At 51.5% G+C, this 131,861-nt stretch overlaps 2 protein-coding genes across 2 annotated transcripts in view; both read right to left on the reverse strand.

The window, feature by feature from the left end:
* The window catches only part of GNA12 (G protein subunit alpha 12), a 110,001-nt gene extending 79,829 nt beyond the window's left edge, over positions 1-30,172 (reverse strand). The window contains exon 1 of the mRNA XM_032394007.1: positions 29,858-30,172. Coding sequence (XP_032249898.1) covers positions 29,858-30,172 — 315 coding nt within the window. The remainder of the gene's footprint in view (positions 1-29,857) is intronic.
* A 32,720-nt stretch (positions 30,173-62,892) lies between these two features.
* CARD11 (caspase recruitment domain family member 11) lies at positions 62,893-119,381 on the reverse strand. Its single transcript, XM_032394214.1, has 25 exons — positions 119,292-119,381; positions 104,876-105,009; positions 95,387-95,599; positions 93,662-93,799; positions 92,224-92,549; positions 89,008-89,187; positions 87,966-88,118; positions 87,449-87,574; positions 86,779-86,976; positions 85,396-85,569; positions 84,655-84,706; positions 83,030-83,112; positions 81,862-81,962; positions 80,968-81,020; positions 79,444-79,576; positions 78,857-79,058; positions 78,523-78,649; positions 76,948-77,188; positions 76,302-76,398; positions 75,886-75,981; positions 74,145-74,280; positions 72,809-72,988; positions 68,102-68,226; positions 66,420-66,535; positions 62,893-64,664 (listed from the first exon to the last, which is right to left on the reverse strand). Exons 2-25 carry the CDS (start codon positions 104,880-104,882, stop codon positions 64,460-64,462), a joined length of 3,462 nt encoding a protein of 1,153 aa, XP_032250105.1. The 5' UTR covers positions 104,883-105,009; positions 119,292-119,381; the 3' UTR covers positions 62,893-64,459.
* Positions 119,382-131,861: the final 12,480 nt, after the last annotated feature.

Raw genomic sequence — 131,861 nt, forward strand, 5'->3', positions numbered from 1 at the left:
GAGGCCACAGCTGCGTCTGCCCGTCTGCAGACTCGTGGACAAGCTGGGAGCAGCTCCGGAAGCGGCGCCTGGCTCCAGCCGGCTCTGGCTGGGCGCCGCACGGGGGCAGGCGCAGCCCCGGGCCGGGGTGGCACTCGGCGTGTGTGTGCCCGGCCCAGCGGCGGACGTCCAGCTTGCGTCCGCTGTGCTGCTTCACGCAAGTCAACTTCTGTCTCTACGAATCCCGTAACCTCACCTAAGGACAGCTCAAGACACTAGAATAAAGCCCCTCTCAACGCTGGCTCACAAACCTAGTCAGGGTCACAAACCAAGACTCTCAGGGGAGTTCTTTTGCAAACATAAAGTCTTTATTCCAGAGTCACCTTCTCAGTGAGGCCTTACCCAACTCTCCTATTTAAAACCACAACCCCCACCACAAAATTCCTTATTTCCTTTTCTTGCTTTTTTCATGGCACAGAATTTCACAGCATTTCGAAGTTAGAAGGACCTCTAAAAGGTGCTCCAACAAGTCACCCTCCAGCTAGGAATTCCTTATAAATATCAGCTTTCTATCCATAAATGGCTATCAGCCTATGAGAGAAAAAGGGTTCCTGAGTTATCCCACAAACCCCGTAAGCACCTTCCTGTGCTGTGCACATCCACCCCCCCCCCCCCCCGCCAGCGCCCTCGCCACGGTGCCCTGCAACGACTTGTGCACACCCACTAGGCCACGTATTCTCAGCCGGCGCCTGTGAGGCACCTGCCGTTTGATTTCTACCGCCGGGCACACAGTAGGCACGCGACACCACACGCGGGTGACGAGGAATTCACTTCTATCCTGCGGCGGCAGCCCCTTCCGTCCAGTGCTGGTCATCTTCAACGCCACCAGGTGCCAGCACCGTGGCAGGTACCCGGGACACAGCAGAGACGAGACAGACGGGCCACTGCCCTCCTGCAGCTCACACTGAGGGCAAGGGGAGAGACCAATCACAAGGCCACAGAGACAGAAGCAATCCCTGCATCCCAGCCCCTCCTTCCGATGGGGGGGGATGCATGCTCTCCAGGCAGTGATGGGTCTGCAGAGAGAATGGGGAAGGAGGCCACTGTCAGGAGGGCTGTCGGGGAAGGCCGCTGAGGTGATGAGCTGACCCCCAGGACAGGAAGGAGCCAGCCATGCAGTAAGTGGCAGGCTGAGCTTTCCTAGTGGAAGGGAAGCAAGGCCCTGAGCTTAGCAGTTTTGAAAAACTGAAACCAAACACCGGAGGGGCTGGAGCGTGGCCGGCGAGGAGGGGGTGGGAGAACGCAGTGGAGCCTGGTAGGTGCGGGAATCCGCGGGCAGCCGAGGTGCAGGGTGCTGGCACTTTTCCTGGGCTATGGTTTGCAAATATTACAAACCGTAACTTAGAACGAGGAGAAATGTAATGCTAGTGTCATTTCACCAAACAATCTTAAAAATATGCCAAGATGGGTTCAGAAATAGCCCATTTGGGAGCTTGGCTCTTCGGGCTATCAGTTTATCCATCCACATGCACAGAGGCACTTTCAGATTTTCCCACAATCGGTCAAGAAGACAACAGAACAGAGGGTTCTTCCCTATACACCCTCATTACATAGCAGTGGATCGGGGCAGAGCAGAGACTTTAGGGAGCTGTTTTCTTGTATTTGCTGGCAAACTGAACGCTCTAGCACCACCTTTACTCTGCGGCATCTGAGGCTCGTATTCCCTGGAGCTGAGCTTTGGTGAGCGGCCTGTAGTTGTCGGAATCTCAGGGGAAAACACAAACCTCGAGGCACCACAAATGGTCTATATTGCACTATCATGATACCAAAGAATATAAAGAATGTTCTTCCCTAGGCCACCCTGGTCTGAGCACCACCCAGAGCCAAGGGACCGCTGTCCCGCCTGCGAGCAGAAACAGGGAGCGGCAGGGACTCCTGGTCCTAGTTCAGAACTATAAGCTCTCAACCCACTCATGTGGGGTGGGGCGGGTCTGCAGACTGAGGCTCACAGGCCAAATCCATCCTGTCTTCTGACTTTTCTGGCCTCTGAGCTAAGAATGGTTCTTAGACATGAGTATCTGCATTTGATTCGATGGTAGGAACACTAACTTTGAACCCCAATTAAATGCAATGTTATTCCCCCCCAAAAGAATTCTATTTGTATATATTATGTATTACATAACACTGTACTCTACATGACAATTCTTATTATTACATATTGGATTTTATCAGCAAAAAAATTACTGAAATTTATTTTCTTTCTTATTACATGAATATCTTCATAATAGACTTGATATGGACTCCTGACTCACAAAGCCTAAAATATTTACTCTCTTTACAGAGAACATTTGCTGACTCCTAGGACTTTTCCTTCTTGCCTGCAAGGTGGGTGTATCTGATGTTACAAACCCCCATGAATGGATTTTCAGGGTTCTCTCTCTACAGACCAGTACTTCGCAGGCCTGGCTGCTGGGAGAGTCACCTAGGGAGTTTTAAACATCCTGGTACCCAGGCTGAACCCCAGACCCAAAGAATCGGAGTCTGGCAGTGGAGTCTGAGCTGGGCACTTCCGGAAGGGCCTCCTACCACTGTGACCTCTGCAGACCTGAACTAGGAGGGGAAACAGGCTTGCGGGGGGAAGAAAAAGAGCGATTTCATGTTTCTGGCATTTCTAATCTAGGTCATGACTATCTTTGAATCGATTCTTCTTGTATTAATCGTGTTCTCTATTTTCTGTATTCATGATGCCCTTACATCTCTGGGGCTTGTAATCCTGGAGGGACGGCCCCTCCCAGGGCTGGCTAACTCCCTTTCATAGGCAAACCAACCAGTGCAGAGCCCAGGAGGCAAGACCCAGGCAGTGATGGGTCTGCAGAGAGAATGGGGCCCCAAACACCCAGGGCCAGGTCCTGGACAAGCAGGGACCATCCCTGTCAACTATCTCCCCATCAGCTGCTCACCCTGCTCTGCTCACTCTTTCCCATGAAAGTACCACTGAGGCTCCGGGCCATGCTTTTCCTTCTCCCTCTGCTTCCTGACTGACCCTGGTGCTCCCCGGGGGCCCTGAGTGGTGGGCAGTGCCCCTTTGCTGAAGATCTGTCAGTACGAACTTCTTCCTTCACGACCGTTATCTCCGTGTCCACGTGTCTTACCATTTCCGATTAAAACAAATCTGGGTGATTTTCTATGGCTCCTCCAGCTCATGTACTTGACAAGTCCTAATACTTTGTCCACTCAAACACATACACAGGGAATTTTTCACTTATCTGAAATAAGGAATAGTTTTCCACTTCATTTAATAGTTTCGCTAAGACTTTCCATGAGAGGCAGCATTTGACAACTCCATAAAGCTGCCGGTGCACAGGACTGACCTGTCAAGTCCACGTCTAAGCACATGCTCTGGAGAAACTGTGGCCACAGTGCACTGCAGACGTGGACGAGGACATGCAGGACTTAGCATGATGGTTAAAGTAACAAACTAGATCTGTATGTACCAACATGGACGGAATGCAAACATACTGCTGAGCAAGCCAATTTTTAAAATATATTCAAGATGCCATATATATAAATTCTTTAAGATTTATTTTAGAGTGCGTGCACATGCATGTGCGCATACATATGCACGTGCATGTGAGGGAGAGGGGCAGAGGCAAAGGGACAGAATCCCAAGCAGACTCTGAGCTGAGTGTGGAGCCCAATGTGGGGCTCGATCCCACGACCCTGAGATTGTGACCTGAGCCGAAATCAAGAATTGCTTAATCAACTAAGCCACCCAGGTGCCCCTTTATAAATTCATTTTTTTTTTTAAGATTTTATTTATTTATTTGACAGAGAGAGACACAGCGAGAGAGGGAACACAAGCAGGGGGAGTGGGGGAGGGAGAAGCAGGCTTCCCACCAAGCAGGGAGCCCGATGCGGGGCTCGATCCCAGGACCCTGAGACTGTGACCTGAGCAGAAGGCAGACATTTAATGACTGAGCCACCCAGGCGCCCCCCCTTTATAAATTCTTAAAAACACATGACATATATATACTGATTACGGCTATACACACAGGTACTAAAGTATCGAACCCTGAAAACAACCAAACTCGTGCGAGTGACGGCGTCTGGGGAGAGAGGGAGCAGCGGCAGCAGTAATGCTCAGAATGAAGCCGGCACTCACTGAACCCCAACAAGGTCCAGGGGCCAGTCTGGCAGGCATTAACTCACTTGATTCTTAGGGAAACCAGGAGAAAGCTACTATTATCATCCCCATTTCATAGATGGAAAGACTGAGGCAAGCAAGATGACAAAACCCCACATCTGCTGCCAACCTAACTGAATGACCGGTGTTGACATGCAGGGACTCCTGAGGTCCTCCAAGTGATCTCCCCGCCTGTACTCTGGATCACACTCCTGTTTGGTACACAGAGTGATCCTTTTACAAACAGAAGTCAGATCATTTCGGTTCTCTACTGAAAACTTTCCAGGAGCTTCCCATCACACTTGGTTTTAAGTGTGAAATCCTTAGTGCGGCCTCCAAGACGGTGTTCCCCATCCCTGCCACTGCTGACCCCACTCCACCCACGCTGACCTGTCTCTCCAATCCCAGGGCACACCCCAGCCTCTGGGCTTCTGCAGTCACTGTCCCCCCTGCCTGGAGCACTCTCCCCACAGACGTCAGCAGGGCTGGCTTCCTCTGTCTTTGTCAGCTGTGTGGCATCCAGACCTGCGCCCACAAATCAGTTATGCTTGCCTGGTTAACTGACCACCGTGGCTTCAACCTTATAACTTACAAAGATGCCACTGCGGCCACATTCTAATGAACACAGACAAAACTCCATGGGAATCCCGCACATTCTACAAAATGTTATTTAAGTGAATGATGCGAACCAATGATTTTCTGATTAACGTTCTGCTTATTGTAGGCTTAAAATTTTTTGTGAAGATTCTTAGATTATCGACGTTCTACAAAGACAGGCTGAGAAAGCAAAGCAGCCGGATCACTTTGGCTTTATTTCGGGAGACTCCTTCTTTCAACGGTGGGAAACCTGCTGCTTCCTGTGCTCAGGTGCCCAAAGGCTTTCCCCTTCCCCCGCCCCCCTGCAGAAAGATCACGTGAATGAACTAATCCACTAGCATTCCTTTCAGTAGTAAATACAACTGTGAGAAAACGGATGTCAGCCCCTAATTGACTGCAGAGAGAAACTAGACCCACGTGTTTTCAGTTACATGGAATAATGAATAGAGAATCGCCTTTATCGGCTACTCATGCAACTCCCTCTGTGCGCAGGACTCTGTATAAGGAAACAAGGCTGACACTCCCCGCGGACTCACTGGCTGGCCCAAAGCAAGGCGACTCACCACTGAACACTCCCCGGTGGGTAATGGTGGCGCCTCCGGCCATCCTACCCTGGGCGTCCTGTCCCACTTCCACTACGCCTTAGCAAGAGAGCTCGACGCAAGACCAGGCAGGTGGTTCTTCTTCCCTTTCCTTCCCTGCCAGCACAGGGCTAGTTCCAGGAAATACACGGATAGTCCTGACCTTCGTGTTACTAAAACATGAAAAATATTTTAGGAGATTATCAAAATTAAAATTTGATTTTCGTGTTCTCTCAGACTTCTTTCCTCTAGAAGCACTTATTTGTATGTCCAACAAATATACGATGCCCACTATATGCCCGCACCGTGTGGGCCTCGGGGATACGTGGTGCGTGAGGTCAGGTCCCTGCACATCCCCCAGGACGGGCATTCCAGGACGCGCCCACTAGAATCAGGTAAAAAGATAACACAGGCACACAAACGGAAAAAATTCAGATTGACATGACCATTTCTTAATAAATCTAGCTTTAAAAATGTTAGAATGTTACCTACTTGGCTTTCCTATGTTCTGTTTTTATAACTTTTTAGCTAAATTTGCAAATTCTGAAGCTGCTGCTGGACACTACTTTTTCTTTGAGATGTTCTATTCTGCATGCTTTTTGTCTGTATCACCTCCCATGTGTCTCAGAACTCAAAGACAACCCTCCCGTCTGAGCCAGCATCTGTACGTGTCCCATGACCAGGAGCGGTAATTCTGAATAATGGGGACCTTAGATCTGCACACTCGTACCTCCCAAACCTAAGACCTATCTTAAGGGAGTCCCTTTCTCAAGCCTTACTAAAGATAAAGACAGTGACTTGCAAAGGAGCTGGACAAAATTAACATCCTTGACCCCCCACCCCCAAGATGGTTTGCTAAAACCACTTCTAAAAGCACTGGATTTATCATCAGAGTTCCTCATGCCCGTTCCCTGACCTCACGCTTACCAGAATTCAATATGGTTTAAGAGATTAGCAACAATAAGCCTTTCAGGAACACTACAGTGACCAACCACCACTACACTATGCCTTGAAAACAAGTAATTTTAATTCTCCGTGACTCTTCATACATATTTGTAACGATAAAAAGTCCGGTCTGAGGCATCTGTGGCAGGCTTTGCGGGAAGGGCTCTTCTACACTTGCTGGTTTGAACAGTCCAGAGCCAGCCCCCAGCACAGATCACGCCCACCATTAAACCCAAGGGCCCTGTTTTTCTGCAACTGCAGGGACAAGACTATTTATAGAACGGGCTACTGATCTAACTGAAGTATCGATAGCAGGAAGGGCAAACTGTGTCCCGGATCTACAATTTCTGTGAGCTCAAAAGGGAGAACTTTCTGATGGGACAGAATGAGCACCGTGGGAGGGTAACAGCAATGGAGAATGTGAGGAGAGGAGAGCAGGAAAGAATTAGACATTCTTGGTCTTTCAATCACACCGATAACAAACCTCTGCAGATGTAGAAAAAGCAAGCCATTTTGGAAGGGGTCCAGTCCTTCCTCAAAAGAACTGGAACAACTCATCCAATAAGGATGAAGAATCTGCTACAAGGTGGAGTACAGAGAAAATCAAAAGGACATCCTGAACCTCAAAGGATCTTGAATTCTAGTTGGACACACAAAATTAACTAAAAAGATAAAAAACTTAAAAAGCATGTTGTAGACACAATGAAGTGCAAAATATAGGTTAGTATCTGTAAAGAGCAATGCAAATGCATGATCTTGATGGAATAAAGGGCTTGCAGTAAAACTGCATAGAAAAAGAAAAACAGTTGTTTAAAGTTTTTTGTTTTTGATAAAACTACTACATGTGCTTACATAAGTAAGCAAAAATAAGAATAAATCCCCTTTATTTTATTATTTTTTAAAAGATTTTATTTATTTATTTGACAGAGAGAGAGAGAGACAGTGAAAGCGAGAACACAAGCAGGGGGAGTGGAAAGGGAGAAGTAGGCTTCCTGCCGAGCAGGGAGCCCGATGGGGGACTTGATCCCAGGACCTGCAATCATGACATGAGACAGAGGCAGACGCTTAACTGACCGAGCCAACAAGGCGCCCCAATAAATCCCCTTTAATGAGAGGTAACTACTCACTACATTTTGGTGAATCATGCCCCCTCCCCCCAGCATTTATTTATTTATTTATTTTTTACACTCAAACTTGGGACCTTGGGGGCGCCTGGGTGGCTCAGTTGGTTAAGCGGCTGCCTTCGGCTCAGGTCATGATCCCGGGGTCCTGGGATCGAGCCCCACATCAGGCTCTCTGCTCAGCGGGAGGCCTGCTTCTTCCTCTCCCTCTGTCTGCCGCTCTGCCTGCTTGTGCTCTCTATCTCTGTTAAATAAATAAATATCTTTAAATAAAACAAAAAACAAAAAACAAAAAACTTTGGACCTTGAAGAATAATAGCTCACTCCTTTTTCGGTTAAACATATCACAAGCATGTTTTCATGTCTCAAATATATTATTTTCAATATCAGTACCTTCAAACCATTCCCAGAACCTGGTCATTTCTCACCATTTCTACCCCTCACACCCCGGCCTCCCCCTCCCGAGTGACAGTGACCCTGAATGTCCAACTCTGATCGATCGAGTCACTCCTCTGGGGAAAACTGTCACATGGAGCTCGTGTCCCTCAGACATAAAGCCAGAGTCCCTCCGAGGGCCTGCAAGGCCCCACTGGATCTGCGCCCCTTCTCAGCTCCCTTCCCCTTTCTGGGGCAGGGTGGGGGGTTCCCCCAGGTTCCAAGCTGACACCCAGTTTCCAGGCTCCAGCCTCTAGGCATATTCTCTGTGGGAAGCGATCTCCCCACATCCCCCTGCTAGCTCCCGGCCTCCTCCCACTGCCCAAATGTCACCTCTGACAGCAGGCTCTCTCCAGGCCACTCTCCTCCTCCCTCCCTCTGCTCTTCTTCCTCTCCCCATGGCACCTCACACCTTCTAATGTTCTAGAGAAGTTAACACTGATTACGATGGCCGCCTATTTCCCACACTAGAGTATAAGCTCTAGAGGACGGGGATTTTCTTTCCACTGATGCGTCCTGAGCACCTAACACACAGGGACGTTCAATAAATAGGAGTGAAATGACTTCACAATGGCTGTGTGGTACCCAGTGCATGCTACCACTGAACCAAGTACCCCCTACTGCTGGCAGGCAGGTGTTCTGGGGTGTTAGTGTTATGAATCACCACTGCGGCGCAGACCCTCACTGTTCAAAGTGTGCTGAGGACCAGCAGCAGCCTGGACCCCACCTGGGAGCTTACCAGAAAGGCCGCGTCACAGGCCCTCTCTCTCCCGGGCCTACTGAATGGGACTCTGCATTTTCACAAGACAGCCGGTGGCTGCATGCACAGGGAAGGGCCCAGACAAGGGGAGGTAAGCAGGCACCCAGAGTGCACCCTAGAGGGAGGCTCCTGTCTCAGGTCACACAGAGTGACGCCCTGGCCTCGGGTGGTACACAAGCCCGTGACCATCTTTAATCATGGGCCAGCCCTCCAAAGAGAGGTTACTGTACGCCCTAAATCAATCCGGGTTACCAGCAAGGAACAAACAGCATACTCAGACTGGGGATTAATTACAAAGGTGTGAGGGGCACTGGAAAAAAACGTGGGGGGAGCAAATGCCCTGATCTCATGCTGTTCTCTCCCCACCCCTCATCTGCGGCCAGATCACCACAGACCAAAATCTTGGCTTGAGAGGTCATGCACCACCAGGTGGTCTATGTGAACCTGAAATACAAACCTAAGGCTGTGGGAGAATGGCTCTTGGACAAGCAGAAGCCAGAGAGCACCAAACCTGTGCAGGTCAGCCCCGCAGGGCAGAGAGCTGAGCCGAAAGGGTGGAGGGGCCCAGAGAAGCTGCCAGATGTGAACTCCTACCTGCAGCTCAGGAGGAAGCCTTTCCCTCTTCCCAGAATCAGTGGGTCCTCCTTTTATAGGGAAATACACAGAAGCCAAGCAGTTCTGGCTTAGAAGTTGCGAGGTCTAAACGGAGATGAAGGACTACCATAATTTCTGAAGCAGAAACACAGCCTTCTGAAAGCCAGCTGAGAAGGCTCACGCTGACAGTCATGTGAAGGGTATGAGAGAACAGGTATACAAAGCAGACGAACTGAAAATGGCCGTTGGGGGAAATGCAGGCACACGGCAATCAAGACAGCAGAGAAGAACACGCCTCGGAAGTATTTTTGTCCCAATTTTAGGTCCTCAACATTCTCTTTAAAATAATAATAATAATTAAAAAAAAAACTCTTTAAAGTCTCTTCCTATTTCCAATTCTTTGGCATCAGAATGGCAAAAATAGTAGCTTTCGAATATATATATATATATGATGATTATAAAAATACGATGACTCCTCACATAGGTTTAAGTAGGAAGTGAAAGTCAAGAAGTTAAAAAGAAGAGTCTTAAAAGCAGAGCAAAACAAACACATGAAAAGATCCTCAGTGCCACGGAGACACGCAAATCAAAACCCCGAGCGGTGTCATACACAAGGCGGACACCAGCAGCGCTGGCGAGGAGAAGCCGGAGCCCTGGCGCACGGACGGAACGTAAAAGAGCGCAGCTGCTGTTCCTCCAAGTGCTGACGTACGTGTTCCAGCGATCCCACTCCTAGGTAGATACCCGAAACAAAAACACGCTCACACAAAACATGCCCACACGTGGACGTCCACAGCAGCGTCATCCACAGGAGCCCAGAGTGGGAAATGACCCACACGTCCGCGCGGAGGACGGGAGCAGCAGAATGCGGTCTACTCGCCCAGTGGAATGCGACCCAGCCAGAAGGCGGTGCGGCGCACGCTGCCCTGTGGATGGGCCCGTACTGTTACGTGGGAGGGAGCGAGAAGACAGTCACAGGCTGGGAGAAAATCATGGCAATGCACAGCTGATAACGGACCGGTGTTCAAAATATACAAAGACCTGTTAAAATTCCAGAATCAGAAAACAACCCAAATAATGGGCAAAAGATCTGAACCTCACCAGAGAGATGGCAAACGAGCCCATGACAAATACTCCACATCTTATGTCATCAGGGAACTGCAAATTAAAACAACAAGATGCCACCCTGCACCTGTTAGAATGGCTAAAATCCAGGACACTGACAACACCAGAGGCTGGTGAGGGTAAGGAGCAAGAGGAACTTTCAGACATGCCTGCTGGAAACGCATAATGGTACAGCCGCTCTAGAAGACTGTTTGGGTATTTTTTTTTTTTTTTTTTTTTACAAAATTGAACTGACCAGCAATCACATTCCTTGGCACTTATGCAAATGAATTGAAAATTTTTTATCTACACAAAAACCTGCACCCAAGTGTTTATAGCAGCTTCCTTCATAATTGCCAAAACTTGGGAGCAGCTAAGATATCCTTCAACAGGTAAGTAGATAAACTGTGGTCCACCCAGACAGTGGAATATTACTCAGCACTAAAAAGAAATGAGCTATCAAGCCATGAAAAGACATGGAGGAATGTTAAATGTATATTGCTAAATGGTAGAAGCCAACCTGAAAAGGCTTCATACTATATGATGTTCTGGAAAGGGCAAAACTATGGTGAAAGATCAGTGGTCACATGGGGCGCCTGGGTGGCTCAGTTGGTTAAGCGTCTGCCTTCGGCTCAGGTCATGATCCCAGGGTCCTGGGATAGATCCCCACATTGGGCTCCCTGCTCAGCGGGCAGTCTGCTTCTCCCTCTCCCTCTAACCCTTCCCCCTGCTCATGCTCTCCCTCTCATGCTCTCGCTCTCAAATAAAATCTTAAAAAAAAAAAAAAAATCAGTGGTCACCAGGGGTTGGGGGGAAGGGAGGGAGGATGAATAGGTAGGATGCAGGGGATTTTTAGGGTAACAAAACTATTCTGTGTGATTCTGTGATGGTGGATACATTTGTCAAAATCCACAAACCTGTAGCCACCAAGAGTGAGCCTGAATGTAACTATGGACTTTAGTTACTAATAAGGTATTGATACTGGTTCATCAATATTAACAATGTACCATACTGACGCAGAATGTTAACAACAGGGAGACTCTGAGGAGGGGAGGGATGAGATGTGTGGGAAGTCTGTACCTTCCACTCAGTTTTTCTGTAAACCTAAAACTGTTCTTAACAAGGCTTATTGGGGCGCCTGGGTGGCTCAGTCGGTTAAGAATCTGCCTTTGGCTCAGGCCATGATCCCAGGGTCCTGGGATCAAGTCCCACATTGGGCTCCCTGCTCTGTGGGGAGTCTGCTTCTCTCTCTCTACCCCTCCCCCCAGCTCGTGATCTCCCTCTCTCTAATAAATACTTAAAAAAAAAAGGCTTATTAACTTAAAAAAAAGTGTTAAGTGAAAAAAACTAGACATAAAAGGCTACACATTTATATAAAATACTCAGAACAGGTAAATGCAAAGAGAGAGAGAGAACACAGATTAGTGGGTGCTGGGGGAGGGGGTAACAGGGAGCAATGGCTTACTCAGTCCAGGTTTCCCTTTGGGGTGATGAAAATATCCTGGAACTGGGCAGAGGGGATGGTTGTACAACACAGTGAATGTACTAAATGCTACTGAACTGTTCACTTTATTTTTACTTCTTCAAGATTTTATTTGACAGAGAGAGACAGCGAGAGAGGGAACACAAGCAGGGGGAGTGGGAGGGAGAAGCAGACTTCCCGCTGAGCAGGGAGCCCGATTCGGGGCTGGATCCCAGGACCCTGGGATCATGACCTGAGCCGAAGGCAGACGCTTAACAACTGAGCCACCCAGGCGCCCCTGAACTGTTCACTTTAAAATGTTAATTTTATGTTATGTGATTTTGACCTCGATCATGAAAAAAGCAGAGCAAAAATAAAAAGGTCATGTCAAAGCAACTTTGTTGGTCGTTTTCGATGTCTGACCGAAATTCAAACACTGCTGTCCTGATTTAAAGCACCCAGACTGAGAGCAGAGCCAGCAGATGGACTCCATCAGAGGCCACCCAGGGCCGACTGCAGAACCAGGCAGAGGACAGTGGAGCAAGAGGTCAGGAGTCAGGTTCTGCAAGTCACGTTCGAGATGCCCATCGCAACTCGGGTGGAGACGTCGAGGCGGTGGTATGAGGGTCCAGAAACCAAGGGGACAGTGAGGGCTAAAACTGTAAACTCGGAAATTACCAGCAGATGGAACAATATCAGAGGACTAAGGACATCCGTTTTTATCATATCCTGTAAATACTACTTCTCAGTTTGTTCAACTTTTTTTTTTTTTTTTTTAAAGATTTTATTTATTCATTTGAGACACAGAGATACAGAGAGAGAGAGAGCATGAGCAGGGAGAGAGGCAGAGGGAGAGGGAGAAGCAGGCTCCCTGCTGAGCCAGGAGCCCGACGCGGGGCTCGATCCCAGGACCCCGGGATCACGACCTGAGCCGAAGGCAGACGCCCAACCATCTGAGCCACCCAGGCGCCCCTCAGTTTGTTCAACTTTATTCTCTTTTCTGCCAAGCAGAATTTAAGAAATTGTTATGGAGTCAAAAAGATCCATCCCCCGTCCTTTTTATCCTGTCTTTGGTGTCATAATCTGAAAGGCCTTCCTACCCATCTATATTTTATTCTAGTATTTTGATTTTAATGTTTTTGCCTTTAATCATACAGAATTAGGGTATTAGAAAAGGACCTTTCTTGTTTTCCTAAATGATTAGCCATTTCCACAGCACCATTTCTTCAACCATCCCTCGTTCCCCACTGTTCTGAAAGCCTTCCTTCACGATATTCTAAAGGCCCTGGTACACGTGGGTCGGTCTAGGATTTGAGTCTACCTCACCAGTCCACCGCCTATTCCTGAGCCAGCACGACCCTGCTTTAATCACGGCGGCTTTACCCCACTTCAACATTTCTCATGGTAACTGCTCCAAACACACGGCGTTTTTTTCCCCAGAATTTATTCATCATGCAAATCTCAGAATCATTCTGTCAAGTTCTAAGAAAAATAAATTGGGGTTTGACTGGTATTGTGTTCAATTCATAATCTGGCATTATTACAATATCAAGAATTTCTACTCAGAAAAAATAATTTTTCCCAGTCTTTATTTTCTTCAGTACAGTTTTATGGCTTTCATCATACAGGTTTTACTCACTTCTTGCTTATTCCTAGTATTTTATCCTAGCTTGCTGTTATGAATGGGATATGTTTTTTTTTTAAATTTTATTTTAATTCAATTAACATATAGTGTATTATTAGTTTCTGAGGTAGAGTTCAGTGATTCATCAGTTGCTTATCACACCCAGTGCTCATTCCATCATGTGTCCTCCTTAAGGAGGACATCACCCAGTGACCCCAGCCCCCCACCCCTCTCCCCCTCCAGCAACCCTCAGTTTGTTTCCTAGAGTTGAGTCTCTTATGGTTTGTCTCCCTCTCTGATTTCGTCTTATTTTATTTTTCCCTCCCTTCCCCAGGATATTTTTCTATTATAGGAAAGTACATGGGCACACATGTTCAAACACAAACATTTATTTTGTGTCCAGCCACTTCTGGAACTGTTTAATTCCAACAACATTCTGGGTGATATTTACCACTTATAATGCTAATTTTGTCCCCTCCTTTCTAGTCAATATGCGTAATTTTTTTTATTTAACGGACTAGAAACTCCACAACATCTCTGAATTAGATTAGCACCTGGCACCCTTGACTTGTTCCAGTCTGCAATAAGAATGTTTCTGTGCAGGGAAGATCTTTCCTTCAGACAACACCCCTACAGACTCTCTAATCGTGACCTATCTGTGATTCTATCTATTGAGCACTCAATGGTCTCCTCTTGGATCATGTTGTTTATATAAAATAGATTAGATGATGGATTAATGTCAAAACTACTTGAGGGAAAAAGTCATAATCAAGGAAACAATTACCTGAGTATTAATTATAAAAACAGTACAAAAGAAAATATTCACAGGTATCACCAATTACCCATAAAAACAGTGGACAGTTTTTTGTTTTTAGAAGGCTCAAGACTTGTCTTTTAGTCTACTTCAAAAACACCTACATTTAAAACTTACATCCAATACTTTATTTTTAAGAATGTTATTGATTTTAAAAATTAATGGAAGACTAGAAAAAGGCATTTACGTTGTCTGAGAGTTTTACTTTGTACCAGATAGAGAAAAGAGAGCTCAGTCACCGTGGTGGCTCTTTTCTTGAAGTTACTGAGCATTAAGAAACAAGACAAGTTTCCAATTAAAAAAAAAATGTTGAAAAAAAATGCTAAAGATGCTGTGGTCTCCTTGGTAAATATTTACACATTCTGAAAATATTCAAGATTACAAGAATTCTAAAGGAAGATTCAAACCACAAATTAAAACACCTACAATTAAAAATGGAAACGTCCTTGTAGCTGTAGAGAGTTGACATAGGGGAAAAAGGACTTTAATCACTGCTGGATTATTTGTTATATAAACTATATTTATTATAGTTACATTAATTACATTAATCACATAGGATATATTCCTAAGGACATGTACTATAAAATTGCTATTACAAGGCACGCTCTAAAATGATGTTTACTGTAGAAAACATGTTTTAAAAAATAAATTCATAATTGCTTCACAGAAATAAACAGGCGGCATTTTGTTACCCTCCTGGTACTTTTTCCTGGTTCGGTTACACAGACTCGTGCAGCAGATCATAGCGCACGAAGCGCTGTGGTGGGTGCGTGCACCCGAGTTTCGCGCAGTGTCCCACGTGAGATCCGGGGGTGCTTACGCTCACCTGTGACAGCTGTCACACTGTGCTGGAGTCTGCAGACCTACTACTACTGTCCTCGTACAGGGAACTACACACTACCGCGGCGAAGGTTACCACGGCTTCAGCAACACGCCCGTTTTTAGGTCAACACAGTCCGCTCTCACCAACTCCCACAGGCAAAGTCATGCGTTACAAAGGGCCACGCAGCAGTTTTCTCACCGGAAGTGTGGCCCCCACCCCGCCCTCCACCTGTGATTAGGAAGCTGCCAGTTAACGAACGAGAGAGCTGTGTGACAGGAGGTCTAAGGACCGTGAGGCCACACACATGCAGAAGTAGTCAGTACTGTCGTATGGCACCGCGGAGGCAGGTGGAGAAGGGCCAGAGTTGTTACCAAGCTCTGTGGGCGCCTGCCCCCGAGTCCTCCCGCTCCCGTTAGGCGTGCGCACTAGGTTCAATGCCAGGAAAGCAACACGAACGCAGCTATTCCTGCTCTCGAGGACCTCAGCTTAGCAGGTGCCCCAAGAAGTAAGTCTCCCTCTGCTCAGACAGATCCTTCTTCAGTGCACAGACCCACACCCGAACGGCCCGCTCTCTGCTGCGGAGTCTGAAGGGCTCACAGGGGACACAGAGTCGGGTAGGAGCAGAGTCCACTGGCAGTCCTCGCCTGGAACGGTTCACAGTCAGAGCGACGAGAATGGCGTGGCCTTTGTCCACCTCTGCGGGCACAGGGGGCACAGGGACGAGAGCAGGAAGGCCTCCTTGGACGTGGGGTTTAGAGGCGTGTCTCCCTGCAGACGCCTGCAGCGCTCTGGCTGGCGCTCCAATGCCCCTTCCCCAACTGGGGGAGATCAGTGGTGGCGGGACTGGACCTGTCCCTGCGTCCTGACGTTTCCACGCAGGCCCTTCCTGCATCTGACTTAGGAGACTAGAATGGCGTGTGTGACTTCTCAGGGTCTCGCCAACCCTGTAGTTGTTCCTTTTTTCTCATATTATTGTTTATCAGACCCCTGGGCTCTGGTCTTCTATAATAAATGCTTTCACAGCACACCTTCTTTTCCAGACTCGGGTTTTCACCTGCCTTTTGCCTGCCACTCCCGCCCCCCTTTGGATACAGGATGGAGAGGGGCCAGGCCGAGTCTCTCCACCAACCTGTTCTTCGCAGAAGGACTCTGGGGCAGTTTCCCAGATAGCATTTCTACCTCATCTGTCTTCCCAGACCAGAGCTGAGTGTGGCAGACAGATGCTGCTTTTAATCTCTGTCCGAGAGAAGGGAGGGGAAGGAAGCTGGAACCCTGTCTGGGGCACAGGGCGCTTTCTTCTGAAATCCTATGAAATGTCCTGTCCCTCAAGCTCACTTCCCATCTCCTGAGCTTTGGCTCAGCACAGATTCTGCCTTTGCCAAGGTCCCTTTGCTTCTTGGTGTTTTCCCTAACTTTTCCCAGGGCTCCATTCCAGACCGCGGGTCTGCCTCTCTCCCAACTGGAGGGGACTAGTGAGGATGTTTGGGGTTGCACTGACCCACCTTCGTCCCTCAACATTACTGTTGGGGGTTGGGGCTGAGGCCAAGAGATGAACTACATGGCCCGAGAATCATCTTTTTGCCTTTGGCTGCAGTGTTTTTGAAACATTAGGTTGGACCATAGGAAACTGCCATTTTTGTAGGTCAAAAATCAGAATTTCATACAGTTCAACCTACATGTGTAATAAGGTCTCTTTCCCTTTCATGATTACTCCTGGTCAATTTTTTCATACTGACACGTAAGATTTTAAATAGATACACACATATGTGTATATGTACACACGCATCCCATCAGGTAACGGGAGAAGGTCCTGTGAACCTGCTCCAACCTCACAGCCTGCCGCAGATGGGTCATTTACCAAGAGAATCAAGGCAAGCTCCTGCTCACCGACTCTGCAACCGCTGCCCACTCGCACCAGAATCACCTTGGCCAAGGCGGCCCGGCCAGATCTGATCAGGTTCTCTCTTCCACCTTGCATCCAGCACTTCGAGAGTGCTTTCTTTCGACAGCCAGCTTCTTTCTTGCCTTCCTGCTTCAGGGCATCTGCTCTCGTGCTCTTTAATTCCTCTGCCTGAGTTCTTTTCTTCCAGCTCACTACAGAGCTGGTGCCTTCCTGCCTTCCAGATTCATGTGCTTCCAGCCTCAAGTCACAGAATCCCCAACTCAAAGTACATGGATTATGTACTCAAGACACAGTGCGGGGCTAATGGCAGCTCCACCCATAGGGGAAGAACTTGGTTTTGTTCTTAGTTATTTCCGAAGTATGCAGGGACTCTGTTGAATAAATAAAAGAAGTCGAAAGCTGTCACGTAGAAGGAGGGTTTGTCGCTTGTGCTGCTCCACAGAACGTCATGTCAAATGGGTCCACGCGTTTCAGGGCCACCTGTAACAGCTCAGTGTCAAGATGCAGGGCCAGAAGGGAGGGGCAGCCCGGGTGATCTCCCCGGCATAGGAGCTGCTTAAGGAAGGGCTGAAGTGCCCCGTGAGGGACACAGTGGGGAGGGTAGAAACTTAGGGACTCCGAGGTTCTCTCAAGCCCCTAATGTTTCCACAACCCGGTGAGCAGTTAGCACTCTCTGGCATGGCTGGACGCACAGGGGGGACCGCCCCTATGGCTAAGCCCCCAAAACAGGAATGCTAGCTCCCTGTGAGCAGGGTGGCTCCAGAGGAGGGAGCCTCGAGGGCCAGAGACCAGCACGTCCTCCCTTCCCCAAAACTCACTGGTCCAGCCGCTCCCTCCTCCTCCCATCAGCACAGGAGGCTGGGGAGGGAAGGCAAGAAAGTACTGGAGCTGAAACGCCCCCAAACCAAAGTAAAACCCCCAACCTGACTTTATAGGGTTACTGAGGACCAAAGGAGGGAAGAGAGAAGGGGCCTCAAACACAAAAACCAAAGCTCCCGATTCAAAGAGAAGGTATTCTTCCTTCTAGGGCCCATCCTCACGGCTTCTGCAGCATCTCCCACATAAACACACACTTCATCAGGATCTGTCGGCTCCGCTTCCAAGATGATTACTTTTAACAAGACATCTGCTTGAAGTAGGACATTCTGGTGGTGCTGGCATGTTTGTTTAAAAACACAATCATACTTCTTTATAATTCTATCAATATGTACTGATAAGAAGGTAAAACGCCAATCTTCCATCTCTCAGTCCTGACCAGCTAACCTCTCAGGGAGGGTCTCCTTTCCCACGTGGCTCCACACCCGGACTTTTCAACCTACAGGTCTCTAATCAGGTCGTCAGAGTCTTAGGGGAAAACCCTTCCCTTCCCCATCCTGAAACAAGAATTATGGAGAAAACATGTAAGTGGCTGCAAATACAGAGTTTGGGGTCATCCCAGCTGTGCCAACAACCGCAGATACAGAACTGGTATCGATGGAAAACACAGATTAAACATCGCGTGTTATAAAAATTCCAAAAAGAGGGGCGCCTGGGTGGCTCAGTCGGTTAAACGTCTGCCTTCAGCTCAGGTCATGATCTCAGGGTCCCAGGATCGAGCCCCACATCGGGCTCCCTGCTCAGCGGGGAGTCTGCTTCTCCCTCTCCCTCTGCCCCTCGCCCGTTCATGCGCTCACTCTCTCGCTCTTGTTCTTGCTCTTTCACTCTCTCAAATAAAAAAAAATCTTAAAAATAAAAACTCCAAAAACAAACTTCTGAAGCAGCTACTCCCTTTCACCTGTAACAGAAACCAGCCACAAGGTGAGAGTTTAAATAATCACTCCCTCTCCTTCCTCGGTAAATGTCAAGTCTTCTGCCTGGAATGCTGTGTAACTTGTCCACAAAGATGAGCACCATCTCATCCTGAGAAGGCCGGTACTCGGCACCACGTGGGCCCCACACCTGCTGTGGACCAGTGCCCCTGGGCCGTGCCCAGCACTGAACTGCCTGTTACAGGTTTCTCAGCAGCCCGGTTGATCTGTCCCAGACACGAGTCCCGATGAATCTCATCACACATCCTGCAGACAATTGTGATGACCTCCTTCAGCTAGGCTGGGACTCCCACCCTTCCAGTGACTTAACCAGTGATGTCGCCTCTCCTGCCCTGTCCTCCCGTGTTTCCTGCCCCCACAAGCCAACTAGGTAGGTAAGCACTGTAAAAGGACTCACCGCCGTGTACACAGCACAGCAAAGGGCCTGGCTCTGAAAGTCAGGAGCAGGTCTTGCTGCGGCCCTGACATCTGTCCTGGCCTTCCCTAGGTACAGCAAAGGGAACCTCCCTTTGACTGCCCCCGACACGCACTCAAGGGCTGGATGGAACACATACCATGCACAATCTCCAGAACCTTCCACCAAGGCAATGACAATATTAACACTGCACAGGACACGGATTCTGAATCATTGTTCTGGTGGCTTCGTTTCTGCTGAACTCAGTTTCAGGAGCTGACTCCCTAAGGCCTGGGTTCACTGGCTAACACCAGTCAATATTCATTAAGATCAGTCTTCCTGCTGAGTCTTGATGTAACGGAGCCATTAGGCAAAGCTGGTGCCATGGTTTTAGGCTAGACAGTAAAACAGATAGATGCCCAAGTTCAGAGAGAGGTGCTGTCTACTTAGCCTCTGCTGAAGAGAGCAGGGGTGGGGAACACTTTCTTGGCATCCCGGACAACTGCAGGGCTGCTCTCCAGCTCCTTTCTACCCACTTCCAAATACTCCCAAGAGTTAACTGTTCCTTTTCTGTCCTACGGACACGGCACTTCCAGACCACAAGTTCCAGATGGACCCAGCACGCCGAACCAACGCAGAAGTATTGGCTTCCCGACACATACCGCAGAACGCTAACTGGGTTTCCTTTCCATACCCCAATGTGCCTGGCCCACCTGAATGTGTACCCCAATGGACACAGACAAACCCCTTCATGCACAAAAGAATCATTCAAAAAAGCTAACCACGTGGTCAGCAACTATTCTTCACATTCTGCTCACTCGAAGGGCCATCAGGTAAAACTAAGCAGCTGCTCCGTCCAGCCCACTGGGCAGAAGAGGCGAAGGGGACCACTGCTTTTATTGAAATACAAACCACAAGAGTTAGCACAGGAAATAAAGCCACGTGTCTTGAAGGGAGGGCACCGCCCTCCGGGTGACGCAAGTCAAACGCCAGGTCCATCACACATTACCTTTGTTGGTTTGAAGATCGCCCTGTAATTACATCTCCAGATAAGCCTTAAGTATGAATCTTCAGTTCCATTTACAAGCGATAAGATCCATGTCCTCGACTACATAATAACAGAAAATAATTATGAGCTGTCAACAGAACACCATCTAACATCAAGCACAGCTATATTTCAGATCTCACATGACAGATAACTGAGGGTCAAAACTACTCCCCTAAAATCGGTTTGGTTAAAATAACCAACATGTCAGCCTGCAAGCTGGAGAGGAACACCAACCGTCCACGTGCCATGAATCCCCAACAAGGGCCAGAGGGGCCTCTGGATTTTGTTAACCGATGGAAAAAGAGATTTTTGTTTCTTGGTATTATTAAAGGACCAACCATGTGTGTCCAGGTGTAAAAGTAAATTTGCTTACTTAAATGCAATTAGCCAACAAGGCAGTAAAATCCCAACTGTTCTCCCAGACCGCGGAAGCGCATTTACGCTTCTGCTCTCACACAAACCCACTGTAGCATCCAGCACAAAGGGGTTCTGAACCCAAGAACAAAGACTTTGCAGGCCAGGGGTTTCAAAGTGCTTAAAAATACAGAACAGCAGGACGCCTGGGTGGCTCAGTCATTAAGTGTCTGCCTTCAGCTCAGGTCATGATCCCAGGGTCCTGGGATCGAGCCCCGCATCGGGCTCTCTGCTCAGCAGGAAGCCTCCTTCTCCCTCTCCCACTCCCCCTGCTTGTGTTCCCTCTCTCGCTGTCGCTCTCTCTGTGTCAAATAAATAAAATCTTAAAAAAAAAATACAGAACAGCAGTGGAGGCTTCTTCAAAGTCCTATTCGCCTTTGCAAAAAGTAATGACACAGCAAACAATCCTAAAAAAGTTTATTTACAGAAACTTACCATAATCTTAGATATTCCACCACAAAATTTCTTAACCTGCAGTCCATAGAGCGTAAGTAGGCCCACTTTGAGGCTTAGGATGGCAACGGACCCTTTTAAACTATGTGCATGTGTGTGAACTTTCTAGGGAGAAGGTCCATGGCTTTCAGATAAAGAGCATCCTGACCAAGGTCTCTAGCCGGCTATTGCATGATGGCCGGTCCTCTGCACTAGAAAGTTCCGTCTGGCTCCTACATACTATTAGAATTACTACGCCATACTATTAGAATTCTCTGACCTAACTGGTAGAAACACTGGGCACTGAGATAGTCTCATGTGTATGTTCCTCTCCACCTGCTGAAAAGCCATGGAGCCTTCAGGGGCTGGCTCAAATCACGCTTCCTTCATAGGCTTTTCCGGGTAGCTCAGCCAGAATTAATCTTCCCTATTCTCACCAAGCCACCTGTCTCCTTTTACAATGGCATTTAACACGATCTACATTCAGACTTTATATTAAAGAGTGCAACTGTCCTCCCAGCTAGCCAGAGCACCTGAAGGGTAGACACTGGGCAGGATACACCATTAACTAACCCCTTCCCCACCAGTGCCGAGCACATCACCTTGGGTATACGGTCAAAAAGCATTTGTTGAATTTTTTTGTTTCAGTGTCAACAGAAGACCACTAATTCTAACAATCCCACTCTTCACAAGGTTTCTAAATCATCCCCACAAACATACACTAGGAGGGCCAGTGGGAGGCCTTAGGGAGTCAGCTCCTGAAACTGAGTTGAGCAGAAACGAAGCCACCAGAACAATGATTCAGAATCCGTGTCCAGCTCTGGGTGGTTAAAGGATACACTCACACAACTGTGTGTATGGTACTGGGATTTCCTGTCCATGGAACAGATGCTAACGTTTCAAATGGCTTACGTCGTATCTACTTCCAACGGGATGTGGGATTCGGTCCTCACAATTGGCTCCTCAAAGTACGGATGAGGCGGGTGGAGACCCTGGGAGATAAAGCCAAGCTGGTCTAAAGCCTTCCACACAAATGCCGAGGCCCCTGCCATCACCAAAGGCATTATCACACAGGTTCTGAAACACCACATACACAAACTTTAGGGACAGCCCACACAGAGAGGGAGAGACTAGCATCTAAGATTATATAAATGAAAAGAACGAATAAGCAGTCTAAGTGGGAATATTTACAGGAGGTCAAAGCAACGAATAGATTCAAATAATCCCTGCAGAGGGTAGCATGAGGTGATGAAGTTAAAGAAATGACAGGTTCAAATTCAGGCACAACTGTGGTCCTGAAGGAGGAGTCCTGGACCTGGAATCAAAAGACCGGGATGATGGAAACTTCTGGTTCTGCCAAGATGGAGTAGCCCCATTCCTCCTGGGTCCTCTCCCTTACTACTAAGGACGCTCTGGACAGAACACAACAAGCAAGCATAGGAAAGACAGTGGAGACAAGAAGGCAGGCTGCCTGGGACTTCAGGACCTGAGGAACCACGTGACGGGGAGTCCCAGGTATCCTCACTGCCTACCTGTCCGGGACAGGGCGCTGCACAGCCTCCAAGCTGCAACAGCCAAAAGGTGCAGATGGAAAGAGCTCTGAGAAAAGCTTCCTAGCAGAAGGGCTGGGAAAAGGGTGGTCTTAACAATAGAAAACTGTTTGGGCAACACCTATCCTATTCTAGCCAAATACCAACAGAAAAACTGCACACATCACCCACTGAGGTGATCTCCTAGTTCCCTTTCCTGCCCTGCAGAACCAATAAGCATCAAGTGGCCTAGGTAATGTTGGCAGGGCCAAGCAAGGCTCTCTTCTTCTAAATCCGCCTGGAAATGCAGGATGTGCTCCAATTCCCCGACCAGGGTGGCGTCAGTGGGGAGAGGAGCCTCCACCCTGACTCAGTCCCAGAGGGCAGGAAAAGGAGGTAAGAGGCTGGGCTGGTTGCCACTCTGCTGCTCCTAATACTCCCCGGGATCAGCCAGGCCAGGGGGAACTGAGGTCACATCCCACTCAACAAGGCAACAGAGGCTCAGGGACCTAGAGGTCAGTAATAAGAGCCACTGACCCTCCTATCACCAGAGTCTCAGAGGGAGGGGACAAAGAGTGGGGCTGAAAGGTATTTGAAGAAATAATGGCCAGAAACTTCTCAAGTTTGGCAAAAGACACAAATGTACAGATTTGAGAAGCTAAGCAAACCCTAAACATAATAAACTGAAAGAAACCTATATCCAGACAAATCATAGTTCAACTCTGGAAACTAAAGGACAAGTGAGCAATCTTAAAAGCAACTAGCTAGACAGGACACATTCACTTAGAGAAAGAGCAATTCAAATGACAGTGGATTTCTCATCTGAAACCAGGGAGGCAAGAATAACGCACATTTTTCAAGTACTACAAGAATGTGTCAACTGTGAATTCTATAACCGGCAAAGAGATCTCAATGATGAAGGGGATATAAAGACATTCTTGGATGTAGGAAAGCTGAATTTGTTGTAAGCAAGGCCACCCTTAAGAATGGCTAAAGAAGTTCTCTGAACAGAAAGGAAAGGGTAACAGAAGGCTCAGAACCTCAGGAAAAAAAAAAGACCATCAGAGCAGGTAAAAATAGGGATAAATATAACAAACCATCCCACTTCTCACAAGTTTCTTAAATCATATTTGATGACTGACATAAAACCATCTGATGTGGGACTCAAAGTATAATAATAAATACTTAAAACTGCACATTTAAGAAGTGGGGAGAGTAAAGGGGTCTACATGGAAGTTCCCCCACTTCACTCACAGCTGTAAAACACTGATGCCAGTGCACTGGGGTAAGCTATGCATGTATATTATAAACCCAAAGCAACCGAGAAAAGGAAACAAAGCTTTAATTGATACACTCAAAAATCAACCACCAATTGATCGACGGAATCCTCAAAACATGTTTAAATAACCCACAGTAAAGTAAAATAAAAGAAACAGAAAAATAACAAAATGGGAAACTTAGGCCCTAACATATTAATTACCTTACCTTAAATGTAAATGGCCTAAATACGCATATTAATAAAGACTGACAGAAAAAAAAATATGATGTAACAATATGCTGTCTCCAAGAAACTCATTTCACAGCAACAATGTGGGTAGGTTTAAGGGATTGGAAAATATACAACATGAAAACATTCATTTTTTAAAAAAAGGGTGGCTATATTAAAATATCTGATAAAGTAGACTTCAGAGCAAAGAAAATTACTGGAGACAAAGAAGGGCATTACATAATGACAAAAGGATCAATCCACCAGGAAGTCATAATAATCCTAGATGTTTATACACCACACAACAGAGTCTCAAAATGCATGAAGCAAAAATTGATACAAGAAATAGACAAATCCACAGTTATAGTTGGGAGACCTCAACACCTCACTCTCAGCAACTGACAGAAATACTAAACAGAAAATCAGTAAGAATACAGAACTCAACACCACCGACACCAGTAGCTGTCACGTGTAGAAAACTCTACCAAACAACGGATACACATTTTGTTCAAGTGTCCATGAACATTCACCAACAAAGGCCCACAGAATATATACCATGATGGACCATATTCTGGGCTATAAAACAAACCTTAAGTATTTAAAGGAATTAAAATCATATAAAATATGTTCTCTGACCTTAATAAAGTCATAGAAATCAATAACAGAAAGATAATAAGAAAATCTCTAAGCTCTTGGAACCTACAACACACTTCTAAATAATCCATGGGTCAAAGAAAATATCTGAAAAGAAATAAAAATATACATGACACTGAATAAAAGTTAAAACATATCAAAATATATGGACACAGCTAAAACCGTCCTGTGTGGGAAATTTATAGCACTCAAAATGCTTACATTAGAAAAGAGGAAAGGTCTCAAATAATCCAAAGCTCTACCTCAAGAAACTAGGGGAAGAAAGAGCAAAATAAACCCAAAGGAAGAAGGAAATAAGAACAGAAATATATGATACTGAAAAGAGGAAAGCCATAAAGATAACGAAATAGGGCGCCTGGGTGGCTCAGTTGGTTAAGCGACTGCCCTCGGCTCAGGTCATGATCCCGGAGTCCTGGGATCAAGCCCCACATCCGGCTCCCAGCTCAGCAGGGAGCCTGCTTCTCCCTCTGACCCTCTCCCCTCTCATGCTGTTTCTCTCTCTCTTTCTCTCAAATAAATAAATAAATAAATAAAATCTTAAAAAAAAGATAACGAAATAAAAAGCTGGTTCTTCAGGGGGAAAAAAAAATAAAAGTGATAAACCTCTAAGAAGACTGACAAAAATAAAAGACACAAATCACCAACACAGGAAAGAAACAGAAGATAAGCCTCTCACCATTCTCATTCAACATAATACCAGAAGTTCTAGTTACTGTGGTAAGGCAAGAAAAAGAAATAAAAAGTATGCCTCAAGAAGAAATAAAACTGTCCCTATTTGCAAGGAACATGATGATCTGTGTAGAAAATCCCAAGAAATCTACAGGAAAGCCCTTAGAACTACTAAGTGTATTCGGCAAGGTTACAGGACACAAAATCAAGACAGAAATATCAATTGCATTGCTGTGTATGAACAAGGAGCACGTGGAAACTGAAAAAACAACAAACCACAGTATCATTTACAAGTGCTCTAAGGAAAACAAGATACTTAGTACAAACTCAAAACACATACCAGATCTGTCTGCTGAGAAATGCAAAATGCTGATAAAGAAATCAAAGAATATGGAAATAAAGACATACCATGTTCATGGACTGGAAGACTCAATATATAGAGATGTCAATTCTCCCCAAAATGATCTATAGGTTTAATGCAATTGCTATCAAAGTCCCAGCAAGATTTTCTTTTTTTAATAGACACAGACAAGCTTATTCTAAGATACATATGGAAAGGCAGAGGCCCTAGAATAGCTAAGCCAATCTTGAAAATAGAAAATGAAGTGGGAGAAAGCACTCTATCTGATATTAAGGCCTACTGTATAGCTACAGTAATCAACGGAATGTGATAATGGCAGGAGAGACATACATATCAGTGGGGCTGGATGGAGAACCCAGAAATAGGTCCATACAAATATGCCAAGTGATTTTTGACAAAGGAGCAAAAGCAATTCAATGGAGGAAGCACAGTCTTTTCAACACGTGGTGTTGGAACAATTGAGCACTCAAGGCAAAAACAAAACAAAACAAAAAAACAAAAAACCCATACACTTCCACCTAAACCTTGTACATTTTCATGGGATAATTAACTCAAAATGGATCAGGGACTTAAATATAAAACTACCAAACTTCTAGAAAAAAAAAAAATCTTGGGATCTAGGGCTAGGCAAAGAGTTCCTAGCTTTGATACCAAAAGCATTACCTATAAAGGGAAAAAAATTGATAAACCGACTTCATCAAAAAAAGGTTTGCTCTGGGAAAGACCTTAAGAGGATGAAAAGGAAAGTTACAGACCAGGAGAAACTATTTGCAAAACATAATATGTGACAAACGACCAGTATCTAGTATAAAAACACCTCTCAAAACATTTACCAACAATAAAGCACAATAAACAACAAACAGTAAAAAACAAGCAACCTAACTAGAAAATAGGTAAAAAACATGAAGAGATATTGCACCAAAGAGGATATACGGATGGCAAATAAGCACAAGAAAAGATGTTCTACATCATTAGCTGTTAGGGAAATGAAAATTAAAACAGCAATGAGCTAGCCCTTGCACACCTATCAGAATGGCTGAAATAAAAAAGGGCCATCCAATGCTGGCGAGGATGCGGGGGAAACTGGATCACTCAGACATGGCTGGTGGGGATGCAAAATGATACAGGCACTCTAAAAACACTCTATTAACCACGCAACTGCCATACAACTGAGCAACTGTACTCCTAGGCACATATCCCAGATGCATGAAGATGTGTGTACATGCAAATACATGTACATGAATGTTCACAGATTTATTCATAATAGGCAGAAAACTGCAACAACCCAGAGGCCTTGAAGGGTTACATGGTGTGCTGTGGTAAATCCGTACCATGGATACCCCTCAGCAAACAGGAGAAATAAACTATTGATTTTTGATCCACACAACTTGGGTGATTCTCCAGGGAATTATGCAGAATGATAAAAGAGGTCATATTCTGCATGGCTTCATTTACATAATAATCTGGAATGAATGAAAGTTATAGAATTGGATAATTGATTAGTTACTGCCAGGGTCAGGGAAGGGCAGAAAGGAGGGGCTATAAAAGGCCACATACGGGATCCTTAATGGTGACGGGAATATTCTGTATCTTGATGTTCACATTGTCAGTATCCTGGTTGTGATACTTTATCCCAGTTTAGCAAGCTATTACCATGGAGGGTAAGTGAGTAAAGGGTACATGGGCTTTCTGTATTATTTCTTACAACTGGATGGGACTCCACAATTATCCCCAAATTAAAGTTTAAAAAAAAAAAGGACTAGGTTTGGTTCCCAGTGCTGCCACCTGGTTATTAGAAGCTGACCTTGAGTAGATTTTAAACTCTCTATCCTCAATTTTCTCATTGGCTAAATGGGACAATACCATCTGAAGCATGATAAAAACTAAATGTCATTTATGAAGGACAGGGTAATGTGCACAGCACATACTGAGTACTTCAAAAATAGCCCCTTAACACCAAATCTCGATGTAGACACAAATTATTATTCTATTATTCTAAACAGTATCATTCAAAGGTCCACTGCTAAAGCCATTACAAAGCCATTAATTTAAAAGGTCTCTTCCCAAACTGATCAGTCTAAAAATGGTGTGGCGAGGGGAAGAATTTCTGGTTTTAAAAAAATCAGAAGATAAATTTCTAACTAGTCATTGAAACAGTCACAACAGATAAAATGGTTTAAAATGGAACTACAGTTAGTAAAAAGTTGGGAAGGAAAATAAGATACTGGTTAACAAATCTTATTTCTGTTGACTAGGAAGTCAATAAAAGTTAAAGGTTTTTGTGCAATGGGAAAAGGTTAAGACGGAGTTTTCTAAAATGCACTCAACACGATGACTTAGATTTAAGATTCTGTTTCTAAACATTTTCTCCACCTCGGGAGTTAAAAGAAAGTGGAGGGAGTCAGCGAAATCCTTATACTTTTATACCTGCTTGGTTTGGAGGTTCAGAAAAGCAGCAAAAATACAATCTGGCTCTGTGATAGAGAAAGACAAGGACATGCACTTTACCCCAGAAGATGAGGGGAATTTTAAGCACACAGTGGATCCCCTTGAATCACACTGGGCTCCTAGCCTTAAAGTTGATGAAGTACTGGCCAGAGCTGACTCACAGAGAGGCTTTTGAAAGAGGTGAAAAGGAAAGGAGTGTTTTATCATTCAAATTATTCTCTTCCTTTCATTCCCGGCAAGACTCTAAAAGAGCTATTTCTATTAAAATAAATTATTTTAATAACAAATACAGAAAGTGGGAATCCCAGTGAAAGCGCCTGGAGGGAGGAAGGCCTGGGAGACCAGACCCAGGGTTCCAGCATCCAGGTCCCAATGAGGAGCCACTTTCCCCCAAGGCCTGGAGCTTCTTCCTCATGGGTGAAGTGAAAGAAACGTACCAGATGCGTTTCTACAGCCCTCTTGGTAAATTTAAAGTCCCTTGGGGCACCATAAAATCTAGTCTCCAGACAGCTGTCTGGTATGACAAACTCTCCTCTACCTCTGCTTTGAGACATACCTGTAATTTACTTTCCCCAAAATGGGCCTGGGAAAGAGTAGGTGAGAGGACAGGGAGAGGAGTAGGGATAAACTAAAAAACAAAACAAAACAAAACAAAACCCCCGAAATGACCCTAGGTGCAGGAGAGAATCTACTTTCTGCTGCTCATGGTCAATTTTCTCCAGATTTCCTTTCTTTGGGGCCCTGTGGCACTGACTCACAGTAGAGAGAGACTAGAACCCAGACTTTCTCAACTCTACAGGTTTTTTTGTTTTTTTCCCCCAAAACTGCCAAGAATAAGAGGAGCAAGGAATAGGAGAGCCAGAAGATTACACACCATTAAGAGATACATTGAAAGTTGCAAAGCAAGGAATTAATTTGTATCCTGATGCAGACAAAAAAAACAACTACAGGGCTGGGGAGGGAATGCGAACACAGGCTGGACAGCTGAGAATATGAAGTAAGGAGTGACCAACCCTTAGGTCTGATAAGGGTACCGTGGCTGTTCTTTAAAATGATGTCTTATCTTCTGGCGACATACGCTAAAAGACTCTCTAACGAAGTTACACGATGTCTGGGATTTGCTACAAGCCACGGGCAGGGGTCTAGGTGAACCCAGCGGCAGGGAACAGATCGGCGCCGAAGGTGGGGGAGGGGGCGTGGGTGCGTACGGCTCGTTCTACTCTCTGGACTCTGGTAGGTCTGACATTTTCCAAGTAAGCAGTTCCACCGAGAGACTTGCGGCCGGTTTCCCCTCCGGTCCACACCGCTCGTCCGCACTTACCGGGAGGGCAGGAAAAGGAGGGCTCCCTGACCCCAGGAGGCCGGCCGTGGGAAGCGCGCAGAAGCCATCCTGCAAGGGCGCGTCCCCGACCCGGCGTCCAGGACCCGGCCCTCCCAATCCCCCGAAGCCGGCCGGCTTCTCCGCTTCTGCGTCGCCCAGGCCCGAGAAGGGAGAGGCGGAGGCCACGGTCGGGCTGCCGCGGAGACGGGGTGAGCACCCCTCCCCCGGCCAGCGCCCTCCCATGCCACCACCTCCCCCCACCCCGCCGCCCCAAAGCCGGGGGCAGCCGGCCGCACCTGCGCGCACCTGGGCGCACCTGGGCACACCTGGGCGCAGGTGCGCGGGCGGGGACGCGGAGGCGTGCGCACCTTGAGGATGTTGTCGAAGATGGTGTCGCGGAACTCGAGCAGCGCCTTCTGGTCGAACTCGCGGCCGTGGATGATGCGCATCTGCTTGAGGAAGGTGGACTTGCCGCTCTCGCCCGCGCCCAGCAGCAGGATCTTGACGAGGCGCCGCACGGCGCGCCGCTCGCGGGCCAGCCCCGCGTCGATGTCCCGGCTGCGCCGCCGCGCCTCGCGCTCCGCGTCGCGGGCCCCGCCGCCGCCGCCCGCCCTGCGCTCGCGGGCCCCGCCGGCCTCGGCCGGCAGCAGGCAGCGGCTGAGGGTCCGCACCACGCCGGACATGGCCGCTCAGGCCATGGACCCCGCCGCGGGCGAGGCGAGCCCCGCGCGGCAGCCGGCCGCTCCCTCAGGCCGCGTCCGTCCGCCGCCGCCGCCGCCGCCGCCGCCGCCCCGAGGCCCGCTCTCGCCCGCCGCTCGGCCCCGGCGGAGGGGCGGGGCGCGCGCCGCTGCAGCCCGGCGATTGGGCCTGCTGTCGTCCATCCGGGAGAACGCGCCTTCCGATTGGTCCGTGCCGCGCCGGGAGGCGGGCGTCCCTCCGCCCTCGGGGCGGGGCCGGCGCCGAAAGAGGCGGGATCTTTGGGGTGGGGGCGCTTCTCATTGGGCGCCCGGGATGAGGTTCTTTCTTTCAGAATGAAAGGGAGGAGGGGTCGCTGGGGAGGCGGAGCGGCCGTCCGCCATGGCCAATTATAATTGCTCTGGGGTCACGTCAATCACAGCGAACGGTCTTGGGACTGGGGGATTGGCGAAACCGGGCGGGACCAGAAGTGCCAGGTGTACAGAAAGATTCGCCCTGGGTTCCCAGATTGGGTCAACGTGTGAGACCAGGAGGCTCGCGAGTGCACTTCGCGTTGCCCGAAAATGCCGATAGGAGATGCAGCTGCTCGTTTTAGGCTTACAGAGAAAGCTGTTCCTAAACCATTTTCCTTCCAGAAACACGGGGCAAGGGGACACACATTTTCAAACAAATGCACACTTTGAGAGTGGCATGGCCTCTGGGCATCTGTCTTCTCTAAAAGCTGGCTAAGCATCCAAATCACCAGAAGCACCCCCTCCTCCCCCCGAAAAAGTCTTATGTAGCACAGAGATTGGTGTCTGCATTTGCTGGGTCTTATTCGGAATCTCCCCTCAATCCCTTAACTGGTTGCAGAACCTTAGAAGCAGCTCCCACCCCTCCAACCCTGTTTTTAGCTTCAATCTCCTCTGCAAAATGGGGGCGATTATAGCAACTACTTCACATGGCTATGAAGACATAAACTGAGAACATGGATTTGTAAAAACACTTCGCACGCTGCCGAGACCCAAGTAAGTTCTTGCAAAGAGTTAGCTGACCTTATTACAGATTCGTACCTGTCCCAGATGAAGCGTGAGTCAGAACCTCTTGGAAGGAGCTCAGATATCTCTTAATCTCCAGGTGACTGGCCAGACTTGGGAACCATGGTCCGATAAAAAATAAACTGAAGCATATTAAAATTTTTAAGAGTTTGCAGTATTTGAGCGAAAATTGATTCAAATCCGGAGGCATCAAATCAGAAGTGGTTAAGAATGCTCCTCAAAGTGGGCCAGGGGAAAGACTTATATAGAGAACTTGCCAGGAGCAAAGAACGGAAATTGATTGGCTATAGCTTAAAGGCTAGTTGGCTGTTTGTGATTGGTTGTCTTTAGCGTTTTGCTTTTGTAACCTTGAAGCATTTACAGGTTTCAATTTTGGTTTGTTTTCCTAAACCATCACTGCATTAAAGTCGCTTTAGTCTAATGGCCTCCTTGTTGAATTATTTTACCAAGTCTTAAAGATGATCCTGTCCCCAAACCGCCCTTCTCACCAGGTGGATAAAATAAAAACCAGCTTGCAAACGACTGACCCAAGTCTTCAGGTTCCACACAGGATCAACTGGAGCCCTGCTCTCTCACTGTATCAGTGTCTCTGACTAGAGAGGGGTGAGTGATAGAAAAAGTGATTTGTGAGTGTTATGTCATCCCGTTCTACAAATAATGTTTGCGTACTCATGAAAACGCCAGGCACTGGGGACTTTAGGAGAGGAAGCCGAAGGTGGAAAAGATGCATTCTTTGCGTCAAGAAACTTCCACGTTAGTTAGGGAGCCAGGCTGCTCAAGGCACAGAGCAGAGTGGAGACTACAGGAACCCCTAGTTTCTGCCCCAGAATCAGGGTATTCAAGGATCTCAACTCCCCAGTGATCCTAAGTGCTAATGATGTGTGGCAATGTCATTTACAGAGGCATGAATTTGTATCACCTATGAGTCAACATATTATCTAGTACTCTGTCATCCTTCAAAAATGATGAAAAAGAAAGTCTTGTTTCTTTGTGAAAATGGCCTTCCGCAGAAAGACAAAACACGTGTGTTAGGACAGAAGCGGAAAGAACGTGCTGAAATCTCAGAAAGCAATGTTTCTTAAACAGAAAATAGGAATTTTGAACAAATAAAGAGGAAAATGTAGACTTCAGCAGTGGACCAGAGTTAGCTCTTCCTTCAGTTAAAAGAAATTATGAAAAGGTGATTCACAAAGCACTCTGAGCAAGCTACAAATAACTTTACATCTTTATAAATAACTTTGTGTCTGTGTTTATCTAATTATTATGTAGCATCCAATTTGGGGATTTGATAAGGTCTCTGGACATATCTTTTACATTTGTCAAAGGGCTCAGGTGCTTGAAGTAAACAAGCTTATCTTGTACTTAATAATAATCTCTTAATTATCCCTTACATTCGTATGACACGTTATAGTTTTTGAAGTGCTTCCACATACATGATCTCATTTGTCCTCTGAAACCTGCTGGGAGGGAGGCAAGGCAGAGATTATTGTAACAGAAGAATCTGGGTCCCAGGAAGTTCGTGCCGCATGTCAGGGGAAATACAGTTGGAAACCTGACCCAGTGTATTTCCCATGTGCAGCATGAAGTGGATGAAAGCATGAGAACTTCGGAGCTTGGCTCTACCGCCCACTAGCTATGTGACCTTGAACGACTCGCTTAACCTCTCTGAGACTTAGTTTCCTTATATGTAAAATCAGGAAAAAATAGGGCTGTGATAAATGTTGAATAAGCTAACATATATAAAGAAGGCCCTAACACGTAATGGACATTCAGTAATTTCTAACTTTATTATCATTATCATGGAGCTTTAGGGATCCAGTGCTAGAAATTTAGAACAATAATACTGGCATGATGATGAAGAATCCATAAGGACAATACACTGTATGATATTAACATCTAAAACCTGGGGAAAGATCAGGTTAAATAAATTAAGGTACAGCCATATAGGTGAAACAACATACAGTTCCTAAAAATAAGCAAGATCAAAATTTGTAAACAGATGGCCACCATGTGCTTAAAGATTGGTCGAGGGATGGGAGGGGTGGCCTGAATGTTCCTCCCAACTTGTGTTCAATTCCACCTCCTGAGCTAAGGGGCAGCCAGGAGGGAGGGTCCAATGGCAGGGCCTGGAATGCATATGTGGAAGAGTGAGCTTCTCCGGAATCTCTAGAAAAGAGAACAGCCACCGGACTCTCAATCTCCAGCTGGGTGGGAGTGAGGAGATTAGCAGCTCCAAGGTCTGGGATAAGGCCCAGGAATCTGGGGTTCCCAAAAGGAATAAACTCCCCTTTGCTCCTATGAATGTAGTGTCCGTGTGATGTCTTCTCTGGCCTGGGGAGAATGTGGGAGAGCTGCATGGGCAAAGGGGCTGAAAGATTTCCCGTCTCTGAGAATGGGAGCTTGCCAACAGCCACAACTGCTGAAACGTGGGAGCTTCCTCTCTGTGCTCACAGAGAAGCAACATCTTGCCTGTTACCTCATATTTCATCACTATAAAGAGACTCTCAGAGCTTTCCCTGAAAGCCAAAGGGTTCTGAGTGGGAAAAAGGAAGTCTGAATAAGCTTAAGGGGACCGAGGTGCTAGAGAGAAGAAACAAACATCTCAACTAATGGTAAATGGATGAAAGCTTTACATCATCACCATCACCACCACCACTACCATCATCATCACCACCATCATCACCATCATCACCACCACAATCACCACCACTACAACTATCATCATCACCATCATCACCACCACCATCATCACCATCACCATCATCATCATCACCATCATCACCATTAATATCATCACCACCACCATCATCATCACCACCACCATCATCACCATCACACCACCACCATCATCACCACCACCATTACCACCACCATCATCATCACGATCACCATCATCATCACCACCATCACCATTAATATTATCACCACCACCATCACCATCATCAGCACCATCGCCATCACCACCACCATCATCATCACCATTACCACCACTACCACTGTCATCATCACCACCACCATCATCACCATCATCATCATCAACACCATCATCACCACCATCATAATCACCATTACCACCACTACCACTACCATCACCACCACCACCATCATCACCATCACCACCACTACCACTATCATCATCACCATCATCACCACCATCATCATCACCATCACCACCATCACCATCATCACCATCACACCACTACCATCATCACCATCATCATCACCACCATCACCATCACCACCATCATCATCATCACCATCATCAGTACTGCCACCACCATCATCATCACCACCTCATCATTCCACTTTAGGAGAGCTGTTCATGGTATAAAATGGCATTGTAGGGGCAACTGGGTGGCATGGTTGGTTGAGCATCTGACTTTTGGTTTTAGCTCAGGTCGTGATCTCAGGGTCATGAGATCAAGCCCTGCATCAGGCTCTGTGCTCAATGCAGAATCTGTTTGAGACTCTCTCTCCCTCTGCCTCTCCCCCTCCCCTCTGCTCACACACTCTCTCTCTCAAATAAATAAATCTTTAAAAATAATAATAATAATAAAATGGCATTGTACAACAACAAATGATAATGATAACCATTGAGAAATGTTGAAAACAAGATGAGAGAAGTGGAAGATAAAGTAAAAGAAATATCTCAAAACCCAGAGGATAAGTATAAAGAGATGGAAATCATGAGAGGAAGGAAGGGAGAGTTACATGGGAATGCTAAGAGTTCTAGAAGGACGAGGGAAAGAGATGGAAGAGAGAAGCAATAAAGACACTTCTTTTTCTGACAGTATTGTAGACCAAATACTCAGACCAACCGTTCTGCAACAACAATTAAAAATGCCTTATAAACTATTCAAAACTTTTTTTAAGAGTCACTGATCTGATTAAGGAAGGCTCAGGGGCCAAAATCAAAGTGGAAACAAAAATTCAAAGTTAAGCATATTAGTGGTGAAGCCACCAGCTTCCCTGACAACATCTGCTGAACCTCTGAAGTTTAGGGTTCTATTTTCCTGGCTGCAAGAGATAAAAACCTAAAGATCGTTAAAGGTAGAGAGTCTGATAGAAGACACCTGCGTAAACCGAGGACCAGCAAGGACTACATATTCAGTGAAAGAGCTGGTAAAATCAACAGTATGGATGTCAATCATTTATCAACAGATTAAGTTCCAAGGGAAGTGAGTGTACATTTTTTTAACAACCAGTGAACACAGAAGAAAATAAGGCATCATGAATGAAAACCAGCCCAAACTATAGACAACAGCCCAAACTATAGACTAAAAAATGTGGGATATTGGACTTGTCAAATACAGATGATAGAATAAATATGCTTAATATCTCTAAAGAAATAAAAGAGGGAGGGACGCCTTGATGGCTCAGTCAGTTGAGCATCTGACTCTTGGTTTCGGCTCAGGTCGTGATCTCACAGTCTTTGGATCAAGCCCTGTGTCGGGTTCTGTGCTCAGTGGGGAGTCTGCTTGGGATTCTCTCTCACTTCTCTCTCTCTGTCCCTCCCCCTGCTCCCTCGTGCACACACGCTCTATCTCTCTAAAATAAATAAATAAATCTTAAAAAAAAAAAGAAATAAAAGAGGGTATTGAAAGTATGAATAAGGAATAAGAGAATATAAAAAAATGTTTGGGAAGATGTGAACAAGAACCAAATAATTCATCTAAAAATGAAAACTATATTGAAATAGAAATGTAATGTGTATGTTAAGTTGTAGACTAAGACGCAGATGAAGAGAGAAAACTGGAATGCAGACCTGAAAACATCACCTTGAATACAACACAAAAATATGGAGAGTAAGAGACAGGAAAGACCTACTGAATATATATCTAATCAGAGTTCCAGAGGGGCTAGGGAGAAGAAGAGGCAATATCTGAAGAAATCACAGCTTAGAATTTTAAGTTGACAAATGACACAAAACGCTCAGCTTGATAAATGAAATCTAGATGGAGATACACCATCATGACCCTGAAGGACATCAAAGACAAGAGAAGACCTTAAAAACAGCCAGAGAGAAAGCAATCATACTACTATTTATATGATAGTTACTAGGGGCCAGGCACTGTTCTAAGCATTTTGCATGTACTAGCTCACATAACCCACGAAGCAACCACAGAAACAGAGAACTGATCTCTCAATGGTGAAGGTAGAAGCTAGACTGGAATTAATATCTAAAAGCATTGAGGGGATATAACCATTAACTTAGAATGGTAAACCGGTAAACATATATTTCAAGAAAATGGAGGATATGAGGGCATTTCAAACAAATAAAAACAGACGATTACTTTATATAATGTGCATTATGGGCACATAACTGTGCCTTCTTCCCAAAATTCATATGTTGCACTCCTAATCCCCTGGACCTCAGAATGTAACTCTACTGGGGCATAGGGTCTTTAAAAAGGTAATTAAGTTACAAGGTCATTAGGTGGGGCTGCGACCCCATGACTGGTGTCCTCATAAGAAAAGGAAATTTGGACACAGATGCATACAGAGGGAAGACCATGTGAAGACATAGGAAGAAGATGGCCAGTTATAAGCCAAGGAGAGAAGCCATAGAAGAAACCAAACTCGCCAACACCTTGATTTTGGACTTCTAGCCTCCACAAATGTAAGAAATTTAATTTCTGTTGTGAAACCATCGAGTCTGTAGTATTTTTGCTATGGCAGCATGGGCATGGGCGATCTACTATAACGTGCATCAAGAAGGAGGAAAAATCTCAGAAGGAAGGTCTGCCATACAAAAAGGAAGAGTGGACAGTTTGTGAACACACAGGTAATTCTTATAACTGATTATATGAAATAACAATAATAATTTTAACTTGTGGAGTTAAGGAAAAAATAGGACTAAAACACCGGACACCAAAGGCATATATATATATGGGGAGGGGACGATCATAAAGTGTCCTAAGATCTTTTAATTGTTTGAGAGGAGAATAAACATTTTGATTAATGCTAAACTTTGTCAAGTTAAATATTCATGCTGAAAATTTTAGGGTAAACACAAAAAGAAGAGAAATAGAGTGTATAAATTCCACACAAGCAGAGGGGAAAAATGGAATGAGGAAGCAAAAATCAACCAAGACAAAAGAATGTGAAGAATGAAGGAGAAAGAAACACAGGAATAAAAGCAGGACGAATGGGACAGAATAAGGTGTAAATACATCCAAATATATGGCTCATAAAAGGAAATGTGAACAGACTAAAATAGTTCAAAGACAAAATCTGTCAGACTGGATGAAATAAAAACAAGATCCAGCTGCCTACTCCTAAAGGACGTACCTGATGACCCAGAAAAGATCAAAGTAAAAGAGTGAAGGAAGATTTGCCAGGCAAATACCCAACAAAAGAAGTCTGGCATATCTATATTAATAGGTGACAAAGTAGATTTTAAGTCTGAAAGCATTGCTAGTGATGAAGAGTCATTTTATACAATAAAAGGTTTATGTCACTGCTACATATAACAATTCTAAACTTGTATGCACCTAATAACAGCCTCAAACATTGAAAGGAAAGAGTGGACACAACCTTGAGGAGAAACAGAGGAATCCACCATCACCGCTGGGTGAGGGTGTGGGTTAAACATACCTCTGCTAGTAATTAATAGTTCAAGAAATAAAAGAATACAGTTGTGGGAGTCTGTTACCTCAGGAGTCCCCAAAAGAACCACTTCTGGTTTGAATCTGGATTGGACGTGGGGCATGTGTTGACAAATAGAGTGTGGCAGAGGTGATCTTCTGCCAGTTTCAGGTTTGAGCCTTAAGGAACCCTGATAGCTTCTGTTTTTGTGCATTCAGAACCCTGTGCTGCCTTGAAGAGTCCAGCTGCTGAGCTGGAGAGACTGTGGGAAAAGGTGAAGACCCCAGGACTACCTGCAAAGGGAGACTGCTCCAGCCACCCCAGCGTCCCAGCTGAGCCATGCCCTCAGGCAACCCGCAGCTGAACTGCGCCAAGGGAAGGACCAGCACAGCTGCTTGGCTGAGTCCAGGTTGCAGAGTCATGACCACACGACGTGCTAAGTCACTAAGATTTGGACTGACTTGTTATGCACCAATAGATAACTGAAGCGACAATGAACAAGTTTGACCTACTACAGATAGGTTGAACCGCGAGCCCAACAATTACAGAATACGTATTCTGTTCAAATACAAGGAACGTTTTCAAAATTGACTACAAAGGAGGTTAGAAGGCAAGTTTCAATACATTTTCAAGGATCGGTGTCATCCAGACCTCATTCTCTGCCCATGTTGCAGTTAAATTTGATATTACTATCTAAAAAAAAAATGTGTCAAGTTAAATTTGATATTGTTAACATTAATAATATCCAAAGTTTTAGAAATTAGAAATAGACCTTCTAAACAAACAGCCCAGCTTGTTAAACTTGTTTGTTACAGTATCAAGTAAAAAAGATCATGGGGTTGTTTGTTATTGCCTCCTAACCTGGCGTATCCTTACTGCTACAGCCGCCAGGTGGCGCTACAGTCTAATAGTCCACAGCATGGCTCTGCATTCTGATCCTGACTCCATCCTCTACTCGCTGTGTGGCCTTGAGCAAATTACTTAATCTCACTGTGCCCTGCTTCTCTTCATCCATAAAGTGAGAACAATAATGACGTGATAGTACCACAACAGAGTTGAAATTATTGAAGATTAGATGAGATCTGTAAAGTCCTAAGAAGAAAGACGTGCGAAAAGTAAGGTCTCTGTAAATGTTAATTATTACTATCATTACCTTCCTATTCTATACACTGACACTTGGCAATGTAAAGTCTCTCCCCCAAAATCACACACCAAGGAAGTGGCAAAGCCAGAATTTCACCCCTGTCTTTCCAACTCCCTTGGCACCCTATGCCCCCTTTACGGCATCATGCGTCTCCCCCTTTGTGGGACTAGGAATAGAGTCACCATTCCTTCCTCCCCCTGCCCCCCTCAAGCCCGTCCACTCTGGAGAATTTAGCGACTCTGGCTCATATTCTGGAGATTGCTCCTGCCTCAGGACCTCCCTCCTGTTACTCCCTCAGCTCCCAAAACTGTCCTGCCTTCAGTTCTCTCCCAGGCGTTCACCCCTTTGGGCTGAGCTCAAACCATACTTTCTCAGGAAGCCTTTCCTGACCCCAAACTTCCCCCCCCCCTGACATACCCCCCCAAACTAGGCCCAGTTCCCATTGTCTGCTCTCCTAGTACCCCATGCTTTCCACTTCCAGCATTTATCACACTTAAAATTATTTGTGTTGTTATATGTTGACTGTCTCCTCAGCTGTATCCATGAAGCAATCTATCTATGTAGGGCTGGAGCCCTGCACCTGCACATAGTAGGAACTTAATCACTGCTTGTTGGATAGATGGATGGAAGGAAAGAAGGAAGGAAGAAGGGATGGATGGATGGATGATGGATGGATGATGGGTGGATGGATGGATGATGGATGGATGGGTGGATGGATGGATGAGTGGATGGATGGATGGGTGGGTAGATGGATGGATGGATGAGTGGATGAGTAGATGGATGGTTGAATGGCAGGCATAGTCTCCAGGGGCCTTGAGGGCATCACAGAGGACCTTCTCTTTAGGATAGACCTTGTCATTTCTCTTAGAAGGGGAAAAGTGAATTCTTCAGGATTCTGCCTGCCATGGTTTGGAAGAGAGTTGTCTTGCTGGCTGATTATTTCACTCAGAGTCAGCATGTTTTTAAGGAACAGTTAGTTGTGGGACCCACGACTCATGTGCTATGGCACTTCCCTATTTGAACCTAGGTTCTACTTAACTTGACCCCAAGCACCAGAAGGAGAACATTTGTGGGAGCTAAGAGTTAGCAGTTTTGAGAGCTGCAGTCTGGACAGTGGGGTGAGTTTCTGTCTCAGGTGCTGATCTAGCTTCAAACATCAAAGGTTGGTATGTGTTATTTTCATCCTCCGTAGCAACACACGTGGAGACTTTCACATCACCTCTGAGGAGAAGGCTAGGATCTGGGGATACCTTTGGGAGATGCTCAAGAAACATCGAGCTCGTTCACAAGGACTGCACAAAGGCAAGGTGAAGGACACACGTTCTTTAGACTTAGTTTAGCCTCACAAAATTCTCCCAAACCCAAGATTTATTCATTTCTAGCTCCCACCTCAAGTCCATTGAAGACTGTGTGTGTGTGTGTGGGGGGGAATCTCCTTTTAAGATTTTATTTATTTTATTTGAGAGAGAGAGAGAGAAGGGGCAGAGGGATAGAGAGAATCCCCAAGCAGACTTCCTGCTGTGCGGCGCCCAATGCGGGGCTTGATCTCAGGACCCTGAGATCAAGACCTGAGCTGAAATCAAGAGTTGGGTGCTCAACCGACTGAGCCACCCAGGCGCCCCTGAGGTCTCCTTTATTTCAACTCATCCCAGGACTCAGGCTGACCCGGCAACCACCATCTTGCAGATTGCTGATCCCCCAGGAGAGGGAAAGAAAGAGCTCTGGAGGGTTTTGGACTGGCAATGAAATCACAACCTAGAAGTGACCGTCGCTTCTGCACACAGCTTCTTGGCCAGAACTTGGGATGGTTAGTCTGAGGCGTCCGTTTGGGGAGGACATCGTACTCAGTGATTTAATCAAACACTAATCCGGATGTTGGTGTGACCATGTGCTATAGATGTGTTGACATCTACAATCAGTGGGCTTTAAGTAAAGGGGATTACCCCGTTAATGTGGGCGAGCCTCATCCAATCAGTTGAAAGGCATGAAGAATAAAAACTGAGGTTTCCCAGAGAGAAGGAATCCTGCCTGGGTCTCCAGCCTGCTGACCTGCCCTACAGAGTTCACACCTGTCAGCTTTATAATCCTGGGAGCCAGTTTTTAAAAATAAGTCTCTTGATATACATAAGTATAAGCTTCTTGATTATATATATATATATAAAATCTGTGCCTCAGTTTACTATTCTGTAAAATAGAGATGAACTAAGCAAGCCTGAACAGGTTGTAGCGATGAAATGGATTAATAGCCGGGAGGAAGTGAGTCTGGCACGGGGGCGGTTACCTTATTCCTGTTACGGCCCGGCTCCCTCCTTGCCCTTGGCCTTCTCATCCCACAGCAGCTGTCTGGAAATGCTACCTAACTTACTGCAGGTTTTGATGCCCTCCAGCACTGGGAGCACCGCCCTCCCCATGTCCCATCCTGCCCTGCAAATATTAGGCAGGAGCAGTGACCCATGGTGGCCCTCTCTGGCTCACTGGGGCCCCCCTCTGGTAGTCTGCACAGACCAAGGCTCCCAGAGCACAGAGGCATAATGGGTGGTGGGCTCAGAGCCTGCTTCCTGGGGAAGGAGAAGGGCAGGGGAGCTGCCTGGGCTCAGAGACCCCCCAGAAGGTACTTATGTTGACCACTCTGCAGAGGAGCCCTGGGACCTGAAGAGTGGGTTCCATTTGCTACCTATGACCTTGGGGAGCAAGGAGCTGTCCTAGGACTGGCTACGTAATTTGCAGGGCCCAGTACAAAATGAAATTGTGGGGTCCCTTGTTCAAAAGGTGTTAGGAATTTCAAGGCAGAAGAACACCAAATCAGGTGTGGGGCTTTGAGTCTGCTGAGAGCATGGGCACAGGGGTGGGGGTAGTGGGGATGGGGCCGTAGGAGTGGGGGGGCATCCAGGGCCAAGACCCTCACGGGGAGCAAGTCTGGGGCACGGAATTCCTGGGTGGAGAGATTAACCCGTCCTCCTGCTATGTTGGGTTGGACACCAGCTTGCACCAGGCTCTGGGGACACGCGTAGCTGTTTATGGTCGCCTGGCCTATGTCGGGAATGCACAGGAAATGGTTTGGTTTTCCCCGCTAGTGATTCACTCCCTCAGCCTTGCTCTTTCCATTCTCCGCTTCCTGTCCCTTCGCTAGGGCTTGGACAGATTCTGCCATTTCCTGGGCACTTTGGTGCAATAAAAAGGCCTGTTTGGTTGAATCTAAAACTTCCATCTCAAATCCAATTTCACGGTCATCTTGTCCCTTCCTGCAGAGCGGCCAGGCCTTGCCCTGAGAGCCCCAGGAGGGAGGCAGGGAGGGGAACCAGCTGCTTCTCCTTCCTCTTCCTCCCTCTCCGCTTAGCCTGAGCCGAGGAGGGGAGGGAGAGCAGGAGGAGGGAAAAAAAAATCCAGTGTCTCTTTCTTAACTTGACAGTGACACGCCCCTGGCCTCCCGCACCCCCCAGGACTCCCGATTTCTCCCCCTGCCTCCTCGGCTGTCTCCTGCTTGTATGGCTGGCAATGGAAGGAGGGGGAGAGGGTGGGCTAGCATTTTGGCCACTTCTTCAGCCTTCAGCCCTGAGAAGACATCTTACCCCTTTCGCTGCTGGCTGGGGGCACCTGATATCCCTCTGCCTCCAGACCGGAGTCCCGGATCACAGTCCTGGGACAACGGGAAAAGGCCCTCTTCATAAGACAAGACACAGAGACACTTAGAGCTCTGTGGGGAAAGCCAGCAACAGACAGCTGCGTCTCTGGCTTTGGCACAGGGATAATATCATACGATCGCAGCTCGTGTTTACTGAACATGTGTTCCGTGTGCCCCAAGATGCGCGGAGCACTTCACTGACATTAAAGCATCACATTTTCTCAGCCAGGAGGGATGTGCTATTTTAAGTCCCATTTTTCGCTGACGAGAAAATTGAGGCTAAGAAAGGTTAAGAACCACGCCCACGGCCACAAACCCCCACAGTGGCCAAGTCAGGGCTGGACGCAAGGCCTTCCCAGCTCCATACCCAGCGCCTCATAGTGACTCCACTCTCTGACCTTGTGAAAGGGTCCATACAAGGTGCATGAATACTATGGTGATGGTGGTGGGGGCTGATCCTGCCTGTGGAGTATCAGGGAAGGCTGCATGGAAGAGGCGATCTTTGAGTTTCGATGTAAAGGGCAAGCAGCTGGAGGGAATGGCCTGTGCAGGGAATGGCTCTGAGGCCTGGACAGCACAGCAGGTAAGGCCTTGCGGGGAGCCCCAGGAGGATGGGGCCCAGGCCCTGTGTCAAGGTGAGCGCTGGGGGATGAGGCTGAGGCGAGTCCCACTGAAGACCCTGGGAAACATTTTGGACTCTGTTCCTGAGCTTTGAGAATTCTCACAGCACCGAACACATTATGAAATTATCTCATTACTTACACGCTCGTTCTCTGCCTCCCCCCGTTAGGGTGGACCCTCTGTGAAGCCAGGCACGTGACCATTTCGTTCCTCTCTAGATCCCCGATAGCTGGCCTGCAGTGGACACTCAATACATGCTTGGGGGAATGAATGCATGAAGTCCACCTGACTGGGAGGTGTAGCCCCTGTAGCTAGACCTTGCTGCCACTGTCTCGAAGTCCTCAGGTTTGCACAGAGCGGCTGCTAGCCTCGGTGGGTGGTCCCACCTTGGCCCAGAGATGGTCTGGCCTCCTGGAGAACATGGCTTGGAATTCCCACCTGCAACCACCAGGTGGCGGTCACGCCACACAAGAAAACCCAGACCGGGTTCTGTTGAATTGCGGGTTTTGGAGGGGTAGGTGGGGAGGGCAGGGGGAATCTCATCTGGGAGCCACAGATGAGTTCTCCAGGCTGCCATTTGTTCTCATTAGTGCCTGGATTCCCTTCTCCAGAACCAGACAGGGGTGACCAGCGTCGTGGGCCCAGGGCCCATGTCCCCCTCCCCAGCTATGGGCAGCTGTAGGTGAGAAAGCAGGATGGCACGGGGAGGGGGTTGCTGGGGTCGGGACCCGGGATGCCTGTGACTGTCACTCCCTTCCAGCCAGCTGCCCACTACGCCTGCCCACCAGCCTTGTTCTTGGCCGCTCCGGAGAGCAAGGCCATTCCTCAGCCCACTGCAGCCCCTCCCAGGCTGCCGGCCCCTGTCCAGATGCTCAGCAGGCCCAGGGCTCCAAGGTCAGCCCCCCGACACAGCTCCAAGGGGATTCACCTTGTTCTTAGCTCGAGGTGGGTGCTTCCAGCCCTGGGGGTCTGGCCATGCCTGTCTTCAGCCACACAGGGGAGTTCTGGAAGCTTCTGGGGCCACCCTGGGAAGGAAGCGGTCACATGACCCAGGAGGTGGGGATGCATCTCTCACTCTGGGGACTCAGGTGAAGCGAAACCAGGACTGTGTTTTTCTGTAACTCAGCCTGATGGCTACTTTGAGCCCCGATTCTGACCCATGGCAGAAAATGCCATCTTGGCCAGTTCTGGGTAAACTGGGCCATTTAAACTCAGAGTTTAGAGGGTCCCTTTGCTCTTCTTTTGGCCCTAGCGTGGCAGTTATGTTCTAGGGGGTTATACAGACTTATGGCATTGGGGGGGTACCTGGTCACTGGTAGCTCCTGATGCCAGTGTCCCCTGAAGGGACACGGTCATGTCTCATCCCCCTGCTCTACTTGTTCCGAGGTGTCCAAGCCTCAGAGAGTTTCCTCCTTGGTAGCCTGCTCGCTGTCCCTTACTGACTTCTGTGTCCTTTATCCTCCCTGCCCCCTGCCAGCCCCCCACCCCGTGTTAGCACCCCCCACTTACCAGATTTCTCGGGTTCCGTCTGTCCCCAGCTGTCCTAGCTCTGGGGACTTCTCATTCCTCTCCCACCCGAGGGGGCAGGCTGCAGGATCCCCTTCTCGGACCCCCAGTGGCATCCAAACCCCGTGCTTCCCCTCTGTGTTTCCTCTTTCCTTCCCCAGCTGGAAAGGGCTCGGGCTAGTTTAGGAGCAGGGAGAAGGCGTTCTCCAGATCTTAGTTTCTTCCCAAAGCTTTTGGAGCCACATTTTTTGGTCTGACATAATGGTCAAGATCTGGTTTTCTAAGCTCTCTCCCCTGAGGGGATGGCTGCCCGCCCGCCAGGGAGGGGCGTGGGGTTGAAAGGGAGTGCACGTATGGGCGGACCCTGCGTGTTTCAGGTGGGGCAATGCTCCCAGGACCACCTGGTCTCTAGAACAAACACACCTGTTCCACGCGGCAGGGGCGTGGCCTCGTTCCTAGGATCTGCACACTGGCCCGCGTGCGCTGGGGCAGGTGTGAGCCAGGCAGCGGGCAGGTGCTAACAGCCTCCTGGGCTTCTATTCCCACAGTTAGAGCAGAGCCGCCGACCTTGCAAATAGCATGCGCGCCGCAAACACAACCCGCGTAGGTAACCCGAAATTTTCTAGTAGCCTCATTAAAAAAGGAAGAAGGGGGGCACCCGGGTGGCTCAGTTGGTTAGGCGACTGCCTTCGGCTCGGGTTGTGGTCCCAGAGTCCCAGGATCGAGTCCCGTGTCAGGCTCCCTGTTCAGCAGGGAGTCTGCTTCTCCTCTGACCCTCCCCCCCTCATGCTCTCTCTCTGTCTCAAATAAATAGATAAAATCTTTAAAAAAAAACAAAAAAAGAAACGGAGAAGGAACAGCCAGAATGAATTTTAAGAACATATTTTACCTAATATGTGCAAAATAACAACATGTAATCAATAGACAAGTTATTGATGATGCAGGTTAAGTCTCCAAAGCCTGGTGTGTATTTTACACGTGTAACACATCTCAGCCCTGATGCTACTTTTAATGAGAAATACTTGACCTGCATTTAGATGTCACAAAACCTACAGCTGGAAAAGAGAGTTGCATACCCCAGTTGCATCCATCTGCAGTCAGAGAAGGGTCTTTGTGCAATGCCGGGGACAGTTCTGGGAGCCACGGCATGGCTTTGGCCAAGACCCACCTGCTCTGCATATGGTTTCTGAAGCAGCCAAATAGGTGGCCACGAAAGTTGCCCACACTTCCGGCCACGTTCCTTGCTCCGCCGAGAAGGTGCTTCTGCTCCCCTCCTCTTCAGCCGGTGGGGCGCCCACTCACCCTTGGGCACCTAGCCTCAGAGTCCCCTCCTTCCTGCTCGTGCTTGTGCGGGACACGCCTTGGAACTGCCCCCCGAGGGTGAGCAGCTGAGGTTTGAACTCACCCCCTGTCCCCTCCAGGGTGTGTGGAGCGGGCTTGGATCCGCGGGAAGACCCAGGATGCCCATCTTTCCCGAACTTGGCATTCAGCAGTGGCAACAGCGGCATATGGCTGGCTTGACGTGGGCCGGGGAGGAGTACTGACCCCACAGACCCAGTGAACATGACCCATCAGGGCTTGCTTTCCCTCCTAGTTACCAGTTCACCATTCCGCTCCTGCCCCTCCACGGTTGGGGGTGGCTCCTGGCCTGCCAACTCCTGGCACCGTGGTCTGCCCTGCAGGTGGGCAGAGCATGCTCCCCTGGCCGGGCATCCCCTGGGGAGGCACACTTGGGAACTGCCCAAAGGTGACCTCTGGGCTTGGCGGAGCATGAGGAGCACCAACCACAGGGGGCCGGGCTGGGGAATACCTGGGTCCAGCTTCTGGCTTGCTGGGTTTGCCAACGGGAGTGAGCCACAGACTGCCGCTTGGCAGAGTCCGAGCCATGCTGACAGGTGAGGCAAAGGGCAGAGGGTGTTATTATAGAGGAGAGACTGTGATTTACAGCCGCCTCGGTCCCGGACGGCCGGGCTGGTGGACAGCAGGGAGATGGAGGAGAGCTGGCGGGATGCTAACAGGATGAGGGATGTACATTTCATTGAGATGGTGTGCGGGAGTCCACGCGGCAGAGATTAAATAGCCCGTCCCCTGCATGCAGAAAGACAGCGATAAATCAGGCTTTACTGCAAGCGTGGTGGCAGGGAGTTAATTAGGAACGGGGAAAAAAATACATTTCAACTCACAAAGAAGCAAGGGAGCAGCAAAGACCAGCTCGGCCCCACCAGGGGTTGTTGCTCTTGGGGAGAAGCCGCGGTCCACCCCTCCTGCTGAAGGACACACTGAGGGGCCCCGGGAGTGTCACCCGGGAAGTGTCGGAGCCCAGGTGGGAGAGGGTGAGACCGCTGGCTGAGCCCACCCTGGCATCAGCTGGTCTTGGCTGGATCCCTGCCCGTGTGAGTCGTGGGGTCTGGAACTTCCAGGCTGAGGACCAGGTCGCTGGGATTCTCCTGGTGAAGGGGCAGGTGCGATGTGTCACAGCCCATGAGTGCTCAGAATTGCTCACAGAGGGAGTTTGCCCCGAATCCCCCCCGCCCACGCTACCCTTGTTGCTGCCCGCCGGCCAGCCCCCTCCCACTGTCTTCCGGCACCCCCTCCTCCACTGGGCTGTTTCTGGTTCTGCGCCATGGTTGTGCAGTACCCCCTACCTGGGACATGCACCGTTCGAGACCCAGCTCATTTCCAACTGGTCATTAGCTCGTCAATCATGTACTGAACCCCTCCCCTGAGCTGGGTCCCCTGCGGCGGGATCTAGGGTCCTTCGAGCCGAGGACTGCGGCGTGCAGAGCCGTGAGCAGGCGGTGCTAATCCAGTGTATGGAGGGTACTGGGGACAGCTCAGGGGCTGTGGGCACCCGAAGAAGGGCAGCTAGCCTCCCTTTGTGGTGGGAGCGGAGGGATTGGTGAGCAGGAAATTCTAGAGGGAAGTTTGATGTATGTGACTGTCAGTTTGGCTATGGTATACTGCAGTGACAAGTACCCCCAAACCTTGTCACTTAGAACGACAAGGCTTCCTGTGTTGGTCACACACTTGGCTGCGAGTCCATGCGTCTCTCAGGCAGTTGTCCTTCGGGTAGTGACCAGCCGTCCCCATTCCCTGCACCGCCAACGTGTGCTGGTCCGTGAAGGGAAAGGATCACGAGAGTCTCTCCCTTGGTTAATTCAATGCTCTGTCTAGGAAACAGCACAGCACTGGCCACGACGGGTCACGTGGTGCAGCCTGACCCGAGGGGACGGGAAGTGGAAACTAGCCGTGGATCCGCAAGGAGAGGGAAGACAGTGACAGGGTAGGTGTGTGGGAGCCTCCGTCCTGAGCTGAGTCCCAAGAGCAGGAACTCGCCAGACAGGGGAGGGCAGCAAGGGGAGGGAAGCGGCAGAGCACGGCTGGAGTGTGAGCGTGTGCATGCGTGGGTGTGGGTGTGCATGCGTGAGTGTGTGCGGATATGTACACACATGTGCACAGGTGAGTGTGTGTGCATGCATGTGTGACTGAGTATGCACACGGGCGGGTGCGTATGCAGACATGCACAGATGTGACTTCCGTGTGTGTCATGTATGTGCAGGTGTGTTTGTGAGTGTGCGTGTGTGCACGTGTGTGGGTGTGTGTGTAAGGTGATAGAGTCCGCACAGGACGCAGAGACCAGACCATGCAGGCCTTTGGAAACCAGACAGAAGGGCAGATTCTGTCCTGAGAGCACTGGGGGGGACCCTGGAGGGCCTGGTGGAGGGACCAGGCCATATTTGCACCTAGAAAGATTCCTCTGGCTGCAGAGAGGCGCACAGGCAGAGGGAGCCTGAGCGGTTGGGGGGATACCCTTGTGCGTCCAGCGGGGGAGGGGAGCGCGGCTTGCACTCGGGGCAGGGCTGATGATGGAGAGAGGGACCCCGCGCTGAGCGTGCCTGTCCTGCAGGCTCTCGTGCTGGACCACTGCCCGGGCTGACGCTTCGGGCACGTTGGTTCTGTTTGGCTTCTAAGCCTGTGAGTCCATGGGAGGCACAGATCATGTCTGGAAATTGTAGCCCTTGGAATGTGAAAGAAGCTTTAATAACTATTGGGCCTCCAAAAAGAACAATGTGAAATGGGGAGGGGACCACCGTTTCTGGCCCCGCACAGTGGGGCAAACCTTGCTCCATGAGCTGGGAGCTCCCTAACATGTGGGAATGATCCCCCTGCTTTTCTGGGCCTCACCCTCTTTCCTCCCTGCCTTCTGCTTCCAGCTCTGGCCAATCCCCATGTTCTGCAACTCCGCAACCCTGAGTCATCATCCCCCTTCCCCAGGGCCACCCCCAAAAGTCAGAGGTGCCCCAGTCCTTGTGGAAGGCACCCGGAGTTCCAGCAAGGTGGGCACGGGGTGGGTGGTGGGTGGGGAGGGCATGGATGGCTGAACTCTCCTCCTGTGCACTGGTGTGAACATCTGATGCCCAGATGGGGGTATGGAAACTTTTAGATGCAGCCAGATGCTCTGCGGGGGAGCATATGGGTCTTGAAAAAAGCTTTATGGTTTTTACCATTACAGAAGTATTATGTGCTCACTGCAACATGCAGATCTTTGCAAGGTGGGGAGCGGACCCCCCTCCTCCTCCCAATTCTACAGCGCAGAGGTGAGCCGCGCTAACAGTGTGGATATCTATATCCACATTGTGCACACACAAGCCTGCCTACATATATATATATATGTACACATTTGTATGTGTATACACACTCATATACGTATGTGCTTCATGCGTGTATTACATGTAAGGTTCATGTTTCTTCCATGGCTGGTACAGCTTTGAATGTCAGGACACACGGAACAGCCTCCCTCTTTTTCACGAGCCCAGAATTCCATGGGTCCATGATTTACGTGCTCTGTGGACTACTGAATACGTTCCTTGGCTCTGATTTCGGGCTATTACAAGCCATTACATGCTGCAGTGGGCACGCATGGGCACAGCCAGTGTGCACTTGGGGGAGGATTTCAATGGTGCAGAGGCTCAGCAGTGAACTCTGCCGTTAGCTGGCCTGGGGCTGAGGACTGGCTCTCCCTGAGCAGGTCACGGAGCTCCATGCCTCAGTTTGCCGATCTGTGAAATGGGATTCCAGCACGCCCCCCCCCTTTACGGGATGGCATGGGTGGTGTTCAGCAGGGCATCGGCGCCACTGTGGGCCAAGCTCTCTGATGGTGGGTCTCTGCCTGGGGTTGGGTGGCTTGGCACCTGGGGCCCAGGACCCCAGGCTCCAGGTGGGGCCCGGCTGGCAGGGGAACAATGCCCAGCTCTGGGAGAACAACAGGCCCTTCCCTGCCTGTCAGGGCGTGAGGATTACATGCAGAATAATGCAGTCCCCGATCAAACCTGCAGCTGTAACTCAGGCCCCAGACTCTGCCAGCGCCATAAATTTGGGCGGGAAGTGCTGCTCTAGCAGTTTGCGAACAAGAGCAGGGGAGGCTGGGTGAATTACAGCCATGGAGGAAGCGGAGGCCCCCTGCCCAGCATTGTTAGCGGGAGCCAGGGATTGATTGCTCACTGGCTTAATGAAATTGAATTTTAATTTATATCTCAGCCCACGACGGGGGGCAGGGGCGTGCCTGGGCAGAGGTGGGCTCAGCCCCAGGATGGGGGCTTGTTCTGTGGGGGTTGGGGGCCCACCGTGCTGCAGCCAAGTCCTACAGGAGGGAACCACAGGCTCCCCAGGGTGGTACGTGCTCCCCAAAGTTTCCAGGTTCTGCCAGTCGCGGGGCGGGGAGAGGGGGGCTTTGGGAAAGTCATGTTACCTGCTGGGGCCTCGTCCCCTCTCTGAGCATACCTGCCTGGCTCAGGTGTAAACCTCCGACGGGCTCTGCATGGGAGCCGGGAGCCCTGCCAGGCGATAGGACCGGATGTGGAGGAGATGTCTCCGGGCAGGTTATTGAATCTTGGGGCTCTTTGCAAGTCCCCCACTGACCCCTCCCAGTTGTGCAAAAATGACACGTTAGAACTTGCCGCTGCCTAGAGCCAAGTTCAAAGTAATTTTGAGGGCCTGCTAGTCGCAGGGGGCTATCCCTGGGGGCACGTTTGGCATTTACCTGCCCACCAGCGTGCACACGGCACCACGTGCTCTGGGGGGTGGGCTGTGGAGGGCGCATCACAGAGTCAACCTTTTGGGGTGACACTCACCTGGCTCTGAATCCCAGCTGTGCGTCTCCTGGCCTCAGAAAGCTGCTTCCCCTCTCTGGGCCTGTTTCCTCCTCCTAAGCTGGAGATAGATGGTGGGAGCCCCTACCTCCCGGGGCGTTTTGAGGCTTCAAGACTTGGTGTTTCTGTGCCCGGCCCATGGTGGAGGCGAGATTTGCAGGAACCACGGTTCCCAGTGGAGCTTCCACAGGCGTGGCCAAGAGAGAACGAGGGTCTCCTTCGGGCCCAGTGAGGAGGGGGCTTCACAGCGGGCCGGCGGTGTGCAGGGGTCCCGGGAGCAGGGGTCCTGCCTGGGTGGGGCCTGAAGGGCTGGAAGCAGGGGCAGGCTGAGGGGCCGGGAGGGGCTGCGCCTGACCTGACCTGCCTGGGAGCCTGGGAGCAACACCAGACTTTTTCCTCTGCCTTTCCCCCCTCGGTGGCCCCCGTCATCTGGGCCCTGCCCGGGGCTTCCTGTGTGACGCCCGGCAGGTGGCTTCAGGTGCAATCCCCCTGTTAGTGAGGCAGGGGAACGGCCCAGCTCCTGAGGGTCTGGACCCTTCCCCACATCAGGTCCTGCCCGTCTCCCACCGTGGCACCGTGGGGCCTCTGGGCCGGTCCTGCTTCCAGCCTGCAAACACCAGGGGGCTGTCGAGGGGGCCAGCAGGCGGCGCTGCTTCCATCTACAGCCTCCGTCAGTAAGCTGGGCCCCGCGGATAAGGCTGCCGCTGATGATGGAAGCCTACGCCCCTCAGCTTGGGGCGGAAACTGTTCTCCCCCGGCTGGATCTGGCAAGTAAAGCCACCAAGTTTAGACGCAGGGTGTGTGCGTGGCAGAGGAGGAAGGTGGACAGGAAACCCCAGACTGGCGCCTTTAGGAATCATCAGAAATCAGCTCCCGCCTTTGATTCTACAGACAGAGACGCTCAAGCCCAGAGAGGGACAGGAACTTGCCTGAGGTCACACAGCAAGTGAGCAGGAGAGTTGGGACCACCCTGGGTCACACAGGCACGGCTCAGGCGAGGTGTCATTAGGCCCACGGGCCCCCCTGGAATGAGGGGGTGTAGAGACGTGGGTTGTTCCTATGTCTTCAGATAGAAAGAAGGCCGCATGTGGTACTGTCCCTTTGTCTTTCAGACTCCAAACTTCATCCTTACAATTTTTTGGTGAGTGGACGGTGCCTCTGTGTATAAAGAAAGCTGCCCATCCTCGGTGAGCAGACAGAGGCAGGACCTCAGCCCCCCTCAGACCCCTGCCTGGCCCAAAGGGTCCTGATCAGCACTGACGTGGCCACCCTGAACCCAGCTTCTGTAGGCGAAGTGACTTCTTCAATGCAAACAAACTGATTATGGAAGAAAAGTCTATGGGAAGCCAGCATTGCTCACCAAAACCAGACAACTCAAAAATAAATGTCCCGAATAGATCCTGTATCCTCATACTATAATGTATATGTATATGCATTTTAATGTATTACATATATCACATACATATCATTATATATAATATTATTTTTAAAAAGTCTGCCGAGTTCCTAACGTCACTTACATATTGGGAAACGCTCCCTCAGTCTGAGCCTGTGACACCGTTCTTTTGGGTTGAGGTCTGTTGCTAATCCGTGCACCCTGCAAGCGAAAGCAAATCCATGCCCAAGGAGGGGCTGATCGGCTGGCTCTCCCAGGGCTGGGGAGGGACAGAGGACAGCAGAAGGGTACAGTGTGGCCCTGGGTCAGGACTGGTGGGTGCTGGGCAGCAGGTGGTGGGCACGGTGGGATGGACTGGGGAGGAGCCCCCAGGCTCTGGCCTAGATGCTTTGCACCCACCCTCCTAGCGCTCCTCTGAGGGATGTTAATATTCCTGCTTCATTTTACTATCTTCTCATGAAATAATTCAAACACAGAGAAAACTAGAGAGTAGCAGAATGGACCTGCCCCGTACCTGTCTTCCGGCTCCCCTGAATTCTATGACTTGCCCTGCAGGTGCTTTTCTGGATCTTATGCAAGAGAGAGACTATGACAGGTGTTACTGGGGTCCCTCTCCCCTGTTCCCTACCCCAGGCCTTTTCCCTTCTCTCCCCCACCTGGGAAAGAGCCACATCTGCACGTGACTATTCATCATCCCACTGCACGAATTCATGCTGTGATCAGGCACATGTCAGTGTGAACAGTCTGCGCGACCGTCTTCCAGTTTTATACAGACCCACGCCCATTTTACAGTTGGAAACCCCTGTGCAAGTCCCCACAGTTGTGAGTGGCACAGCCTGATTCACAGCCTGCTGACAGGGGCTCCAGTCACCACAGACAGATGTTTCTCCCCCGCACAGGCCACCCGGGGCCAGCGTGAGGATGCTGGATTTATTGATATGACTTTTGGGGTCTGGGGACCTCAGGGGAGCGCCAGGCCTCGGAGGGCCCGGGTGACCTGGGGGATGGCAGAAGCCAAGAGGAGCCTGCTCTTTCGGCACCGTGTTATTTTACGGAGGAGAAATCAATAGCTCCTTGCTTCAGCAGCTGGTGCGGGGAAGTGGAGGTGACGGAGCGGGTGGGGGCGGGAGGCTGCGTCTCTGCAGAACCAGGGCGGGCTTAATCCTGGGAGATTTATGGCACCAAGCATCATGGAAGTCTGGGTCGGGGGAAGGGGTCCCAGTCCCTCATCCCCGTCTCTCTGACTGAAAAGTGGGTCAGTGGGCCTGAGGGTGAGGATTTACGGGGGATGGGGAGTGACAAGCTGGCCGCAGCCTGCCCGGGGGAATTTGAAGAGGGAGGGTGCATTGGAGGGCAGATGGCAGTCACGGCCTGCAGGGAACAAGGCCACCAGTGGGGCTGGTAGTGGTGGGGGAAGTGGGGGGGTGCTCCATGAATATGCATGCGGCTGAGGGCCCAGTACTTCTGCGTGCCCCACCATGGACCCGACACCCCACACATGGGTGCACACCCACCCACACACACACACGCACGCACGGCTCGGTGAAGCCTTTCCCACCACTAGAGGGCACTAGAAGTCTTCCCAGCCTGTACATTCATCCGCCGAAACTGGTGTGCGTACATATGTGCGTTCGTGGACACACACACACACACACACACACACACTGTGTGTGTCGAAAAGAAAAAGAAAGAAAGAAGGAAAGAAAGAGCGAAGAAAATCCCGGAAAAACCAGCAGCTGACGGTAATTCGAGTGGACGAGGGCCGTAGATCCTGGAGGCTGCCAACAATAACCAAGTATGAACGGAGCCGCGCGAGATTAACAGATATTTCGTGCTTTCCCTCCCAGATCGCTGGCCCCGGCTCTAGCTTTTGAGCATCCCGTACGCCTCCTTCCAGACACTCCCTTCTGACTCCTCTCCGTGCCACTAAGAGCTGAAGGGGGGCGCGGGGGGCGAGAAATCGCATTTCCCATGGCAACACCCTGAGTCTTAGCTGGCTCTCCTGCTCCCCAACCGTGACCTGGAACGCAGCAGGAACTTGGTCTGGCAAATGTCGCCGAGTGCCCGGCCACCACCCTTCCTGCCGGGCCCGGAGCCCTGCTGGATGGCAGCCCTTTGCTGCCGGGCCCCTCGCCTGTGGGCGCGGACAGCCAGGACGAGCTTAGCTGCTCTCCCTTGCGGCAACACGGTCTTCCTCCCTCTCATCTGGGGCATGGAACGGGGGGCTAGTGGTTTATTTTAAGCTGTCAGGGGCTCCTAGGTGAACTCTCTAGGTGAGTTCTGGGCCAGCCCTCCCCAGCTCAAGCTTTAGTTGAGGGTCTGCCTTCCTTACTGCAAAGGGGTCCCCGGCAGCACGCCCCCAGCCATGTTCAAGGTCAGACAGGCCCTCAGCCCTCGCCAGGCTCCCGAGGGCAGCAGCGCAGCGGGCCCTGGTTCCACCCTCAGTACTCGGGACACCAGACCTCCTGGTCTGTCCATCCTGTACTGCGGGGGCGGGGCTCGGCTCCCGGGCCCTGTCTCGGGGACACTTCCTGCCCGCTCTCGGCTTTGCTAGGTTTGGGAACAGAAGGATGAACAAGACCCAATTTGTGCTCCAGACAAGGCTTCCTCACTTGGATCTGTGAGCAGAATCCAGGGGGGTCTGCAAGCTTCAGCTGGATGGAATGACAGCCTCATTTTCCCTAACTCGGAATCCAGGTTGGTGTTTCCTTCCATCACACACAGGGGCGACGAGCTCCCGGGGCGCGCACGCGTCCCTTGGGCTTGCTCGCCAACAGACACACGGACATCTCACCGTGGCTCCCAAAGGCGACTGGAGACATGTCATGCCCGTCACGATGGTGACACCGGCATCCCCGGCCCCAGGTCTTGCTGTTGAATCTTGTTACTTGAACGCATTTGCGAGAAAGCACATGAGTGACCAGATTACGAGTTTGCTCTTAAATACTTCGATTAACTGTATTTCAACAAAGACGGCTTCCCTTGCATTCCTATGAGCTTTAAATCTGATGCACGAGAAAACGTTGCTTCAAGAGGAGGGGGGTCTCTGAGGGGTTTCAGATGCCCGAGGGATCATGGCGCACACACCTGTGAAAACCGCTCCCGGCTGGGGGGACACCAGGGGAGGGGGAGCCAGTTGGGGGGCGGTCTGGTCCGCAGGCTCCCTGGGCAGGGGGCGGGAGTGGGGGGAGAGGATTTGAAGGGCACAGCGGGTCAGTCTGGGGACTAACTAAGGCTGAGTGTTGGTGGCTGATGGGGGATGAGGAATCTGTTTTCGGGGCAAATGACACCCTTGTTTGGTTTTGAACATTTGGGCAAATCCAACCTGAGAAGCCCAGGGGCCCTGGCCTCACCAGTCCGGCCCATTTGGGGGCTCCCTTGTGTGAGCTCACTTGGTCCTCACAGCCACTCCACGTGGCATGTCACCCAGGTTTTATGGCCTCACTTTACAGAAGGTGATCTTCAAGGAGTTACAGAAAGTTACCTTAGAACTCAGATGTCCCCCTTTCCATCCCTGGGATCCTGCATCTGCCAGCCCACAGACGCCCGGGGACCCCTCGCCGTGCAGGCACTCTGTCACCAAGGTGCTGGTGTCCACCCTGTGCTGGGCCTCGGGCTGGGGACACGAAGGGTAAGGACCAGGTCTGTTAGGCTAAAGGTCTTTGAGCCTTGGTGTGCGTCTCTGTGTGTCTCTGTCTCTCTCTCTCACACATGCGCACACACATCCCACAGCCTCGTACCCACATTCGTGTCCAGCCAGACAAGCTGGGGGAGACTTGCAGCCTCGGTCAAAACAAGGTCAGAGCCGAACATGACACGTGATAGGAAAGAAGGAAATTCCTGTATTAGACATTCATTTCCAGTCAGCCACACCAGCTCGGAAACTTTCGATACAATTTTTAGACGAGCACCTGGGGTTTCGATTCAGCCAGTGCTAAGAGAAGAGCGTGAGCCCGTGGCCCCCTCACTCACAAGCCGCTAATTTTTAGCATCCAAACAAACCAGCAAGCCAAACCTCTTCTCTCCTGGTCCACACCCCCTCCTCTCTCACCCCCTTCCTCTGAGCCCCACGCTTCCTGCCGCCGGCCCGCCGTGCGGATGTGGACTTGCCAGGGGCGGGCGGGACGGGGGACCCAGGGACCCAGGGACCCAGAGACCCGGGCCCGGCACTCCTGTGGACAGCGGGTTTTGTTCACACCAGGGGCAGCGCAGGCAGGAAGGGATGGAGGGGACAGGGAGGGACAGAGGCAAGCCCCACCCGCACCTCAGCACCCGGGGCCTCTCCCGCAGGCCGCCTCCACAGGGCGGTGCCATCCCTCTCCCTCCCGAAGACCTGGGCACTCCGGTGTGACCCCGGCCCCTGCCCGACAGCTGAGCCGGCACCAAGGATGTCCCAGCTGGCTGTGAGGAGCACCCCAGGGTCCCCCCTTCAAATCTCAGCTCTGTCCCTTCCCAGCAACTGAACCTCAGTTCCCCCATCTATTAAGTGGGGTGGTGTTTGCCACCGGGACAGATGGGTGCCAGGCATGGAGATGACGTGCGGAGTGCCTGGCACACCTCAGTGGCATCGTCCACCGGACGGGACTGCACTTGTTGGCTGGTTTGAGGGTCTTCTTCAAGGTCGGAGGTCCAGGAGCGTCAGAGCAAAGGGAGCAGGCAGTCCCTGCCCAGCTCAGCCGAGGTGGTGCTCAGAGGCCCAGGTGAGCAGATGCCAAGGGAACGTGGTGGAAAATCAGCGCGCGTGAGGAAGGGCTGCCTGCGCCGGGCGGCCCCCCAGCCCCGTGGATGCAGCTCAGTTCATCCACAGCAGTCTGATGACAAGAGGCCAGGGCGCCAGGCAGGAAGGGGAGCCGCCAGACCGAGGGCTGGCTGCCTGGATGGGCCACCGCATCCCTGACCCAGGTCTGCGTGGACGGGGCGCTTGGACCCCGCAGGAGGGGCCCGGCTGGCCCGCACCCCGGGGACCCCATGATTCCTGTAAGCGAAAGTGACCTCCACCTTCGGTTTATGACTTTTCCTCACACGAATAAAAATGCAGCGAAACAACGGGGATCAGGGAGAAATCAGGTGTGAGCCAGGAAAAGGTCACGGAGGGAGGAGTGACCGTGGGCTGCCCTTTCTGCTCTGAGTGGCACCTCCGCTGCCAACATGCAAAACTGCCCCTCTGGTGTCCCTCTCGGATTTCTCTTCTCTGAAGGCGAGGGCCTGGGGAAAGCCGGCATCACGGGCCGGAATCATGAGCCGGAATCAAAGGGCCTTTGAGGCTCGTGGGAGTGCGTGTACCTGGGCTGCCTCCCCCTGTGCCCCTTTTTCTGCCAACGGCCGGTCCCCTCTCCCTGACCTGCCTGTGCCCACAGCTGGTCACGCCAGGGAGACACCTGCCCGCTGTCAGGGGACAGAGTCCTGACTCGGAGCTCTCGCCGATCCCAGGGCGTCCACGCTGCCACCACGCCGCGGCCCTCCCCGGTACCGTCTGGCTCAGCCACCCCCAGGGCCGCCTCGGTTGCTGGCCGCTTCCCACCCGCACGGGGCCTGGCTGTTCTGGAACTTTCTGGCTGCAGATATTCTCAGCTCCTCTGGTGATGTGACCCACGGGTGGCCTCTCAGAAGTGGCTGAAGCCAAGAAACACAGTCCAGCAACCAAAAAAGGAATCCCAAGACTTGAGTTCCTTAAATGTCACGAAGCAAACACATTGTTCATGCTATAACCCTGGAAAATATGTTCTCTCTTCTCCCATCGACTTCTCTCACGGCGGCTGCTTCCTCCTTTCTCGGAGGATTTCCGCCGAGCCCCTACCCTCGTTCTTGCCCGTGTGCCTCTCTCGCCCCCACTCCTGACATAAAAGCTCCAAGGGTTTGAGTGGTAGAGCCCTCCTCAGGGGGAGAGGGAGGGACAGGGGACAGTGTATCCCATCACACAACAACCAGTCCTTCCTTTTTCACTTGAGTTAGCTGGGGCAGGCTTCTGTGTCTGCCCCAGGACCTTTGCACCTGCTGTGCTCGCTGCTTGAATGCTCTTGCCCCACTTTTTTTTTTCACGGCTTGTTGCCATTCCCTTCAGGCCCCTTCTCCAATGTCACCTCCTCAAAGAGGCCAAACCATCTAAACAAGCTCTCCTGTGGCAAATGCTGTTGTTTCTTCCCATAAAAACCAGTCCCGTTTTCTGTGTTTGAGTGACAATATGCATAGCCCCAGAGTGGGTATATGATTAGATACTGGCCAAATGAGGCATCAGGGAAGGGCTACTGGGTTTCTGGGTTTCTGGGAAAGATGCTCCTCCACAATAAAGGAGAGACCCTCCTTTCCTGTTTTTTGGCACCAGAAGTGAGGATGTGATGTCTGGAGCTGCGGCAGCCATCCTGTAATGATGAGGTGACTAGCCTGAAGAGGAAAGCCACTGTTCTCTCGAACAATGAGAAGGTCTGGTAAGACAGGGTTTGCTTCCTACATGACACTAAGTGATTGGGACTGAGTCCCAACTCCCTCTTTTAGATGGATTATATGCTGGCCAGTTTGCCAGGGTCCCCACCTGTCCCTCTGGCCTTACTATGGCCCGCTTCACTCACTTAAATCCTTGCTGGACCCTGGGCAGCTCCAGGGAGGATGGGATGACTTACACTTACTTGGATGTCCATCCCAGCAGCTGCCAGCACCCAGCTACTGGGCGTGAGGGGTAAGTCGGTCAGACCTGCTCTCCACCTTTGTGCAGCTCATGGTCAAGAGAGTCACCCCAACATGGGCTGACAAGAATTGTGACGGGTGTGCCCCTCAGGTCAGGTCAGGCCGTCCTCCCCCAGGGGTGACAGTGCCGCTGATGCCTCATGCAGGACTAGGAGTTAGGCAGGCAGAGGGAAGGGATCAACGTATCAGAAGAGGAACAGTGTGGGGCCCCAGAAGCCAGAGGAAAAGCAAGAGGGCTGACGTGGTTGGGGGTGCTATGTGTGGTTTGGGGGTGTCCTAGCCATCAGTGAGAGGCAAGGGCAGCCTGGACCAGCATGGCAACTGTTGGACGTGGAGGGGTGAACGGCTTCAGGAGGGAGTTAAGAGTTCAACCAACAGGATGAGTGACTGAGGGTGTGAGAGAGACAGACACACAGTGAGAGAAAGCGGGTGTCCCCCAGCGTTTTGGCTGCAGGATCGAGTCAGGGGTGGGTGGGGAAGTGCAGGTTTGGGGTCTGAGGGGGTGAGGTTGGCTTCAGGCCTGTGTGGACTGGTAACCCTTAGTGGATAGGAGGAGGTGGGGTGGGGTCTCAGCACAAACCTCCCCCATTTCAAAACCCATGCTTACCTCTTTGCAGCAGAGAGCAGCCCCAGGGGATGGGGTCTTAGAACTTCAAAGGTTCACCGAGGCCAGAGGGTATGGCGATTGGCCATCCACACGCCAACGGGCCCTGCGGGTCAGACAGGCCCACGGGAGAAGTCCCAGAGCAGAGTGCCAGGCCTGTTCTGGCCGTCAGCCTCGGGAGCCCGGGCCGTGAGTGGGTGCCACCACGACGGAGGGCACCGGGGGCCACGCAGCGGGGTGACCCGTGCAGAACCCCTCCCAGGGGAGCACGTCCTGCAGAGTCGCAGGGCCACAGCTAGTCCCTGCCAATAACCCACATGTCTGTCGAGGAAATGATGGGAAGGGATAGGGATAGGGAGAGAGGCCCTAGGTATAAAGTACGGGACGGCGTGGGTAGCGTCCTCGGTCATGCACCAAAGTGGGGGGTGAGAACACACATCGCCTGTCTGGACGGGCGCAGGAGGCTCCGGGGGACGGGCACGGGCACGGGGACGGGATCTACATGGATGGCCTCTTCTAACGTGTGCTTCCGAAGCCTGTGAACGTTTTCTGTTTGAAATGGGTACAGAATTCCAGATTAAAAACCAAGGTGAACTGTCACACCTTCCCGCGGAGCCCCGGCCCCCCTGAGGTTCCTGGGTCTTTCACGCTGGCCTCAAGGTGTTCTATACCCCGTGCCAGGTCTGGATTGTTCTCAGGGTCTGTTTGTTTCCCCAGAGCCCCGCAGCCTGGCTGGGTGGGGGGCGGGGGCCAGGGCAGTGGGGGTGGGACGCTTCCTGTTGCTTTTAGTTTGGGTTCCTGGGGTTTGAAATGGAAACAAAAAGCCAAGGTTCAGCCTCAGTTGGAACCCACCCCCTCCTCCCACCCCTGCCCTTGGAGATTTCTCTGGTCCCAGGCCCTCAGACACAGGGTGAGGCTTCCTGGAAGTTGTTGGAACCCCTGCAGAGCATTCTGGGTAATATAGGGGCTGGAGCAGGTGCTTGGAGTGATGTTTCCCCATCAAGCAGCAGAACATCCTGGTTGACCTTGGCAGGATGCCGAAGACAAATCCAGGACAGGGAGCAAAGCAGGGCCGGAGGGGGACGCCAACCTAGATAGACACACTCGCGGGGAACGCGGCCCTGGACACAGCGGGTTTGGAGGGCAGCATGATGGCACGATGCCAGAGCTCAAAGATGATCCCCTCCTGCACTCCCCTCCCCACCCCCAAAGTGTGGCCTGGTTAGGTAGAAACCCAAGCAGGCTGCCTCCGTGGAAGAGAGGAAACCCACATCCTCTCCCATCCGATCCCGAGACCTGGCCCCACACCGGCCACTTCCCCAGTCACTGCGAGGGCAGAGTGGCCCGGCAGTTGCCCCCGGGGCCCTGCCTCTGAACCGGAAGATCCAGCGGAGAGCCTGCGGTTGGCAAGTCAGCCAGGCCTGGCTGGAATTTCAGCTTCCCAGCTGTGTGACCTTGGTCTAGCTACTTAGCCTCTCTGAACCTGCTTTCTCCTGTATAAAATGGAGAAATGTTTTGGGGTCAGTAAGTAAAAGAACACGTACAAAGTGCTTGGCACAGAGTAGGAGCTCAAAAAAATAGTTGATAATATTTCCCAACCTGAGAGCATGGGGTCATTAATCTTCTGGAGATGTAGGACCCCTCGGGAATCTGAGAAAGCCCGGAGTTTCTCCCCAGAAAAGTGTAGATCTACACATACAACACCATTTCCGGGGCTCCAAGCTGTGTGGCTGGTGTCCTTGGAGGTAGACCAAGCATCCATCACTGGTGTTATCAGCCTGGCACAGGTTCCCTTCTCGAGCCTGGGGCCCTGGGCTCCCTGGGCAGGCAGCAAGCCCCACTGTGCATCTCGGATGCCTCCCTGAGCCCTGGGCCAGCTCCCAAGGGAAAACACGGCTTGCACACTCTGGTGTGATAACTCGAGCTGCAGCCCGGCTTTGCAGAGCCCTCTGGCAGTCAACCCACCGCCCAGCCCCACGCAGGCCCCACTCTCCTTCCCAGGCAGCCTCAGGGCTGCTGATCTCCGGGCTGTTGGCGGCTGACAAATCAGAGCCCGGAGCTAGAGTAGATGATGTCAGGGGTCTTCTTTGAAATCCTCATGTGGTGCGATTCCCCGGGGGGGGGGGGGGCAAACCCCAGCCTCCTGCTGACTTCGCCGTTCCATCAGGGATTGACCCAGAACACAGAAACTCATTCCTGACCTTCTCTCCTCCTGCCCCATCTTATTAGCACACATAGAGACCTGCATTCTAGAGCCTGGTAAAATGCCTCGGGGGGAGTATTTTTTTCAGGTATCTTTCCCCATGTATGTCGTCTCTTCACCCCTCCTTGTCTCCTCCCACCCCCCAAATTACAGGCAAACCGCGAGTTTGGTTATTCTGCACAAGCCTGAGCATCTGAAGCTAGATAAATAAATATAAATAAATCAGCAGACCTTTTACTCCGGGACCCTCTTCCAGTCACATCTGTCCTTAGAAGTACTTTGCAAGGCAGCATGGGGTCTGAGTGGAAACACGATCGCCTCGGCTTGGGGAAAATTTACTGCTCAACGTACAGCTCTAGCAAGATGGAAGCAGAAGACCTTCCAGCTCCCGCAGCTCCTCGCGAGGCGGGCGGCTTCTCTGGCCCTAAATAACCACAGTGGGGCCTCCAGCACGGCCTCTCTGGGCCCAGCACATCCAGCTTGAGTCTGGGGGCTGTTTCGGGGGAGAAAAAAGCCTCACTAACTGGCCCTTGGGGAATGCTTTTTTTTTTTTAAAGGTGTCACTTCGCTCTCCCTGGCAAACTCGGATCTTGGTGGTGCAGGGACAAATCATCATCACAGAGGGATGAAGGGACCAGGCCCCCTGCCTCGGACACCCCCCATTCCACCACTCGCACCTCTCTGGGCTTTGCGGTGCTCATTTGACTTCTAAGGGTCAAAATGCTAAAAAAAAAAAAAAAAACCCTGCAGGATGCACAGTGTTGTTTTTTTAGACTGAGATATTTATCAAAAGCTCTTTTAGGGGAGCCTGGGTGGCTCAGTCGTTAAGTGTCTGCCTTCGGCTCAGGTCATGATCCCAGGGTCCTGGGATCGAGCCCCTCGTCAGGCTCTCTGCTCCACGGGAAGCCTGCTTTTCCCTCTCCCACTCCCCCTGCTTGTGTTCCCTCTCTAGCTGTCGCTCTCACTGCCAAAATAAATAAATAAAATCTTTAAAAAAAAAAAAGCTCTTTTATTCGTAATTCGTATCTTGAATATGCGGCCAAAACCTAGCAGATCAACGCATGCCCACAGTATTTAAGACCAGAAGTTGTTCCTGTATCTGTTAGGAATTGCTTTAAGCTGTAAGAAACCAAGGACTGAAATAATAGCCATTGAACACAAGATAAAAATTTATTTCTGTCCCATGTAAACAAAACCCAAGCAGTAGTCCTGGGCTCCAAAGTGCCATCAGTGACTCAGACTCCTTTTCTCTTTCTTCACCACCCTCTGAGCAGAGTTTCCATTTTCAAGGTCACCTCAAGATCCAAGATGACTGCTGGAGCTCCAGCCATCACATCTGTAGTCCAGGCAGGAAACTAGAGGAAGGGTTGTTTGTCTGCTTTGTCTTTCCTCCAAACCTTGTCGCCTTACAGTTCCTTGATTCCTCCCTAGCTGCAAGGGAGGCTGGGATATATGGTCTCTTAGCCGTACACAGTTTCCCAGAATAAAAACAGGATTCTGTTAGTAAGGAAGGGAGTGTGGAGACTGGGTTGTCAACCAGTAGTTTCTCCCACAGTTCCCATGAACACGCAGACCTAGGATGGAAGCCCAGCCTGCCACCTACCCAGTTGATGAATACTCAGCGTGGTGCCAGGCTGGACGTGGCCTGCTTTTGGCCACGCCCGGTCGGGTCCATACTTGGAAAGTCTGCAGGAAGGGGTCAAGGGGGCAAATGGCTCTAGAACCCACAGGGCCTTTGCTATCTGCTGTGGAGGGAAGCAGAGCTCTCCTGCACGCACACTCCCCGTGCCAGCTCCTGGGCAGTGGGAGCAAACCCCATCGAGACCCGTACCCCACATGCTGGACGGAAAGGAGCGAGGCTGTGCGTATGAACGGGATGTGCAGAGAAGCAGAGGGCCCGTGTGGGGAGAGCAGAGTAAGGGGCTCTGGCCTCAGGGCTGGAGTCGGTGGGGGGGGGACCTCCCAGGCAGCCTATGGAAGGACGGGCCCTTCCCAGAGTGACTTGGTAACTTGTCACCCAAATCAGGACGTATGCTAGTCAAAGAGGGGCTGTTAGTCATCCCGCCCAAAGCCCAGGTACAAATCAGGTGTGTCCTGGGTAGACTGGGATGTGCGGTCTGCCTGCCTGCACCCGACACGGGGCCTGACCTTAGCTTTGCAGAAGTGGTTTGCAGGTTACAGAGGGCGCAAGGGTTGAAAACCTCTGCCAGTGATGAAATAATAATTTTTAAAAAGTTTGTAAACAAGGAAATGGAGAGATTTTAATGCAAGAAAAATAGTAGCATGGCACGTTTCCTGTTCCGCCCCAACTGCCCTGCCTGGAAATGTGTATCCGGTGTGTCCCGAGGGCTGGCGGGTGCCCTGGCGTTCCGGGTCCCTGCCCTACAGGAAGCACACCTGCTCCCTGCGTTACATTCATCCGCTGCTCCGGCTTCCGAGGGGCCGCTGGCCTCCGGCCTGCCGTCGTGTCCTTCGGGGGGGCCTGCCTCCCTGCTGGTGCCACGGGGCAGGACCCCTCGGCCAGGTCAGCCCCGGGGGTGGGGGGGCACACACCCGTCCCGTTCCCACCGGAGAGTGTCTGTCCCTGCAGCTGCGTCTGCCCCAGGGCTCGCTGGGGGTGGGGGTCCCCATAACGGGGTGGACGGAGCCCCCTTGCCCCCACAGCACTGCCCGCTGGGGTCCGGACACCCCTGGGAGCTGCGCTCAGACTCCAGGGGCCCGCCTCACAGCTGGTCCTCGTCCACCCAGACGGTCTTGCGCTGCTCTTCGCTGATCTTGTCTTTGAGGACACGGAGCAGCTCCTCCACGCTGCCCCACATGTCGGCTTCCACCGTGGAGTACAGGCAGGGTAAGGCTTCTAGCTCCTTCTCCTTCAGCCGGCACAGCCGCAGGAATTCCTCCTCCGTCTCGGGCCGCGGCAGCATCTTCCTGTGGGCAGAGGGCGGTGGGGGGACAAGGGGCACTGTGGGAGCTGCATGCGTGCCCGGCCGGGGGACCGCCGTCTGCCCACGCGTGGGGGTGGGGAGGTGGGGGGGGGAGCCTCGGGGTGGGGGTGGGGGGCGCTGTGCAGCCGGACCCCCCGCCCACCCCACGGCCACCACCTGCCACCTTCCAGCACACGGCCGTGCCGCGGGCCCTGTTATTCTGGTCCCTGTGGAGATCCCAAGAGGTGGGGCTTAAAAAAATATCTTTTATTTTTATTTCCTTTAGTTTACTTTAAAAAAGCAATTCTTCCATTTTCAGAGCTGGTTGGTTGATTGAGCAGGGGAGCTGTGACACTCCTTAGTCTTATTTAATTGTGGTAGCATGCACGTCCACGTTTCCATCCTGACCGTTTCTTAAGAGTACGGTTCAGGGGTGTTAAGTTTATCCACATCACCGTGCCTCCAATCTCCAGAACTTTTTCCATCCTGTGAAACTGAGACGCACACCCATGAACGCTCTAATTCCCTGCTCACGCTCCCCGGCCCCTGGCACCACTGTCTACCCGTCTGTGAATCGTCCAGGGCTGTGATGTAAGCTGAATTGTGCAGTTATCTGTCCTTTCGTGCCTGGCTGATCTCGTGGAGCCTCGTGTCTTCAAGGTGGTCGCAGGTGTCAGAACGTTCTTCCTTTCTAAGGCTGAGTCATGGACCACATTCTGTGTATCCATCCATCGACGGCCACTTGGGCTGCTTCTGCCTTTCGACTCTTGGGAATAACGCTGCCGTGAACGTGGGTGAGCAGTGATCTTGTTGAGACGGCGCTTTGGATTCTTCCGGGCAGATACCCTGGAGTGGGACCACTGGGTCACACGGTCCTTCTGTGAGGGACCCTCCGAGCCACTGTCTTCCGCGGTGGCTGCGCCATCTCACGTTCCCGCCCGCAGTGCGCCAGGCTTCTCCCCAGGCTCACCAACACGTGGCCACTTCTGGTTTCCAGACAGCAGAACGTGTGCGCAGTGGCGAGCTGGGGACCTTGGTCTTGTGTGCTCTTTCATGGGTTCCCCAGGGCCAGGCACTTAACAGGCGTTCAGTAAAGATCTGGTGGAAGAGGCGAGTGGCCTCCCCTCCCCTCGCACTTGCAGCATGTGAAGGAGGGCGGGGTCCGGGAGAGCGCCACGTAGTGGCCAGGCCCCAAACCCACAGCCAGCCCTGCAACAAACACCACCGGCTCTACCTTGAACACGGATTCAGACCTTTCCTCACCACCCGCCAGGTAGGATCCAGGTCCCAGCTCCTGCCCGGGTGCTCCTAACCACTGTCTCCACACAGCAGCTGGAGGGAGCCTTTTATGTCCTGTTAGATCACGTCACTCGCATGGTCCGGACCCTCGGCTGCAGGTCGCTCTCCCCGCGCTGCGCCCCACATGGCCTCCTGCAGCTGTCCCCGCCTCGAGGTCTGCGCCCTTCTCCCTCAGCACCTGCCCGGCCGCCCTCACTGCACTGGGGCCGCTCGAGTCAGCTTCCCTTCCCCAGCCGCCTGGGTCCCACAGCCATGCCTCCCGGCCCTCGTGCCCCTGGACGTGCTCTGTGTGTGTGGGTTACTGTCTCCACTGCTAGAGGCTGGGGGTCGTGTCTGCCCTGGGCTGCAGCCGGGCACTCAATGACGATGCCCTAAAAAGGTGAGCAGGGGGACCAAGCAGAGGTGTGGCAGGGAGGGAGGGGGTGCCGGAGGCCCCGGGAGAGGGGTCTCAGAGTCCTACCTGAACCTCTTGATGTTCTTCTCCGACACCCGAATGAAGAGCACGATGGGGTAGATCCTGGACTTGATCAAGTCTCTGGTGCAGCTGATTCCAGCCTCCAGCAGACAGTGTTTGTCCTGCAAGCACAGCGGCCGGCGGTCAGCAGCCCCTCCAGCCCCTCTGGGTAGCTGAGGCGGGGCCCGGGGTGCAGGGTCAGGCTCCGCCGGACAGGGACAGGGGCAGGGGCGAGAGCCCCGAGTGCTCCCAGCTGCAGCAGGGAGAAGCCCAGGGTGAAGCCCGACCCCTGCTTGTCCGCACACTCGGTTCCACAGGCTTGTGCACAGCGGCGGGCGCTGCCGGAGCCCCGGCATTGGGCCCGAGGTGAGGCAGGCAGCATGAGTGAGTTTTAATGAAAAGCACAATCAGCTTCGGGAACACCTGCTACTCCCCTCAGCTTACGAAGGCATTCGTGGTACTATCAAGGGTGGAAAACACCCGAAGGGTGAGGTGGGGCTGGACGGTCCTGGGAGCATCTGCAAGGGTTCTCGGGCATGACTCCCTGGCACCCAGGAGCTCATCGCTTCTGAAGGACAATCTCTGTGTTGCTGAAAGTGTCACTTCAAAAACCAACCAACCCCAAGAAGCCCTAAGCCTCTGTGCTGAGACAGAACACTAGTAGAGGAAAGTGTGTGTGTTCCTAAGCGTGCACGAGTGAATTTTCACAACCCAAACCTGCCCCCACCCCTGTGCTCCTTCTGGTCACTGCCCTCGCTCCCCGCCCGCGTGGCCACTGCCCAGACTCCTAACAGCCCAGATCCATCCGCTGGGCAGCCTCACCTTTCCAGGGACAACCATCTCGGCTCCGACCCTGCCCACTCACATCCTATCCGCTCCAACATCAGAATTCCCTAAACTGCTGTGGCCCAGACTTTAAAACCAAATAAACAGTTCCAGGCTGGATAGCTCTGCCCGTGCTTTCATCTGTGTGAGTGACAACATTGGGGGGGGGTGGCATGTGGCAGGTGGCAGATGCGGAGCTCCCGTGGGCACCTGCTCGCCCCCCCCCACCCCCCTGAGGTCACCATCCACTGCAGAGCTGACCCCTCAGGTGCTGGGCAGTGCTCAATGGATAGCTTTGCTTTGGAAAGGTCCCAGAAGGACCGGGCTCGATGCCGGGGCTGTGGTGGCGCCCACCGCTGTGCACAGCCCTGTGGAACCAAGTGTGCAGACAAGAACTCAATGCTTGGGGCCGATAAGGACCACGTTGTCTGGCTCCAGAAGATTCTAGAACGCATGCAGACACCTCTCCTGCATTGCTGCCAGTTTCCCTCCTGAGGTGAACAGGACTCCTGGCACCCATTTGTTCTCCTTGTCTCTCGCCCTGACCCAGGCTCCCTGTCTCTGGCCCTTGTTCTCACAGTCAAGCACATGCACAGCCCTGGACGATGTGAATCGGGCATGCCAGTGCCAGGAGCCTTCAGAAGTAGAAGCTGGTTTCAAACGATCAACGTGCATGTCGGGCCCCAAAGAACAAGGGCGTGTGGAGAGGGAACATGGAGCAGAAGACAAAAGGAAAAGGAGGAGGTTTGCCCACAGGGAGGTGAGAGCAGCTCTGCACCCCACCCTTGTCCATGGCTGAGGCTGCCTCACAAAGATAACCAGTGGTATCACCCCATCCGGCTAGCCCCCAACCCCCACCTCACCTTGGCGGCCACAGCTTCAATGTTGGCGGGAACAATGCATTCGAAAGTGTTGGGGTTCTTCTCTCGGGAGTAGATGATGGTCTCCATCTTCTGCTTCCTGAGGAACTCGTCTCTGGTGACAACATCTGCAGACAGAGGGCCAGTCCTGAGGGCAGCACAAACCTCCCCTTTCTGGGCTCAACAGAACTCCATGTTGATCTGCTTATGGCCACATTGAAATGAATCCGAGCTCCTCTACTAGACTGTGAGGCTTCTCAACGGCAGAGTCAAGGTCACACTTCTTTACACTTCCCACAGCAGCCCACAGAAGAGCTGGTTGGTAAATTCTCAGCGTTAAGTTTCACTGGACAAAGGAGCTCAGGCACTGAGGTGCAATACTGGTGAGTTGTCTATCATGACGCATAGACAACTGTCCACCCACCCACCCACCCACCACCCATCCATCCATCCATCCACCCACCCACTCACCCACCCATCAACCAACCAACCATCCACCCATGCAACCATTCATCCATCCATCCTTCCACCCATCTATGCATCCATCCCTCCACCCATCCATTCATCTACCCATCCAAACAACCATCCAACCAACCATCCACCTACCCACCCACCCATCCAACTGTCCGTCCATCCACCCATCCACCCATCCACCCACCCACCCATCAACCAACCAACCAACCATCCACCTGTGCAACCAATCATCCATCCACCCATGCAACCATCCATCCATCCACCCATGCAATCATCCATCCATCCATTCATCCACCCACCCATCCAACCAACCATCCATCCATCCATCAACCCACCTGCTCACCTACCCATTATCCATCTAACCATCCATCCATCCATTAATCCACCCATCCATCTACCTATCTATCCACCCATCCAACCACCCATCCAACCATCCACTCACCCATCCATCCATTCATTTACTCATCCACCTATGCAACCATCCATCCATCCATCCAACCATCCATCCATCTATCACCTATCCACCTATCCATTCATCTACTCATCCATCCACCCACCCAACCATTCAACCATTCATCCATCCACCCATGCAACCAYCCATCCATCCAACCAACCATCCATCCATTCAACCATCCATACATTCATCCCTCCCTCCATCCATCTACCCACCCATCCATCCACTCATCCAACCATTCATCCAACCACCCACCCATCTACCTATCCATCTATCCATCCATCCATACATTCATCCCTCCATCCATCCATCCACTCATCCAACCATTCACCCATCCACCTACCTATCCATCTATCCACCCATCCACTCACCCATCCATCCATTCATCTACCCATCCACCCATGCAACCATCCATCCATCCACCTATTACCTATCCACCCATCCATTCATCTACTCATCCATCCATCCATTCATCCATCCACCCATCTAACCAACCAACCATCCACCCATCCATCCATCCACCCACTCACTCACCCATCCAACCATCCATCCATCCCTCCCTCCACCCATCCACCCACCCATCCAACCATCCATCCATCCATCCACCTACCTATCTATCCACCCATCCACCTACGTATCTATCCATCCATCCACCCATCCATTCATCTACCCATCCACCAATACACCCATTCATCTGCCTATCTACTCATCCACCTACCCATCCATTCAACCATCTACCCAAGATCCCACCATCCCATTAAGTTTTTATTGAAATTTAACATTTATTGGAAATCTACTAAGGATCAATCATTAGAATAAAAATATGATAAAAACATAGCTGTTGTTGTACTTGAGAACCTATGATGTAGCTGCGGAGAAGGATGTAAGATACAGTAAACTATGAAACAACTTAGTAGGTGCAGTGCTGGGCTATTTATTGTGGCAGCTGTGAGGAGATGTGGAGGGAACAGGGGAACAGGCAAGCTTCCTGGAGGAGGAGGTATGAACTGGAGGCCCCACTCACTTGCTGGGTGACCCTGAACACATCTTTAATCTCTTGACTTCAGATTTCCCATTTATGAAAGGAGGGTGGAGTCAGTCCAGGACTGGAATTCCCTGCTTAGGCCCAGGCCGACCGGGGGAGCCCACACGAGCCCCCAAGTTTGGCATGTACACTACATTGTGCACTGGAAGTAAGTGGGAAGGGATCTGGGGGACAGCCAGCAGGGGAGGAGCTGCGGGTGATTTCGGGGGAGGGAGGCAGCCTAGAACGCCCACCCTACGGTGCCTACAGCTCCCTGGCTGTGAATGAACCAAGGGGAAGACAGAGCATGTTTGCAGAGTTCAGAGTGGCTACGTGGGATTTCTAAATCAGGCTTTCTACCTAACCTCATATCACCAGGGAGCCAACTGAAAAATGCTTGGAGCCTCAGGCAGGAGTGAGGTCCTCTACCCAGAGCCTCCCTGCAGGGTGTGTGAGGCTCCCAGATAGGCAGGCAGAGGAAGAGCATGGGAGTGCACACCCTTGAAAGGTTCCTGCACCTGAAGCTGGGCTTGGGAGGGCCGTGGAGGCATGCGGACTCTGTTGAGATAGGAGGTGGGTGCCGCGGTGGCTGCAGGACCCGGCGCTCAGCGAGCTGTGGGACCCACGTCTGCGCCCTTCCTGCTCCACGTGGGGGGGCTGAGAACCTGGAACCCATGCTGCGCTTGGCCCCAGGGTAGCCTCTGGCCATCCATGAGCCTCTAACTTCTAGGAGAAGTGGCCGTTATTATCCTGGTTTTGCAGGTGAAGAAACAGAGAGGTTGATAACTTGCTCCAAATAAACAGCTGGGGAGGGGTGGGGAGGGGCAGAACCTAACCCGGACACCACTCGCCTCAAAGAACATGATCTTTCCCACCAACCACACTGTGTGCCAAGGCCCTCTTGGCCAGGGGCTGTAGAGGATCTAAAGCATGGAAGGAGGGACACTGGGGGTGCGGCCTCTCACTTCCCACTGAGCCGGGCATCCCGGGAGACCTCGGGTGCATCGGCGTCAGCATGCAGAAGGCTGCGTGCGGAGCTGCCTTCCAGGAATCAGCAGGTGGGTCTGCTCCTGCTCAGGAGCTGTCCCACCGTAACGTTAGGGCTTACTGATAAACGCAGGCAGCGAAAGCAGAAGTGAATGCTCAGGACGTCTGGATCCCGGCCAGGGACTGTTCTGAGGGCTCTGAGGCCTGGCCCCGCAGGAGAACCTCTGGGGGAGCTTTGCATAAAGGATTCCCGATGGATGGATATGGCTGCCCGGCCCGCAGGGATGCCACTCTGCCGCAGTGGGAGCAAACCCATGGATGGATCTCAAAAACATTATGTGGGGCGAAAGGAGCCAGGTTCAGGTGATTCTACACTGCACGGTTCCTTTTGTAGAAAAGTCTAGAAAATGCAAACCGATGTGTGATGGGTAGCAGATCAATAGTGCCTGGGGCAGGGGGTGGAGGGGAGCCCGAGGGGACGCAATGTTCTGTCTCTTGGTCGTGGCTGGGGTCACGGGGTGCAGACACCTGCCCAAACTCATTCAACTGCACACTTGAAATGGGGGCGTGTTGCTCTACGTAAATTGCACCTCAGAGGGTGAACTCAAAACCTTGACACCTCCACGTCACGTCCACTAGGATGACTACTGTTAAGGCAAACGACCAGTGTTGGTGAGGTCGGGGAGAAACCGGGACCTTGTGTGCGCTCGGGGGGCAGACGGAGTGGTGTGGCCGCTGTGTGCTCGGGGGGCGGACGGAGTGGTGTGGCCGCTGTGCAGACGGGTGCGGCACTTTAAAATCACCACGTGAGCCAGCAATCTCACTGCTGGGTCTCTCCCTGAAAAAACTGGAAGCACGGACTTGACGAGGTGCTTGTTTGCCCACGTTCACGGCAGCATGATTCCCGGCAGCCGAGAGGCGGAAGCACCCCATGTGTCCATTGGTGGATGATGGATGGACACGAGGTGGCCCATCCACACCGTGGAATATCCCTCGGCCTTAACAAGGAAGGACGTGCTGAAACCTGCTACCACAGGGATGGACCTCGAGGACATGATGCTGAGTGACAGAAGCCAGAGGCCAAGGGACAGACACTGGATGGCTCCCCTTATGTGAGGCCCGCAGAGGAGTCAGATCCACAGAGACAGACAGTAAATGGTGGGCGCCAGGGGCTGGGGGTGGGGAGTGAGTGTTTAATGGGGACAGTTTCAGTTTGGGAAGATGAAGAAGTTCTGGAGATACATGTCCTTAATACCCCTGAATTGGACACTTAGAAGTGGTTAAGGTGGTAAATTTTACGTCATGTATATTTTGTTATAACAACTTGCCCCCCTCCCCCTGGGCTGGGCACCTGACATTTGGTTGGAATGGGCGGCCCTGGACGTCCATGATTTAAATGCAGACGATGCTGAGGATGATTCTAGTTTGCAGCCAGGATTGGGGCTCACCCTGTCTGCAGGGTGTACGACCATGGTCCCCTGGCCACATCGAGGACATGGAGGCTCTAGTGATGGGTGGCTTGCCTCTTACCTAAGGGCCCGGAGTGGGCACCCCAAGTCACGTCTCCTAACTGACCCTGTGCCCTTCGTCCCGGACCCTCAGTGTGAATGGTGAAGGGGAGGCCAGCGTTCCCTGCTCTAAGGCCACGGTGAACTCTGAGAGGGCTGCCGTGGCACCAGGGACCGCGACGCCCCCTCCCCATGCACACCTGGCCAGGAGGGAGCGTGGCCCTTCCGTCCGCTCTCCCGCCCCGCTGGTGGGGCGCACTCACCTGGCTTGCACATGGTGAACTCCATCGCACCCCCTGAGTTGAGCAGCTTCTGGACCAGCGCCTTGGCCAGCATGGTGGGCGTGAAGAGGACGGGCCGGCGGCGCTCACAGTGGAAGGCACGCACCAGGCTGTAGGGGATCAGGCTGAGGTTCTTGCTGAGCTCACTCTCGGGGTCCAGCTCTGGGAGGGGACAGGAAAGGGCCAGCGCTGAGACCCTGGCCTGCCCGCCAGGGTGCAGGGCACGGAGGGCCTGGGAGCCTTGTTGACCCCATGGAGCCCGCAGGAACCAGGACGCCCCTTGGCCATCCAGGAGTGTTTACGAGGTGCCCCACGGGCCGGGCCCTGTTCTGGGAGCTGGGGCAACGACCCTGCCTCCTGGTGCTTGTTTTCAGGGAGGTGGTAGTGGCAGGAGTGCTGAGCTCTCCAGGAGGGGGCTGGAGTGGGATGAGCAAGGACGGCTTTTCTGAGGACAGTCAGGGACTGGGGCCAGTGCTCAGAGAAGAAGCCGGGCGAGGAGAGCTGGTGGAGCAAGGGCGGTCCGCGCAGAGGGGCAGGCGGGTGGGCAGAAGGAGAGTGAGGGGCCGGCAGGAGCGGACGGGGGGGCAGGGGTGGGCAGGGCCGGCCAAGAGGGGCTTGGGGCTTATTTCAGAAGCTCTGGGAAGCCACCAGGGCCAGAGGCAGGGAGGGACGTGGCCTTCCTTCTGCCTTTTCAAGCCTCTCTGGCTGGTGTGCGGGAAGCAGCGCAGAGCCGGCCCCCAGCAGCTCCAGGAACCGCCGCCCCACAGCCCAGCGGCTTGTCCTTTCCTTTGTCCTCTGACCTGGCCGTCGGAGGGCCAGCCTGGAAAGGAGCCCAGGCCCTCTGGCCATCCGTGCCCGGGCCAGCCTGGCCCTGCGAGGACAGCCGGCAAGGCTGGCTCGCCGTCAGCAGGGCCTTCCACAGGGGCCTGTGTAGCCAGCGACCCCTGGCCGCTTGATAAACGGCCAGAAGCACGCAGTGGGGAGAGAAATCAATAAGTGAACACTTTGCAGCAAACAGCTCCAATTAACACGGGCATCTGGGTTCCAACCAGCTACAGCGAGTGTTCGTTAGGGGTGAGCCTGGCGGGAGGCCCCCCTCCTGCCGCCCCCCCGCCCGCCCCCCCCGCCGGTGGGCTGTGTGCGCCGTCCAGCAAAGGCCAGACGGGTCCCCTGGCAGATCCTCCCAGGGCAGGACCCTCTTTTGAGGGAGTAGGTGTCCCAGCCCCCCTGGTGGGGACCCACGGGATGACATGCCCAGACCCTCGGCAGCCCCCAGGCCAGCAGGAGGTGGGGAGGGGCCAGGCGGTCAGTGCCATACCTTCCTGCTTCTCAGTCAAGAGTTTGGTAGCATCCAGGGACGTCCGGGCCAGGCTTCCCAGTGGGCTCCCCGAGACAATACGGACTCGCTCGTTGCTGTTCATTCTCTTGTACTTGTTCTCAGACCTGCTGACAAACTGGAGGACAGGGGCGGGGGGGCGGGGGGCTTTGCTTCTAACCAGACCGAGCTGCCTCCACCCGGGCACGGGCAGACCTCTGCTCAGACCGCAGCTCTGCCCCTGGGGGCCGGCGTCAGTCACTTTCCCCCATGAAAACAGGAGACACCTAGCAGGCCGAGAGGGTCCTTTAGCTGTTTCGGACGTCATTAGCAGGTAAGTAAGCAAACAAAGGCGGATTCTCTCTCCTCCCTAACCAGGCTTGAAGCCTGTCGAGGGGTGGGATGCAGGTGCGGTGTGTGGGGAGTCCCTCTGGCAATCCCATGCACATTGCTGGGGAGCCGCGGTTGGAAGGTCCCTGTCTGGGAGCCCCTGTTAGCAGGACGGCTCCATCTCCCATGATGTTGCCCTTCACAACCCCTGCCTCAGTATCCCCAAGTGCTCTGGGGGTGCCTGCTCCCTTGTACGATTCAGAATTGAGCCCTGGAGGGTAGAGAGGAATGCCCCAATGGTGGACACAGAATCTAAATTCCCACCTACTCCCTGGGCTACTTTGATCTCTCCATACCCTCCTGCTGCAGGAAGAAAAATCCAGGGAGCTGAGATCTCGGTCAGGCCCTGTTGTTCACTGGCCCTTGGGTGAGCCACCCAGAGACGCCCAAGGTTTATGACTCCTGCATGACATGTGGGCAGTGACGTGAGCAGGACCATGTGGTCTCACGTGGTCCTGCCTTCAGGAGTAGCTCAGACTCACGAGGGCTCCTTCCACCTCCCTAAGTATCTTTCTGGTACCTGTCTGCATCTATCTGGTTTCAGGGTCACATCGTTAACCATTTCTCTGGGTTTCCTATCTTTCCACATCAGGATGGAGCAGTGGAGTGACACACCAGCTTCTCTGGGGCCTGATTAGCACAGAATCAACACAGGAATGTCCCCGCGGGGCCACATCTTAGCTCTTGTCAGCCCGTAACAGAAGAAAGGGCTGCACAGAATGCTTCTGCATTTATGTATATGTGCTGCCCAAGCGAGCACTGCTTCTGCATTTATGTGAAATCCCTTCTGAAGATATCACCTACTGTGCTATTCAATGTCCTTGTAAAAGGATTCATGCAAAAAAAAAAAAAAAAAATCCATTTCAGAGTTAAGTATAGGGGAAAAATTTTTCTGGTCCCAAAGAACTAAAATGTTTCTGTGGTCAGATTAGATTTAAAGAATATGTAGTGTTTCCCTTTTTTCCTTGGCTGCCAGGATGCTCAGAGATAAATTTCATGCATGATCCCAGGGACGAAACTGACCTAGACGCTTACGATGTTTGTTTTCTTCTCCTGATACACTGTTTCTGATCTGTTAATACTTGAATAGTTAAGTTATTTAAGTTCTTTTAGCCTTAAGTCCCTCTAATCTTTTATGAAATTGATGTTGTTTCCAACAGGTGCAGAGACTGTCTACCGACCTGTCACTGTGAGGATACACTGGGATGGGAAATGTGAGGCACTTGAGAAGTTGCAAGTGGGGTACAAACACAAAGCACGGTTATTTTGATCAGGTCTTCTCGGCAGTGAGAGGGCAAGCCATAGCAAAACGTGACTGCGAAGAAAAGTCAGGAGGCGCTCTGGGGTGCTTTACCTGAAGGAGTTGGCCAAAAAGGAAACTTGCTCGAGAGAGGCGGGGACTGACCCGGGGGTCACTGGTGGAAAGCGGCTCTTCGGGCTGCAGGGTGTTCTGAAATCAGTTATCAGTCAGTCAGACGCGCTGGGCTTGGCAGGACACGAGAGCCCACGGAGGCCGCCGAGAACCAGGGACGCGTCCTCAAGCCCCCTCGGTGCACAGGGGAGGAGTGCCAGTCGTGGAACCAAGGCATTCCAGAAGGGGAGCAAGCTTGGAGGGCAAGGGGAGCCCCGAGGCTTGTCCTAGCAGAGACCAGAGATGCAGGGGAAGGGCTGCCTCCCTGCGAGGGGCCGGTCCCCGAGGGCAGGGCTCTTCCTGGAGGGGCTGTCCCATCCCTGAGGAACCAAGTCCCCGTAACCCACTGGGGGACCTACCCGGAGTGCCCGCAGGGTGTGGTGGCTGGTGTCTGCCTCCTCTCGGCTGCCCCTGTGCATTAGACGCTGCAGCTTGACCAGGAGGAGCTGCTGGGCTCTGGGGGAGACGGGAGGGGAGGGCAGAACCTCAGGGCCGGGCCTGCCCCTGTGCAGGGGGAGCTCTGGGACCCGGGGGCACCCCAGGGAGGACACGGCTCCCGGGCAGCTCGGCTTGAGTCCCACGCCAGTGCTGACTGAGGCTAAGCCACTCCTCCGAGCCTTGGAGGTGGGGTCTGCCGATGCCGACCTCACAGGGCTGGCCCGAGCGACCGCCGGAGCCCACAGGTGCTTCACAGACACCTGCCGCGTCTGACCGATGCGCCACCGCTGCACAATCATGTAAGGATGTCAGGCAGGTGGCCTGCGGCTACGCCACCCACGACTAGCAAAGGGGCGTAAAGCCGAGAGCCCGGCATTCCCTGGCCACGACCGGAGGGGGATTTCCCGGGCGTGAGTGAAGCCACAGGACTTAAGGGGGCAGTGTCCCGGGGCAGGCAGGGGAGGCTTCAGGGGGACGAGGGAATGGGGGGGCCTCACTGGTCAGCAGGCAGCAGTCCCCTCACCCCCTGCCCCCCCCCCCCCCGCCCGGCACCGGCTCCGGCCTCACCGGCTGTAGCTGGGTATGGTGCCCGTGTCCAGGTCGTGGTCCGTGAAAGGGTCGACCCGCGCGCACAGCCACTCATGCCTGTCCTGGTACATGGTGTCGCGGACATGCACAACGTCATCACACTTCAGGGACAGGGAGCAGGCGTCCAGCTGGCTGGAGATGTTCAGGTTCAGCCGGATGTAGAAGGAGTCCCCCGAGGTGACCAGGCCCTCCTCCATGTCCTTCAGCAGCTTCCGGTACCCTGCGCAAGGGGGGAAGGTCAAGGAACTGCCAAGAACCTCCGGGCGCAAATTCCCTCCTCGCTGCCTGCAAAGACGCGCCCGCGTGGCACGTTCCTCTTAGAGCTCGCGGGGTTTCCCTCTTTGTCTTGGCTGCCCAGGAGCTCACAGCTAAGTTTTGTGCCAAGTTGCAACAAGTCTAGGACCTCGGCTACGATCTCCACGCCCTCCACGCGTTCATTTACCCCTTCTCCTGTGTGCACATCTGAGCCGTTCCCAGGCTTTGGCTGTGACGGGTCACTCTGCTGTGGACAGTCTCATACGTGTCTTTGGTGGACACGCGCACTCGTTTCTCCTGGCTCTACTCACGGAAGTAGAATCACTAGGTCCTTGATTTTCTATCCATGTAGCTTTCTAGACACCGCCCAAAGGTTTTCCCAAGCGGTAGGACCACGGCGCGTGTTCTTTTAACCTTATTTAACGCCACTGGCCTTTATAGTGTGAGTTTTTACAAATCCCTTTGGCAGGAAACGGGGCATAAACCGCGAATACAATAAATCCAGCAAACTGAATGTCTGTAACATAAATCCATAATAGAAAGGCCCACACCAGCCCGCACACACAGTTGCCTAACGTGGTGGAAGCTATACCTGCCCTAAGAGCCAGGCCCAGCGTGTCCGTGCCACACACACCGAGGAGCCTTGAACCCGCAGGGCTGTCTGATCAGTGTTCCCGGAGAAGCAGGGGATTCCTGGTTGGGTCCTTCCCACTGCCCTGGTCAGGGTTAACCCCATCACTCTCTGAGCTCTCTGCCTCCTCAGAGAACGGCCCTACAGACGGGACCCTGCTAGGCAGGGACATTTCCTGCCCTGAATTCTGGATCACACAGCTACAACTCTGGGGACGCTGCCGGCCGGTGGGCAGGGCGCCACCCACAGACTTTCTGCTGGGCCGGAAAGCCAGGTGGGAAGAGGGGAGGAGGAGGAGGCGGCTGCGCCCTGTGTGTGGGGACAGAGCATCGCAATCATCTTCTGCACCGACCGGGCGCTGCCGGGAAGGAGTGCAGGCTAGCAGGCCCCAGTGGGGAGCGGCTAGAGAGAAAGTGGCTATTTATGCTCTGTTGAAACATTCATGAGCCCTAGTAGTTAAAAATAAGATCCAGCTGCAGAGATAATCATGCAGGAAAAAACCCCGGAGGTGAGAATGGAGGCGTAGGCTTTGGGAACCGGAAGACAGAGCCTGGTGCTCACCGCCCAGACAGAGGAGCCGCGACCCCAGCCCTGTCCAGGGCCCCCCCTCCCCGCCATGGGCCGTCCTGCTGGCCGTGGCCGAGTGCGGGTGAGCGTGGCGGCTTTACCTTCCTGGTTGACCTTGTAGTGCAGTGTGACGGGGCCGCTGCATCTCTGGATGGTCCAGTGCACCTCCTCCTTTGTGCACGTGTCCAACGGGACGCTCTGCCGCTCGCCTCTGATGCAGCCCTCCAGCTAGATATCAGAGACACGCTGTTCTCCTCGGCTCCACGGGATGAGGGCCGCCCCGCCGGGGAACAAAAACTCCTCTCCCCAGACAGCGACCAGCTCGATGTCGCCGAGAGCCAAGGAAGCATCCCACTGAAACTCATTTGCCTCCCCGTGCGCTGGTGTGCGTGCACGGGTGTGTGCCCACCCCCCCGGCCCCCCCCAGCCCCTCACCAGCAGCAGCTGGTGGCCCTCGCGGAGGCCGGCCTTCTCGGCCAGGGAGCCTGGCTTGACCGTGTGGACGAAGCTCCCTCGCGCGTTGCCCCCGAGCAGGGTGAGCTGTGAGATGAGGCTGTCGCCGTTCAGCGTGGTGTGCTGCACAGAGGGCCCGGGACCTCGCACGTGCCCCACGGACGTGACAGACGGCCGGAAGGGCCTGGGTCAGGGAAGGAAACAGTGGTTAGGCAGCTGTGATTAGGACACGCCATGGGGCAGGCCTCTGAGGGCAGGGTCCTCCCCCTTCCCACCTGGCTTTCCAGCCCGGCAGCAAGTCTCAGGTGGGGCGGGGGCCCGTCGCACATGGAGGACTGCCCCCTTGCCTCTCTGGGTGGCCCTGGACAAGCCCCTCCCTCTCCGGGCCTGGTCGGGGGCTGGGGGCGGGGATGGGTGGTGCTCTCTGGCTCTGGGACACTATGGTTTCTGGACTCTGATTCTAGAATCCAGGGGAGGTGGATGGTTTTTGGGCAATCTTGGGGGTGACTGGCCTTTACCCTGCCATCCCCGCCCCCAGCACTGGCTCCCCACTCCCGCGACCACAGTACCTTTCTAGAGAGAACTTTCTAAACATGAGGTTGACTTGCTCCAGGTCATAGGCATCCAGACCCTCGGACTGGTGGGAGGAGGAGGAGGAGTGGACGGACGGGGGTCCGAAGGAGCAGCGATCGTGACTGTCGTCTGCAAAGGGGCCAGCGCACATGAGGACCCGCAGGGCAGGGAGGGCGGCCCCTACTCCTCCCCGCCTGCCTCCCAGGAAATTCTCCCGCTGGGCCCCGGGCCAGGAGGCCTGCAGCCGGTGCTGCACTGAATGAATCTTCTTCCGGAGAGCCACGCCCCTGCCTCTGAGTCCCTGCTTATGGGAAGCCTCACCAGCTACCTGCTTTTTAAGACTCCTGTTTCTGTGCCTGGGAAAGGGGTCTGCACCAGCTCGCACCCATTCCGCTTTTGAATTGGGGTCCATGTTTTCATCTCGGGACCACCTTAGGTCTTACCATCTGCCACTTCTAGGCCTGTGGGCTGGGGCAGGGCACGAAGGGCAGAGCCTACACCGAGGGCCGAAGCCCCCTCTTCCCAACTCAGCGGGACCCCGAGGACTTGGGGGGAAGACCCCCACTCCCCACAGCCCAGGCGCTGGGATGGAGGATGTGCAAACCCGGCTCTGGGCTGATAACAAGGCTTCTCTGCACCGGGAATTTGTCCTGACGCTGCAGAATGCCTTGGATGGCTGCCCAGAATTCTCTTTTGAGCTCTCTCCTTTCCCAAACTCCTTCAATTCTTCTCATTACCCAGCCTCTATTAGGTGCTAACCTCTCTTTAACACTTGATAGCTCCTGATGGTCCCCAATTAGGGAGAGCTGCTAATCCTTCATCTTATCTGCCGGCAGCCTGAGCTGCTGAGGGTGCAGGCAGGGTTGGGGGAAGCCCGGGAATGAGAGGGCTGGCAGGCCCCACCTGGGGGAGTCTGGGCCAGCCCCCGTGCTTCCAGCTGAGAATGAGCAGGGGCTGCCGGAGGCACGGGGTCATCTCCAGGAGGCCTCTGAACCCTTCCTGCCCCTCTGTCTTCTGCCCACGCAGGCAGGTGCTCGGGGTTGGTACATCACAGCTCTACCACCCGGGTGTTGGCCAGTGCAAGGACCCGGGGATGTGAGTCTTTGTGTCCTGTGCCCCGGGCGTGGTGAGGTGTGGGGGCTCCATGTGCGTTGGGCTGAACCGGACCCCCCCCCCGACTGTAAGGGGCTGCAGCTCCCCTCATTCCCGGCTCTCTGCACGGCTCGTTCTAGGCCCAGGGAACATCCCCTCCATCACACCGGCTCTGCCGTGGGCCTGGTGTAGGACGGCTGCCTACCCTCGGTCTCCCCAGGGCTCGTCTGCCCCACACCTCCAGTCTCGGGGGGGACGGATTCTTTCTGCCCTCTCGACATCCACACCGCATGCGTTTCCTGAGGACCTGGGAGGCGCAGGGCTCTGCCCTGAGCTGGAGGGTCAGGGGCGGGTGACGTGGCCATGCTCCCGCCAGATGGCAGCTGGCCACCACAGCGGTATGCCTCTGCGATCCACCGGGTACCTACCGTCAAAGTCCAAGACATCGAACCCGCCACTGTCATTGTCTTCCTCGACTGTGCTGCAAGACAAAAGGGGGGGATGGGGGAGTGCCTGTGAGCCTGGGAGCTCTCCAGGCCGTGTGTAGTGGTTGAGAGTGGGGCAAGATTCTGGAACATTCCGGCTCTCCGAGAGGCCTTGGCTTGCAGAGGGCAGCATGGGCGGGGGGAAGGTGGATGGAGGGCTGGACAAAGCTGGGCGCTCCGCTGGAGGACAGGGTGTCCCAGGTGGCCGGTGTGAGGAGGCTCATGAAGGGCCGGGGTCAGCCGCGTCCCCGACAGCCCCACTGGCTACTTCCCACTCACTCTCTTCCTGACACAGAGGACTGAGCATCCACTTGAGCTCAGGCCACCTCGTGGGATGGGCCTACACAGCTGAGCATGCCCTTCACACAGGATGGGACGTGCTCCCCAAGTTCCAAGCTCCCCATGAGCGGTTCTTGCTGTAGAGCAACAAGGCCCACACCAGGCCGTGGGCAGGTCGGAGATGTGGATCCCACCCCGTAGGCCACTCGGTGCCACCAGCCCTTCTGGAAGCTCCCCAGGGATCCCTTACACCGAGGGTGAGACGCCCGACGTCCAGCAGAATTCAGTAGCATCTGAATGCCCAGGGAATTCCTCCACTTGTGGCTTTCCCAGTTGGAGATGCGGATGGTTTCCCAGAGGTGAGGACGGGGGAGGGGAAGCAGGAATGGGGAGGCTCTTCCTGGGGTCTACCACTCTTGGGTAGAAAAAAACTGATTTCCGGGCAGCGGGGGGGCAAACCGACGGAGGCGTTGGCATTTGGTAGCGAGCCACACGCCTTCTCTGAGCCTCAGCCTCATCGGTAAAGTGGGCAGCATCCTGCCTCCCCCGGCCACCCACCTGCGGTGAGGTGCGTCTTCCTTGTAGCGCCTGAGAATAGAGTCGTTTCCGGGGGGCTCGGCCGTGATGGACATGATGCTGGAGCGGCTTCGGTGGGGTTGCTTTGAAACACAGACAGATGACACAGATGCGCTATGGGGAGACGGGTATTTACATGCCCGTGCCTCCGTGGGCGTAACGATTACAGACATGGGGGCTAAATTTAACGCCGATGCGTCCCCGCCCCCGAGGCGGCCAGGGAAAGCTGGTTCTCAGCAGCGACCTTGGCCAGAGAAGGCTTGCGCTCAGCCTGGGGCGGCTTAGGGCGGCCGCTGAGCGCTGAGCTTGGCGCACATCTGCTTGCACATCTGCCTGCCTTGGGTGGGTGCAGGGAGGACGCAGGCGGGAGTCCACGGAGGCTGGGGGAGATGGGGGGGTGCAGGGTGGTGCCTTGTACCCTGCACAGGCTGAGCTCCATGGCCTCCCGGCTGCGCCGGCCTTGGGCACCTACTCTGGATGAGAGGAAGACCCAGGGGGCCTGGTGGTGGTGGCCGTGGTGACGGATGCCCCCCAGGCCGCACGGCTGCTGGAGGACGACCCTTTGAAAGGAGGCCTGCTGGCTCCTGGCAAGGGCTGCCTTAAATAAGAGCCTTGGGTTGCGCCCCCCAGAGCTGCAAGCAGACAGGAGCCATTCCTTATCAAACCTCCGCATCCCCCAGGGCCTGATTTTAGAAGCCGAATTGACAAGCTTCCCAGGGCTTCGCCTCCGGGGTTAGAATCTCTAATCCCACGCCTTCTGCTGCCTGACTGAGGGGAGGGACACTGGATCCAGGGGCTGGGGCCCTGCAGGGGAGGGGGCGGGCTGGGGCCGGGGAGGGGAGGCGCAGGGCCTGAAGTCAGGGTAGAATTTTCAGCGCTGCCTGTGTGGTTCCCTATGGCTCCTCAGGGGCCCATCTCTTCCTCCCACCGAGTGTTAAATTGGGAAAGGAGGCTGCGAGAAGGCGTAAATATGCGGTGAGCCGGCGGAAACATCTTTAAATAAACATAAGGAGGGTCTGGGCTGCAAGCCCCCCAGAGTGATGCTGCTCACAGGCCTGCGCAGAGTGCAAAGCAAGGGGCGGGCCTGCAGGGGCAGGGGGCTGCAGGCGGGTTCTGAGCCGGAAGGGGGCGTGCTGGGGACCCCGCTTACCATCTTGGAGAAGGAGTTGGTGATGGGCAGGGATCTGGAGGAGCTGGGGCTGGCGTCCATGCCTTCTTCTTCATGGCCTCGCCCTGTACTCGCGGAGATAGGAGGCAAAGGGGAAAGGCAGGGAAGAGGGGACTGAGAGCCCCCGCGGGCACCGCGCGCCCGGGGGCTGTCCTGCCTGGGTGGCCTGTCCTCCTAGGGAGGGTGGGGGGCGGCCTCCTCCCTCCTCTCACTCCCCCAGCTGTAGGCTCGCGGGAGGGAGTCTGGTCTTGCACACCAGCGCGTCCTGCTGCGGCCAGGCCCAGGGCAACCTCAGTAGAGGCGGGACGATGTCCTGTGTCTCCGAGGACTTAGGCGGGCGCCCCACCTGGCGCTCTGTGGAATAGCAGGGATGGGAGCGTGCGTCTTGCAGAGTGGAGATGTCCCTGCCCAGGGACCCCATCCTCAAGACGGATCCCGCTGTCTCCACTGGACAGGCCGACTGGAGACAGGGGCCGGTTGGGGCAGAGTCTGTCGCCTCCTCAGTAAGCCCCTCAGCCCTTGCCTTGCTGTGCAGGAGAGCGGCTCTCCCACCTGTGCCCCCCATATCTTGTGTGTGAACAGAGACCTGCACACATCACGCCACCCAGTGGCAAAGGCTTGTGGAGCGTCCAGAAGCTCTGCCATCCTGCTCCCCCGTCCCTCTTCTTGGGGCAAACACTTCTCCCACAGGCCTCAGGCCCTTTACACCTCCCTTCTGATAAAGAAGGTTCTAGAGATACTTGATCTGGCAATGAGAGGGGTGGATGGACCCCCACCTCTGGGCTCCTCCAGGTCCTGCTCTGGACTCCTTCCCCTGCCCCCCCGTGGACCGGGGAGGGGTGCATCGTCAGCACGGAGCTCCTGCCCCGTGACCTGCAGCCTCGCTCCCGGCACTCCCTGTCCTGAGCTCTAGAAGGGCAGCATGCCAGTCTCCTCCACGCTGCCCCTGCTCCCCGTTCTGTCCTGAGCGGCCTTCCAGAGACTGTGTCCCTTCTTGACGGATCTTTCTCCAGCCCTCCTCCATCCACTCTTTCTTGGTGTCCAGAGCCACTCTCTCCGTCCTCACTCTGACATGGGGCTCCGGAGCGTCCCTGTGGGCCTAGGGGCACCTGGCACACAGTACGTGCTTGATTTCCTAGGGCACACCCTCACCAGCCAACTGTCCCCTGAGAGTCACAGTGAGGACGAGCGACAGGTCCTGAAGACGCTGTGTCTTGGAGAAGCAGGGGCTCACAGCTGGACCCAGACCGTCTGGCCGAGAGCCTGGAAGGACGGTCGAGCCCGCCTCCTGCCGACAAGGCGTGAGCAGAAGCGCCCAGTCTGGCTGCGGTATCTGGGGCCCCAGGCCGACCTCAGTGTGTGTGTGAGCTGCATGCGTGCGTGTGTGCGTGTGTGTGCGTGTGTGTGCCCCAGACGGGACGTTTCTACGTCGTAGCTCCTGCCCTGTCCCCTGACAACGAGTGTTAAGTACTATCAGACGCCCCTCCACCCGGGCCCCCAGGCCTGTCCCAGGTTCAACGCACTGGATTGATTGCCACAATGGGAAAAAAGGACCGGGAGAGGAAGACGGACAGACAGACAGGAGCGGGGTCTGGGCGTGCACCAACCTTGGAAATCTGAGGTTCGCTTCAGGCTGATGGGGGATTTGGCTCTCTGCAGCTGCAAGACGGAGGGGAAAACAACGGTCTGATGTCAGACAAGGCCCGAGACACGTGGCAGCGGAGGGAGGGAATAAACGGAGGAAGCCCGTGTGGCCCTGGGAGCCCCGACGGCGTGTGACGCCCGCAGCCCAGGCTGCATGGCATCGGCTGGCACAGTGCCCCCCGCCCCCCCCATCCCGGGAGGTGGCACCACGGGGCTCAGCTGGTACCAGAGCCGACAGTGGCGGCCGGGGAAGGTGCATGTGCGGGCGTGCGGCCCAGCAGAACAGGGGAATTTTCCGGAAAGGACGAGGTGCTGGTGCTTCCTGGGGGGCCCGCCCTGCGCTGCCCGGCCCCCCTCACGTGAGATGATCTCCCGCGCTCATTCCTCCTGAAGAGGGAGCCATGGACGGCCCTGGACACTGAGAGGAGCGGACAGGTTTGCTGTTGTAACCCCAGCCCCCAGCGGGCCTCTCCCAAGCCATTAACGTCAATAAACACGGGACAGACACTCAATACCTATTTGCTGAATAAATGAACGAATTTTGAAATACCGCTTACTTCATTCTCTAACTTGGGCTAGGCGGAGGGAGGATGTGTGAAAGCAAACGGGGAGAAAGCTGGGGCTGGCAGGATTCCCATCGATAGGGCCGGCAAGGCCGAGTCCCGTCCACCAGCGGGCCCGCGGCCGCCCGTCCACACCAGTACCTGGATGCCCTTCAGATTCATCCTGCGCTTGGGGGGGTGGTAGGGCAGGAAGTATCTGCTGTCTTCCGGGGACTCCTCCGACGTGGACGAGTCGTCAGCTTCCTGCCCGTTGGTCCTGGGGCTGGCGTCCCCGAAGTTCTGAGAGATGGCCACCGGCAGGTTCCTGGGCAGACTCTGGGGCGGAGAGAGGCCAGCGCCAGTGATGCGGCGGGATGAGCGGCCCCCGTCGGCGGCCGGCCTTCCCGGGGGCCCCAGCTTTGAACTCAGGACGGCCCACGCATCTCCCTGACCCCTGCATCCCCCCCCGGGATGCCCAGGCTCGTCGTTCTGGTCCCACTCGCTTCTCGTCACCAGCCTCCTGTCCCCGTCTTCCCCTCGCTTTGTGGTGTTCGCAGCAGTAAAGCGATGGCCCCTGGGGTCTGACGGGCTGCGTTCACACCCCGAGGGGCAGCCCTGGGCCTGAGCTGCAAACACAGAACCTAACAGAGCAGCTCGGGCCTCGTCCTGGTGCTTTCTAGCCACTGCCTAGGGCCCAGCTGCAGGGGCAGTCGGTAACTTCCAGTTGCCCCCAAAACCACACAACCTTCCTGCCGCTGCCCCCCAACCCAAAGCTCTCTGCCTTACTTCCCTGCACAAAACGCGTCAAGGTCCCAGAAGAACAACGAAGGGCCTCAGCCCACAAGCCGACTCTGTTACCTCCTGCCGCGCCTCCCAGTGCGTCACCTGCCCATCCGGTCACCTGCCCGTCCCCGCCTCCCACCGTACGGACAGCAGAACCGCCCAGAACTGCTTGTGATTCACAACATTGTATCGAAACATCACGCTCCTGGATTGACCCCAGGCGCTAGATTTGGGTCCTCTGAGGGTCTCGCCCCAGGTTCCCCAGGCCACTGACCAGGGGTGCCCCCAGCTGCAAGGGTCCAGGCTCCTTCCTTGGTACACGAGGACCATAATGGTCTGTTCGATGGCAGCGTCCACTCATCCCTGAGCCCCTGGGGCCCTGCAGTGACATGAACTCCGAGCATCGTACCGTCCGTAAAGGACAGTGTCTTCACAGGCACCAGGGCCTTCAGTGGGCGCAGGGCATCGACGCCCAGTGACCGTCCACATGGCGGTGGCAACGGGAGGCGAGCGGGCAGCTGCAGTCAACTGAGAAGGAGCTGGGGCTACCCGGTGAAGTCACTTGTCTAGCAAGTGGCCATGACAGGCTTTTACCCTGCATTTTCCAAGCTCAAAATTCACAGTCTGTACTGAGTGGTGTGCACTGCAGGAGGGTCAAGGACATGGGTTATTCTGGGTGGGGCCGCGGTGTGGGGAGGCACCTGGCGGCAGGCGCTCGGGGCCCCGTCCAGCCCGGCCCGACCCAGCCCCACCCAGCCCCACCTGGTCCAGGCTGCTGCTGTCCTTGGAGAGACGCCGGAGCTTGCTCTCCAGGTTGACGATGCAGGCCTCCCGCCGGACCATCTCAATCCTCATCTCGTCGTTCTTCTCCTCCAGCTCTCGGATCTGCTTCCTGTACTTGTCCTTTTCGATTAAGCACTGTGAGTACTGGGTCTGCGCTTCATCCCGGGAATGGAAGGCCTGCCGGGGGTGAGGGGCGGGGGGCGCGGGGAGGACAAGGCCACTTTGGTTCTTCACCCCGACCCAACCAAATCAGACCCGGGACGTGCTCTCTGTCTGGACACCTGCTTCCCAACCCCGGGGCTCTTTTCTTAACCCCAGCTCTTGGGTGTTTAAATCGCTCCCTTCCCCAGCAGTCCGCATCACAGCTGCCATGTGTCCTGCCCTGGCTGGAGCCGGGCTCTGTGCTGAGAGCCCCGGGGCAGTATCTCACGGAGCCCGCACCCCGCCCCTAGCCAGCGGTGCTGTCTTATTACTCCCATGTTACGGACGAGCACACGGAGGCGTCCACGGGGCGGAGCTGGCCCGCAGCCGCGCACCTGATGAGCGACCAAGCCCGCACGTGGCTGTCTGACTCTGGGGACCACGCGCCGTCGTAGGAGCTGCTGGAGCCCGGCTCAGGCCCCGACGGTATCCGGGTGCCTGCCCGTACCTGGTCCCGCTCGCGCTCCACCTCCTCCAGCTGCAGCATGACCGTATTCATGCGGTGCTTGTACATCTCACAGTCCTTGCCCAGCGTTGAGCATTTAAGCTCCAGGTCCTCCTTCTCCTCCAGGTACTGCGGCAACGGGGAGAGATCAGCGCCCGGGCCAGGGGTTCCCAGCCGAGCCTCCCTGCCGGCCCGCCCCTCCCCAAGGGTCAGCTCTCTGGAGAGCAGGCCGCAGCTGTAGGGCAGTCAGTTAGCTGAGATTTGCTTCATACCTACTGTGTGCAAGGGAATGTGGAGGGGGGACAGGCACTGTGTGCCCTCACGTGGGCTGTGGTCAGGAGGGGCAAGGCAGGTGCTGGGGTGGTACAGTAATTCACAAATCACAGCGAGGGGCTCATGCCGGCACTGAAACCTAGTCCCCAGAAGACAGTGGGGGTCGTGGAGCTCTTGCAAATGCACGTTGGTATACTGGCCAGGGGTGGGGGGCGCAGGATGCTGCCCCTCACCCGGGGGCTCCCACCTTGTCCCGTAGCTCCTCTGCCTGGCGGACCTCCTCCTGCAGGTTGTAGATCTTGTTGACGAGCTCCTGCCGGTCCTCCAGAGCCTCCTTGCGGTCATGCTCCAGGATGTCCAAGATGGCCTTGTCCGAGTCCGGCAGGCTGCGCTTCCCGGCCTGGGCGGGTGGGTGGGAAGGTTTGACCATGCTGGGGGCGGGGCGGGGAGCCAGGGGGACCCGGGAGGCCGGGGGGGGGGTTGGGGGGGGGACAATAGAGCCAGCGACAGACGCTGGGAGAGCAGGTTTTGTGCTAGGGAAGCAGAGAAAGAGTCGCTGCCTCCTGGGGTCCTTAAGCAGCTTATTATTTAAGAATTTTATCACCTGGAAAGAAGCATAAAACCCGCTTCTGCTCAGGAACATCCCAATGCCTATTGTTCTGCTCTAGCTCTTATCAGAGCCGAGAAAAGCAGTTCCTGCTCCTCCAAACACTTCATAGGTGCCAACAAAGAGAGGACTGCTCTGCTGTCCAGATGCATCCCCGGAAATATCAATTAATCTGCTTCAATTAACCGGGGTTCATTCTCTGCTCCAAATCCTCGCCTTAAACACCAGGCAGCCAATCCTGGGGGGATAATTCTATAATTCTGGAGGAAGGGGAGGGGAAGCCTTCTTTCTTTCCCTTTGGGGGATGTTACTTCTCAGCTACTTCCTCCTTCATACCCGAAAATGAGTCTGTGATGAGAAATGTGGGGAGGCACTTGACGTTTTAACAAATGACGCGGAGCTGAGAGGTGCATTTCTTGGGATCTTTAAGGGGAAATCAGTTTCCCAGCCGTCCCTGTCTCACAGAGCCTGGGGCAGGGACTCCGTGAGATCACAAGTGTCATCTTACATAATGTCGTGTCTCTGATGAGTGGGTAGTGTGGCGGCCCCAACTTACCGAGTGTGGACACGAAGGACACCCAGGGATGACGTGGATTACCTGGGGCCCCGCGGTCAGCAAGGGGGGACGCACGCCCAGGCCGGGGTCTGCCCCTTCCATCCACTGCCCTGCCCCGACCCGCACCTGGATGATGGACTGCAGCTCCTGGATTTTGGTCTTTAGCATCTCATTCTCCCGCTCCAGCTCCAGAACTTGCTCCCTCTTGGGACGATTCTCAATGTCATTCTTGAGTTTCAGAGACTGGTTCCTCTCCAGCTTGCACTCCTCCTCCATCTTATTCAACCGATGCTTTAGTTGGTCAATCTGAAACGCCCAAGGGTGCATTTGGCAGGCAACATTCGGGAGAGGCAATGCTCCCCCAGATCCCCAGCGGACTTGCCGCGTAACTTGTGTAATGCCCACCCCTGCTTCTTCCAGTGAGCGACGGAGAAGGGCTCCAAGAAACCTTTTGCCATAAAACAAAGCACCATCTTGTTGATGAAGAGCTCCTGATTTGTTAATTTAGGAAAATTCTGAAAGGTGCTATCTGTCCCTTAGAGAACTTGGGGGACTCCCCTCATGAACCCATGTTATCACAAGGAGCGAGGCGGCCACGGGCTCTGGGTTCTGGGCCCCGCACCCCGACTTTACCCCAGAGCAACCGGCACAGGTTTGTCCTTGTGGGTTTCCCACAAAATTCTTTTCAGACAAACGGCACTACTGTGAAAAGGACAGTGTGAGGCCCTCTGGGTTCACAGCATCTCTGGCCTAAAGGACCCACGCTCAGGGCTGGAAGAGTGGCTTCCTGGAGGAGGCGGTTACTACATCTGGAAATGTGACAAGACAAATGGACATCTGCGGAGCTCTGCCCTGGAAGGTGAGTATCAGGAAGGGGGCCCACGAGAAGACTTCGTAGACCTTCGTGACTAAGCCTGTCTGCTTCCCCAAACTGATCGACCTTACAGAACACCCACATCAAGCGTGTCTTCAACAGCTGCAGGAAAGGGAGGCACCAAATGGGCGAGCGCCCTTTTACAAATCTATGGGGAGGATACTGCAAGGTACCTGGCAGGCAGAGGGTGGTGACTTTAGCCAGGAAAACAGAGCCCCCGTGGAAGGGGAGGATGGAAGAGGCATACAGGGAAGCAGCCTGGGGCTCAGAAATGACCTAGGGACTCAGCTGGCCAGATGTTCTTTCAAGTTCTAGACAAGCTTCCCACTATTCCTGTATCACCAGGGAAATATAATGTAGGACAAAGTCCTAGGAGAGAAATTTCTAAGTCGCTGTCACAGACTAATGTCTCCAAATCCTAGCTACAGCAGCATAGAAACCTCTCCTCCTGGTCATGCCAAAAAAAAAAAAAATCCTCCTCGGCATCTTGGAAGGTCAGCCCAGGGGCCCGGTGCTGGGTCCAGATCCCCTGTCCCATCCAAGTGGGCACAGGGTGCTGGCACTGTGGGCTGCTTACTGGGTCAGCCTCTTGGCCAAGGACGTGGGCTGTGGCTCAGCAGTCCTGGGTGCAGGGATTATGTTCCACGATTGCCATTTACCGATGAGGAAACAGGCCAAAAGCCAAGTAAGCAGTAAAGCCAGAAGCCCGAGTCAGATTCGAACTCAAATGTGTAGGCTTTAGGGGCGCCTGGGTGGCTCAGTTGGTTAAGCGACTGCCTTCGGCTCAGGTCATGATCCTGGAGTCCCGGGATCGAGTCCCACATCGGGCTCCCTGCTCAGCGGGGAGTCTGCTTCTCCCTCTGACCTTCCCCCCCTCTCATGTGCTCTCTCTCTCTCTCTCTCTCTCAAATAAATGAATAAATAAAATCTTAAAAAAAAAAAAAATGTGTAGGCTTTAAAAGCCCGTGCTCTTGACAGAAACCCTCTACTGCCCGCCATGCCACTGACTCAATTCACCTGAATTCTAGTCGGTTGTTTACTGATCTGTCTGCTTCACCTAAATTGTAAGTGACCTGAGCAGAAATCAGGTTATTTATCCCCGTGTCCCCCACCGTGCTTAGCACTGTGCCTTACACATGGCAGGTGCTTAATAAATATTCCGAGTCTATTTTCCACCCAGCAGCCAGAGTAATCCTTCTAGATATAAATCAGTTGTCACTCTCCAGCTCTCAATCCTTCAGTGGCTTCCCATCACAACTGGAATAATTTCCAGAGTTCTTACCCTGCCGTTACGATCTGGACCTTGGCCATCTCTCTGTGCCACGTGCTCAGTTGGCGCCATCCCCACTGGCTCTCTTGATGGTCAGAGACACCAAGCATGCCCCCTACTTGGGGCCCTTCATTTGCTCTTTGCTCTTCCCCTGAGCCTTGCATGGCTGGCTCCCTCCCTGTCCTCCCTGTGTCCCCTTCTCAGAGGCCCTTCCTGACCATCCTATTTAAAGTCGCTTCCCTCACTCACTATCCTCATACTCTTTCCTTCCCTCTTCTTAATAGCACTTACTATTACCAGGTGTTTATGTATTTGTTTGCTGATTAGAATGTGAGCTCCGTGATAGCAGAGCCTTGGTCTTGAGTTATGCATCCCTGGAAAAGAGTGTGGTGCACGGCGGCCCTCAATAAATAAAAAGGATGAATGAGTTAAGCAAATTCCCTTCCCCTTCTCCATTTTGGAGGTAAACTCATCAATGACATTAATCACTTGGCTGGCAGATTGTTCATTGATAAGTACATTAACCGTCCCACAGTGCCATGCTGAGCTTTGTGGATACAGTTGGGAAGGGCAGGGTCCCGGCCTCAAAAACCTCAGTCTCCACAGAACAAGTGCTGGGTCCGTCTCCTCGCTGAATTTCCTGAGGGTCACTCAAGGTCTGGTTCTCCATATTCCCCCTCACCGGGCTTTGCCGAGGGGCTATGTGCGCATGTCTGCACACGCACCTGCTGGCTGGGGCGGAGGTGGGGTGGGGTGGGGGGTGGGGGGGCTGAGCAGGGGGCGGGAAGCCGCACTGGGTCCGTGTGCGCACGTCTGCACACGTGCATGGTGGCCCTGGGTCTCGAGCGGGTGGCGGAAGCCCCACTGGGTCAGTGTGCGCGTGCACATGGTGGCTGGGGTGGAGGTGGGGTCGGGTGGGTTAGGATGGGGGGAGGGCCGAGCAGGCGGCGGGAAGCCCACCACTGGGCCGTGTGCGCACGTCTGCACATGCGCATGGTGGCCCTGGGCCCTCGGCTGTCACGCTAAGCCTCACTGGGTTGGTGTGTTCATGCGCATGGTGGATCTAGGCGCCCCCAAGAACACAGTGTCCCCCCCCCCAAGCTGAGTGAGAAGCTCCGGCGGCCCACGTGGGCCTGTGTGCGCCTGCCCGCGCGGTGGTCCCGAGCCCCAGCAGCCCCCCGCCGTGTGTGCTGCTCACCTCGAGCTGGAGGTCTCGGCTCCTCATGACCGCCATGTTCTTTTCTTCACTGAGCTGGGCGTAGCGCATGGCCAAGTTGTAGTTGTCGTCCTTCACCTTGACCAGCTCGTCGTTGTAGCTGTCGCGCTCCTCCTTCATCTTGTAGTACCGCTCCTGGAAGGTCAGCAGCTCCACTCGAGTCAGCGTCAGCTGCTTCTTCTCGTCCTCCAGCTGTCGCGACTTGGCCAGGAGCTCGCACCGCTGTAGGTCCTTGGCCTTCATCTGCTGCTGCAGCTTGATGACCTCGTTCATGAGGAAGTGCGTGAGGCCCTCGTGGCCCTCCTCCACTGTGGAGAGGGGCACTCATCAGGCCCGAGGAGGGGAGAGCGAAGGGGGCCCCAGGTGTGGGGTGGGGGCAGGCCTTCACTCACTCACTCACTCACTTACACACCAACATTGCACCGAGCTCTTCAGGCCCTGCGCACTCAGAGTGGGCAAGACAGCCTTGGTCCTGGTAGAGCTTAGTCTCCGAAGGGAGACAGCCGGTAAAACAGCAGATGATCATGCACAAATAGAACTACAGATGGAGAGGGTTTCACGAAGTAAAGGCGCAGGGGCTGTGAAGGTGGGCAGCAGGGGGCCAGATCCAGCCTGGCGGGCAGCTGGGTTGGAAGGCTCCTGATGGTTGAGCTGAAACATTGAGGAGGGAAAGCACGTCCTAGGAAGGTGGAAAATCATTGCCAAAGCCCTACAGGGAGGAAGGGGGAACTTGGCACATTTCAGAAACTGAAGGAAGACCAAAGTGGCTGGAGTCCGGAGAGGCGGAGAGGCAGAAGGGGGAGGCTGGGAGCGTGAGCAGGGGCTGGACCATGTAGGGTTCTTGTGGGCTCCATTAAAGACATGGGTGTTTAGCTGGATGCGGTGGAAAACCACCAAAGGTTTTCAGCAAGGAGGGCAACATGAGGGGTGGAGAAAGCATGGAGCAGAGCAGGAATGGCTGTAGAGTGGATGGGGTTGGAGGAGTCTGGACTGGGGTAGTGGTGGAGATGGAGAGAAGGGTGATTCAGGAATATTTAGGGAGGAAAGTTGGGATGAGGTTACCAGGGCTCTGGTTCAGGGATGCTGGCAAGACAATAGGCAAGGCAAGGACAGGATCCAGAGGGCAGTAGGAATTTCTGCCCCGCCCCCCCAACATTCACGGAAGGTGTTCCACGAACACCCACTTCTCTTGGCTCTGACTTTGGTCTGTCTCTGTCACCTACCTTTCTTTGATCGGCAGGCAGAAGTGAGTGGTTGACAGCCCACAGGTGCCACAGGAACACTGTCCTAACGTCATGGATTCATAGCTTTGGAACTGTCCCCCCAACGGACTCACACACGCACACACACACACATACACACACACACACACACACACTCTGGCCAGAGTTCAAAGGCTCCTGATGGCAAAGCCACTTACCCACAATGGTAGAGAATCTCCGGGTAGGCTCCTTTCCAGTCACCAGTTTGTACAGTTCCGGGTAGTAAAATTCCAGGCTCTCCAAGAAGACCACGTAGCCCCTTTGGCCCTTGGTATGTAGAATGTCCAACAGTCGGCCTAGCGGAACGGAAATCACCCAGTGAGAAGAAGAGTGCACTTCTGATCGGATGTAAGTCTCCATGTCCAGCCTTACCCTGGGCTCCTATCCCTCAATAAACTCTTAAGAAGACAGTCTCACCACATTCTGTCACTCGAGAGTGGTATCTGGGAGTCCAGATACTATAAATCAAAGTGCCAGGCCCTCAACAGGGATTCAGTGGCTGCTAGTTTTCCTTTCTCTAAGAAATTGGTAGAACCAGGATAAATGGAATTGCAGTTATGGGAACCAACGGTTTCAAAGAGCCTCCCAGTTGACCAGCACAGAAATTAACCATACAGGCACCAGCTCTTCTGTGATTGAAGGAGGCTGGAAGTACAAAGCAATTACAGAATAATGCATGGCTCTCTGAGACTCGGGGCAGGAAGACAAATCTTCGGGTGGAGAGCTAGGAAAAGTCACGGGAAGCAGGCACAGCTCCATGATCTCTGGGTATCTCATAGTCCGGAAACATCTTTAACCTAAATGTAACTTGCCTGGCATTTTTGGTTTCTGGTTCCACTTAATATTTACATTTCTTGGCCCATCCTCAAACATTTTATTTTCAGATGTTTCTTCCCTTGAGGTCCCAGGATAGACATAACAAATACATTTTGTCTTGTGTTAATGGATTGTTTGGTGAAGCTGCCTGGAGCGCTGTGTTGAGGATTGTAAAGTTACATCCGAGCTCATCAGGAACCTGAGCTGTGATTAGTGATGTCTGTTATGTGTGCGAAAGAGAGTCACAGCAGATGAGCTACTTATCGCCAGTCGTACCGTGGGGAAGTGATTTTCAAACCTTTTCAACGGCGAGCCACAGGGAGAGAGATATTTTACATTGTGACCTTGTGCGTGTACACACATGCGCAAACACAGAGAGGTGTATGTACACGCATACGTATGTAGAGCCAAGTTTTACAAGCCACACTTGCTGCCTTTGAAGAATGTGATAAAGTGTCACGGATCCCTAGACAGTCTGGGAAAGCCTGTGAACCCCTTCTCAAAATAATATTTTCAAAACAGATAAAAAGGAATTGGATTATGAAGAGAATCGGTTCTAATAAGATACGGTTATCAAATATTAAATTTGAGATTCAGTAATAAAAGTGCCTCTTCACTAATGCATTAATAACACGATCTCTTGGCAGGTCTAGTAACTACTATAATTTTGAGGGTGAGATGAGTGTAAATGCTATTTTGGAAGATCTGTAACAGCTGTAATGTGGTATGAAGTTATCTGTAATTTTATTGTTGACAAAGTCACGGGTATTGCTAATCCCCACTGTGATTCATCGTCTACCTACATTCAGAACGGATGGAAACGCTGAATCTCGGTTAAAGCTAGTAAAATAAAGATGTAATTTCCCCCCATTCCAAGTTCATGGACCCTCTCAGTTCTATACGTAGAGAGCTTGGTGGCGGAGGAGGGGTGGGCAGAAGTCCGTGGACCCCAGTTTAAAAATTCCTGACCCGGAGAAACGTCATTTTGGTACAGCCAACTACAGGGTATTTCCGGAAGCTGCCACAAGAGGCCGCCCACCCTTTCCTCTTGGGTGGCTCCTCATTACCTGCCCGGTTGATCTTGGAAGGCAACATGGGTGCATTGAGCACTTCGTCTTCATCCTGCTCATCAATGACCTTACACTGGCGCAGGTACGGGGTGAGCTTGGCTGGGTTGATGTAGCGACTCAGCATGTGCCGGTTGCACTCCACATTCTCCCACAAGGCATCCTCCTCATCCTTCAGTGTCTCCATATAGTCATCCATCTCTGGCCCTCCTCCTTTCGGACAGAAGCCTCAACAAGGTTAATAAAGGAGCCTCACTGGAATAGCTCCAGAAACTCCTTTAGAGTGATCTCTAGAATATATTGTCGAGTTAAAAAAAAAAAGTAAAGTACATATGGTATTTCACCTCTTATTTAAGAAAAGAAAGGATATGAACATAGATATATATTTCTTTATATACTACACATAAGCAATGGACAAATAAGCCATAAAATTTAAAAAAAATTATTTATAGAGAGGGGAAATTTTTCAGTTGGAGTATATCCTTTCCATCCAAGATTTATATCTTACTAAGAATTTATCTTCCCCCAAACAATATATACTATTGCTTTTTGTTTTACAGTTTCACATAAAAGACATCATATTGTATGCTTCCTTGTTTCCTTTTTCAACTTATTTTTTTCTCTACCTTTTTTAAGTTTTATCTACATTGATATATATATAATTCGTTCATTTTTTAAAAAACAGCTTTATTGGGATATTAAGTCATGTACCATACAATTCACCTTTTAAAATTCAATGTGTACAATTCAGTAGTTTTTAGTGTATTCACAGGGTTGTGCAACCATCACAATAAATTTTAGAACATTTTCATCATCAACCCCAAAAGAAACTCCATCCCTCTTAGCTGGCACCTCCCCATTCCCCCTCCCCCCCAGTTCCTGCTCCTCGAGAGGTAGGCGCCCACTAATCTACCTTCTGTCTCTATAGATTTACTATTCTGGACATTTCATGTAAGTGGAATCCTACAACATGTGGTCTTTTGTGACTGGCTTCTTTCACTAAGCATAATGTTTTTACTGTTCATCCATGTTATTTCAGTACTTCATTTTTTTACTGATGAATAATTTTTCATTGTACGGCTATATCCCATCTTATTTACCCATCCATTGGTGAACATTTTGGTGGGTGGGTTCTATTTATTGGCTATTATAAATTATGTTGCTATGACGATTCATGTATGGGTTTTTATGTAGACCTATGTTCTTTTTTTTTTTTTAAAGATTTATTTATTTGAGAGAGAGCACGAGAGAGAGTAGAGAGCACAAGCAGGGAGGGGGGTGGGGCAGAGGGAGAAGCAGGCTCCCCGCTGAGCAGGGAGCCCGATGTGGGGCTCAATCCCAGGACCCCAAGATCATGACCTGAACTGAAGGCAGACACTTAACTGACTGAGCCACCCAGGTGCCCCAGAAAGCCCATCTTTAACATTTTGAGGAACTGCCAAACTGCTTCCCAAAGTGCCTACAACAATTTACATTCCTGCTAGCAATGTTTGAGGGTTCTAATTTATCCATATCCTTGTCAACACTTGTGGTTGTCTGTTTTATTATAGCCATCTGAGTGGGTGGAAAGTGGTATCTCGGTGTGGTTTTGATTTGTATTTCTCTAATGACTAATGATGTTATCATCTTTTCATGTGCATACTGGCCATTTGTATATGGAGAAATGTCTATTCAAAACCTCTGCCCAGGTTTAAATTGGGTTGTTTGTCTTTACTATCGAGTGGTAGGAATTCTTTATGCGATCTGCATATAAGTCCCTTATCAGATATATGATTTGTAAGTATTTGCTCCCATTCTCTTGATTATATTTTCACTTTCTTAAGGTATTATTTGTAGCACAAGTTTTTAGTTTTGATGTAGTCCAATTTATTTATTTTTTTCTTTTTTCACTTGTGCTTTTGGTGTGTATCTAAAAACCATTGCCTACCTCAAGGCTGTGAAGATTTGCTTCTATTTTTTCTAAGATTTTTATCATTTTAGCTCTTAGATTTAGGTCCATGATGCATTTTGAATTAATATTTGTGTATGGTGTGCAGTAAAGGTTCAACTGTGTTCTTTCACATGTGGATATTTAGTTGTCCCAGCACAATTTGTTGAAAAGTTATTCCTTCCCCATTGATTGGCCTTGGCATCTTTTCAAAAATCAACTCACTGTGTTTACTTCTGGACTCTCGATTCTATTGCATTGGTCTATAGGTCTGTATTTATGCCAGCACCATACTTCATTACTGTACATATGTAGTAAGTTTTGAAATTGGGAAGTATGAGTACTCTAACCTTGTTCCTCTTTTTTAACATTCTTTTGGTTTGTCACAGCCCCTTGCAATTCCATATGAATTTAAGGATCAGTCTGTCAATATCTGCAAAAAGAGGTAGCTGGGATTTCGATACTGAATCCATTGAATATGTAGATCAATTTAGAGATCATAAGACAATGACCCATGAATATGGGGTATCTTTTCATTAGTTTAGGTCTTTAATTTCTTCCAGCAATGTTTTATAGTTTTCAGTGTACAAGTCTTGCACTTCTTTTGCTAAATGTGTTCCTAAATATTTTATTCTTTTTGATGACATCGTAAATGTGAACTGTTCTCTTAATTTCATTTGTGGAATGTTCACGGCTAGTATATAGATATACGATTGATTTTTCTATATTGATCTCTCATTCTGTAACCTTACCGAAATAATTTCTTAGCTCTAATAGTTTGTTAGTGGATTTCTTGTGATTTTCTATATACAAGATAATGTCACCTGCAGTTAGATAGTTTTACTTCTGTCTTTTCAATCCGGACACCTTTTATTTCTCTTTCTTGTCTAACTACCCTGGCTAGAACCTCCAGCACAATATTAAATAGAAGTGGCAAGAATAGACATTCTTGTCTTATTCTTGACCTTAGGGGAAAAGCGTCCTTTTTTTTTTTTTTGTCATTAAGTATGATGCTAGTTGGTTGTGTGTGTGTGTGCGCGCACACACATGCGTGCATGTGTGTTTTAGATATCTTTTATCAGATTGGGGAAGATCCCTTATATTCCTGGTTTGTTGAGTACTTTTATCATGAAAGGGTGTTTGATTTTATCCAGTGCTTTTCTTCATCCATTGAGATGACCATGTGATTTTTAGTTTTGATTCTGTTAATGTGATGTATTACATTAATTGATTTTCAGGTATTAGAAAAACCATGCATTCTTCATATAAATCCCACTTAGTCATGGTGTGTAATTATTTTTATAGACTGTTGGATTCTATTTGGTAGTGTATTTTTGAGGACTTTTGCATCTATGTTCAGAAGAGATATTGGTCAGTAGTTTTCTTACTTGTGATGTCTTTGACTGGTCTTGATATTGGGGTAATATTGGCCTCATAGAATTAGTTGGGAAATACGCCCTTCTTTTCTATCCTTTGGAAGAGTCTGTGAAGAATTTTTTCTTTTGTTCGGTAGAATTCACCAGGGATGACATCTGGGCCTGGGCGTTTCTTTGTGGGTAGATTTTTGATTACTAATTCTTTACTTGTTATATGTTTGCTCAGATTTCCTGTTTTTCTTGAGTCAGTTTCAGTAGTTTGTGTCTTTCTAGGAATTTGTCCATTTCATCTAAGTTGTAAATTTATTGGAAACAATTGTTCATATTATTCCTTTATAACGCTCTCACTTATGTAAGGTTGGTAGTAATGTCCTCTCTTTTATTTCTGATTCTACTATTACTAATCAGGATCACGTTCTTCTGAATCTAGGTGCCCTTGAGACTCTAACCAGGGATATCTTGCCTCAATTAGGGAGAACAAAATGAATACCTATTTTAACTTCTTACTGCCCCAGCCATCATACTTTCAAACCATGGTTTCTCTCCTCTTAGTTCCCTGTCATTCTCATTAACCTGAGAGAGAGAGAGAGAGAGAGAGAGAGTGAAGGGGGAGGGAGGGGGAGGGAGTGAGAAGGGGGAGGAGGAGGGGGAGAAGGGGGAGGAAGGGAGGGGAGGAGGAAGGAGAGGGGGTAGGGAGAGGGAGGGAGGAGAAGAGGTAAGGGGACAGGGGAGGGAGAGGGGGAGAGAAGGGTGGGGAGACTTCTCTCTTTTTTCCTTGGTCACGCTAGCTAAAGTTTTATCAATTTTGTTATTTCGAAGAACCAACTTTTTATCTGAAGCTAATGTAGCATTGTGTGTCAAATATTCTCAAATAAAAAAATTTAAAAACAACAACAAAGAACCAACTTTTGGTTTCTGTGATTTCTATTGGTTGTCTATTCTCTAACTCACTTATTTCTGTACTAATCTCTATTATTTCCTTCTGTCTGCTTCCTTTGGGTTTAATTTGCTCTTCTTTTTCTAGTTTCATAAGGTGAAACGCTAGGTTATTAAGATCTTTTTAAGTAAAAACATTAGAGCTATAAATTTCCCTCCAAGCGCTGCTTCAGCTGCATCCCTTATGTTTTGGTAGGTTGCATTTTTATCTTCACTCATCTGAGTAAGTTTTCTATTTTCTTTCCTGATTCCTTCTTTTTGACCCACTAGTTATGTAGAAGTGTGATGTTTAATTTCCCCCATATTTGTGAATTCCCCAGATTTCTTTGTTATGTATTTCTAATTTAATGCCATTGTGGCTGGAAAACATGATCTGTATTATTTTAATCCTTTAAAGCTTGTTGAAGCTAGTTTGACAGACCAGTGTATGACTGATCCTGGAGAATGTTCCAGGTGTGTGCTTAAGAAGAGCATGTCCTGCCGCTGTTGGGGGAGCATGCTATGGATGTCTGTTAGATTTAGTTAGTTTATAGGGTCGTTCAAGTCCTCTCTCTCCTTGTTGATCTTCTGGCTAGTGGTTCTATCCATTATTAAAAGTAGGGCATTAAAGTCTGCAACTATTCAGTTAATTGTTCAATTTGACTGTTTTATGTATTATTCCATTGCAAGAATATACCATAATTTATTTACCTATTTCTCTGCTGATGAATATTTAATTTTCCCCAGTGCTTTGTGTGGACACTTGGCGCTGTTTGCAGTAGGAAACAATGGAAGCAAGTGATATGCTCATCAGTCAGTACTCCAAAATCCTTTTGTACTATGGAGTAAACTCTGAAAGGGATGTGGTAACATAAAAACATCCCAAGACATATTGTTTTAAAAAAAGTCAAATTTCAGAATACATATATGAAGTATAAAAAAAAAAAAAAAAAAAAGGTCTTGGTCCTGGTTCCTGACACAGAGCTCCTAAGGCCTCTGGAATCTTCTGAGTGATGAGTGTCTTTTGTATGGTAATGAGATGACTCTAGGCTTAAGGGCCCAGAGATAGCTTCCAGTGGGGGCTGGCTGCCAGAAAGACCGAGTGGTTAGAGGGTTATGACTTTCAGCCCCACACCCCTACCTCCAGGGAGGGGAGAGAAGCTGGAAATTGAATTCAGTCATCAAGAGTGAATGATCTAATCAATCATGGCTATATAATGAAACCTTGATAAAACTCCTTCAACAACCAGGTTCAAGGAGCTTCAGAGCTGGTGAATAAATGCCCCCTCTGGGAGGGTCATACCTCAACTCCATGGGGACAGAGGCTCCCACACTCAGGACCCTTCTAGACCCCGCCCTCCATGCCTCCTCATCTGGCTGCTCATTTGCATCCCTTAAACTGTAATTAGTATCGTGTCTTCTTGGGGTGTATGAGTCATTTTAGCAAATTACTGAACCTGACGAGGGGTTGTGGGAACCCTGGATTCGTAGCTGCTCGGAGGAGGGGGGGAGTACGGGTGGCCCCTGGGACTTGAAGCTGTCATCTGAAGTGGGAGCAGGCTCGTGGGGGTCTTTGCTGACTCTGGAGAGTTAGTGTTGGGATTGAGTCGAGTTGCTGGATACCCAGTCGGTGTCGGAGAATTGGCTGGTGTGTGGAAAATGACATATATTTGGTATCAGGAAGAAGACGTCACATGCAGCACAAAACCACATACGTAACGCACCGCTAAGCAAGACTATAATTATACAGGTGTGTGTGTGTGCGTGCGTGTGTGTGTGTGTGTGTGCGCAGAGAGGGAAGAGAGAGAGGAAGGGCCGGGGAAGCTTCAGAGAACCGGCTGCAATGGTTACATCTTGGAAGAGGAATAAAGTTCAGAGGTTAGTGGTCAAGGAGGGCTTGGACATGATACCATTTTAGTATTTACAACAAGCACGTAGCGGTGCACGACTTGTACAGTTTGGAAGAAAAAAAGAGACAAATGAACGAAGGTGAAAGCCAAGTACAGTGCAATAGACAGGCCAATATCCAATATTTGCCCCTGACTCACATCTTCTGGGAAGACCACAGCCCCAACAGCTTGTTTGCACTGAGGAAACCCTCTGGCCAGCCGACGGACCTGCCTCACGGAGAACTGGTCCACAGGCTGGGGGTTTCGCGTGGGGCCGAAGAGATGGCAGGACGGTGAGTGTGCTGGGGGGTACCGAGCTAGAGGTGGCATTGGGGTGAGCAGAGCTGGGTCACAGTGAAGCCTAGGTGTGGGCAGGGGAGGCTGCCGAGGTAGAGAAGGTAGAGGTAGGCAGAGGAAGCCCGTCTGCTGAGCGAAGCCTCAGTGAGAAGCCCTGTGGGTCCAGAAGAAGCAGCGGGAGCAGTTCCTCTCCAGTCCCAGCCCCATAAGCGCTGGCCATGCGTGCTGCATGGTCCTTGCCGTGGGGTCTCCGAGAGTCCCCTCATTAATCTGAGCTACTTGCAGTGGGCGTTCGCTTCACGCAACCTGAAGGACACGAATGACCACACCTGTTTGCTGTCATGAGCAATAACTGATTTGGAGTGCTAGAAACTGAAACCCAGTCCTTCCCCCGGGCGGGGAAGAGCACACAGATAGCCCTGCCTCACAGACACAAGTCCTGACCCCTGCCAGCCCTCTCGCTGAGATAGGGGGGCCACCGGGGCCCCGCGGCGAGCCTGTGCTGGGGCGACATGAACACGCCCACTGCAGCCACTCCCCCCGACACGGAGTCACTATGACCATTTCTACTCACAAAGCAAAACATACTTTCCTAGACTATTCTTGAAGACTCAATATCCTAAGCACTCGATTCAACACATTTACTGAGAGTGTGGCAGCCACCACTGTGCCGGTCCATGTCACCCCCCCACGCCCCCTGCTTACAGAATCCTCAGGTTTTTCAGGAACTGAGCTACCCCACGCTTCAGGGAGGCCGGGCACCTTCTGAGCTGCGAGGAGCAAGATCTTGTTTGGTCTCTACCAGAGCTGTAAGAAGAAGCACGTGAAGTGCTTTATGACACACACAACCTATGGGAAATCCTGCTGTGTGTGTGGGGGCAGTTCTGGTGTTTTTTCTTGATCTTTGACAGGGACACAGGAAGGAACACTGTCATCCAGCTTTTGGATGTTAGCAGGTGAAGGTGTGTGTGATGCTGGGAGTTGTACGGCCATCCTGTGACCTGAGGACTCACGTAAGAACAAGAGCTAACGTCCTCAAGACGGCAGAGCAGAAAGATGGAAAGAACCTGGGTCCTCGATGTCCCCTCCTGGGCACTGAATTCACCAACACCAGACATCTCCCCACCCCCCCCCCCCCCCCCCCACCCCTGGGCTCCTTCAGAAGCAAGATAATAAATGCCTTTGCCCTGAGCCATTTTAAACGGGATCCACTATTATATGCACCCAAAGTCTCCTGACTAGTTAATGTATCTACTTAATACAAAGACTAGCTAAGCACAGTGAACAGAGAACCAGGTGCTCACAGGCTAACGCTGGTTATGGGGTCAAAGGCATGTGCCCAGAAATTAATTAAATGTCAGCTCAAGGCAGGGAGACAAGCAGGTCTGGATGGAGCAGAGAAGCATTTCTGGCCGCCCTTCACGGACCGAGGCGGCTGTGCTGGGCATGCCCAGTGGGACAGAAACGCCTCCTCCAGGGACCGGGGTGGCCTGTCAGTGGCCTCTGCTGGGGAAAAAGGAAAATAAAAACAAAGCAGGACATGACTAGAGCCAAACCTTTTTCCCCCAAACGAAAGGAAGGGGACCCTCCCACCTTATATGCAAGCAAACAATAGAGCCTCCATCTAGTGGCCATCACTGATACCCCGGTGCACTTCAGCCGCTTTGCAAACACGGGTCGAGTCAAACTCGTGAGAACTGCCTAGTTTGGTGAGCCCCCCGAGCCACGGGGTGGCCTAAGAGGACGCCGTGGCCTCCACCACCAGCGGAGGGCGGTGAGCGCCTGCGAGCACCAAGCACTGGCCCCGGGAGCAGGGACGCCGAGGCGTTTCCCACCTGGGAGGCTTGGACACGCAGGGCACACGCCCAGGCTTCCCTCCTCGGTGTGCTCCCCGGAGAGACCACCCTGTAGGTCAGGAGGCTCGTGCAAGGGTGGCCGTGCATCCAAGCCCGAGGAAGCACGCCGATGTCCGAGGCGGGAGAGCGGATAAGCGCCGTGGGCCTTCAGGGACGCCGCGTGCTACGGCGGTCCTCACCGATGAACCTCGGGATGTGACGCGGGGCACGGCAGCGGGGCACGGAGCACCCACGAGATGACACTGTCTGGCTACGTCTCTAAGACGGACGACTGAACTATGCTGTTAAGGAGAGACAGCAAAACCACACCGAGGAGCGAGGAACGGGTAAGAAGGAGAACGGCGGCTCCCGTGGGAGGGCAGCACCGTGTCACTGCCCCCGGAGACGCCGGTGATACTGGGATCTGGGGTGCGGCTTAGCTGGGGACGCTGTGTCCCGTGTTACTGTCTCAGACACACACAGCCATAAACGCACCAAGAGTTTCTTGGGCAAAAACTACGGCTAGTGTAGCTAGCCTCGAAGGAAAAACCATTTCGGACACAATTTCAGATGCAATTCCTCCCCGCACACTTGGCTGTGACTCAGCCTGACCCCGCCTGGTCTTCTGGGAGGAATCCGGCAGCTGGTGTGTGGCTGGCTCCGGCAGCTTCCTTGAAAACGGTCTGCCCAGGATCGCGCCCTCGGACCCGAGGCGCTGACAGCCTGTGGTGCCGGTGGCCCCCCCTCCCCTCCATCGGGCTCAGCGCTGGAGGCGGCTCGGCCCCACCCTCAGCCGGGGCTGGTGTCCGGCCCGAGTCGAAGCCTCGACCCCATGGGCCTTTTTACAAACAGCGGGAAAAGCAAGCTCAAGGCTCCTGGGTCAGGTTCTACAGGAAGGGCCATTTTGCTCAGCTTTTTACAAGACAGGGAGATGACTTGTCCGTGGACAAACTCCGTGGCAGTGGCCGGTCTCCCTCGCCTCCCTCACTGACTCGAAACGTTTACCGTGTGGCCCCCATTGCTGTTACGATGAAGTTCAACATCTCTATCGTGACCCCTCGGCCCTGCCGGGTTTGCTCCTGCTGGCTCCCGGAGTCTCGTCCTGTGTCCTGGGCTCCTCACCAAACCTGCTCACGCACCTCCCTCTGCCTAGAACCTCCCCCACCGCGCCCCTGTCAAGTCTTAGGTAAGCCTCACTCAGCGTTTTTGTTTCGTTTTCTAATCTACTGGCGATAACACAAGCAAAGTACCTGGCATGCAGTCGTTGCTCAGTAGACAGCGCCTGCTGTCCCGGGGCGGAGCTCCGACTTCTGCGCCTCCAGGCCGCTGCCGGGCCTGCCCCGAGCCAGTCTTCCTCGGGATCTAGAGCTGCGATGGCCGGAATCTGTAAAAGGAAAGATAATCTGACTTGGCACAAGGACGGAGGTTAGAGAGAGAGAGAGAACCACTCAAGTATCAAAGTGATGCCCTGCTTTGGAAGGAAAGGTCAGAAAATCCTGGGGTGCCCATCTCTCCCGGTGACAGTGACGCAGCGGACCGTGGCCAGGAGCTGCTGGGGAGAAGGGTTTTTGTCGCAGCCCATGGCCAGTCTGTAAGGCCACTGGCCACAGGTCCTGAGACCTCTGGGACCGGGGAGGAGGGCAGATGGTAGCCTTGGGGTTAGTCCTGACCAGGGTGGAAGGTCTTCACAAAGTCGCTGATAGGAGTGTTCGCAGAGTGAAGACGTTCTAATCAGCTACTAATTCATTAGGTCAAAGGCGGCAAACCGCATTCCTGAGCCCAGAAGGGTTCCTTTCACTGTGAATTACGCCTTCAGCCCCCGGCACGCCGTGGGTTTGGGCAGGAACACACCATGGCACGCACTGTAATTTCCCCAAGGTGGTGCTCCTCACGGTGACGGACGAGGCCGTCGTCAGTGCCCAGCTCAGCCACTCCAGGAGCCCGGGGAAGGAAGACCGGGGAGGCAGAAAGGCGAGGAACAACCCCTGCGACGGTGAGGTGGGGCCGGACACCGGGCCTGACACCTGTCCCGCCCGACAGCGGCTGGGATCCCTTTGGTGGGGGCTTTAGGCAGCTGCTCCATGGCCGGCTGCTCTGCCTTGGCAGTGACAGGGACCCTGGGACATCGCTGTTAAATCAGGAACTCGCTTGGTTTCAGCTCTGAGAATTAATCACAGGTGACACCAGATCTCCCAGGGCTGGTAGAAGCTGCTCTTGTCGGGTGTCAGCTTGGATCGGAGTGAGCTGTCACAGGCCCTCTGCCCCGGGGAGGTGGCAGTGACATGCTTCTCTGGAGGACACCATCTCCTTTGTCTTCTCACGGCCTCCCTGCTCTGCGGCTGGGACAGGAGGAGCTACACTGCTGCCCAGCACTGCGCGCGAGGGCTGGGGAAGCCGGCGATCTGCGGGGCCAAGTGCCCCAGCAGAGACCAGCAGGCCGATGAGCAGAGGCAAAGGGAAATTATACTTTTCTGCATTTGCATTTAAAAGCAACAGAACATGCATTTCTTTCATAATCAGAAGAAAAGGCTTTTTACAAAATTAATTATAAGAAAGATTTTAGTTACAAGAAAGGAAAAACAGATTTTCACAGGGTTGTACAACTACCCAATGTGTCAACATAGGTTGGAAAAACTGAGACACAAGACAACCAGTAATGAGGCTGAACTTTCTATTTCTGCTGTTAGAATTCTGATTATACCCTCAAGAACTTGGTCATAAGGTTGGAAAAACTTATAGGATATGTCTCTCGAGAGATTAGCTTATTGGTATAACATTCAACTGGCTGAAACATCATCCCTGATGCTTATAGATTATTTACTATGTGCCAGGCACTTGCTAAGCATAACTGATAAACTCAAAAACTCTCTTGAGATAGGTGGTATTATTATTATTGCTATCATCATCACCATTTTATAGCCAAGAAAACCAAACCCGGGAGAGGTTCAAGGTCATATAATTAGCATGGAAGGCAGGATTTGGACCCAAGGTTCTCTGACTTACTTTTACTACCATACAGCCCCTAGAATTGCCTTTTAAAAAATAAAAGTTTACTTTTAGAAGGACTAGAATCAGAAAGTGTATGTACGTACACTCCCTGAAATAGCACTTTTACACGCAAAACTTAAGACAGAACTAAAACCACTTTCTAAGATGGCACCTATTGGCTCAGGATTAAAAAGAACAACTATTGCTTCTCGATAGAGGAATCAACTGCTTAGTGAGTTATAAGTGTGTTATGCAAACACAGTCGGTGCCCATTCGCCCTACGGTGAAGCTGTTTAATCAACGAGCAGAACTTGTATACACTGCTTTTGTCACTTTCTACTTAAGAATAAACAGAGAGCCAAGGATCACCTGATGTTTGAAGAAAGTCTTCATGTGAAAGGAAGAGATCAAAAGAGACAAGTTGATACAAAGAACTTGCAGGAAGCAGACAATGCAGAATAAGAAAAAATTAAAAAAACAACCCCACAACCTGGTAATTAAAATCCATTGAAATTAAATAAGATATTGCATCTATAAAACAATAGTAGGATGCTATGAAAAAGGAATGATCAAAGAACGAGAAAGAGTTCTTAGCAATTAAAATAAAGTACCAGAAATTTATCAATAGAAAGTTTGGAAGACAAAGTTGAGGAAATCTTCCAAAAAGTTAATAAAAAGTTAAAGAGAAGAAAGATAAGAAATGGTGGGGGAAATGAGGTTAATTTAGGTCTAATATCCGATAAATAGAAATCCTGCAAAGAGAGTGCAGAGGTTATGTTTCCTTTCTTGTCTAGCTTTTGGAGATAGAATGTAAAGTTAGGGATGAAATTATCAGAGAAATAATATTAGAGGATTCTCCAGATGTAAGCACATGAGTCTTCAGATTTAAATGGCCCTTCGGGTGCTCAGTACAATCAGTGGAAAAATAACTTTCTCAGAACATCCTTGTGAAATTTCAGGCCATCAGGAAATAAGAGAAGACTCTAAATGCTTCCAGAGAGGACACATCAGGTCATATGTAAAGGACTAGGAGTAAGTTTGGCATCAGACATTTCAATAGCAATACTGGAAGCTGGGAGACAATGAAGTGATGCCTTCACATTTTTGATGGAAAATACTTTTTAACCTAGAATTCTATTACACCCCTCCCCCAATTATTAGGCATGAAAATAGAATGATATTATTTTCAGAAAGGTAGAGACTCAAAATATTTATTTATTTTAAAGATTTGATTTATTTGTCAGAGAGATTTTAAAGATTTGATTTATTTGTCAGAGAGAAAAAAAGAGAGAGAGAGAGAGAGAAAGAACAAGCAGGGGGAGCGGCAGGCAGAGGGAGAAGCAGGCCCCCTGCTGAGCAAGAAGCCCAATGCGGGGCTCCATCCCAGGACACTGGGATCATGACCTGAGTCTAAGGCAGAAGCTGGTTTAACCAACTGAACCACCCAGGCGTCCCGACTCTAAACATGTATTTCCCATGTACCCTTTCTTAGGAAGCTACTAGAGGATATGCTCGAGTAAAATGAGGGAATAAAACAATAAAGAGGAAGGTATAGAGCTCAGGAAACAGAAAATCTAATTGGACAAAGCAGCAAGGAAATCCCAGGATGAGAGAGAGGTGGCGAAAAGGAGCTGGCCAAGATTATGGCAGGACCACGGAGGGCCCAGTAGAGGGAGGTGGCCAGGGGGAAAACGGAATGGTCATCTGATATATTTCATAATTTAGGAAATAATATTGTCGGGCAAATGACAGGACTGTGAGTCAGATGGAAAAATAGTGAAGGATAGGCACATAAAAAAACCCTCAACAAATGAAAAAAAGAGGCAATATTAACTCCAGGAGAAAACAAAAAGGTAAGAAAGGAAATAATTACAGCATGCAACTTGCCTCAACATAAACAATATTTACCTAGTGATAATAATGTAACATATACAACTGTGATCTAAATGCATGGAGACAATGAAGGAAGGGGAGATGCATGGAGTGGGGTACTCAGAAAAGAGGGCTAAATGCTCCTCTACCTAAGAGTATGTCAGTAAATAAAGTGGATATATCTGTAAATAGCAATGCAAACCTATTACTTAGAAATGAGGTAAATAACAGAAGAAAACAACAGTGAAGAGTTAGAAGTAGTTGCCTCTGGGGATCAGGACTGGGAACAGATGTTTTTATTACAAGCCTACTTTACATTTCAACTCTGCATACATGTATTATCCTGGCAAAAAAATGAACAAAAATTAACATATGTCAATAGTTGGAAATACGGATGATACGTTTAAGTATAAAGAATCCATTCTCTGTGCACTTAACATTGTCTACCTTTTGTAGTGCTTGTCAGACAGCTCGCCTCATCATAAACCAGAAGTGCTGCCTGGATGCTGAGCACTTCACAGATGTCACCTCACTTCCCAGGAACTCAGGTAGGTTCCATTATTCTGGGTCTTATTATTCTCACTTTATGAGGAGGAGGTAGGATCAGAAAGTTAAATAATGGGGTGAGATCTCACAGCTTCACTAAGCGGCAGAGATTCCAACTCAGCCCTCATTGACTCCGACTCATGTGATCTCACTTAAACTAGCAATCATCACAACTAATATTTATTAAGCATAGCATCTAATCTAAGCAATTAGATTCCTTGCTTCCTGGGCTCTATATCTTTCTCTTTATGGCTTTATTCCCTCATTCTGCAGGAGTATATCCTCTAATAGGTGTCTATGGAAACGTACATGGTAGTGCTGTGGGCAGACACTGTGCTAAACGCTCCATGTGGATTAGCTCCTTTCATACAACAGCGCTATAAGGTGCATACCACTATCCCCATTTTATAGAAGAGAAGTTCAGGGAGGCCCAGCTACCTGCCACATGTCTGTCTCATCTCCCATAGAACCTAGCATGGGGACTAACTCTTAGTAGCTGCTCAATATATATTTGTTGGGTGAATAAATAAAAATCAAATCCTGAATAAAATAAACAATAAGGCTATTATTATTTCAAATCCAGGGAGTGCCTAGCCCTTTGGAAAAGAGCCGTGTTTGTGGGCAGACACCTCCTCTCTCCAAGAGCTACCCCCGGGGCAAAAGCTCTGGAACCAGAAGGGGGTCAGCAATCAGTCAGATAAATGCATCTCTGCTTAATTGATTTGCCTGGATGATTGGAGTAAGAGGCTTGAGATGGAGGGTTTAATTATTCCAAAGAAACCTCCATTTAATTGAAAGGATTTCTGGCAAAAAAAAAAAAAAAAGGGAAAAATATTATTTAAAAGGATGATCTACTGCCTGTGAGGAAGGACTGAAGAGACACTGGTCCAACCATCTATGTGTTCATGGCCCTGGAAATGAAGCTTTATGGAAAAGGACCAGAGCCCTCCCTTCCTGTGGGCCTCATCCCCTGCAGTCCCCATTCCTATAAAAAGGACATGTAGAGAAACAGCTAGAAAATTCCCCCTGCAGGATTCTTCCCTGGGATCCCAGTTAACTTTCTAACCTATCTCCTTCAGCTCATTCAACTAAAATATTGAGATGATAGTATTTCCCATCAATTAACATGTGTACAGCAATCAACAGAGCTTCCCTGATACGTATTTTGAAAGCAGCAATTATCGTTTTAGATTCACAGTGGAGTGGCAGACATTGCCGGCTGCCGACCTAACATCCATTCTCTCTTGTCTATCAACAGAGTTCCAATTTTGTGGGGAGCATTACCATGCCCCTCGAACAACTATGCTTGCAGCCTCTCTTGCAGTTAGAGATGGCTATGGGACACAGTTCTGACCGGTGAGATGGAAGCAGAAGTTTCTGGAGACGTTTAGAAGGGCTCTGTAGAGGGGTGGCGGCAGAATCAGGGCAGAAGAGCCTTTTATTTGTCCCTGTCTTCCTACCTGGAATGTGGATGCAATGTTCTGCTGCAGAGCAGCTATTTTGTGAGCATGAAGACAAAGGTCACACTCTAAGTATGGCTGAGTAGGATGCCACAAGTATTTTGGGTCCAAGCTTAACCTCTGAGTTCTTAGTTTATGAGAAGAATAAAATCCCTACTATGTGTAAAACTGATTTCCTTTCAAACAAATGAGATCCAAGCCTTCTAAGAAAGTCATATTGGCCCCAGCCTCAGACTTGAGCCCCTCAATCTGAGCAACTGCCTCTTCTATTTGCGCCGGTTCCTTTTTTTTTCTAGATCCAAAACCACAGTAAATAAGAGATTAGTAAGGACTGAGGACCGCCCATGTATAGAGTGCCCTCTGAGGGGTCAGCGACCATGAGGAGATAAGGCACAGCCCACGAAATGTGATGAACAGATGACATTTCTAGCCTGCAGCACAAGGGCAAGGCGATCTACCTCGCTTGCCTGCTGCAGTCCTGCCTCGGATCCTGAGCTGTGCTCCTCACTTTTCGGTCTCGAGTCACATCTCCGGCCTCTGCCACGTCCACTAGAATCTCTCTGTTCTCTCATTCAGCCCTCATTCTTCCACAGGAGCCCACCCCCGCCCCCGCCAGCCCCAGCCCACGTGACAGCCAAGCTCCTCGCTGTCACCCCAGAGCACCACCAACCTCCCCCGACCATCTCCTCAGGGACCAGGCCACCTGTAATCATACCTGGAGCTCCTCAAGGGGCTCCGTCCATCTACTTCCAGGTGACCCAGGCAAAAGGCCAGTGGTTTCTGTGGGATAAAACTGTCTCGACCTGGTATCTTTTAGGAAGGAAGCGGGGGAGGCATCAGTAGACACCTGGGCACGGGGGCAGTGGGGAGCACGGCACATCGACTGAAGCCGGAGACCGAAGGCATGGCAAGCATCACCCCTTCGCCATCCCCAGCCCTGCCACACACCCCACCACCCACCGCGGCTTCCGACTCGCACCACGGCAAAGAACTTTGGAAAGGGCACACACCTCTTGCATTAGCAAAGGATACTGCTCCCCTCCAGCTCTTGTTTTCCTATCAGCTCTGCAGGGCAGCTTTTCAAAAAAGCGCAATTAGGAATGACAGATTTAAATTGTTCTGAAATGCATATCAATTGATCACACTGGTTCTTGAGGAGCATCTGGATTCCAGAGCCGTGCGCACAGCACACTGGCGGCGCTGACGGTCTCCAGGAGCTGCGGCTGGACCACTTGGCCAAACCTGGGAAGGGTGGTCTCGCTCCGGGGCTGGCCAGGGGGGAGCCCCAGCCTCGGCGATCACGAAATGCAGTCTTCTCCTGCGCAGGCCTTGGAAGCCTGGTCAGCAGATCGCCTTTGCCACAGGGACGGTGATGTCATGGTGACCCCCAGCGGATTCCAGTTCCGGAGTCCTCTGTGCTTTCAAAGACAGACCCTTTGCTTCATCCAGGTGCACAATTCTTCTCCATTGGCATAGTCTTCACTGTTTGGCTACCATTTTGTTATCTGGGTTGGGAGAAACTTGGAGCGTCCGCGGTCCCTCTTGGAATGCTTCGTGTCAAGACTGGGGTTTGCGGTTGTGCTAACATGGGGCGGATTTTCGATGAGCATTTGCTGAAGCAAAAGCTCTAATGACCTAAGGTGTTACGATAAGAACATTCCATTGTCACAGAACTGCATTCAGTCGCCGGTTAGCCAAGAAGCACTTGGCGATGGCAGGCGATACGGTCAGCCCAGGTGGCCGCCCTGCCCCACCTCTCCCAGCGGAACGCAGGTCCCTGTTGTGGAATGGACCCACGTTCCTGTGCTTTTCACCTGGTTTCGCCATCGCTCATTTGCACACCCGCTGTGATTCTTTGAGAGGGCTTGTGTCATGCTCATCGGTGAGTCTGCAGCACATGCCGCCCGCATGCGGTGAGCTTTCCACACATCTGCCCAGTGAGCGAACCAACGGGTCTCCTTCCAGAGTCTGGCCCCGCTGCTTGGGGTTTCTATGACGCAGAAGCGGGACATGGAGCGTGCATTTTGGTGCATGAATCACAGGGAGATGTAATCCCAGCAAAGGAGAGGTGGAAAGAAACCATGAGCTACTTTTTGATTTGGGGAATGGGGAGGCGGGTTGGAAGGGAGAATGGCAGAGTGGGCCGGTGGTAAGAAAGCCTGCAGGTTCACGGGAAGACGAGGAGAGAAGGGAGCGAGGCTGGGGAGGAAGAAGGAGGAGGAAGCCCGGGGCGGCAGCCGGCCGTTTGGCAGGTGAGCCTCTGCTCCGAGAACGCAGATCAGAGGCGCGGCGCGGGGACCTGCCAGGGGAACGTGGAGCGGGCCACTCGGGCCACACTGGCCTCCGCTCAGACAGACTTCTCTCCAGGGCCCAGGGCAGGTACGCAGCCTCACGAGCATGCTTTGAAGCCCCAGCAGCAAGGTGCCCTGGTCTCTCTCTTCTGCGTTTCGAAGGTGCACCAAATCCATGCTCCGAAGCCATGAGGTGAACAACCGAAAATGCATCTGTAGTCGTGGGACTCTGTGTTCTGTGAAATATCACGAGGACCGGTAAATCAGTGAATCAGTGACACTTCTGGGCACGTTTCCACGTGTTTGAAAATGACTCTGCCCATGACTTCAATCAGGGAGCAGGTCAGTATCTAGAAGCAGGCAGATTTCGGGTTTCCTCCTGCGGGAACAGAGAGGTGGCGCTGGGGGTGGGGCGTCCTTGCCTCCAGCTTTGACCCGATGCTTCCACCACGGCCCGGCCCGAGCATGACACCAGCAAGTGAAACCGCCCCTCAGAGGCCTGAGGCTCCCGCTTTCCCGCGGCTGCCGGGGCTCCCAGAGACTTCGTCTCGAAAGGCCTCCAGGGCTGGTGGAAACTCTGAGGCAGGAAGCAGCCTGGTGTGTGGACCTCAGACTTTCTTATTTTTACCCCGCGGTGTTTGAGGCTTGAGGTCAAAGCTGTACTTTCTCCGACATCAGCGCCCTGGGCAGTTCTGCAGGCAGCAGAAGAAAGGACAGAGGGGCTTTGAGGGGTGAGAGTCGCCTTGCTAGATGCACGGTCTCTGCAGACTTCTCCGGGGTAGACCTACAGAGCTGGGGGGCTGGGGGTCCCTTTGCAGGGAACCCACATGCATGGAGGGTGTAGAGCCTGTCCTTGAGAGGTCAAAGTATACTGTGCTTGTTGGGGTCAAGTGGCATCGCCCCCCCAGCCCCCCGGAGAAGATGGGGGTTGTGCACAAAGGATCACAGGAATTCTACTCTAATTAAAGAGAAAGTCCAGCCAAAAAAAGAGTCTTTGCATAAGGAGATAACACTGTGTGTCCTAGCGGAAAGCATCCAGTCCTCACGTGAGGATCCTGGGTTTGAACTCCAGCTCTGCTGTCTGCTGCTGTGTGGCTTTAGGCATGCTGCTTAACCTCTCTGAGCGCCCCCTCCCCATTTCTTGGCCCGTAGAATTGGACAAGCAGCGCTAGCATCTTAGGGTTGCTGCTGTGCCCATGGCAGACACTTAATCAATATCACTTAATCCAGCCCTTCAGACGCCAACGGCAAACCCCAGCTGGAAACAAGGTCTCCGCCGGATGTCCTGTGTAATCACCTCCACGCCAAGCAGAACTCAGACAAAAACGTCAGAGATCTGTCTTCAACCCTTCTGTGTGGGCCTCCGGTTTGCATCTCACCCACCCGGAGTTGTTAGCATCTCTTTATGTCCACCGAGCTGCTTACGGCCTCTGGAAAGGGGCCCCTCTCTGATTTCCCTGGTACACCCCACGGTCCAGACAGTATCTTGCACAGGTGGGCGTTTAATATTTGTAAAGTTATTGATTTCCAATGCGTAAGCGCTGGCTCTCTTTTCCTCGCTTTAGCTTCCTCCCTTGGGCGGGGAAGACCTTTGTGTGCGAAGGTGTGGTGAGGGTTTTCACCAGGACAGCCTGCTGACGGGATGACACGCCCTTCATTTGCACCAGCTTGTTCTGCTGTGTCTGCAGTTCGGATCTCAGCGCCGATCTATCTTGGCCTCTCAATCAGTCATGGATTAGAAGTCTAGAATCCACAGTCTCTCCAATTTCTGACCTGCAGGGACAGAGCTATCTTGTCACAAACCACCCTAACCGGGTGAGTTGCAGCAAAGCCAGCTGGCCCTACATTCTGTCGGGAAGAACGCTACATTGGCTGGCATTCCCAAACACGGCATCAGTCTCTTTTTGCAGGGTGCTCCTTCCCCGGGGCACCCCCGAGTCTCAGGGCCTTCTGCATCATCAAGAACAGCCCGTGCCATGGGGCGCCTGGGTGGCTCAGTCGTTAAGCGTCTGCCTTCGGCTCAGGTCATGATCCCAGGGTCCTGGGATTGAGCCCCGCATCGGGCTCCCTGCTTGGCAGAGAGCCTGCTTCTCCCTCTCCCACTCCCCCTGCTTGTGTTCCCTCTCTAGCTGTGTCTCTCTGTCAAATAAATAAATAAAATCTTAAAAAAAAAAAAAGGAACAGCCCGAGCCAGCCACCGGCAGCTGGGAAATCGGTTCAGTTTGGAATCCTCATTCTTTGAGGACTGATAACCCCACACCAGCCAGCACTTTCTGGCTGAGGACGCCGGGGCCTCACTCCCTCATCGTGGAAGGTCACCAGCTGACCTTCGGGGGACGCGTTCCTGGACGAAGCTGCGGGCGTCTGACACACAGTGGGCAGTCATATGCACTATCAAACGAGGGGACAGAACGGCGCGGTGACAAAACCCACAACAGACGGCGGAGGCGGGCAGCGTGTAAGAAAAGATGGCTATAGGCAGAAGGGCTGGAAAAACCACCCTCTGCAAATCCAGCGTGTCACGCGGAGGGCGTCAGTCACCTAATCTAGGATTATGCTAGACCGGGCTCGCGCTTCCCAGGAGAAAAGGCACGACCAAGACTCTGGTGATGCGCCCGAGGTTGTCAGTTTCAACGGGGCGGCAGAATGAGAGTGCTGTGTCACCGCTCAGCACAGCGGCTCGCTCACAAAGGACTCTGGGGCAAACCGCGGACTCCCGAGCCTTCTGGGACCAGTGACCCAGTCTGTGGGGGTTCCAGATGCCTGTTTTGCTCCATTCCCCTCCTTCTGTGTATCTCGTAATGTCACCCATTTATTGCAGACATTTTGGGAAGAATAAAGCTCGGCGCCTACATCCTCTCATTCCTTCCCCGCGATTATAACAACGAGCGTTTCCATGTGAGATTGGGCGGGCACAGAAGTGAAATCCAAACCAGTCAGATTTTCTGTCCTGGGGCGTTCTGCCGAGAGATGGCAAGGGGAGTAAGTCAGCTACGATGCATTAACTGAGCATCCGCTATGTCGGGAGCAAAATAGGTTTGTGCGTCCAATGAAATGTAAGGCTTCTGGGAGGGAGAGAGAGAGACGCAGGAAAGGACCCCAAAAGGGTCTCTTTACTCATAATTAACTGCAAAACAAACAGCTCCCCCATGGAACGGGGCCCCTCCTTTCCACCGCCCCTGCAGACCCACATTTCAATTAGCTCTGTGTTATTCTGGTCCCCTATTAGCTCACATAATCAAGGGCTGGCTGTAATTAATTGTGATAATGTACTCAGGAGCAGAGCCAACTGCAGCTCGAGAAGGTGGGCCAGAGACGCTCCTCTCCCCAACATGCCCTCCGCCGGGGGGCTGTTCGGGGTCGGTCCGCACAGACTACAGGGTGGGCGAGGACAGTGGGCAGAGACCCTTGCAGGCAGGCAGGCCTCTTCCGGTGGTCTATGGCATCGTGCATCGAGCAAGGTTCTCCTCCTTCCACCTCCCTGTGCCCCAATTCCCTTCCCGGTCCTGGCAGCCCCGAACCCTCAAAGCCGGTGACTCTGGAAATGAAGACATTTATACGTACAGTGGAATACAATTTGGCCACGAAACAGAACGGGGTGCTGATCCGCGCTACACCACGGACAAACCCTGAAAACCTTACACAGAGCGAAAGAAACCACACTCGAAAGGGCCACATGTCGTGTGATCCCATTTGTGTGCAATGCCCAGAAATCCACAGACACAGAAAGCAGGTGGGTGGCTGCGAGGGGCTAGGGGTTGAGGGCTGGCGAAGATGGTGGGGTTGACCACTAACAGAGACGGGGTTTTATGTTTGGGGTGTTGGAAATGCTTTGGAGCTCGGTAGAGGCAGTAATTGTACAACACGGGGAGTGTGCGGAATGCCACTGAATAGTTCACTTTCAAAGGGGGGTGCACCTGGGTGGCTCAGTCGGTTAAGCATCTGCCTTCTGTTCAGGTCATGATCTCAGGGTCCTGGGATCGAGTCCCACATGGGGCTCCCTGCTCAGCGGGGAGCCTGCTTCTCCCTCTCCCTCTGTGCTCTCTAAGTAAATAAATAAGGTCTTTTAAAAAAATAAATAAAAGGGGGGATGGATGTTATATGAATTTCACCTCAATCCATCAAATCAGATCAAATAAAGAAAAACAGCTACAATTTCTTGAGCACACACGTTAGGTGCCGGGTACCTGCTGGGAAGGCACCATCGACTCCAATGAAGAAATAGGAGACCCGGGGCCCCGGGAGGGGACCGACCTGCGGGCGGGCTAGGGGCTGGGTGGACCCTGCGAGGCCAGCAGGCGCCCTCCTCCTGGCAGCGCCCCCGGCGGTGGGTCAGCCCTGGATCCCGGCAGCCGTGGGAATCAGGAGCCACGTCTGCCAGGGGCCGGGCGCGCAGGAAATGAAGTACGAGGCCAGACGGAGGCAGAGGCAAAAAAGCAGGCGGGGTGTGGGTTTGAAGCGAGGACGAGGGCAGAGAAAAGGGAACAGGAACTCAGGGTTTTATTTAGCACCCACAGGTGCACGGCCCAGGGAGGGGTGGGGGTGGGCCCTGGCCGGGGGGGTGGGAAAGGGAAAGCGGGGTCTGGCCAGGAAGGGCTCCTTCCCTGGTAGTGTCCGTGGGTCAGTCATGTCCCTCCTCCCGGGAGCTCTGAGGCTACTGGCGACCAGCGCGCAGCCTTCAGTGATTTCCCGGAGGCCAGCTCACCTGAGTTAAAGCCACCAGGCAGCTTGAAACATAAAAAAACACGGAGGGAGACTCACATTTTCCACTTCTCTGTGCGGGATAAGGGGGTAGACGGGACGAGAATGTCGCAAAGCAGCTCAATACACTCCCCTTTTCCTTGTAAGGAGAGAGTTCTGTCCTGCGTCTCTCCTTTTTAATGATCTATTATGTAAGACTGTCTTTAAATGAATCTGTCAGGGCTGGAGGCTGGTGGGTGTTTCTTTTCACTTTCTCCCCTCCCAGGTGCTGGCAAACACCGGCCCGTGCTTTTCTGATGTTCTCTATGCTTCCTACACGGTGGGATGGAAACGCTTTCCCCGGTCTCCGAGAGCAACGGGGGCAGGGATTTGGGGATCTCTATGCTCAGAGACCATCTCTAGCTTCTCGCCATGAAAGCGAAAGCTCATAAATCAGATGCAAACCGAAAAGCCTCTTTTTTTTTTTTTTTTTTTTTGGCTTGTGTCAAATGATTCGATCACCTATAATTAAATAAGGCGCCCGTCAAAACTGCACCCAGACATGGTAGATCAGCACAGACTTGAGGGCTGTTAGGAGCGAGTGCGGTTCGCAGGGGATGGGGGAACCGGCCGCTTTTGTGACCCTTTCCGTGCCTGTGCGGGGGAGCCGGGAATGAGTCTGTCTGCAAAGCCAGGCTTGAAGGTCGGCCGCCTGGCGCTCCCTGGGTGTGTCGCTGGCCTGGCGGGCCTTTGTGACTTCTCCGTCTAGGGCTGCCATCCGCTGTGAGACCTGGAGGCGTCCCTGCACTTAGGCCATCTCTCGTTTCCAAGGATGCCTCTGAGCCCTTGCTGCCTTCTTCAAACCCGTGACGTCCATCAGTTTGACCCCCTCAATGACCAGGATGGTCTCTGAGAAGCACACGATCCCAGGGGCTGCAGAAGTCTCAACCCTGCCGGACGTAAGGGATTCCTGAAGCGTTTCAGTAGGAAATGATGAACCTTCTCTGAGGCCTCCAGGAGATACCCGCAGGGAGAGGGGGGACTTCCCCTCGGGGCCCTGGTCCTTCTGCCTCCTAGAAAAGTCATTCACGCCCCCGCTGTGCCTTTTCGCTCTGGCTTCTGGATCAAGGGTCTCCCGCCTGTCTCGGGCTCCAACTTCTCTCTCTGTGTGTTGCCTGTGGGCAGGGGCTGGGCCTCGGGTTTGCTGATGGACCCTCAGCAACAGGCTTCTTTCTTTGCATATGTTATCTTACTAAAGCTCAGAAGAGGCTGCAGGGTGCTCCCGGGGAGGGCGGGGATCCCAGGAGGGCAAGGCTGCTGGGCTTCTGGGGCAGTCGCTGTGGACCCTTCCAGCGGGGGGCCTCGGGTACCTCTCCGTGAGCTCACGCCCACTTCTCCGCCCTCGGCCCGTCCCCCGACGGAAGAAAGTTAAAAAACAAAAACTAAAACAAAAACAAAACCCAGCACATAAAAACGAGAGGGAGAGCGTTCTGGTCCAGATTGACCAGGCATTTATCGAGGGCCTTCTCTGGGCTCCAGTCCATGCTCTGTGCAACCAAAGTGAACAGCATAGAATAGCTGCCCTAGCACCAGGTGTCGGGAGTTCACCGTGTGGTTCAAGAAATTAAGAAATGAAAAGGAACATGCGTGAAGCCGTGAGACACACGGTGGTGTGGACGAGAGCAAGAGGGATGAGGTGGGGGACGCGGGGGTCACCCAGCAGCCCCCAGCCTGCTGCAGGGGCCCTCCCTGACACGGACATGGCTTCCCGAGCTCCACACCCACGTGGCTCCGAGCAAAAGGACCGGCCAGTCGGAAAATATACTCACGTGTTTGCAAACTAGCTTGGTCCTGGGTCGGCCTAGGGGGTCTCTGCGTGGTCCCCTCAAACTCCCTCTCCTCCAGCGTGTGGCCTGCCAGGCCCCCAGAAAATGCTGATGCTGCAGGGAGCCAGCGGCCTCCCCTCCGGAAGCCCACACAACACCCCCCTCGGAGGCCGCCTCTATTTTTAGCAGGGACAGCGGTGGGGGCTGGGGGGGCTGCCATACTTCCCTTTTTATTTTTGTTCTGAGCAGTCTGTGGGTGACTTTCCACAGAGGAGGGGGGGGCTGGGAGACGCAGAGGGGACGCTGCTCTCTCTGGCAGGCGGCGCCACGTCTACCACTGGGGTGCAGAGAGGTTGGGGTTGCAGGAGTGGAGGGAGGACCGGGCAGGAGCCTGGCATCACTGGCGTTCTCCCCTCCTGCTGGCGCCTGTCGCTGTCCCAGACCTCGCCCAGGACACCGCAGTCTCCTGCCTGTGAGCTGCACCGAGGAGGAAGCCTGGCCGGCGGGACGTGTGGGGCCTAGAACATTCCAGGGAAGATGCTTCCGCAAGCCTCACATTGAGCTGCCCAGAGCCAAACACCCCATCCTACTCTTTTCTCCTCTAGACATCCCGGCATCCATGGCGGGCCACTGACCCAGCTCCTCTCTGCCTCTCTGACCACCGTGTCTTCTCTGCCTTCTTACCCTGCAGGCTGCCCACGGGGCTCTGATCACCCCATTCCCCTGGGGGAGCAGAGGGCCGTGTCCTCTCGGGGAAATGGGGGCAACGGACGCTGTGGGTGGATGGATCCAGGTGATGCATGCACACGCCGGTGGTCCAGAAAGACCGGCCCGCCCCCTTCCTAGAAGCTCCCTTCCCCTCCTCCACAGCTGGACGAGCGTCACCGCCTGGGTTCCCTGGCCCCACACGGCGGAGCCCCACACCACTTCAGCCTGCCTCCTATGTCCCAGCCTGTGTGGATCGCCAGAGAACTTTCTGGTCCCTCGCTCCTTTCCTAAAACACTGCGGCGAGGTCAGTAAGCTGCACATATCCTAAGTACACAGTTCAATGAGTTTTCAAAAGAAGACACCCTCATGACCAATTAAGAAGTGGAGCATGGCCAACACCCTAGAAAATTCCTTCCCGGCCCTTTCCATCCTGTGTCCCCACCCCCAGAGGCCACCAGTACTGGGATTTCTGTCACGGAAAGACGGAAAAACGCACGACGTACTGTTTAGGGCCTGGCTTGTTTCGCTCAGCACCTCGAGGAGCACGCGTTCGTGGCGCGGGTCACCAGCTTATGTGTCCCACGGTTTATCCATCCGCCTGTCGGTGGGCATTTGGGTGGTGTCCCAAGTTCACTTGTCGGGGACATTCTTGGACAAATCTTCATGTGGACATGTGTTGTCATTTCTTTGGAATAAATACCTAGGATTAGCGTTGTTGGGTCATGTGGTCAGTGTACAATCAACTCCTGAAGAAACCGCCCCCCGTTTTCCAAGGTGGCCGTGGCATCCTGCCCTCGGGCCAGAGTGGGTGAGAGTCCCAGCAGCTCCGCGTGGCTGTCGGTGCTCGGACAGTTGGGTTCGGAGCAGCAGGCCGTCTATGCCCGTCGTCGGCCCGGCCCACACTCGGGCACTGGCCTTTCCCTCTCCCTGGGCCTCTCACCCGTTGATGCCCTCCCACGCGTACTGGGTTGGACAGGGTCTCCCTCTTCAGAACGTGACCGCATTTGGAAAGAGGGTCTTTGCAGATGCATGTAAGTCGAGGCCTCCCTGGATGAGGGAGGGGCTCTGAATCCAGTGACACGAGGAGGGACGGCCATGTGACTGTGGAGGCCGCCGCGGGGCGTGTGGCCACGGGCTGAGGAACTCGGGAGCTGCCTGAACCTGCAGGAGGCAGGCGGGGGGTCCTTCCCTGGAGTCTCTGGAGGAAGCGTGGCCCTGCCTTGAGCTCACCTTGATTTCAGACTTCTGGCCTCTAGACTGTGACAACATGTTTGTTGTGTTTTAAGCCGAGCGGTTTAGGGTGATTTGTCGTGGCCGCTTCGGGAAGGGAACAGCCCCGCAGCCTGTCAGGGCTGGAGGGAGGGGGAGGGAGGGCTGCCTGGCAGGGCTCAGCCTTCAGGAGAGGGGCACAGCTGCCCCTCGGAACTCGCTGCCTGACCTCTGTCTCCCTTCGCGCTGCCATCCGCCACGGCCACGGCCACGCAGAAGCCGAGGGTCGTCAGCCTCTGGGCACGGCGGGTGGGCTGGGTCTGCAGGGCATCCTCCGAGCCCTCGGCGTCTCCACTGTCACATGAGGACAATGACCATGCCAGCGTCAGTGGGGGCGCGAGGATGAAGAGGTGAAGTGTGCCGAACACGAGCCAGGCGCTGGCGTGTGGTCAGCGCTCAGGGCCTGGACGCTGCACGATCTCCCGTCAGGGATGCCCGCTGCCGTGCTCTGCTCAGAGGGCCAGCCTCCTTCCCGAGGACAGAGAGGGTTTTCGGCACCTCCTGGTCACGCTCCCCTGTTCGAGGTGCCGACGGCATTGCCGTTGGCGTGAGCGGAAAGGAGCAGGAAGGAGGTAAGCACGCCCCCTCTCTGGGCAGGGGAGGACCTTCAGGAGAACCTCCTAGGGAGAGGAGATCTTCTTCGTCCCGGTTCTCGTCGTCTCAGTCTGAAAGCTGTGCCCTACCCAAACACCATGGAAGGAAGTCCTGCTTAGCTGCAAATCCTGCCACTGGCCAGAGGTCCTGTGTGGCAACTGCGATTACTACCCGGAAGCCGAGGCCTGGAGGAGTCGTACGATTTGCCTGAGGTCACACGGCGTCTTCATCCACTCCTCTCGCTGCTACGGCAACATCCCTCAGCCCGGGGGGCTTAAACAACAGGCACGCGTTTCTCACAGTTCGGCAGCGTGGGAAGGCCAAGGTCAAGGTGCCGGCAGTTTCCGTGCCTGGCGAGAGACCTCTTCCTGGTTCACGGATGGCCACCCTCCCACGCTGTCCTCACCTGGCCCTTCCTTGGTGTGAGCTCATAGAGAGAGCACTCTACCATCTCTTCCTCTTCCTGTTAGACCCCCAATCCCATCACTAGGGCCCCACCTCCAAACACCCCCCCATCGGGGCTTAGGGCTTCCACACGTGAATTCTGGGGAGGGTTTACGGGCTGGCTCTGCATGGGATAGAAGGCGTGCTCCGGTGTCTCCCACCCGGCCGGGGCCTCCCTCCACCTGCTCTGCCGCGGGCATCACCGGGACACTGTCACCTGGGTGACGACTTCCTGACTCGCCAGCATATCAATGGGAAGGAAGCACCAGAGCGAAGCCTCCATCCTAGATGGTCAGAGCACAAGGTAAGGGGGTTTCAGAGCCAGGAGGGGTCTTTGGCGCCATTTCAGCCACCCGCACCGTGAATTCCCAGTGAATTCGAGTGCCGACAGGTGGAATGGAGTACTCATGAATGAACACTACCCATGAACAGCCCAATGCCTGCCACGTGCAGACTCAGCTGGGCCCTTCGTGGGCATTCCCACAGGTGGCTTTCCCCATGCCCGCCCTATGGGATAGGTCCTTTACCCTCACGTTACAGAAGAGGGTCTGGACCCAAGGGCCCGGACCCCACAGGGCGGTGGGGGAGGCACAGGGACTGATCGCGGTCTTCTCTACCTCTGCACACTGGTCTTTCCATCATTCCACATTTTTCTTCTTCCCACGGAGAAAGCGGATCCTTCTAAGGAGAGATAAACCCACCAGAACCAGGATGGATGAAACCACCCAGTCCCAAAGGGGCTTCAGGGGAAAGGGGGTCCAACCGTGTTGCATGGTGGGGCCAGATGTCCTTCACGTCCTTCCGTCCCCGGGATTCTAAGACATTCCCCACCAGAGAGACCAGAACGTAGTTGGTAGAATTCTTTCCCAGACCCAATGAGGAGATGCCCACCGGGCTCATCAGGGGCGCAGCACGAGGGGTGTCCGCATGGTAGGGCAGAGGGAGCTGAATTCTCATGGGCAGCCACCAAGTAGAGGGGTCAGTTGAGGTGCTCTGAGCCCCTCCAGAGGAGGCGGCAGGAGCTAAGTGACACGTGAGAGGAAGTGGCCTCCGACAGCTTCCTGCACACACACCCAGGGAGGTTCGAGTCTGAGCCGTAGGTGAAGAATGATTTCTCTTAGTATGGCAAGAAGGAAAAAAAAAAAAAAAAAAGCAAAACATCCGGCTCTGTAATAAAAACAGCCTCGTGGGGCTGGGGGACCCCGGACACAAAAACATGCCCAACGTGGACTGGTGCTTTGGTGTGCCAGCTGCACCCCTGAGGCCCGGGTCTGTCCTGCCAAGGCCCCGAAATGCGTTCAGGCCCGCCCAAGGACGCAGGATTCAACCTCTACCCCTGTGTTACTTGTTTTATTTATCTCCGCCTTGAAACCATAGTTCTAAACAGTGTAGGCCCTTGACTGCTGACTCAGCTGCCAGAGCCAAAACTCATAAAATCCTATTTCAAAAAGGTCCGATGATTTTATTTTCTGACCATAAATATGAAATTTAATTAGGAGCTTACTGCTAATGAAGTCGCCACAAAAGCCAGCCTGGAGACACAGAGCAGGAAGAGACCGCCCCACATTAAACAGAACCTGTGGCCCTGTTAACCCTTGCCTCTCTCCCTGCCCTTCGCCACGACCCTTGAAGCCTGGAGAGTGGAAAGCAGCCTCCGACCTGGAAGGACAAGGGGGGGCGGGCACTCACTTAGAGAACAGGATGCGGGTCAGATGTCCCCTCCGGTTGGTGGGAAGTTTCTGGGCCCTCTGGCCTGGCTGTGTCTTCACAGCAGGGCGGGGGGAATGGAAAGAGGCTAAAGGAAAAAACACTAGCGCTTAGAAAGAGCCCCATTACTCTGCTTCCCTGGACATCAGTGGGAGTGCAACTTGGGGGTATTCACACTCGACCAAACACATGAAATGCCCACCCTGCTCCTCCAACTACCCCTGGTCTCGGTTTATCATTTATAAAATGGGAATCTATAAATAATCTATAAATAGTTCATCTATAAAATAGGCATAATGCCCACAGCTGGTGATATTTTAGTGATGATGGAACGTATTTCTAAAGCCCGTGCCCGGAATATAGCAGGTGCTCGATAAATGGGAGCCTTCATTATTATTATCCTTGTATGGGTTCATTCGTTAAATCCAAAGTCCAGAACTCACTAAGATCTGAAGTCCTATTGAGAAGAAATGGACTATTTCAAGCATCATTAGAGAAGCTGAAGGTGAAACATGAAAAACGCAACCCATACAGTCGGTGCTAAAATAATGCTAACATCAACCAAAGTGTGTCCTGCACCACAGTGTCTAAGACCCAGGGGTGCGTGGATGGTGTGCGAATGTGTCCAACACACGTGCAGAGTCATGACTGCACACACGCACGGACTCCCAAAACACAAATACCTGTTAGACATGAGAGCCACCTTCCCTCCTGATGGAATCTACAGCACGAAACTTCAGACTTGGTTTGCAGTCAAGGCACACAATAAAAGTTTATGGCAGAAGGTAATAGAGTTTTGAGGGTTGTTTTCATTCTTGCCTTTTTTTTTTTTAATTGAAGCATATTGCCATTCTGCTGGCATCTGAGTTCTTGAACCAGTAGGAATAGCACATGTTTCAGCTCCTTGTGGCTCTGGAGGGAATTCCCCTAGGGTCACAGCTGAGATTTCTGGGATGCTAGAGGCTGAACCCCCTTGGGCATAACTGTCAGCCCCAACAGGTGCAGCTGGCTTGAAGGATTAAATGTCATGGGTAAACTATGCTGTGTAAATCCAACCCTGTTGTCTCCATTTACTGGGTTTAGCACCATGGTCTCCTCTACACCACAAGCCTCAGTTGATTCCCCACGTGGGGAACTGCCTTGGCTCATAGGCTGAAATCCCTCCCCGATCGGTGCTGTCTGTGGGCCCACAGCATCGGCACCATCTGGAGCTTATTGGACCTGCAGCTCTTCAGGCCTCATCTCAGACCTTCTGAGTCAGAGCTTGCATTTTAACAAGCTCTCTGGGTGACTCACACAGACACTGATAAGTGCTGGTCTAGCTCAGGCCTCACTGTCTGCGGAGACGCAGGGTGCTGACTTGCCAGTTCACTCCCCTTCCAAGTCTTCTAGAACGTTTGTTTGACACCTGTGCTGATCTCTCCTGGCTCACACCTTGCCTGGCCTTTGATGGAGCTTCTGACTTCCCATTTTGGCTCAACACATTCAAGATCTTTGGGGTGACTGAGCCCCATGTGGGACCAGGTCTTCACACTTCATCCCTCAGTGGCCCTCACTTTGTCATGGCCTTGCCGTGGGCCCTAGATGCTTGTGTATGCAATGCAACAGCTCAGTGGTTCACTGACTTCATTCCTGATCAACAACATCACCTGGAAGCAACTTCTAAAAACCTGGGGACCTGGGCTCTGCTGCCCATTACCTGCCTCTGCTTCTTCCAGCAATCATCTTCCAATGGGTCATGGAAAAACACTGTTTACTTGTAGCTAGTCCTTCTGTAAAGTAAAGAAAGGATTCTTTTGCAAAGGAGGATTAAGCCCCACAGTTATTTCTTATAAAATTCCAATATTTTATACAACAAGATTTTTGGGTGTACTTTAAGTCTTATTTGTGGACAGGGTGCCCCATGATTTCTCCTTACAGTAAATCCTAAATCACTGTGCATCTTTTATAACACCTTCTTATCTGGCTTGGTGAATTCAGATCAGTCATGAGGTATGCAGAAAGTAACACATTATGAATAACAGCAAGAATATTAAACAATTATAAAGTGTGACAAGATATTTGAAACAACTGTTTGTAGACACCAGAATAGGGTTAGGATGACCATAACAGAAGATAAATTCAGGATGTAAACCTCATGACTGCTCTGGCTTTTTGTCTGGATGCACTTTACATAGTATGGGCAAAAAGGTGGAGGCCAGAGGATGGCAGCTTCACCAAACTGTGGAGACAGAGATCAGAGTTCAGGGCCTTTGAGGTCTGCAATTTGGGAGGAGGGACACCAAGAGGAACTACACAGACCAAGAGTGGCTAAATACTAAACTACACTTACACAAGCAAGACTCCATGAGCTTGGCAGAGAACAACTACCACATGGCTGTGAACTGAGGAATTTCAGATGACACACAGGACTGAGAGATGCTGGAGTTCCAACTAGCCAGACTGGAGAGACTTCACTGAATTCAGAGACCCAGAAAGTCTATACCTTAGGAAAAGCACTACTCTAACTCCAGAATAAAGACTGCCCTAGGTATATCTAACAAAGCTTAACAGTAAGTTTCAAAAGGATCAGGCGTATTCATACGTAAAGTAACTATGTGCCAGATCCAAACTTATCATGAATTACAATCAAATCCAGAAACTTGGTATCCACAATGACCAGAATTCAAGAAAAAAAATTTATTAGACATGTGTAAGCTGACAAATGTGACTCATAAACAGAGGGAAAAAAAAAACCAGTCAACAGAAGCAGATCCAGAAATTACCGAAGTGTTGGAATGTGCACACCAAGACTTTAAAACAGCTATTGTAAATATGTCAAAGATTTAAAGAAAACATGGACATAATAATAAAACAGGTATGAAACAAGAAATAGCTAAATGGAAATTCTAGATGTAAAAATTAGAATATATAAGTTATAAATTCAAATAGGTGGGTTTAACAACCACTTGGACAATGCAGAAAATTCAGTGAACTTGAAAACAGAGCAACAGAAACTATACATGAGGCAAAGAGGAAAAGAAAAGGCTGAAAAGGCTGAACAGAGAATTAGTGAATTGTGAGATAATATCATATGGTCTAACATTCATGTAATTAGAGTCCCAGAAGGAGAAGAGAAAGAGAAATTGTGGGAGAGAAGTTATCTTTAAAATGTTTCCATATTTGATGAAAAATATCAACCCACAGATTCAAGAAACTCCGTGAACTCAAAGCAAAATAAACACAAAATTGTACATAGGCATATCTCAAATTGCTGAAAGCTGAATATAAAGAGAAAAAATTTAAAGCCAACAGAAAAAAGATAAATTCTATACAATGGAATAGTGATAAGAATTATTGTTCATTCCTAAAGGGAAACAATGTGAGGGGGAAGAAAATAGAACTACATCTTTAAAGTGCTGAAACAAAAAGTCAACTTTGAATTCTTCATCTGGTAAGATATCTTTCAAAAGTAGGATGAAATAAAAGCTCTTTCTTTGATTAAAAAGCTGAAAAGATTCATCATAGCAGACCTGTGGTGTGGGGAAATCAAAGAATAGTCTTCAGAATGAAAACAAATGATACCAGATGGAAACTTGAATCTGCATGAAGAGTTGAAGAGTGTCAAAAATGGTAAATATGTAAATAAATATATATTTTTTCATTTTTAATTTCTTTAAAAGATAACTGATGACTTAAAGCAAAAATAACAACAATCTATTGTGTACTTTATAACATATGTAGAAAATACATGTCACTAATAACACAAGGATGAGAGGGGGTTAAATGAAAGTATACTGTTGTAAATCTTTACACTAGATGTAAAGCGATATAAGTACAAGGTAGGGTGTGGTAAGTTAAAGATGCATTTTATAAACCATAGAGCAACTGTGCATATCCACAAATAAAACAAACAGGTAGGCTAACAAGTCAACAGAGGAGACAAAATGGAACGCCAAAAAAGACCTTGATTAATCCAAAGAAAGGCAGGAAAGGAGGAAAAATGAAAAAAAGAATGGATGCATCATAAAGAAAAGACTCAGATGGTAAATGTAAATGGACTAAACACTTCAATTAAAAGGCAGAGATTGTCGGGGCGCCTGGGTGGCTCAGTCGGTTAAGCATCTGCCTTCGGCTCAGGTCATGATCCCAGAGTCCTGAGATCGAGCCCCGCATCGGGCTCCCTGCTCAGCGGGAAGCCTGCTTCTCCCTCTCCTACTCCCCCTGCTTGTGTTCCCTCTCTCGCTGTGTCTCTCTCTGTCAAATAAATAAAATCTTTAAAAAAAAAAAAAAAAAAAGGCAGAGATTGTCAGGGTGAATTAAAAAAAATACTCAACTATATGCTGTGTGTAAGAGACACACATTAAATATAAAGACATAAGTAAGATAAAAGTAAAAACATAGAAACATTATTCATAAAACCTGGAATGGCTATACTAGTATCCCAAAAACAGGCTTCAGAAAAGGGGTATTACCAGAGATAAAGAGGGAGTAAAAATGATGGAGTCCATTCATCCAGAAGCTGTAACAGTCCTAAATGTGCATGCATCTAATTGTAGAGCTTCAAAACACGTGAAGCAAAAAATGGACAAAACTGAAAGGAAGATTGGACAAATTGACAATTACAGTCACAGATTTCAACATTCCTCTCAGTCATTGTTAGGACAAGTAGATAAATATCAAGGACACAGAAGATTTGAACAACATTATCAACCAACCTGACCTAATTGACATTTATAAAACACAACAGCTAACAACTGAGGGATACCTGCAGAATATATGTGCTTCTAGGCTGGCACGAAACACTCTCCAAGACCTTATGTTGGTCCATAAGACAAGTCTCAATAACTTTAAAAGAATTAAAATTATATAAAATATGTTTTCTGGCAAAAGGGAATTAAATTGGAAATTGATAATTAAAAATCCCTAGATATTTGGAAATTAAATGACACAGTCCTAAACAACCCCTTGCTCAAAGAAGAAGCAAAAGGGAAATTTTGAAAATACTTGAACTGAATAGAAATAAAAACACAATGTCAAAAATTTGTGGCATATAGCTAAATCAATGCTTAGAGGGAAATTTATAATTTTAAAGGCTTATATTAGAAAAGAAAAATGATTTAAAATTAATGATCTAAATTTCTACATTAAGCAGCCAGAAAAGTCAAAGTAAGTAGAGGAAAGGAGACAATAAAGGTAAGAGTGGGAAACAATAAAATAGAAAATATAATAGCAATATGGAAAAACAAAATAACTTCTTTGAAAAGATTAACAAAATTGATAAACCTCTAGCTAGACTGATTAAGAAAAAAAAAAGAGAAAACGAAACAATCAATATAAGTAATGGAGATGAGATGTAACTATAGATCTACCAGGCACTGGGAGATGGGAATATTATGAAAAACTATGCCCACAAATTCTATGCATAGATAATAAGGACAAAAATTATTCAAAAGACACAAATTCCCAAAATTGGCCTAAGAAGAAATAGACAGTTTGAGTTATCCTATCTATTAAAGAATCTGAAGTCATTATCAGAAATTCTTTCACAAAGAAAGCTCTAGACTCATTTGGCTTCACTGGTGAATTCTATCAAACACTTCAGATAGAAATAACACCAATTTTACATAAACTCTTTCATAAAATAGAGAAGTAATACTCCCCATCTCATTTTATGTGCCCAACATTATGCTGATTCCAAAACCAAAAAAAGACAGTACCGGAAAAGAAAATTTATAAAACCAGTACCCTTCATGAATATAGACGCAAAAATCCTTAATGTAAATTTAGCACAAAATTTCAGAAATATATAGAAAGGATAATACATCATGGCCAAGTGGGGTTGATTCCAGGAATGCAAGGTTAGTTCAACATTTCAAAATCAACCACTAATTCATCATATTAAGAGACTAGAGGAAAAAAACCATATGATTATCTCAATAGATGCAGAAATCATTTGGCAAAATTCAACACTCGTTCACATTAATACCCCTCAGCAAACTAGAAAAGAAGGAATTGCCCTCAAGCTGACAACAGCTATCACCATACTTCATGATAAAAGGCTAAATGCTTTCCCACTAACCCTGGGAACAAAGGATATTCACACTAACCACTTCTATTCAACATTGTACTGGCGTTTCTAGATGTGCAATAAGGCCAGAAAAAGAAATAAAGGGAATGAAGATTAGAAAGGAAGAGGTAAAACTGTCATTATTTATAGACATCATGATTGTGTACAGAAAAAACACAATGGAATCTATAAAAAATCTACTAGAATACCAATAATAACTACTTGTAACTAATCACAAATTTAGCAAGGACACAGGATGCAAGGTCAAGATACAAAAATGAAAAAAAAAAAACAAAACACCTAATATCAAAGAACATAAAATACTTCAGATTTAAATACAATGAAAGATGTATGAAATGTCCACACGGAAAACTACAAAGCATTGCTAAAAAAGAAAAAAAAGAAAAGAAAGAAGCCCTAAACCAAATGGAGAGGTATATCATGTTCATGGATTGGACGACAGTTCAATGTCATTAAGATGTTAAGGTGTCTTTTAGGTCTAAATTTACCTACAACTGCAATACATTTCAATCAAATACCAAAAAGCTTTTTTGGTATAGCATGAACAAACTAATTCTAATATTTATATAGGAAGGTAAGGAAAAATTCTGGAAAAAAAAAAAGGACAGAATTGGAGGAATAGGATATAAATTAATACATATTAATTATATATAAATGTATTACATACTCATTTATGTTATATATTACATTCTTATGTAACGTAATTATTATGTTATATATTTATATATAGATATGATTTCAAGGCTTACTGTGAAACTACAATCAACAAGACAGTGTGTTTTGTTGCTTAAAGAGAGGCAACATGTCAATGAAACAGAGGAGTGAGTCCAAAAATAGATCTATGGCTACGTAGTCAGTTATTTTTTGCCAAAGACACCAAAGCAATTCAAAGGTGGCAGGAGACTCTTTTCAGTGATTGGTGCTGGAACAAATGGACATCCATATGGAAAAATATAATCCTCAACTCCTACCTCACCCTGGACACTAAAATTAACTCAAGATAGAACACAGATTTAAACCTAAAATTAAAAAAAAAAAAACAAAAAAAAAACACCTAAAATCCAAAACTATAATGTTTGGAGAAGAAAACATAAGAATATCTTTACAACCTTAAGGTGGGCAAAGATTTCCTAGACAAGATGCAGAAAGCACTCACCACAAAACTGAAGGAAGAGAAAGAAAATCAATAAACATCATCAAAATAAAAAATGGGAAAAACCACCCATTAAGAACACTAGTAGGAAAATGAATAGGGATGCTCCAGACGCAGCGGATATTGTTGCAGTATATATACCCTTGATAAAGGGCTGGTACGCAGAACATATAAAGAACCCCCTTCAAATAAAAACCAAACAGTAATAAGTCAAAGAGTAGATGGAAGACTTGAAGAAGCATTTCAGAAAGGAGGAAATACAAATGGCCAATAAGCACATGAAAAAGAGCTCAAGGTCACGAGTCACCAGGGGACTGCAAATTAAAGGAACAACAAGAATAGCATCACACAGGGGCGCCTGGGTGGCTCAGTCATTAAGCGTCTGCCTTCGGCTCAGGTCATGATCCCAGGGTCCTGGGATCGAGCCCCACATCAGGCTCCCTGCTCCGCGGGAAGCCTGCTTCTCCCTCTCCCACTCCCCCTGCTTGTGTTCTCTCTCTCGCTGTCTCTCTGTCAAATAAGTAAATAAAATCTTTAAAAAAAAAAAAAAGAATAGCATCACGGGAAGCCTGCTTCTCCCTCTCCCACTCCCCCTGCTTGTGTTCTCTCTCGCTCTCTGTCAAATAA

This window comes from Phoca vitulina, unplaced genomic scaffold, assembly GCF_004348235.1.
Source record: "Phoca vitulina isolate PV1807 unplaced genomic scaffold, GSC_HSeal_1.0 scaffold79, whole genome shotgun sequence".
Taxonomy (NCBI): domain Eukaryota; kingdom Metazoa; phylum Chordata; class Mammalia; order Carnivora; family Phocidae; genus Phoca; species Phoca vitulina.

What these genes read in the sequence shown, in the direction of transcription:
- CARD11 (XM_032394214.1), bottom strand. An exon ending in GAGATTCTCTACCATTGTGG is followed by an intron (nt 92,550 to 93,661) that starts GTAAGTGGCTTT and finishes CCCTCTCCACAG; the next exon opens with TGGAGGAGGGCCACGAGGGC. An exon ending in AGAAAGTTCTCTCTAGAAAG is followed by an intron (nt 79,059 to 79,443) that starts GTACTGTGGTCG and finishes TCCCTGACCCAG; the next exon opens with GCCCTTCCGGCCGTCTGTCA.